Raw genomic sequence first — 144,179 nt, forward strand, 5'->3', positions numbered from 1 at the left:
ATGAGCTGCTGTTGGTTTGGTTTCTTTCCGGGGACCCGGGTGCTGCTGGGATTTAGCGATATCCTTTCATTACATACGTCCAGAGGACATGTACACGCTGGAGTACCTCACCTACCATCTCCGTCTGATGGATACAAGTACAGACTTCACCCAGAGGTTGCCTTCCTTCTTCTGTGAATACATGTTTGTAGTATACTATAATCTAAAACAGCTTATATTTTATTTATTTGTAGCATCGACTTACAAAAATGAGCTTTTACTTGTTTGCTTTTTCCCACAATTTGATTTACAACACATTTTTAACATTTATGTTTCAAAAAATATGACAATGTCTACATTCATGACTATTAAAACATAAAATGATCTACTGTCTCTACTTCTCTGAAATGCACAGTAAGACACATTTTACAAAGAGGAGGAAGAGAAAACGAACTGATGGGGGCACTTTGGGAAAGTTAGTCAGACTTGCTATGAAAAGAGAGACAAAAAAGTTGCAGGAGTCCAGAATCTGAATTCGGAAGTCGAGCAAATGCCTCTTTATGTAACCATTAGTTTAAAAGGCAAGGCCTGTTATGTAAATTCAACACCCATACATTACGATAATACATTAAGATACTTACTATGAAGCTATAAAGTACATCTATAAAATGCAACACTTGAAGTCTGCCACATTGTATTGTCATAAACATGCTATAAACGTGCCATATGCAGTTATTTATTCATTACTAACAATGCCATGTGGCCATTATCAGTTATCGTCATTACAGATGTTGTAATGTTTGTTTTTATGTACTGGAATATGTAAAAAATTCAGGTGACATGACATCAAGCATTATGACATCTGTCATTGTAGTTACCGGTAATAGTAACATGACATTGTTATGCTATGTGGCCAAAAGTATGTGGACACGGGATCACATCTATATGAGCTTGTTTGACACCCCATTCCCAAATTATGGTTACTGACATTTAGTCATATATGCCATATAACAGCCTCCACCCTTCTGAGAAGGCCTTCATCAAGAGCATTTGTGAGGTCAGACACAACGTTGGATGAGAAGGTCTGGCTTGCAACTGACGTTCCGGTTCATCCCAAAGGCGTTCAGTGGGGTTTGGTCAGCTGTACGTGGTACATACTGTGATCTGGAGTTTGGTGTGCCGTGCTTTACACCACTCCAGCCGACGCTTGGCCCTGCACATAGTGATCTTAGGCTACGTTTACACAGCAGGTGAACTCTGATCTTTTTCTCTGTGTGACACAGCTGTGTGTCTGAGCGTCAGTGTGAACAGATAAACGCACTGAATCTGACATTTTCAATTCCGATTTGAGACGCTTTCATATGCGGTACCGAAATCCGATCCGTATCCGATCTGCGGCAACGCGACTCAGTCTGAACAGCCAGATCGGAATTCTTGCAGCTTTTACGTCAGTCCAACTCGACATTCGTCATAATCTTGCACTGCTGAGACTCAGAAACATTTAGGCTGATGTTTCTGTACCAAAAACTAAGAGTCTTTTCTCAGCTGCTCCGTGTCCGAAGAGGTTTTGAACGAAACGGCCGAGCGCAGCCGGAGGAGCCCGAGGAGCCCGAGGAGCCCGAGGCTGCAGCTCCAGAGAACAGTTTAAAGAATCGAGGCGACGAACTAAAGAAGTGGACCTAGCCGAATAATGCGCCCGTTTTATGGCGAACTCGAACACATCCTGGGTGATGAGTCCAGCTGTCAACTGGAGCTTCATAATCGCCGCGTTCTCTGGCCATCGAGACTGTTTACATCTGGACGAGCCGCGTGATGCTCTGCTCTTTTTTGCATGTGGGTCAGTTTAGGAGCTGATCTGTTCAGACTGATGTCACATACAGATCACATTTAAAAGATAATGTGAACAGCCAAACAAAAATATCAGATTTGGTGAGAAAATCGGACTCGGGCCACTTTTACCGGCTGTGTAAACATAGTCTTAGGCTTGCGTGCAGCTGCTCAGCCTTTGAAAGCCATTTCATGAAGCTCCTGACACAAAATAGTCTGGAACTCTGTAATGAGTTGATGTCACAGATGATCAGTTTTTTGCAATTATATGTGCAACATACCTCGGCCCTGGGCAGCCCTGCTTCATTTAGATGCTTCCATATCACAATAATAGCACTTACAGTTGACAGGGGCAGATCTAGCAGAAATTTCACAAACTGAATTGTGGCAGAGGTGTCATCCTGTGACAGGGCCATGTTTAGAGTTGCTGAGCGCTTCAGTACGACCCTCTACTGCCGGTGTTTGTCTATTAAGCCTGCAAGGCTATGTGATAGATAGATAGATAGATAGATAGATAGATAGATAGATAGATAGATAGATAGATAGATAGATAGATAGATAGACAGACAGATAGATAGATAGATAGATAGAAAACACGAGGCTACTGAAAAGGCTGCCACCCACAGCGGCGCCGGAAGCTAACATGTACAAAACAAGTGGTTGGTTAGTGTAGTGGTTAACACCTGCGTTCTACACTGTAGACTGGGGTTCAATCCCCACCTGGGTAACCGCCCTACACTACACCAATAAGAGTCCTTGGGCAAGACTCCTAACACCACCTTGGCCTCCTTGTGTTAAATGAGTGTAAGTCGCTCTGGATGAGAGCGTCAATCAAATACCGTAAATGTAAAACATGATTTTGTACATGTTGGCAATGGGTGTGGCTAAAACCCCTGAACTCAGTAAGTAGGAGGTGTGTCCACATACTTTTGGCCATATAGTGAATTTTAATGAACAGTCATAACATGGTTACAGCATGATTAAGTCAGTGTCAGGTAACAGGGTTCAAATAAAATTTTACTGGATAAAGTTCCTGTATTCCTCAGGCCAGATCAGAAAACTCCTGTTAGTTCAGTTATTAAAGACAGCAGTTTCAAATAGAGACATTCTGGGGTGGTTTTCAGGCGGCTAATTAAGTCTAGTCAAGGATCAAATCTAGACTTAAACAGCAACAAAGATTCTTCATTAAAAAGGTCCCTTATTTTGAAAGAACATAAACTTAATCTGTGTACTCTACATGCCTTTAGTTACAGTCACAAGTGGCATTTTCCAGATAAACGACTCCTACTATGTAGGATATGTTGTATTTACACTGCGTGAGGGTAAACGGGTTATTGTTAGCGCTTGTAAATGATATAAACGTATCCTAATAGATCATTTAATAGATCATTTAATCCTTACGCAATAAAACGCACAGTCCTAATAACTTTGTTAATCAGTTCAAACAGCCAACTCTGTTTTTTTAAGTCCATGAACCTGTATTTTCAACCTGTAGGCTACAGTTGGCTGCAGCATCCTCCTCTGAAAAGGCCAGTGAACTAAACAGCTCCATTATCTGTGCAGTGCAACGTAATTCAACAGAAGCCAAAGGAAATGGGCGTAATCGCCGAGCTTCGGTGAATGTCCGGTTACGTTCGTACACAGGTTTTCCTGCAGCTGTCGTGTGTTTCGAAGCGGTTGCTGTTGCCATGGCAACCACCGTACCAGAACTGGGCGCAAGCGTTGGCCTCGGGGTCATAGTACCACTTAATCTTGTAGTTCCTGCACGGCCCGGGGTCTAACCGCTGCCTGCAGTCCACACCTAGGAACAAACACAGTGCATGGAGGATAACGAGAAACCACATGTTCAGTATACAGTTGTGTGCAAAAGTTTAGGCGCCCCAGTTTAGTTGACGTTTTTCTTGATTTTCTGGATGTAGATGAGTGAAGACGTCCTCTACAGCGGCAAACTTCTGCACAATTTAATACACAAGAACTGTTGATGAACTGAATTTAACATATTGGACATGTTTTTTTTTTATTTATCTGTACCAGTTGCTCGGCCCATGGGCACCGACGGCAGCCACCAGAGAGGGCGGGAAGGCGGTGGAAGGGCACCACACACCAACAAGGGCCGCAAGTGAAAGCGAGAAGAGAACGTCAACGGCAAGAGAGAGAGTTGGAGAACAACGAGAGGTATGAAGGTGGCACATGTCCCGGACTCTGTCTCCCAGGCAACAAGCTCACGTTCCCTTTCGGCTCAGGCTCTCACGCAGCCTTTTAAAAAGAGTTGGGAGGGAGCGGAGAGAAGGACGAGAAGCAGAAAGGACTAAAGAGCTGAAAAGCTTGGAAAAAAGGACTGAAAAGTCAAACTGTGAAGCCACTGAAAAGTGGCCAGCTTTGCTTTTGAGTTTTTTTTTGTTTGCTTGGTTTAAAAATAAAGTTAAAATGTAAGCTGTAACCTTTAACCCAGTGTCCAGTGTCCGTCCTGAGCCCAGGGTAGATGCAATAATACACACGGAAACACATTTTCCAAGACGCTTAAGCTTCTGGGTTGCAAGGTGAGCTTATCCCAGCAATCACTGGGAGGAAGGCAGGAAGCACCCTGGACAGGTCGCCATCGCAAGGCGAGGGACAAAGGGAGAACATGCAGACTCCACACAGAAAGGACCCTGGTCGCCTGGCCGGGGAATCGAACCCAGACCCTTACATTACATTACATTACATTACATTACATTACATTACATTTACATTTAGCAGACGCTTTTATCCAAAGCGACGGAGGAGGGCAAGAAGGAGATGAGGTTGGTAGTGGTTAGATTGCAAGAGGCGACAGCGCTAGCCACTGTGCCAACATGCCAGCTACAGTCATAGCAATAGAACAAATATATTATTATTGTATTTATATTATTATTTATTATTATATTAAACAAATAAACAGGTTTTGCAGGAAAATTAGCAGAAAAATGGCATAAACACTGTGTTCTCTGTAGGGTGTGTTAAATTATTTTCACACAATGTTACACATGACTATGTATTTTTAACAGCATCATAGTGTTCAGCTGAGTCTAATCCCAACTGACAACTGCCGTTTAGTTTGCAGAGATGCAGAGCACATTTTACTCAAACCAACTTCCTAACAAACCTCAGATGCTTTGCTGAGCAGGGCTGGATATTATTCATAGTTTCATACTAGATTCTAATTAACACAGCAACCTGTATTCTACAAAACCATTTCCAAAAAAGTCGCTACGCAAAATTTTAATAAAAACAAAAGGCAATGATGTGCAAATCATTTAAACCCTATATTTTAGTGAAAACAACAAATCAAATGTTGAAACTGATATTTTATTGTTTTTTGAAAAATATTTGCCTATTTTGAATTTGATGCCAACAACACATTCCAAAAAAGTTGGCACAGGGGCAACAGAAGACTGGTAAAAAACACCTGGTGGTTTCAGAGGTAAAGATGACGAGGGGTTCACCACTTAATACTGAATGACATCTACATGTTTAATATGTACACTCACCGGCCACTTTATTAGGTACCCCTTGCTAGTAAAAGGCTGGACCCCCTTTTGCCTTCAGAACCTTTCTATCATCTGGAACCAGTCTGCCCATTCTCCTCTGACCTCTCACATCAACAAGGCATTTTCGTCCACACAACTGACCGCTCACTGGATATTTCCTCTTTTTCGGACCGTTCTCTGTAAACCCTAGAGATGGTTGAGCGTGAAAATCCCAGCAGATCAGCAGTTTCTGAAATACTCAGACCAGCCCGTCTGGCACCAACAACCACGCCACGTTCAAAGCCCCTTAAATCCCCTTTCTTCCCCGTTCTGATGCTCGGTCTGCACTTCAGCAAGTCGTCTTGACCACCTCTACATGCCTAAATGCAGTGAGCTGCGGCCGTGTGATTGGCTGATCAGCTATTTGTGTTAACAAGCCGCTGAACAAATTGAAAAAAGTGTCCAGTGAGCGTATATTCCAACATATGCTGCCATCCAGACGACGTCTTTTTCAGGGATTGCCTTGATAATTTCAGCAAGACAAAGAGATTCTGCATGTAATTACAACAGCATGGCTCCGAGTTAAAAGAGTCCGGGCACTAAACTCACCTGCCTGCAGTCCAGACCGGTCACCACTGAAAATATTCGGCACCTTATAATATGAAAAATATGACAAATGAGACCCTGAAACTGACGATCAGCTGAAATCCTGAATCAGACAAGAACAGAAAACATCTCACTGTCAGAGCTACAGCAGCGTCTCCTCAGTTCCCGAACACTGACTGAGCTGTTAATGAAGAGGTGATGAAGCTCAGCGGTGAACAGACCCGTCCCGACTTTTTTGGAACGTGTTGTTGGCATCAAATTCAAAATAGGCAGATATTTAAAAAATAAACAAACAAACAAAAAAAAAAACATTTCTCAGTTTCAACATTTGATGTGTTGCATCTTTGTAGCATTTTCCTTTAAAAACACGGTTGAAATAATTTGCACATCGTCTTTGTTTGTCTACATTTTGCACAGCGTTCCAAGTTTTTTGGAAATGGGATTGTGAGTAGCAGTGAAGTCATTGCTGACTGACTGCCTGCAAGTTTCTGTAATATCACAAGAAATTTTTACAGTGTTATTTTTTGTAAAGGTACTTTTACTCCAGCCATTATTCCACCAATGTAACAGTACTTTTGCCTGAGTATGAGTTCAGGCCACTCGACACATCTGTAAACGAGTCATATGTTCCAAGGTTTTGCAGTACGAGGTGTTACTGAAGGTGCGTACCTGGAATAAAGCCATCGTGCTGTCGAGGGGGAGGTAGAATCTGTGGAGGTGGGCTTCTGTCCAGGCCATGCAGCCAGTCGGGGGGGGTAGTAGGTCCCAACACAGACACGCCAGGGGACTGGAGATTGGCTCTACTGCCAGATGAAGCTGCTGTGAGCTCACTGAGCTTATTCACTGACCCCTCAAAAACCGACCTGCCGTTCTCAATTTCATTATCAGCACTGCCATCTTCTCCATGAGGGGGAGAGGGGGTCTCGGGCTCCAGCGGAGGTTCAGGCTGTGGGGAATGGAGAAGTGCTGAAGTCTAAACCTTGGCAACTGGTTGATGAGCTGAATGTTGTGCATTCTCGAAAAAGAATTGTTAAAGCAATGTATTTTTAACACATCATCGTACAGTTAGGGTCCACACATCTTGTTTTACACTTAATGCCCCTGCATTCTGGCCAATGGACAAAATAGTGATAACACTAAATGTGTTGTTAATTAACAGAATTGAGTGAGTGTTCAATCAAAAAAATGTAGAATATAGCAGTAAACAAACTAATACAGCACTGTGCTAAAATCAGAGATTACCCACTCATTTCATTTCCAGTCAAAATGGTCATTGAGCACAAGTTAGATATTTTTCAGGAGGTACTTCTGAGATTAGATATACAGTAATCCAAATGCATTGAAGAAGAAAATCAAGGAAAGTAAAAAAAAACATGAGTTTCCAAAAGTGGTGTTAGAAATGGTTAAAATCTACAGAAAAAATGTGCCTCCTAACAACCACCTGGAAGACCTGTTAGACCCCAAAACTGCCCCCATCAGACAAACAGCACTGAAAGCTTTGATCTCTGAGAGAGAGGAGAAGATCAAGCTGCTTCAGATCTGAAAACATCCACAGGTGTTTCTGTCCATCCTTCCACTGTGAGGAGACCACTCAGCGCTGTGGGTCTGAAAGGACGTGTAGCTGATCAAGAAGAACCTCACTGAGAAAAGGAGACGGACACATCAAACAGAGAAGCTGGACGATGGCTGTTTTGACCGGACATTAAGTACAGCACTGTACTTCAAACAATTAACTGTGCTTAACAGCTACGCCACTTCAGTCACACTGTTTTCTGGGACCAGACCTTATGATCTTCTTAAGGTCCTGTCATAATTGTGCGGGTTTTCCATTACAGTAACTTTTTGCTAGAGCAGGGTTCGCAACCCAAAGGTTAACCCAAACCTTGAGAGCCACAACATCATATGTCTATTTTACTATACGGGATGTAAATACTCATGTAGGTTAAAAAGTATAATATAAATGAAAACAGAGACTTTATTTTTCTCTGCTTTAAGCTTTAGCCGCTTTTCTCGCGTCTCCGGCAGGAAACTTTTCCACACAAGTGGAAGTTTCTCATCTTTCTCTTAATGTTCTCTTTTTACGAGGCTGATGTCGCTCCTCGTTAGCCAGCTTTGCGCTGGAATTTTCCTGTTCCACCTTAAATGGTGGCTGAGGTGCTAGAATGTAACTGCTACACCATTTAAGGTGGAATGGGAAAATTCGAATGGGAAGCCGACAAACGAGAAGCTGAATTCATCCTCGCAATGTTTTAGTGTTTCTCTTTGCAGATTAAACGTATCAGGAAACCAGCTGGAGTGATTATAAACACTGACGAGTCCAGTCGTCTCCAGATTATCGACGTTCGTCTTAAATCTCTCTCTTTGCCGTTTCGTAGCTACTAGCTGGGCGAGGCTGTCGTCTGTGTTGCTATGGTGACCAGCCGTCTGCGCTGATCTTCAGGGTTAAAGGGCGAATCAGCAGTTCTACATTAACTCCAGCGTTTAAGACCATTTACTGTTAAACTGTGTTGAAGGATCAGCAGAGCTTTATTTTACTGTAGAGGAGGATTATTTTATTATTACCTACTGATCTGATTCAGCTGTGGAGCCGCGACAGGCCAGTAAAAGAGCCACGTGTTGCCGACCCCTGTGCTAGACCACGACTACAGAAAGTTTAGATATAGAAACATGGTTAGGGTGGCAGTGAAGCCACAGTTACAGTCCTTTAAAATCCCTGCCCGGAACTGTATGGGGCAGTCATTTGCGAAGCTGCTAAAATGTCCAAATGTAGTACTAAAGTGGTTGGGGGCAGTCGTGGGCTCGAGGTCAGGGATCCAGCCTTGTGACCGGAAGGTCGCCGGTTCGATCCCCAGAGCCGACAGCACATGACTGAGGTGTCCTTGAGCAAGAAACCTAACCCCCAACTGCTCCCCGGGCGCTGCGGATTGGGCTGCCCACTGCTCCGGGCAAGTGTGCTCACTGCCCCCTAGTGTGTGTGCGTTCACTAGTGTGTATGTGGTGGTTTACTTCACAGATGGGTTAAATGCAGAGGTGAAATTTCCCCGTTGTGGGACTAATAAGGGTCTCTTAATCTTAAAGGTGCTCTCACTGCTGTAATGTGATGTGCTGCATGATAATGACAACATACCAGCAATCTGAAAATGTGACACGCTCCTCTCACCTCTTTGCCGGCTGTGCCGAAGTTATCATCAGTGAATGTCTCTGGGGTCTCTAAACCAGGCTCAGGTCTAAGTGGGAACAGAACATTCTGGTCTGGACTGAACATGGCACCATTATCCTGGTCACAGATCCGACTTAGTAACACGCTTTCCAAGGCTGTGAAAACAAGGAGAGATTTAGATGAATATCATCAGTGACCTATAATGCACCCCTGAGTGTGTCCTATCGCTGAAATCACTCTCTAATGATAATCAGTTTGCTATATAACACTTTCTTCTATAGCGCCCTATGCTCCGTTTATACAACAGTTAGTTCCGGCCACGCAAGCTGATTGGCTGAGAGGCGTTCTAACTGTGCTGCTATTGTCAGTAGTCGGTACGGCTTTAACACCCACAGTCCATCATGAGGACGGGTTTCCACATACTTTATTATATATATATATATATATATATATATTATATAGTTTATTAAAAGACTAACAGTTTCTATCTATTAAACTGATAAAGGACATAGTGTAATACCTCTTAATTATTTACTGAAACAACCTGTTTAGCACAAATACACACTATAATTTAAATGTATATATAATATATATAATATATATATATAACAATATAAATGTAACGTCACATGTTCAAGCAGGAATAAACAGAAACTTCAGAAAAGTTAAGGACCCAATAACAGTAAACGTTATCGCTTTCTTTTACAGCCCAGATTCAGTTTCATTTATAGGTAATAAACAAGTACGTTCTATGTAAGACTCTGTACTTCATTCAGATCCAGTATTATACCATATAACTACTACATATTACTATTACTGCTACATTTAACCAAGTACAGTGGACTTTGTATCGCATACTTATCCAGTTAGTACCTAGAACCTGTTGGGCATTTCATTCTAGGTTAGTTAGACTGTCTTGGAATTTGTTACCAATTTAATTATCTAGTAGTCTTGATTTTGTGTCTCACACTTACCTGGACTAAACCTTAGAACTGTAGGCACTGTAAAAGAAAGTGTTACCAACTAAACCTCTACATTTCTGCTTGATCCACTAGTTGAGATGTAAACAAAATAAGAGGTTTGATGTGGAATATGCCATTGTAGAGAAACTCACTGAGTTCCTTACAGCGATGATAGGAACCCGGGATCATGACATCTACAACACTAATACAGCCAATTTATTATTTTAGATTATCATCCACAAGCTCACGTGTCTTGTTGGTGATGTTGATGGGTTCTATGTTACCTCTCCACCATGAATGGATATAAAAGCATATGTTTCAGGCCAAAACCTTCTTAAAACAATCATAAAACAACGTGTCAGGAGTCAGGTAGTGTTTTCATATCACTGATGTTGGAAGAAAATCTCGTATCTCCATTTTTGTCGTTTTTCTGTTTCTGACATGATCTGAAAATGCCTGTTGCCCTTTACACAGTGTTTAAATTTCATGATGAATGGACCAAAAAAAGCTGCCTAAAATCACTTGGATAGACGTCTGGTTCCATTGACATACATTAAAAGTAATGTAGGTTTTTTCCCTCTCCTGTAAAGTTACTATTTTAGAGATACGAGGTTTTGTTCCCACAGCAGCGACAAGCATTTCATGTAACAACTTTTACATGTGTGGCTCCTGTCACCACCGCTGTGAAGAATCAGGGAGTTTCACACCAAACCACCATGACTTTATTTATCTCGATCATTTAGTTAATGTAGATTTTTTGCAGGAAGATTAAAAACCAAATAATAAGCCTGGAGTTTACACACTGGGAAGGCTAATGAAGTCATCGATCAGGTGGACATGCTCCTCATCGGGGTCTGAAGCTATGTCGCTCATCTCGCTCTGGAAGGTGGCGTATGAAGGGTCATTGTGGTTCACCACCCCAATAACGAATATCTCAATGCCGGCAGCGTGCGCCTCTTCTACTGCGTCCTCCAGCTGCACTGCATCCCGTCTGTCCGCCAGCCCGTCCGTCAGCACCACAGCAACCTTCCTGACGCCTGGGCGTGAGGCCTGGAACAGCTGTGTGGCGCGATGGATGGCGCTACCTGTGAAAGTGCCCTCGCCGAGGTAGGGCATGTTCCTCACTGCGGCCTTCACGCTGGCCAGGTCCAACAGCTGCTGCAGGCTGACCACCACCATGTCTATGTGGCTGTACAGCACCACCCCCACCCGCGTAGCCTCTCTGCTCACAGACACGCGGTCGATCAGCGCATTCACAAAGTCCTTCAGAACCCCAAAGTTCTTCGGACCCACACTCTCGGAGCTATCAATCACAAACACCAACTCCACCGGACTCTCCCTGCACTTCATACCACAGCCTGGAAGCAAAAGGGGAAATAAAACCAAATCACAAATCACGTCGTATTCCAACACCTTTAAAGGGCCCACATCCTACTTTTTTCCTTAAATTAAGTCCATTCATCACATTTCTGCGCTTTATGTATAAAAAAATAGTCTTCATTTATTTATACTTGACCATTTTGCAACCTCTCTTTATCCCTTCGACTTAGGGGGCAATCATGGGCTGGAGGTTAGGGAATAAACAGCCGACAGCGCAGGTGTCCTTGAGCAAAACACCTAACCCCCAACTGCTCCCCGGGCGCTGTGGATAGGGCTGCCCACCGCTCCGGGCAAGTGTGCTCACTGCCCCCTAGTGTGTATGTGGTTTTTCACTGCACGGATGGGTTAAATGCGGAGGTGAAACTTCCTCGTTGTGGGACTAATAAGGGTCTCTTAAACAGGCTGTCTTGTTACTGCACCTTTAAGACTGATATATGTAAATGAGCTCTGTTTTGATTGGCTGCCCTTCATTGTGTCTTGTACACAAAGCAGTCTGGGTTGCCACACTCCTTACAACTTCAGGGTGAATGGGTGGAGCTAAACTCTTGAAAGCTGGGGAGGTACTAAATGAGCCCACCGGGCCTCCATACCCACGGTGCACTTTCCTATAATTATGGCTTTAAATGTGGGATTAATCAAAAGACTATCTCAGCATTAGCAGTGGTATATTCCCCTAAAGGTGTATGTATTAACTGACAATGACATCGTTCCAGTGCCTATTCATTTAATGCACTTAATCTGGCCAATAATACGGGTTACAATTTATTTAGACTTTAAAATAATACAATTAGTTATTTTATCAATTACGCCTCAATTCAGCAACACTGGTTTTTAAATCAATCATCTAGAACTCCAGGCACCACAGAAGAGCTGGACCCCACCGTCATGTGTGAAGGCTGAAGAAAAAACATGTTTTTCTGCAATTTTAACTACAATAATCTGTACAAGATGACTGAATATCTCATTTAAATGACAAAGGGGAAATAAATACTATAAAATTTATAATAAAAGTCCCCAGGAGTCGTGTCTCTGGTGTTACTGCGTCTCTTATTTTGAAATAAAAGTCACGCCGATGACGTCACTCGACCTCCTTTGACCTGTTTTCTGAGGACCTATGAAGAAAAGCTCATGGTGAGTCCACTGTGTCTCTCAGTTCTCAGAGATCTTCTCATTCAGCTCATGATCTCATATGAAGCTTCTAGCTGACGTCACTGGTGTGACCGACTTTATTCTGAGGTCACTGTGAAACAATAGAAAGACAAATGGATTAAATTGCATATTTTAGTGGACGTTCCCTGATGGACAGCGTGTGGTTTGATGTTCTGTAAAATGCATCGATCATTGAAAACGTCTCTGGTGTTTCCTTCATTATGTGGAACGCCAGTGACAATCGGTGACACCAGTGACTCCTATACAGATAGAAAAGTGGACGTTTCTGTAAAATGACCCGTATAACAGAAAAATACAACTAAACAAAAACACAGTACAAAGATGATTCGGTGAAACTGTTGATCGGCCCTGACTCTTTGCTCTATGCACAAGAAGCCTTTTCCAAATCACTGCTTTCATGATGTCACACAAGCCAATGCATTTGATTTATCATGCAGCAGTTTAGCTCCACCCACTTTATAAGGAGTGTTTCATCCCTGAGCTACAACGAGCTACAGCACAGGACAGCCAATCAGAACAGAGTTCATTTACATACAATCATCTGCAAAGGTTTGTGGTCAAATTACATGTTTTGTTCATTTTCTAACTGACTGAATTTAGGTCTTAAAGGCAGAGCAACAAACATCGCCTGTTTAACTCTAAGGCATAAAAGAGGAAACAGTGCCGTAAAAATGAATTCTGAAATGAATTTGGTACATAAAACTACACAAACATTACTCATCAGGAGATAAACAAATAAAATACAGGATTCGGGCCTTTAAACATTTTTTACCTGCTACAAAACAATAAGAAACACAAGCTGTTGTCATATTGTGTTTACACTCTGGAAGTGTGGGTATGTTGCATTACCGCAGATTTCTCTGATGATCAGAATCACTTCTTCTCTCTGTCAGTGAAGTGAAAATCAGCTTGGTATCAGATCACAGTGCTCAACCAGACACAGAAAAACTCAATCTCAACATCTAGCTTTGTGCTTACCGACAGGCCGGGGTCCCCCTTCTGTCCAGATTTTCCCTTCAAAAACACATTGCATTAGGATTTTTCCCTCATTTTTCATTTACTGACAGCTGCTTAGCATTTGAAGATGTTTGGAGACAGAAATAAGAAACTCATCAAAGAACTAAGTCTGTTACAACATCTGGGCACTTCAGCAAGAGCCATGACACGATTCTACAGTTAAGGCTTTGTTGATGCATAGGGATACGAATGTGTGCAGACCTCTGGTCCTGTTTGTCCGGGTGGTCCAAAATCCCCCCTGTCTCCTTTCTTCCCACGTTCACCTGTTAGACCTCTGTTACCCTGAAGGCAGTGAACATATCAAGTCGTTCAGAAATTTGTAACTGTGTGTTAAAACACTGCAATGAATGGCATGTTCTATACACCCACTGGCCACTTTATTAGAAACACCTACCTTGTACTTCCACCCACTGGCCACTTTATTAGAAACACCTACCTTGTACTTCCACCCACTGGCCACTTTATTAGAAACACCTACCTTGTGTTTCCACTCACTGGCCACTTTATTAGAAACACCTACCTTGTGTTTCCACTCACTGGCCACTTTATTAGAAACACCTACCTTGTGCTTCCACTCACTGGCCACTTTATTAGAAACACCTACCTTGTGCTTCCACTCACTGGCCACTTTATTAGAAACACCTACCTTGTGCTTCCACTCACTGGTCACTTTATTAGAAACACCCACCTTGTGCTTCCACTCACTGGCCACTTTATTAGAAACACCTACCTTGCGCTTCCACTCACTGGCCACTTTATTAGAAACACCTACCTTGTACTTCCACTCATTGGCCACTTTATTAGAAACACCTACCTTGTACTTCCACCCACTGGCCACTTTATTAGAAACACCTGCCTTGTACTTCCACTCACTGGCCACTTTATTAGAAACACCTACATTGTGCTTCCAGTCACTGGCCACTTTATCAGAAACGCCTACATTGTGCTTCCAGTCACTGGCCACTTTATTAGAAACACCTACATTGTGCTTCCAGTCACTGGCCACTTTATTAGAAACATCTACCTTGTGCTTCAACTCACTGGCCACTTTATTAGAAACACCTACCTTGTGCTTCCACTCACTCGCCACTTTATTAGAAACACCCACCTTGTACTTCCACTCATTGGCCACTTTATTAGAAACACCTACCTTGTGCTTCCACTCACTGGCCACTTTATTAGAAACACCTACCTTGTGCTTCCACTCACTGGCCACTTTATTAGAAACACCCACCTTGTACTTCCACTCATTGGCCACTTTATTAGAAACACCTACCTTGTACTTCCACTCACTGCCTACCTTATCTATAACATTACTATACTTAGAAAACATATATAATTTAACATCTATACATCTAAACATCTGAACATCTAAAAATATTACTTTATAAATATTACATTACATAAAATATTACATGTTAAACAATAATTTTGTTTTATTCAACCTTTTCATTTTACATTTACAGTATTTTTTTCATATTACCTACCTCAAAATTTGATCACTTCTCAAATATCAGACAGTCTAGATATTAATTTTACATTATTTTATACTACATTCTTATTTTATATTAACTTTTTCATGTTATTGAAAATATTAGTTTCAAACTTTTGCACAGTACTGTAAAGTGGACAGTGACTGCATATCAGACATATTTTGTCTATTATAACTTGAACTATGTTAAAAATACGTTAAAGCTCATGATTCTAGCACCTTCTCTCCTGGGAGGCTGTCCCCTTGGGGTCCTCTGGGGCCTGGCGGTCCTTGAAATCCTGGCTCCCCCTGAAATGTCAGAGTAGAATTTACTCCCATTCGAAATTCCCACTGGAAATTACAACACTTCACAGTATCCATAAATCAGAAAACTAATAGTGAGGGGTCTCACCTTAGGGCCTTGGATGCCCTCTCCAGGTAGACCTGGAGGACCAGGGGGGCCTGATCGGCCAGGAGCACCCTGGAGAGAAAGGCCAACAAACAGATTAATGGACAAATGTTTTCATTCCTATATCACCGTTCAGTTGATGTTTTAAATGATCTAACCAGCTCAGGGAATGACTGACCTTTGGTCCCAAAAGGCCTGTTCCCGGTGGTCCAGGTGGTCCAGAAATCCCAGGTAAACCTCTTTCTCCCTATTGATGCAAAGGTCTTTTAGGCTTAATATAAAAGTTTGCAGGATGCAGTTCTCAAGTCACAGATATTTACTGTTCAGAGAAATGTTATGTTTTGATACCTTAGATCCCACAATTCCTTTCCCCTCTGGCCCCATCTCCCCTGGGGGTCCTTGCAACCCTGGAGGTCCCTATTACCAGAAAAATCATAGAAACCATAGAAAAATCATTAGACCACAGACTGAGATCATAATTCAAGAGTTTCCCCGTCTCTGCTGCACCACCCCGTTTATCCATTTATAATACAGATGGTAAAATCTGGACTCTGACTGGCTGCAAAAGTTTGGGTGCTGTTTTGTCAAATCTTTTTTTGTTGATTTTTATCATAAAAATAATTGAACTCCCCGTCTACAGAGAACAGTCCAGGTTTAACCTATTCAACAAAATTAAATATAACATTTTTGTATTTTTATTCCCAATTTGTTAAATTCAGAAAATAAACAGTAACTGTGCATTAAAATGTGTGGAAGTTTGCCCTCTGCAGAGGATGCGTTCACTTATTTACACTTCAACAAAATCAACAAAAACTTCACCATAGCTGCCCAAACTCTGCATTTGATTGTATGCACATGTGTTGTATTTAATGACAGGGTCCGTTTTTGAAGTTTAGTGTCCATACACCAGTACTGGACAGTATCTGAGTAACTGAGTAAATGTAATTAGTTTCTGTACTTTAGTATTTTTTGGTGTATCTGTACTGAAGTTTCTCCGTTCTGGGCGACTTTCTCCTTTCACTCCACTACATTTCAGAGTCTAATATCCGACTTTTTCCTCCTACATTTTGAGAAATCTGTCGTTCCTTTTGGTTTCTGTGTGTATAAAAACGTAACATGTCAAAACGAAAGAAGCGCAAAGCCAGAGCACCAATCAGGGCCCAGCGGTCACTTTGTTTAGAGCTGGTTTTGACCTGTTGGTCATACCGACCCAGTGCAGCACGCGGTTCAACGTCAGCGCAGCAGCGTAAAACTTTGGGAGAGTCTGTTCAACATAAATGATGAACTAACCTAACTTTGTGTAAATAGAGCTCAATATAGAAATATGTCCACATATGCAGTCGAGACTGACGCGGCTTTTTTCTGAATTTCTACTTTGGGCAAGTGTAAATAACAGAACACATTACTGCACATTTCAATACACAAGTATCTTTTTTTTGCTGAATTTATGCGCAAAGCTGCAAAAAAAAAACATATTTAGGTTTGTTTACTGTAGAGGATGTTCAAACTTATTATCACCTAGAAAATCAACAAAATATGTCATTTGACCAGGAGTGTTCTTTGGCATATGACTGTATATTTGCCTCTTGGTACATTAAATCGCCTGTGTGTGTGTGTGTGTGTGTGTGTGTGTGTGTGTGTGTGTGTGTGTGTGTGTGTGTGCGGGGGGTTGGGGGCCGGGGTGCACAAAGGGGCGCTTTAATACACACCTGAGGCCCAGGGTAGCCCTCTCCTTTTATCCCTTGTGGTCCAGGTGGCCCAGCTGGTCCTCTATCACCCTGAAACCAGGCAAAGACATCACAGGCATGAGGAAAACCCCAGTAAAACCGCAGTACTCTACTTGAACACTGCCCTCGTCTAAGAAGGTGTTACCTTTGGCCCTGCAATCCCAATGCCGGGCTCTCCCACAGCACCCGGAGCACCCAGGGGGCCTGGTTCGCCCTGACAATGAACATAATGAACATGTGAGTCACTACATTATAAACACTCCATAATCCAGTACAGAGCTCCACTGGAACCGTTTGTGGTGAAGCTACATCCACGTTCACTATACAATAAAGCTTTTTTATAGGAGTGATTCCAGAAATCTGCTCCCTTCAGTTTCAATTTCGTTGTGCAAGTGACAATAAAGTTCATTCATTCATAAGATAAGATGCGTTTATTGTGAGCAGCAAGCCAGCGGCACGTCCTACATACAAAACAATTTAACCATAAGGCTAAAATATATAAAGTGCAGATTTAAGGAAAAAAGTATCAAAAATCTTAAATATAAAGAAAAAGGACTATAAAACTATATATTCTAAAACAGTCAATAGACAATAGACGGGTGAGGTAGCAGTTGTTGTTGCACATTCCTTGGACAGATTATAGCGCTATATAATATATATAATATTCCTTCATTCATTCATTCAGTTCAGCTGTGTTTAGTTAAGGTGAGAAGCTTTATGTGCTCAGTGGTGCACAGATACAATCACGCACACTGACAACAGCAGGAGTGGTGAACTGAGGGCCAAAGTTCAGCGCAGATTGGTTTCCCTGCTCTAGCAACGGCAACCAAACCTTGTAATCAGAGCTGGGCGATCTGGACAAACGTGTCATCACCATAAACAGAATTCATATGGTTCGATATCGATTACATCTCGCGATAAATGTCAGATCTTATTTCTAAGGTTTGACGGCTGATATTTGCTCCTGGGTGGTTAGTTGCTGTTTTAAACTGTCCTTTATGGTCAGAACACGAGAAGCACCCACCAAGCAGTGGAACGTTTCACAGATCTGTCATGGGACAGTGGGAGAAAGTGTCTGGTGAGCTGGTTTCATCAGCTGGAAAAGCACGGCCGCAGTTTTTCTAGTAGCCGTAAGCGACAACAGCGGCGAGCAGACGACTGGGTTTCTCTGTGCTGCCCTAGTGTTTGAGGGCAGACCCGAAATATATCAAAACCCAGACAAACAGAGTCCGACTTTTAGGCCTGTTTAAACTGAAAGTGGTGCTTTTGTGTCTTGTTTGATCTACAATATCATCAATTCGCCGTGTGGTGCGAGTGACTGTGCTGCTGAAAACAGCTAGCCTGGAAAGATAGCGCTCTCCCGCTTTCCAGTGCCTCACAGCTTCCTCAGCTTTCCTTCGTTTAAATCAGAATGTGGGAGTGTGAGGATGGTGTATTATATCGAACGTTTATTGAACCTTTCTTGTCACTTCGTCAAGGAAAAGTTAATTATCGTTATGGCTTCATCGCCCAGCTCTACTTGTGATTAACTGTTACGTTGAACCAGGTGTGTTTGAACAGGAAAAGCACCAAGCTGTGCAGGAATCCGGCCCTCCAGGACCGGAGTTCCTCACCCCTGATCTACAGTCCTACCCTAACGAATGGTACTTCACAGTTATTAGCGCTGAAAACTAGACCAAATAATTCAAATCATTTAGAGTGATTAATCTCAGGGTTAAAAACGACTGCTCCCATTTAACCCTCTAGTGTCTGAGGGCATTTTCTCAATCTTAAAGGCTCTTCATATGACATGATCCTCATATGTTTCATATCAAAATGCTCCGTTATCTTCATCATGTAAATGCACTCACAGTTTTTTCTTCATTTTAATTCATCAGATGTCAGAAAAGATCAATATTGTGACCGTGTGTATCGCGAAAACCTCTTGAAGCAAAATCTCTAATATTTAGTTTAGATCTATCTATCTATCTATCTATCTATCTATCTATCTATCTATCTATCTATCTATCTATCTATCTACAGTACTGTGTGAAAGTCTTAGGCACCAAACACACATTTTCAAATGCTATTTGTGTAGTTTGTGTTTATTTGCTGAGAAAAGTGTAAATATTTGAATAAACAAAATATATAGAATATTAATTAATAATGACTATATATTTATATATAAACAGTGATGTTCTGGATGTTGGTGTGTGTGTTTCACCATCTCCAAGCCTCTCCTCCTCGAGGAAGTCCAGTATTATATGTAGTTAAAAAGCAGCTCCTGGTTTGACCAATCAGTGCTCAGTAAATTGAGCTCATGATGTAATTGATGATATTAATGAGTCTCTGTGGCGGCTGTGAAGGTGTCCAGGAAAAATATGGACCCGAGAAATTCTTGTTACTGTTTATTGTTTTTCTGTTTATCTGAATTATGAATACGACTTTATTCTAATGTATATTGTGATGAACTCCCTGCTGAGGTCAACTGGTTAAACATTCGCTTAGACGCCTGAAACTTTCTCACAGTGATATTTATAGTATAAACATCACTACTGTTGGAAGAAAACCTCATATATAAATTTTTGTCTTTTTTTCAGTTTTCGACATAATTTTAAAATGCCTGTTATTCGTTACACTGATTGCAAATTTCATGAAGAATGGACTAAAAAATTCTGGTTCCATTGACTTCCATTAAAAGTAAAGTATGCTTTTCCCTTCTCCTGTAAATTTAACATTTTGGAGATACCAGGTTTTCTTCTAACAACAGCAAGAGACCAGTGGATGTCCCAGTGGTCAGAACAGCAGCGCCAGTAAAGCTGCTCCCTGCGCGTTTATTTGTGGCTCCTAATAACGTGAGAACGCCTGAGTTCAGGGGGTTCAGTTCATTTCAGCAGCAGTTTAACGTGGATGCACTGATGCTCTTCTATAAAAACAACTATTCAGATCCTCATGCCATTCTTCTGCGGGAAGCGCATAAGTGAAGGAATGAAGATCAAAGCTCAGATAAAAGAAACATTAAGATCATTAGGGCAAAGTAACATTTAGCCTATGTACCTTTGAACCAGGCAGGCCACGACCGGTCGGGCCGGGCATTCCCATCATACCTGCACTACCGGGCTCTCCCTAAAACAAATAAAACAAGTCAAACATTCAATCCCTTACACATCACTCTTCTATTATCACACCATCATCTCCGTAAACATCCTTCATGTGATCCATATCCTGTCTGTCACACATACCGCCTTGTGTATATATAACAGGCGCGAGACAAGGTACATTAAAAATGGTACAGCAAAACATCTCATCACACATTTTCACAGTTTCTTTTGTAGGCAATCAGTCACGTCACGTTCGGTGTCCAAATGTTTTTGTTTATACTGGAGCTAAGAGGCTAACATTGCTAACAAACACTAGAACTCAATAGTCACCCAAATCTTTTTCTTTAAAAACATCATCAAACTTTTCTCAACCCACTCAAATCGCATCCAGCTCTTCATTAAGGTTGTACAGACTTGTTGATTTGGTATAGACGGATGAATAGACAGATAGATAGACAGACAGATACAGATAGACAGACAGATACAAACAGACAGACAGACAGACAGACAGATACTTTTAGCAGGAAATTTAGCAGCCAGAAGCAGATTACAGTACAGTAATAGTAATAAGTATGTAAAGGGCGCAGTCGTGGGCAGGAGGTCAGGGAACTGGCCCTGTGACCGGAAGGTCGCCGGTTCGATCCCCAGCACCGACAGTCCATGACTGAGGTGTCCTTGAGCAAGACACCTAACCCCCAACTGCTCCCTGGGTGCCGTGGATAGGGCTGCCCACCGCTCCGGGCAAGTGTGCTCACTGCCCCATAGTGTGTGTGTGTGTGTGTGTGTGTGTGTGTGTGTGTGTGTGTGTGTGTGTGTGTGTGTGTGTGTGTGTGTGTGTGTGTGTGTGTGTGTGTGTGTGTGTGTGGGTTTTGTATTCACTAGTGTGTATGTGGTGTTTAAGCCAAATGTTTCACTGCACATTTGGCTTAATGCAGCGCAGAATTTCCCAGTTTGTTGGATTTAAAAAGTATCACAGGAAGAATAAATATAAAGATCCTCACTACAGGCAGATATACAACTAGAAAACTACAACAGTCTGTAATAAGATCTATAACCTCTCTGGACTTCTGCATGTCTTGGCGGCTCAACTGCATCTGGATTGAGTGAAAAATGGGGTAAATGGGATTTTTTGGCTGAACCAGTATAATCTTCATAATCATCGTCATATTACGCCACTACTGAAGGTTTTAGGAACTTCTAGAAAGCTGCTTCTAAATGACTCTTGAATAAACTCAAATTCTTAATTCTGAATCTAACTAATAATCACAAAGTGTTACTGAGGTAGTGTTTAATTTCCTCTATCACAGCCAGTTCAGTAGAATCGGGTGAGGTAAATCACAGGAACACTGAACTCTGTGGCGATTTAGAGAATCTAAAAATAAAACTCCACCTTCTCAGAGAACAAAGCAGATGTGTCTCACCTTAGCCCCCGATGGTCCTGCGGGTCCAGGGGATCCATGGAGACCCCGAAGGCCACGCTCACCTCGATCGCCCTACAGAGACGTTACAGAGACGTTACAGCTCTATCAAGACCAACGTGCTGTCATCATGATCCATCCAAAGACTTTGTTTTGGCTTCCGAGAAAGGAGGACTGGGTTGTAAAGTCATTCAGAGTGGTCTGGTGTGGAATGCTCCACTGTAGAGAAACGTACTGACTCAAACTTGGTGGTGATAGGAACCAGGGGTCGTGATGTCTGCAGTGTAAATATAGCCATTTCATTTACTATCCAAAACCACCAATAAACCTACACGTTTCTTCTGAGTTCTATATGCAACACTGATGATGATGATGATGAAATAGTGGTAAAACATACAAAATAGGTTTATATAATTATTTAATGTGATAACTTTCTGTGAGGGAGCTTTTAGAGCTGGACGTATCACCACCACTGTGAACAATTCTGACTGTCACAATTGGCCTCTCCCAGTCCTCCATGTGCTTTTCTTCTGTTTTAGTCTTGTCCATGTGATTCCTTGTTTTGTTTCTTCCCGGTCCTGCCCTCTTGTTTCCAGACCCTGCCCCTGGTTGTAACCACCTGTGTCTTGTTAACACTCGTTATTCCTTGTATTTGAGCCCTGTGTTTTCCCCTGTTAGTTTGCTGGTCTTTGTTTGGTCTTTGTATTGTGTGGTATTGTTTGGTGTCGTATCTTCTGGCGCCCGTTATTTGTCCTAGTCTATGTTTTTGTGTTTAGTCTGTGTTCCTTTTTGTCTCGTCTGTCCCTCCATCTCTCTGTGTTGGCTCTTTGACCCTGGACTGTCTTGACCCTGATTATGGATTTGCCCCTAATAAACCTCGCTTCTCTCAGCGCCTCATCATCGCTCCCACACGTTACACTGACTCTGAGTGTTTCACACCAAACCACTCTGGACGACTGTTTACATCTCAGCCATTTAACTGGGTAGAAATTCTTTAAAAAATCAGTGAAATCATTCAAATCTGCCGACTTCTCATGCCATGGAAAAGCTTAATGTTGATTTGTTTCATCAGTTTTGATAAAAGGCCTGAAGTGAAATATATTCTTAGCAATTTGCCAGCTCACTTAAAAATAGAAAAAATACACCGGTCAGGCGTAACGTTCTGACCACCTCCTCGTTTCTACGCTCACTGTCCACTTTATCAGCTCCACTGACCGTATAGCTGCACTCTGTAGTTCTACAGTTACAGACTGTAGTCCATCTGTTTCTCTGATACTCTGTTACCCTGTTCTTCAGTGGTCAGGACCCCCATGGACCCTCACAGAGCAGGTACTGTTTGGGTGGTGGGTCATTCCCAGCACTGCAGTGACAGTGATGTGGTGGTGGTGTGTTAGTGTGTTGTGCTGGTGTGAGTGGATCAGACACAGCAGTGCAGTGAGTTTTTAAACGCTGTGTCCACTCACTGTCCACTCTATTAGACACTCCTACCTTGTCGGTCCACCTTGTAGATGTAAAGTCAGAGACGACAGCTCATCTGCTGCTGCACAGTTTGTGTTGGTCATCCTCTAGTCCTTCATCAGTGGTCACAGGACGCTGCTGGCTGGATATTTTTGGTTGGTGGACTATTCTCAGTCCAGCAGTGACAATGAGGTGTGTAAAAACTCCAGCAGCACTGCTGTGTCTGATCCACTCAGACCAGCACAACACACACTCAAACAGTACCTGCTCTGTGAGGGTCCATGGGGGTCCTGACCACTGAAGAACAGGGTAACAGAGTATCAGAGAAACAGATGGACTTAAGTCTGTAACTGTAGAACTACAGAGTGCAGCTATACAGTAAGTGGAGCTGATGAAGTGGACAGTGAGTAGACACAAGGAGGTGGTCAGAACGTTACGCCTGACCGGTGTAAAAACAAATGAATTCTGCATGTTTTGTTTCTATTCTTTACATTTCATCCACCATGCAGCAAAAAGTGTGTAAATGCAGCAAAATGCATTAAACTTTATTAAGAATTAAGAATGACTTAATCAATTTGCACCGTAATGCATGTTTCTAGCGAATAATCAGCCTGAGGATCTAACAAACCCCAGATTTTAAAGAGCTAAAAGGAGAAGAGCAGATTAAAATGCATGAAGGTGAGATGAGTGAGCTCTTGGTGGTAACTGTTCATTATTTAAGAATATTATATTTGAACTCAATCCGACAGGCAGTTAGATCACACAGAACCAAACAGACTAACCTGCTCGCTTCCACTGACTTACATCGCTTGGCAGATGAGCTCTGAATATTTATAACCTCAATAATGCTACAATTACTTCTCAACAGCCAGAGCGTCACGGACTCTACAAGCTAGCCACACCTCTAAATATCACACCATGGATTTGCCTGTCTACAGTGGTGATCTAGTATTTTACAATACAGTATAAAGACAGATAGGCCACCACTGCGGTTTGTTCTGTAGATTAAAGACTAAAGACGTTGCCTAACGTCTTGCGCAAACACGATAACTCTGCAGTCAAAAAGCCATTATGGTCTTCATTGTGAACCTTCTCCCTTTAACAAACTATATCAGATGCTTGTTCCCACCCATTTAAGTGTTTTGTTTGCTTTTTTTTGCTTTGCAAACATTGATTACTGCTCAATATGAGTTACAAAATTCTGGCATAGGCTCCAGCACCCCCCCGCGACCCTGACGGAGAAGCGGCTTGGAAAATGGATGGATGGAAGTTACTAAACTTTTACTTACTGAAAATATGTCCTGACTTAATTATCCATAATATAAAACATCACTTCACCCTGTAAGGCACATAATATTCTACTTCTCAGGTAAAAGGTCTGAATGGCAATGTGTCACATAAGCACATGAAGCCTGGGATTCAGGAAGAGCCACTTTCTGGAAATGATCAGGAAGGCTACACCAGAACACGTGCCCAGACACGCTTTGCGGTTACGTGAAGTAAGATCATTCCAAATACTTCTGTTTGTTTAATAGAGAAGCCTTTAATATAGTGTTTAATATAGTAATCCAGTTCTGATGTGGCGTTCGCAAACACGGAGGCGTGACCGCTGACGAAATAGTACCTTTTCTCCTGGAATTCCCCTTCCTGGTGCACCATCCGAGCCTCTCGACCCTGGTAACCCCGTCTCACCCTAATGTTTTTGGTATGTCCAGGAGTCAAGAGTAAGAAGAGAAACAGTTATGAAAACTCCAATAGAAAAACCTCATGGATTAGTCAGGCAGAAGCTTAATTCAGGAAGGCCTGTAAAACAGCTTTCAAACAGTATTCAAGCTAAAGACGTCCAAAAATATCCAGACAGCCCTTCCAATTAGTGAACTCAGCTACTTTAAAGGGACACTCCAGTCAAAACGGAAAACGTACAGCAGTCATCCCTGCACCTGCTGTAAATAGGTTTACTCGCATCCTGCAGCAGTGGCCTCCAGAGTGAGGGGGGCGCCACTGTAGAACTGAAGCTCTGATATAAGTTAAAGTGGTCAGTGTGCAGCTTGTACAGCAGTGCAGATTCACTGACCTCTGAAAAGAACAACACACAGACATTAATGTCTAAATAGCTGGCAGCACATGTGAGTCCACCTCACAGTGGACGTGTCCAGATTGGGCTCAGTGTCAATATTTAGTGTGACCACCATTATTATCCAGCACTGCCTGAACCCTCTTGGGCATGGAATTCACCAGAGCTGCACAGGCTGCTGCTGGAATCCTCTTCCACTCCTCCATGATGACGTCACTGAGCTGCTGGATGTTAGAGACCTTGCGCTCCTCCTTCTGCCTGAGGACGCCCCACAGGTGCTCAACTGGGTTTAGGTGTGGAGACGTACTTGGCCAGTCCATCACCTTTACCTTCAGCAAGGCAGTCGTCATCCTGGAGGTGTTTAGGGTCGTTATGTTGGAAAACCGCCATGCGGCTCAGTTTCCGAAGGGAGGGGATCGTGCTCTGCTTCAGAACGTCTCGGTACATGCTGGAACTCATGTTGCCCTCAATGAACCGCAGCTCCCAGTGCCAGCAGCACTCATGAAGCTCCAGACCATGACGCTACCACCACCATGCTTGACTGTAGGCGAGAGACATTGTCTTGGTGCTCCTCACCAGGGCACCACCACACATGCTGGACACCATCTGAGCCAAACAAGTTCATCTTGGTCTCATCAGACGACGACACAACTGGGCACAATTTAGACCTGTTCACTGTGTGTTGTTCTTTTCAGAGGACAGTAAATCTGCTCTGCTGTACAAGCTGCACACTGACCACTTTAACTTATATCAGAGTTTCAGTTCTACAGTGTCGCCCCACCAAAAGACACAATAAAATGTTTGCAGAAATGTGAGGGGTGCACTCACTTTTGTGAGATACTGTGTATATATATATATATATATATATATATATATAATGTTTATGTATGTAACCCCAATTCCAAAAAGTTGATAAAATAAAATGTTAATTGATATAAACAAAAACTGAATCAATGATTTGCGAATCTCATAGACCCATATTTTATTCACAATACAATATTTTAATTTTCTATATTTACAGAACTTGATGGCAACAACGCATCTCAAAAAAGTAGCAACAGGGGCAACAAAAGGAGGGAAAAGTAAGTGGTAACTAATGAAAAACAGCTGGAGGAGCAAATTGCATTTAACTCACATGACTGACTATAAAAACAGCGTTTTAGAGAGGCAGAGTCTCTCAGAAGAAAAGATGGGCAGAGGTTCACCAGTCTGCCAAAAACTCAACGTAAAATTGGGAAGACTTTGAATATCCCACCATCTACAGTACATAATACCATCAAAAGATTCATAGGATCTGGAGAAATCCCTGTACGCAAGGGACAAGGCCGACGGTCGTTACTGGATGCTTGTGATTTTCGGATTCTCAGGCGGCGCTGCATTAAAAACAGACATGATCCTGTAGTGGAAATCACTGCATGGGCTCAGGAGCACTTCCAGAAATCACTGTCTGTGGAAGTTAAAGCTGCATCATGCAAAGAAGAAGCCGTATATACCTGGAAAGATTAATATTCATATGTATACACCTATAGATCTTATGACTGCTGAATTCCTAGCTCTACTGATCTTGTGCAGTATTTCTTTGGTCCCACATACGGCCAACCTTACACTCGGCCACTTCACAAGCTTTACACACTGAGGTCACACACAGTAAAAGTTGGAATTACTGCCTTTCATTTGGTCTTTTATGAAATAGCAGTCTGATCAAACGCAGAGCGATAAGATCACTATTACTATGTGCTGCTATAACTTTACCTTCACCCCCTCTTTCTGTAATACTCTGTGACATTCAGTTAACTTTTACAATTCCTTGGAATTATCAGTTCCACTTTGGAACCACTCGGTCCTGTTCTCCATAACGTTCCTACTCCATAAGCTCCATTCAGAAGCTGGGCGTCGTGTGAGGCTGTAGCTCTTCTCTCCAGTCTAATAGACGGTGACGTCATTTTAAACCCTTATAATAAAAGAAGCTGAACTCAGTTTGTTTTTCTACTGAAAGTCGACCCATTTTTCCCCAAATCTGGGCTCTAAACTATAAACAGACGGCGTCTCTTCAGTGATCTGCTCTGGAAACATCACTTTTAGAGAACAACACAAAGAGCGGCGCAGATTTTTGGCCTTCAGCAGTAAATTGTGAGCATGTAGTGAAATGTGGAGATCAGAAAACACACGTTCTGCTCATCTGAGGGGCTTTTACAATAAATAAATAAATAAAATAAAAATGAAATAAAAATTTACATGTATTTAATGCCGTTACTGAATAATTTGCCTTACAATTTGGACATGAAAATTCAGATAGAATAAACTAAATATACCCATAAGCATAAGAGGTTAATGCATTAATACTACTGCCCTGAAAAATAAGATTATCTCAGGCAAAGCCAAAACTCCTTTGAGGAACACAGCTAACGGTGTAAAACCACAAGGAGACTGTCGAAGAGCTGAAAGGAAACAGAGACGCACAAATGACCCATCATGCTATTTATAAAAAAATAAAAATCCTAGTGAAATAAAGCCAGCTAGAAAAAAACACACTTGCTTAATTGATATAAACATGACTGGGAGTCCAAAACTCCTCCTTTTACTCTGAACGGACAGATTAACTCCTCCGCCATCTGGACTTTATTCAGTTAACAGACGCAATGAGTTTGATGATTTTCAGTTAGGCAGATAAGTGGTGCCATAGGAGAAAACCTTACTGAGCGTTCAGCCTCACAGCTCACTCAGTCTTCACACGTGGTGCAAAAGGTGATATGTCCACTTTTTCAGCTATTAATCTTAAGAAATGTATCACGTTTTAAAAATGCTCTAGCTCATCTCTTGACTCTTTATGGAACCGTTTTAAATTAAAGTATCTGGTGATGTCCTAACTACTGTCAATCAATCACTACAACACAGAACATGCAAATCTGCTCAAAACTGTTTTTTTTTTTTAATCTACTGAAAAGTGCCCCAAGGCTCAAGGGTAGGGCCTTTATTATTTAACCTACATATGCTGCCTGGAATAGCTTAGAAATATCACATTTGCTTTGATGAGCATGCACATGAAGAGGCAGTGCTGACCTTAGGTCCCACAGCTCCATCCTCTCCTGGGATGCCAGGAATACCAGGAGCACCATCTGGTCCTGGCTCACCCTGAAAGACATATAACATTCACGTGTGTTTACAAGAAAAATGTTACATTCCTACGTCTTGATATTGCTGTGTGAACAGAAATTGGTAGTTTATTTTACAAAGTCTATGCAGTAAAAAGTGAGGACTGCATATTTATGCACTTTCAGCCAGTAAAACTCATAACATTCACACAGCTTTAGTCATTCTAGTGTTAAGGTTGTGCCATGTACCCGACCTCTGGGCCCCAATGGTGGCTGTGAGAGCTGGGGGGAAGGTGGGGAACCCCAAGCACAGATGAAAACCTGCAGTGACAGTGGGGAGAGGATGATAACAGCGAGGGATTGGTGGACAGCGCATGTGTCCCTGAGCACCACCTGCTATTCTCCAGTGAGGTCGTTCACATTTGCCTGCGTCGATTAGGCCCCGCCTGCAGCCGAGGACACCGATGAGGCCCCGCCTGCATCCGAGGACACCGATGAGGCCCCGCCTGCATCCGAGGACACCGATGAGGCCCCGCCTGCAGCCGAGGACACCGATGAGGCCCCGCCTGCAGCCGAGGACACCGATGAGGCCCCGCCTGCATCCGAGGACACCGATGAGGCCCCGCCTGCATCCGAGGACACCGATGAGGCCCCGCCTACATCCGAGGACACCGATGAGGCCCCATCTGCATCTGAGGACGTCAATGAGGCCCCGCCTGCATATGAGGATGTCAATGAGGCCCCGCCTGCATCTGTGGATGTCAATGAGGCCCCGCCTGCATCTGAGGATGTCTTTGAGGCCCCGCCTGCATTTGAGGATGTCATTGAGGCCCCGCCTGCATCTGAGGATGTCATTGAGGCCCCGCCTGCATCTGAGGATGTCATTGAGGCCCCGCCTGCATCTGAGGATGTCAATGAGGCCCCGCCTGCATCCGAGGACACCGATGAGGCCCCGCCTGCATCCGAGGACACCGATGAGGCCCCGTCTGCATCTGAGGATGTCAATGAGGCCCCGCCTGCATCTGTGGATGTCAATGAGGCCCCGCCTGCATCTGAGGATGTCATTGAGGCCCCGCCTGCATCTGAGGATGTCATTGAGGCCCCGCCTGCATCTGGGGATGTCATTGAGGCCCCGCCTGCATCTGAGGATGTCATTGAGGCCCCGCCTGCATCTGAGGATGTCGGCGTGGCCCATTCTGTGTATGCTGCCAGTCCTGCCTTCCCTGACCTGCTGGCCTCCATGCCTCAGGATTGAGAGTAAAATTCATGTCCAGAAAGTATTTACCTTTGGACCAGGTTCTCCATTCCCTCTCTCTCCTGGTGGTCCCTGTTCACCCGGAAAGCCCTGATCTCCCTGAAAAGCAATAATTACCATTTACTCACTTAATTGCATTTTCTTTTGCTTTCTTTATTTTACATTTACTATATTCTCAAACAGAACCCTTTATGCCATCTGTCATTAGCTTCTATATCTGCAGCACTTGCCTTTGGCCCAACTATACCCACACCAGGAGATCCTCTGAGGCCTGGTGGCCCAGTTGGTCCTTGGTCACCCTGGATTAAAGATATGAAAGGGTAAATACATAAACTATGTAGAAGGTTCCAATGAGCCCTGTCTGAGATTTTAATAGGCTCATTAATTGTATTGAAAACACCAGAATCTAAATGTGTACTGCAGAAAAGAGTGAGGAAAAGTTCTAAAGTGCCTTTTCTCCCTGGATCCCAGCTCCAGGAAATCCCACAGGGCCTGGCAAGCCTGCAGCTCCTGTGTTCCCCTACAGGACAGAACAGAATTTAGAAAGTTTCTTCACATTATTCTTAAAAATGTTGATGGTGACATCGATGATGTTCCCTGGCAGTCAGCTTCTACAGTTAGCTAGAACACAAGCGGAAACAGATCACAAACATTTCTCCAACAGATGGAGCAAATCTACAGTACTATCCAAAAGGCCAACCTTCATTTATTTAATGTCCAGCCAAAAGTTGTTTGATAACAGGACAGTTACACGATCACGTTTCAATCAAATATTTCCGTTTTTAAAGTGTCCGTCGTTTGAATTCATTGCAGCTTCCATTCTTTTCAGAAGACTCACTTTCAGTCTCTCAAAGAATCTGCAGCACTCTCAGCACTCAGCACTCTCACACTGTCACTGGGGCAGTTCCCCTCCTGTCTCTGGGGTGGTACCCTCAGGGGTACATCTCAGCACCTTCAGTCAGGGAACATAACTGAACCATAATCCACTGAAATGATCTGTTCTAAGCTGGACTGACTCCACACACCCCGCCTCGCCTTCAGGCTACAAATATCTATTTTTCCACTAGGAAAATTTCATGTAAGGTGCACAGTTGGACCTTAAAACCCCTGTTGCACCTTTAAGGGGTGCACTTACATTGTTTGTACCTTGATGAATGAATCCTGTACCTGCATGGTCCTTTATTTCTAACAGTGAGGGATGTTTTTCCACACCTCCAAAGCTCAGCTCTTATGCCCATTTCACGCCAGTGCCGCAACACGCTCCTATATTAATCAATGTAGCCTTTCACTCTGGCCGCATACGAAGCGCAAAAACACGATTTGGGTCTGTTTCTGCCAAGCGTGGCAAAATAACAGAAACAGTAAAGAACTGCATCGGCTGTGCTATAATATACAATCTAGTCTAATAAACAAATGAAAAGTCTAGTTTTGACTCTACGGGTTGATTGAAAACTCTTGAGCAGGTTAATGTTGTGAACACAGTCGTCCCCTCGTCTTCATGCAGAGCTACGCCACCTGGTGAGAAAGCCAGCAGCGGTCACGGCAGCTAGTCAGGATTTTATTGACCTCTTTATGTCGTCTACATAAAGTTTATATGAGCAGAAAACAATACAGACGTTTATGTTACATGAAAACAACACAAACAGCCGCGGAGTGGTTCCGGATTGCCCACCGGGTCGAATCGCGTGTGAAACGGGCTTTAGAGACTGGCTGCGTTTCCTGCTACTCACAGTTCAGGTAATGCTTCTTACAAATGTAGCCAGCCCAGGAGTCCATTAACCTCACTGCACATTTCAGATGTCCATTTTTCACATTTTGGAGTAAACATTCATCTTTTGTGTCCGTCTCCTTTTCTCAGTGAGGTTCTTCTTGATCAGCTACACGTCCTTTCAGACCCACAGCGCTGAGTGGTCTTCTCACAGTGGAAGGATGGACAGAAACACCTGTGGATGTTTTCAGATCTGAAGCAGCTTGATCTTCTACTCTCTCTCAGAGATCAAAGCTTTCAGGGCAGTTTGGGTGTCTACCAGGCCTCCCAGGTGGTTGTTAGGAGTCCTGTTTTCTCTGTAGCTTTCCATCATTTTTCAAATTTAGTTTTGGGAGCTAATCATCCTGAACGATGATTAACTTAATAACCTAATGGCCACGGGTGAAGGTGGTCTTTCTATTTCTATTTCATACATGAAAATATCTGATCTGCAATGACAAGATTACGGCACTAAGTAGAAATGGCAAGTTTGTGAACGAACTTTAAGTTAACTTTAAGTTAATTTTAGCACAGTTAATTACGTTAAAATGTTAAAATGGTTGAAAACTGCTGACAGTTGTTAAAACGTTGCCAAAATGTTGCTAAGCAGAAGCTGCAGTATCCAAGGTGGACGGTAATGAGTTGCTAGGTTCTACCGTGAATGAAGTCGCACCTTGAATTCTGTGCCACCTTAATTTTAGTGCTACCTTAAATGGAGTGCCACCTTAAATTCTGTGCCAAATTAATTTTCGTCCTACCTTAAATGGAGTGCCACCTTAAATTCTGTTCCACCTTAAGTTTGAAGCCACCTTAAAAAAGAGTTGCGCCTTAAATTCTGCGCCACCTTAATTTATCAAGCCAACTTAATTACACCAGCCATCCTAACACAGCTAAAAGTACATGGAAGCCTGGTGCCCCCAATTAGCATAATGCTTTTTCCATATTGGTTGTTCATCATTAATTCATCATTAATAAAAGCTCAAACCTTTTCACCCTGAACGCCCAAGCCTGGAGGACCACGTAGACCCTTTGGACCTTCATAGCCTCTGTCCCCCTGCAGGGACAACAGAGTCATTTACAGTAACTTACATTTAGGACACGCACTTAAAAGACATCAATGTGTTGCCGCTGGCAACTAAGAGGGAACAACGGAGTTACAGAGCACCTACCTTGGGTCCCGGCAAGCCCTCACCCGGCAAACCCTGGTTTCCTTGCACCCCTGGTGGTCCTTGTGGACCCTTACCAATAAAGGAAATGATTATTAGTATTGATAACAATAAAATGGATCTTCAAGAGACTTATAAGAGCTTTAAACCCCTTAAACTTTATTTTAAATGCTTATTATTCAGTTACTAATCACAAAACTTATTTACTAACCACTATTAATTATCTGGTAGCGGCAGTGAAATTCAATTTGTTGCTGTAAGAACAAAATCTCATTTTTCCAAAATTGTAACTTCTAACGTAACTTCAAAATTGTAATGCAAAGGGGTTTTTAGTCATTTATATCTGTGTCTATTGGTGGATTCCTTGAATATGCCATTAAAATAAATAAATAAATAAATAACCCCCAACAAAAGCAGCGATACCAGTCCTGACACAGACCATATGTAGGTAGTGAAGAACTGACGTGGGTTTCGGGGTTTAGCTTAAAGGATGTGAAGGCTTTAACGATCAGTGAAGTTATGTCTCCCTCTACTGGACAGACTTAACACTCACGGTCATAATGAAAAGCACCATCTCTGTAACTTACAGGGGCTCCTGGTTCTCCTATACCAACCGGGCCGACTGGACCGGGTCTGCCTTGGATACCTTTGTCTCCCTGTAAAACCCAGAGAATGAGTAACAAAAGGAGAGACAAAACATTAAAGACTCATAATGAATTTCCAAGCATGTTACGACTACAAACCCAGTTCCAGAACGCAACAGCGTGAGACGCAGATAAAGCAGTGATTTATGCTTCTACTCTGACCTGCTTTTGAACAAAAAACAGTAAAATAACTTATCAACTTTATTATTTTTTGTAAATACATCAGTCAGGCCTAATATTCTGACCACCTCCATGTTTCTGCGTTCACTGTCCACTTTATCAGCTCCACTGACCGTATAGCTGCACTCTGTAGTTCTACAGTTACAGACTGTAGTCCATCTGTTTCTCTGATACTCTGTTACCCTGTTCTTCAGTGGTCAGGACCCCCATGGACCCTCACAGAGCAGCTGTTTGGGTGGTGGGTCATTCTCAGCACTGCAGTGACACTGACGTGGTGGTGGTGTGTTAGTGTGTGTTGTGCTGGTCTGAGTGGATCAGACACAGCAGCGCTGCTGGAGTTTTAAACACCTCAGTGTCGCTGCTGGACTGAGAACAGTCCACCAACCAAAAATATCCAGCCAGCAGCGTCCTGTGGGCAGCGTCCTGTGGGCAGCGTCCTGTGGGCAGTGTCCTGTGACCACTGATGAAGGACTAGAGGATGACCAACACAAACTGTGCAGCAGCAGATGAGCTGTCGTCTCTGACTCTACATCTACAAGGTGGACCGACAAGGTAGGAGTGTCTAGTAGAGTGGACAGTGAGTGGACACAGGTGGTCAGAATGTTATGTCTTTAAACCAGGAAATCTGATCACATCAGCCCAGTTTTATCAGCATTGCACTGGCTTCCTATCAAATTCCGTACTGGCTATAAAATTCTCTTGACGTATAAAGCCCTGCACAAGCCTCACACCAACATATTTGCATATCAGGGTTCTCTCATGTCTATGTTCCCTTCTGGTTCTCTCCCTGTAGTTTACGCTGTTATAGTTAGATCTGCCGGAGTCACCGGCCACACTCTGGGGAAATCATATTCATTACAGTCATATTTATTACTATACTCCTGACTCATTTAGTCTCTTTACTCTTCCTGAGATAATGACTGCCCTCCCACCCCGCTGAAGACTGACCATCAGGGCCTCCTCACCATCACCAACCTGCTCTCCTGCTCATTTGGGCTGCAACACCCTCAGTTACATCACTGTGCCATCCAGATGCACCAGCACTGAGAGAGGATGGGACCGTTTCAGCTCACTCCCACTTTTCAGACGGCCTCAGTCAGAGACCGCCTCAGTCAGAGACTGCCTCAGTCAGAGACCGCCTCAGTCAGAGACCACCTCAGTCAGAGATCGGCTCAGTCAGAGACCGGTTCAGTCAGAGACCACCTCAGTCAGAGACCACCTCAGTCAGAGATTGGCTCAGTCAGAGATCGGCTCAGTCAGAGACTGCCTCAGTCAGAAACTGCCTCAGTCAGAGACCACCTCAGTCAGAGACCACCTCAGTCAGAGATCGGCTCAGTCAGAGACCGGTTCAGTCAGAGATCGGCTCAGTCAGAAACCGCCTCAGTCAGAGACCACCTGAGTCCGACCGCCGCAGTCCGAGACCACCTCAGTCAGAGACGGCCTCAGTCAGAGACCGCCTCTACCAGTGCAGTTTCTAAAGCTTTACCTTCCAGTCTTCAGACAGAGATCCTCTCAGCTTTTATTTGGTCTTTATCTTATTAAACTGTAAACACTGTCTGACCGGAGGAGGACGGGTCTCCCCTTGTGAGTCTTGGTTCCTCCCAACATTTCTTCCTCCAGTCTGAGGCAGTTTTATATGTTATAACTGTGTGTTTTCAAACTTCTGTAAAGCTGCTTTGTGACAACATCGTTGTAAAAAGCGCCAAACAAATAAACTTGAATTGAATTGATCTGATAGATGTTTAGGCTCATTCTGAAATTAAGGCCTGTAACAGGTTCTAAAGATGTTGGGAGACAGGCACCTTAAGGCTAGGAACATTATGAAATGTTTAAAAAACCATCTTAAACATCTTATGATGCAGGCATGCGTTATGAGCGAGGGTGAGTCAAGGCCTGCCACCAAAAATGCATCAGCCAAAAAAATCACACACTCAACCCAGGAACCGCAGAGGTTTCAGGCAATGCAGCCTCTACAGAGCAAAACAACGTTAAAAGATTCAGGGAATCTGGAGACGTGACTTTTGACCCTTCAGACAGCACCACATTAAGCATGTTTCACCACGTGCGCACGGGAATACTTTGACAAAACCCGACAATAAACACTGTCCATCCACAATAAACCTGCATCCACAAATATGAGCTAAGACTGTAAGTCGTGGGCTGGAGGTCAGGGAACCTGCCCTGTGACCGGAAAGTTGCCGGTTCGATCCCCAGAGCTGACAGTCCATGACTGAGGTGTCCTTGAGCAAGACACCTAACCCCCAACTGCTCCACGGGCGCCGCGGATAGGGCTGCCCACCGCTCCGGGTAAGTGTGCTCACTGCCCCCTAGTGTGTATGTGGTGTTTCACTGCACAGATGGGTTCAAATGTGGAGGTGAAATTTTCCCGTTGTGGGACTAATAAGGGTCATTTAACTTGATATGCACAATGGAAGCCATATATGCCTGAATGGCTGCACAGCTCAAGGCTTGTATGACTGAACAGTGACAGAAATCCTGCTTGTATACCTGGATCTGTTTGTGTCTTCTGTCCCCAAACCATTATTCTGTGCTATTAAATGGATTTGGAACATCAAATTTGAAATGAGTGTATATTTATGCAAAAACACAATGAAGTTCACACAGTGAAACATCAAATATTGTGCTGTGGTACCTTTTCAATTTAATGTAGGTCAACCGGAATTTACTCATCACCACTTTCTGTTGTTATTTGCATTTTATATTCTGTCTCAACTATTCCAGAATCAGGTTTGTATAATCATAGCATTTCTTATTTAACCCTCTGTTGCACGATGTTGCCTCAGGGCAACAAACTCGCTTTCCTCACTTTACAGTAACTTCCTGTATATCTTAAGGCAACAACAGGTTTAATGGTAACAGTAACGGTTTGAGTAAGTCAATAAAAAGCATCTACTTGGTCGTATCATCTCCGAGTAGCACATTTATGCCTCTTTTTTAACATTGAGTATCAATTTTTTTGTCATGAGAATTTGCAGGAATATGTTTGTTGACTAGAAGCAACTTTGTGCGACACTGGAATGGATTTATCCAGTCACGAGCCAGATCTCCCCACCTCAGGGAATATGGCTCTATATCATTTCTTCCCATTGTCACACAGTGTTGCCTCCAGGCAGCAGACTCCAAAAGGACCCCTGCGCAAATTATTTCTTTTAAATATTCCCTAATTTAATAATCAGGTCTGAAAAAATAAATCGAGGACCATTTTATGCAAGAAAAGTGAATTTCCTTTTTTTTGAATTGCTCTCATAATGCGTGCAGTAGAGGGTTAATAAAGGTGCCAGGAGAAAATCGTTTGGTAACCTTTGGGCCGGGAAATCCAATTCCAGCATCGCCTTGTGGACCAGGAGCTCCGGCAGGTCCACGGTCGCCCTGGGAAAAAATGAATAAGCCAAACATCTTTCACGTGTCCAAAAAACACACATCGTCAGAGGTCAAGGTGCAGTAGCTGAAGCCCTTACCTTAGATCCAGGTGGACCCTCTGGACCAGCATCTCCAGGGTTACCAATAGGACCCTTAAACATTTAACAGATAACAGATATGAAACATTGTGAATGGGCGTCTGAAACACTGGGCCACAGCACTGTGAATCATAACACGCCTTCCTGTACCGCTCAGCGTTATTGGATATGACAGTTAATAAGACCCAAGATTTGAATAAAAACATGTTTTGATTCTCATGATTTGATGGTTTGGACTTTTACAGTGAGGTTATTGTTTACTGGTATGGACAGACACAAGTTCATTTACTGTTAAGCGTGTATTTATAGTGCAATTTATATTTGAGATACATTGTTACCCCCTTTTACCCTGTTCTTCAGTGGTCAGGACCCCCATGGACCCTCACAGAGCAGGTGCTATTTGGGTGGTGGGTCAATCTCAGCACTGCAGTAACACTGACGTGGTGGTGGTGTGTTAGTGTGTGTTGTGCTGGTGCGAGTTGATCAGACACAGCAGTGCTGCTGGAGTTTTTAAACACCGTGTCCACTCACTGTCCACTCTATTAGACACTCCTACCTTGTCAGTCCACCATGTAGATGTAAAGATCTGCTGCTGCAGTTTGTGTTGGTCATATACAGTAAGTGGAGCTGATAAATGAGCGTAGAAACAAGGATGTTATGTCTGATTGGTGTATTCTGGCCATATACAATGTAAAAGTTGAATAATTCAATTTCAATCTGGTGAAATTTTTCATGTGTAAATTTAGAGTATTACAGTAAAAATACAGTATTTTAAGTTTAATTACAGCTCATTACTGTAAGTGTAGCAGAATGCAGCTACATCACAGTAATGGTGACCGCACACAGCAGACATCACACGGTGGACATTGTACTGTCATTTATTATAATCAAATCATCTGTTGAAGGAACTTCTGAACTACATTCAGTGAGCAGAGCATTGCATGCGTGGACACGGTCAGCTAGACCGCCTCATCCGAGAGGAGCGCTGTTTGTGTGGGAACTGGACGCCGGATCAGGCCTATCTAAATCCAGATCTTGCCCTGCCTTGGTCATGCTAATGCCAGAGGGGCAAACATCGAAGGAGCAGGGACCTCTGTGCTCATGTTAATCCTGCTGGACAAAGTGTGCCCCCACAGAAGAACAATACAGTTTAGGCTGGTATACACAGCTTTAGCCACGCTACATTACCGTCAGGATCACACCTAATCCCGGGTTCACATTCCATAAGTGCAGAGCCGGGAGAGCTGCTCAGGCTCCGGGATCGCTTCCACATGTGCATGACTATCTCCTCGTCACTGTGCGGGCGACTTACACGCATTCACAAACATCATAAGCAGCGCCCGTCGAGGATGCACCGGCGTTTTATGAGCGCAATCACATCTTATACCATCTCCTGTGTCTGAGGACGCAATATATGAGGAGCTAACATGAATTACTCCCAGCGGTGGGGCGCGTAGCTGCAAAGCAAGCCTCAGGGTGGCAAGAGCCAAACTCTGCCTACTCAAAGAAAATCCATGATAATTTTCAAAACACTGCAGACACACGGCGCATGTGGCAGGGCATCCAGGCCATCACCAACTACAAGACATCTCCACCTGCTTGTGACAGTGATGCCTCCCTTCCAGACATGCTTAACAACTTCTACGCTCGGTTTGAGGCACAGAACGGCACGACGGTGGGGAACACCACACCTCCTCCAAGTGAACAGGTACTGTGTCTGTCCACTGCTGATGTGTGGAGAACTCTACACAGAGTCAACCCACGAAAAGCACCAGGGTCCGACAGCATACCAGGCAGAGCGCTCAGAGAATTCGCCGCACAGCTGGCTGATGTTCTCACGGACATCTTCAACATCTCTGAGTGCTGCAGTCATTCCAACGTACTTCAAGTCCACCATCATCCCTGTGCCGAAGAAGTCTCCAGTGTCCTGCCTCAATGACTACCGTCCCGTTACTCACTCCCATCATCATGAAGTGCTTGGAGAGGCTTGTCATGAGGCACATTAAAGACCAGCTTCCTCCTTCACTGGACCCAAAGGAATTTGCATATCACCCCAACTGCTCAACAGACAACGCCATCTCCACCACACTCCACCTGGCTCTCACCCACCTGGACAATGAGGACAGAATGCTGTTCATAGACTTCAGTTCAGTGTTCAACACCATCATTCCTCAGCAGCTGATTGGAAAACTGAGCCTGCTGGGCCTGACCACCTCCGTCTGTAACTGGATCCTGGATTTCCTATCTGAGAGACCTCAGCTAGTCAGGATAGGAAATACCATCTCCACCACCACCACACTGAGCACCGGTGTCCCTCAGGGCTTTGTGCTCAATCCACTGCTGTTCACTCTACTGACTCACGACTGAACGGCAAAGTGCAGCTCAAACCACATCATCAGGTTTGCTGATGACACGACTGTGGTGGGTCTGATCAGCAAGAACGACGAGTCAGCGTACAGAGAGGAGGTGCAGCGGCTAACGGACTGGAGCTGAACCAACAAGCTGTCTCTGAATGTGGACAAAACTAAGGAGATGGTTGTTGACTTCCGAAGACTGCGAGGTGACCACCCCCCACTGAACATCACTGGCTCTGCTGTGGAAATCATCAGGAGCACCAGGTTCCTCGGTGTCCACATCACAGAGAACCTCACCTGGTCCCTCAACACCAACTTCATAGCCAAGAGTGCCCAGCAGTGCCTCTACTTCCTGCGGAGACTGAAGAAGGTTCATCTCCCCCCTCCCATCCTCACCGTGTTCTACAGGGGGACTGTGGAGAGCATCCTGAGCAGCTGCATCATGGTTTGGGAATTGCACCGCCTCAGACCGCAAGACCCTACAGCGTATAGTGAGGACAGCTGAGAAGATCATCGGGGTCTCTCTCCCCTCCATCATGGACATCTACAGCACACACTGTATCCGGAAAGCCACCAGCATCGTGGACGACCCCGTCCATCCCTCACACGGACTTTACTCACTGCTGCCATCTGGCAGGAGGTACCGGAGCATCCGTGCCACCACTGCCAGACTCTGCAACAGCTTTATTCCTCAAGCAATCAGGTTCTTAAACTCTCAAGGACTGAGCTAACCGGTTTAAACTGTGCTTTAAACTGTGTGTAAATTTCATGATGGATGGACCAAAAGAAACGTCTCTACATTACTTGGGAAAAAGTCTGGTACCACTGACATCGGAATGAACAACCTTCACTTTAGGTAATCCAGTGGTGGACAAGGGCAACTTAAAACTGGATTGTGAAATGGAGGGTAGGACAAGTACACACTTAACAAGCGAAACAAAAATAGTGACCCGCATTCATCTAAACCAGGGGTGTCAAACTCAACCGCTAAAAGGGCCAAATCTGTGGACCAGAACACCTGTTTTTTATTTTTTGTTTTGTTTTGTTTTTGCTGTCCCCGAAGCTGACCATTGTTAATTCAAAACACGCAAAAGATTTGACAGTAAAACACAGACACATGAAGTAGACCTTCAAATATTACATCAACACTTGAAATATTCCAAATTTAAACATCCCCAGGAGCTCAGTCTTACCTATTTGCTTGAAAAGCCTGCCTGTTTGCTTGAAATAGACACCTGACATCCTTTCTTTGATGCACGTTTATTGACACCTGGGCTCAATTTCTGAGCTGTTGAGCTGACATTAAGGCCCAGTCCCATTTCTCCTTCTCACCCCTACCCCTCGTTTTCGAGTGTTCCCCCTTGTTCCTGAGCTACAGGGCAGTGGTTGAGATCTTCCCTCTGAAATGAGCCCCTCTATTAAAAGAGCATCACTTCATTATCAGCTACTAGCGCCGCTCTGTAGGCGACCCTGCCCGTCTGCAGGGACAGCAGAGGAGGGGAAAGTTCAGCTCTTCACTGCTGGGCTTTAGTTACATTTAGGGATCGTACGCCTTCAAAGAGGGGGGCAGTTATTTATTATCACCCCCCCTAATTCTTCAGTGATGTGAAGCTGAAGTCAGAGATTCTCCAGGTTCTTGTTCGAATTTTACGGTTCCACCTTAAATGGAGCAGCAGACTAATTTTAACTGCTTATCAGAATTTTTTAACGTTCCGCCGTCTTGCTGGTTTTTCTTTTTCCCCTCATATCACTCCGTTTGGAGGGCCATGTAGCCCCAACACTTCACCCCACCCCTCTATCTCAAAAAGAATCAGGACACCTCACCCCCTAGACGTGAAGGCACAAAACAGAGGGCTAAGGGATGAGTGGTAGGGGATAGGGGTGAAATGGGATTGGGCCTAAGTGTATATTATTTACATGTAATGTATATAATATAGTATATTGGTGGATCTGCAGCTGAAATGCAGTTAGTGTGTTTGGTGATATGACTGGTGTGGAACTGTGCACAATTGTGTAGAATTGTTGTGTAACCGCTGTCCCATAGACTGCGGTTGGAGTAGGAGCAGGTCACTGTAGTCGTGCGTCATTCTGTAGTCCTCGTTATGCCCATATTAGGAACTCCGGGTCTGAGCTCCATTTCTCTATGGGCCAGAATGAATAGGGCTTTTGAAAAATCGCCTCTATCGCCCCCTGTGTTAAATAAAAGTCTTCAGAACCCGACCCGTTCTGCCCTGTGAACATTTTTCTCCCGAACACCACTGGATCCTCTGAATTATGATATAATATTGCTGCATGCAAGCGAAAGCTACTGAGCAATCCATTTGATGTCACTAAGCTGCTCCAAGCTAAGGCGGGCTGTGCCGGAGACGAGCTGAGCTACCTTATCAAAACCTTCTACCGTAGCAGGTATTTACAGCTATCCCCGTAAATAAAACTTCTGGGTGGGATATTTTGATGGGCTAAAACTCCTTATCATAAATATTACCAGCATTAAAACTACGAGGCTGAATTCGGCTGCTTTTTTCGCAGCTTCTTGTTTGAATGTTCCCGTTCCACCTTAAAATGGTGCGGCAGCTCTGACTAGCTACCACAAACATTAGCAAACAAGACAAAACACTGGCCTGTAGGTTCCGTGAAACAGCAAAAACAAGTTAATGTTACTCAGATGTTAAGCGGACATAGAGAAACCTCCTCATATCGCCGGCTGCTTGTCTAAAGAATGCTTTATTCTATATCTACAGTACTGCGCGAAAGTCCTAGGCACCGAAGACACGCTTTCAAAATCTGTTTATTTGTGTAGTTTGTGTTTATTTGCTGAGAAAAGTGTTAATATTTGAATAAACAAAAATTATAAAATATTAATTAATAATGATTATGTATATATATAAATAATAAACAGTGATGTTCTGGATGTTGGTGTGTTTGTTTACCCATCTCCAAGCGTCTCCTCCTCGAGGAAGCCCAGTATTATATGTAGTTAAAAAGCAGCTCCTGGTTTGACCAATCAGTGCTCAGTAAATTGAGCTCATGATGTTATTGATGATATTAACGAGTCTCTGTGGCGGCTGTGAAGGTGTCCAGGAAAAATATGGACCCGAGAAATTCTTGTTACTGTTTATTGTTTTTCTGTTTATCTGAATTATGAATACGACTTTATTCTAATGTATATTGTGATAAACTCACTGCTGAGGTCAAAAGTTTAAACGTTCGCTTAGACGCCTGAAACCTTCACACAGCGCTGTAAATACAAAACTTTAATAATTGTAGTCTTGTATAGTGGCACCTTGGAGACTTATGCATTGTAAAAAGTGGCTCATCAGAAACTACTTTTAAAAATTACGAGCAACTGAACTAGTTTTATTCAACTCTAATACTTTGACAAAATCATTGATTCAAATTATTCATTTAGGTTGAATAAAACTAGTTAATTTACTTGTTACCCTATGAAATCAGTAGATCTGACAAGCCACTTTTTTACAGTGTGGCTTGGGCTGTGGTTCTGCCTCTCAGTGGCCAAGCTAGTATCTTATGACGCCCAGTGCAAAATAAATGGATCCCCCCCCCCATTCAAAAATGACCTTACATGAATAATGTATACTCTGTAAAAAATGAGAGGTCAGCTCAACTCGAAATGATATAGTAACCGATTACGTGGCTTTTCTTGAGTTGACTTGAGTTCACACAACTCAAACTTCTTGTTTGAGTCAAAAATTATGGTAATATTTTAGTTCTGCTTCTCAGTGAGGAAAATAAAAGGAGCTTGTTTTTTTATACTCATCATTCCCACTAGCCAGGACTCTTTCCATCACACATTTCCGCTGGACATTTTTCCTTTTGGGTGCGTACTTATGGATGGCTGTGGCATCACTGGGGCTCAAACTCACAACCTCATGCTGGTGTGACGGCTTAATCCACGGCACCACTCAGGAACACATGAAGCAGCTGAGATTCTGCGTCTACAAATGTTTCATACACTGGAGAAAATATCTGTTGTTTTAACGTTAAGCTTGGCATCGTCTCATGTGGTGCACCTGTCTAATAATTCATCCCAAATTCAGGAGATTGTGAGTTTGAATCCCAACCCTACCACAGCGGTCCATATCTGGAAGCCTAAGAGGAGAACATGTCAGATGGGACTGTGTGATAGAAGGAGCGCCATCTAGTGGGGTAACTGAGTACAATAGCACATTCAGCTTAGTTTCTCTAACCGAGATGCAGATCTAGAAACAGTAGCAGGGAGAATTTTTGACTGAACTATGCAGTTTGAGTTGTGTGAACCCAAGATTTGTTAGTTATGTCACGGCTACTTCAAGATAACTGTTATTAAGAAGCATCTAAACACATTTCAGAAAACATCAGTCTGTCTTGGAACCCAGGGGACCTTTAGCCGTGTGCAAAAATGTGGGCACCCATGGTCAAATGACATGGTTAGTAGATTTTCTAAGTGAAAATATAACATAATATAAAAAAGAAAATATCATATATATTAATATAGCAAATAATCTGAAATTGTGCCCAAAGAATTTGCAGAAAAATCCCATACTAGGTCTTTTCATTTACATATATTTACATAAATTTCACATGCTTGCATAATCTGCTCTTACCAAAAAATAGGATTCTTTTGTGATCAGTTCGGTTTCATGTTCTCTACGAAGTCAAAATCCATGACTGTAGACATTAACATATTTAAATGCAGAGGGTCACCTGCTCTCCTGAAGCTCCACGAGGTCCAGGTGGTCCATGTGCACCCTGCAGGAAGAGAAAAGATAATCAACATCTCACACCGAAAGCCGGAGCAACTGGCACAAACGCCAGATCCGGAGAATGATTCACAAAACCTACTTGATCTCCCTTCATCCCCGGCGCGCCGCACTCTCCTCTCTCGCCCTACAGCAGAGGCAGAAAACAGAGAGAGAGAAAGACACAAACAGAGAGCATTAAAAGCCTCGCAAGCAAGACTTATGGACGTCATCCTGGCATCTGATGTTATCTGCACACTTTGGATCCACACAGCAGCACTACTACATGAGATGCAGCGGCAGTGAAAGTTCTGGAAGCCTGAGATTAACACAGCATTGAAGCCTTGGTCAGTTCACCTAATCGCTGCCTTCAAATCTAAACCTTTTCAGGCAGAATAACCCAGGAGTTAATCTGATGAAGACCAATCAGGCATAATGACCATTAGAAGATTGCGGCCATCTTCAGTGGTCAGGACCCCCATGGACCCTCACAGAGCAGGTACTATTTGGGTGGTGGATCATTCTCAGCACTGCAGTAACACTGACGTGGTGGTGGTGTGTTAGTGTGTGTTGTGCTGGTCTGAGTAGATCAGACACAGCAGTGCTGCTGGAGTTTTTAAACACCTCAGTGTCGCCAACCAACTCAGTCCACCAACCAAAAATATCCAGCCAGCAGCGTCCTGTGACCACTGATGAAGGACTAGAGGATCCATCTATCCATCCATCCATCCATCCTCAACTGCTTATCTGGGTCCGGGTCACAGGGGCAGCAGCCTAAGCAAAGAGGCCCAGGCCTCCCTCTCCCCCGCCACCTCCTCCAGCTCTTCCGGAAAGATACCGAAGCGTTCCCAAGACAGTCGAGAGATATAATCCCTCCAACGTGTCCTGGGTCTTCCCCGGGGTCTCCTCCCCGTCTGACATGTCTGGAACACCTCCCTAGGGAGGCATCCAGAGGCCATCCTTACCAGATGCCTGAACCACCTCAACTAGCTTCTCTCAACGTGGAGGAGCAGCGGCTCTACTCCGAGCCTCTCCCGAATTGCCGAGCTTCTCACCCTGTCTCTAAGGGAGAGCCCGGCGACCCTGTGGAGAAAGCTCATTTCAGCCGCTTGTATCCGCGATCTCGTTCTTTCGGTCACTACCCAAAGCTCGTGACCATAAAATCCCAAGATATTTAAACTCCTCCACTTGGGGCAAGAATTCACTCCCGACCTGGACAGAGCATTCCACCCTTTCCCGACTGAGGACCATGGTCTCAGATTTAGAGGTGCTGATTTTCATCCCAGCCACTTCACACTCGGCTGAAAACTGGTCCAGAGAGAACTGGAGGTCCCGGCCTGAGAACGCTAACAGGACCACATCAAAAAGAAGACGTGAAATCCTGAGGCCACCATACTGGACACCCTCCGCGGCTTGGCTGTTCCAAGAAATTCTGTCCATAAAAGTTATAGACTAGAGGATGACCAACACAAACTGTGCAGCAGCAGATGAGCTGTCCACTGTCCACTCAATTAGACCGTGTCGGCACACCTTGTAGATGTAAAGTCAGAGACGACAGCTCATCTGCTGCTGCACAGTTTGTGTTGGTCATCCTCTAGTCCTTCATCAGTGGTCACAGGGATGCGCAAAAAAAATCTGTCATGTTTGTATTGGCAGCTAATTGAAATAAACTGGAAAAAAAATGCTGCAACATCAGAGAGATGTTTGATTTGATCCACATTTCAAACCGAAATATGATGGCATATCGATGTATCGTTGGATCCAGCAAAACTATTTTCTTATTGGAAATTATAATAAGCTTAGAAATGAGGAACTGCTTTTCTGCAAAAGGGTCATTCTACAGACCCTTAAATAAGAGGCCGCTACAGAGCCTTAAGGAAGAGGCCGCTACAGAGCCTTAAGTATGAAGCCGCTACAGAGCCTTAAGTATGAAGCCGCTACAGAGCCTTAAGTATGAAGCCGCTACAGAGCCTTAAGTATGAAGCCGCTACAGAGCCTTAAGTATGAAGCCGCTACAGAGCCTTAAGTAGGAAGCCGCTACAGAGCCTTAAGTATGAAGCCGCTACAGAGCCTTAAGTATGAAGCCGCTACAGAGCCTTAAGTAGGAAGCCGCTACAGAGCCTTAAGTATGAAGCCGCTACAGAGCCTTAAGTATGAAGCCGCTACAGAGCCTTAAGTAAGAGGCCGCTACAGAGCCTTAAGTATGAAGCCGCTACAGAGCCTTAAGTAAGAGGCCGCTACAGAGCCTTAAGTATGAAGCCGCTGCAGAGCCTTAAGTATGAAGCCGCTGCAGAGCCTTAAGTATGAAGCCGCTGCAGAGCCTTAAGTAAGAAGCCGCTATAGAGCCTTAAGTCTGAAGCCGCTACAGAGCCTTAAGTATGAAGCCGCTACAGAGCCTTAAGTATGAAGCCACTACAGAGCCTTAAGTAAGAGGCCGCTACAGATCCTTAAGTATGAAGCCGCTACAGAGCCTTAAGTATGAAGCCGCTGCAGAGCCTTAAGTAAGAGGCCGCTACAGAGCCTTAAGTATGAAGCTGCTACAGAGCCTTAAGTATGAAGCCGCTACAGAGCCTTAAGTATGAAGCCGCTGCAGAGCCTTAAGTAAGAGGCCGCTACAGAGCCTTAAGTATGAAGCCGCTACAGAGCCTTAAGTATGAAGCCGCTACAGAGCCTTAAGTATGAAGCCGCTGCAGAGCCTTAAGTATGAAGCCGCTACAGAGCCTTAAGTATGAAGCCGCTGCAGAGCCTTAAGTAAGAGGCCGCTACAGAGCCTTAAGTATGAAGCCGCTACAGAGCCTTAAGTATGAAGCCGCTACAGAGCCTTAAGTAAGAGGCCGCTACAGAGCCTTAAGTATGAAGCCGCTACAGAGCCTTAAGTATGAAGCCGCTACAGAGCCTTAAGTAAGAGGCCGCTACAGAGCCTTAAGTAAGAGGCCGCTACAGAGCCTTAAGTATGAAGCCGCTACAGAGCCTTAAGTATGAAGCCGCTGCAGAGCCTTAAGTAAGAGGCCGCTACAGAGCCTTAAGTATGAAGCTGCTACAGAGCCTTAAGTATGAAGCCGCTACAGAGCCTTAAGTATGAAGCCGCTGCAGAGCCTTAAGTAAGAGGCCGCTACAGAGCCTTAAGTATGAAGCCGCTACAGAGCCTTAAGTATGAAGCCGCTACAGAGCCTTAAGTATGAAGCCGCTGCAGAGCCTTAAGTATGAAGCCGCTACAGAGCCTTAAGTATGAAGCCGCTGCAGAGCCTTAAGTAAGAGGCCGCTACAGAGCCTTAAGTATGAAGCCGCTACAGAGCCTTAAGTATGAAGCCGCTACAGAGCCTTAAGTAAGAGGCCGCTACAGAGCCTTAAGTAAGAGGCCGCTACAGAGCCTTAAGTATGAAGCCGATACAGAGCGTTAAGTATGAAGCCGCTACAGAGCCTTAAGTAAGAGGCCGCTACAGAGCCTTAAGTATGAAGCCGCTACAGAGCCTTAAGTAAGAGGCCGCTACAGAGCCTTAAGTAAGAGGCCGCTGCAGAGCCTTAAGTATGAAGCCGCTGCAGAGCCTTAAGTATGAAGCCGCTACAGAGCCTTAAGTATGAAGCCGCTACAGAGCCTTAAGTATGAAGCCGCTACAGAGCCTTAAGTATGAAGCCGCTACAGAGCCTTAAGTATGAAGCCGCTACAGAGCCTTAAGTATGACGCCGCTACAGAGCCTTAAGTATGAAGCCGCTACAGAGCCTTAAGTATGAAGCCGCTACAGAGCCTTAAGTATGAAGCCGCTACAGAGCCTTAAGTATGAAGCCGCTACAGAGCCTTAAGTATGAAGCCGCTACAGAGCCTTAAGTATGAAGCCGCTGCAGAGCCTTAAGTATGAAGCCGCTACAGAGCCTTAAGTATGAAGCCGCTACAGAGCCTTAAGTATGAAGCCGCTACAGAGCCTTAAGTATGAAGCCGCTGCAGAGCCTTAAGTAAGAGGCCGCTACAGAGCCTTAAGTATGAAGCCGCTACAGAGCCTTAAGTATGAAGCCACTACAGAGCCTTAAGTATGAAGCCGCTACAGAGCCTTAAGTATGAAGCCGCTACAGAGCCTTAAGTATGAAGCCACTACAGAGCCTTAAGTATGAAGCCACTACAGAGCCTTAAGTATGAAGCCACTACAGAGCCTTAAGTATGAAGCCGCTACAGAGCCTTAAGTATGAAGCCGCTACAGAGCCTTAAGTATGAAGCCGCTGCAGAGCCAGAGAAATTTAATTTCTACTATTTTATTTTCATTCTCCATCTAAAGCTGTAGTCCATAAACAAAAAGAAAGACTTTTAGAAGACTAACCTTTTCTCCTCTTGCTCCTGATCTTCCCTGTAACACAGTAAAAGGCATTATGGTGATTAATCCAAAACCCCAGATGAAAATGAAAAGGTGTTCTTATAAAGGAACCTCAGTTTATTACCTCAACACCCTCTATTCCTGGCCGCCCATTCAAACCAGGCGCCCCCTACAACAAAGAAGAGAAAAACTTCAGCAATTCTGCAAACGGGCAAAAAGCAGAACCATTTCGAATGACTTGATACAAGTGAGTCTAAACTGGACTTACTCTGGATCCCTTCAGGCCAGGAAGTCCAGTAGGGCCTGGATTGCCTGGTTTGCCCTTCATTAGAGATTAGAAGCTAGTTAGTTTCAGTAATATCTGCTAAAACGTCGTCAGGACATGAGAGACAAGCTAACGTGTTATAAACACAGTGCAGTGCGAAAGTCAGAAACCTCCCCTCCTTTACCTGAGCTTTCCATTTTTAGCATCAGGACAAATGAATGAATGAATTATTCAGTATCAACTGTGAATTATTCAGCATCTGCTATTCATACTACAGTAAATACTATGAATTATTCAGTAAATATTACTATGAATTATTCAGCATCTGCTATGAATTATTCAATAACTGCTATTCATACTACAGTAAATACTATGAATTATTCAAAATCTACTATGAATTATTCAGTAAATACTACTATGAATTATTCAGTATGGACTATGAATTATTCAGTATCTGCTATGAATTATTTAGCATGTACTATTAATTATTTAGTCTGTCCTACAGATGTGGAGGTCCTTTTTCTTCATGAATGTTGACGTAATATATTTAAATAGAAATGTGTCTGATTTGCAAAGCCAGAACCAATCAGGATCACAGCATTTGCAGTTGAAGTCGTACGTATGAGCGTGTTTTTATGGTATTTACATGTCATTACACTGCAGTTGTATCTCGTCACAGCCGTCTTTGTGGAGAGGTGTGAATATGTTACCTTCTCACCGTTCACCCTTCATTGCTCACTCTACCTAATCCAATTTCCATTTCCACAGAATGGCCACACGGGGGTCTGCAAAGTGTTGAACGAGCTGAGCAGGGGGTGGGAAAGCAGTCTGGTCAGGCTAAATTCTTGACTGATATGAGCACCGACATCTGCTTTGTCATACCTAATCTTCTGCCCTTGACCTTTGACCCCTCTTTCCCACAGACACTGTGAACCTTCTTTCTGTCATACTTTAAAATCACAGACCCAGAAAACAGAGTCTTTATGTCGCTCAGCACCTGCTACACTTACAGTGTGAGACACGCTGTCCCATCCTCACTGAGCCTTAAGCTGAGCCCACCTGCTCCACTCCGGCCCTAAAACCACAGCTTTGCCACCCAAAGATCAGACCAAACCACGCTTTGATCTTCTGCCAAGTCAAGCTCACCCTCAGAGTGAGGATTACTCGTGCTTTTACCGCAGACCAGCACATTCTGACATGCCATTTGTTCGGGTATGAGCCCAGGAACTATCCAAACACTGCAGTGCCATTCTTTCCCCTCACATGTAATACAGATCACTGCAGAACAAGCTGGCTTTCTCAAAGCACGGCCATGAAGTCCATGAGAAGGTTTATGGCAATAAGTGAACCTAAATGATTGATCATCCAATAAAATGTGGCATTTCAGCAGAGTTTATATAATATTATGGACAGGACATTAAGATATTCACTGATCAAGTGTAACATCATGACCACCTCCTCGTTTCTGCGCTCACTGTCCACTCTATCAGCTCCACTGACCGTATAGCTGCACTCTGTAGTTCTACAGTTACAGACTGTAGTCCATCTGTTTCTCTGATACTCTGTTACCCTGTTCTTCAGTGGTCAGGACCCCCATGGACCCTCACAGAGCAGGTACTGTTTGGGTGGTGGGTCATTCTCAGCACTGCAGTAACACTGACGTGGTGGTGTTGTGTTAGTGTGTGTTGTGCTGGTCTGAGTGGATCAGACACAGCAGTGCTGCTGGAGTTTTTAAACACCTCAGTGTCGCTGCTGGACTGAGAATCGTCCACCAACCAAAAATATCCAGCCAGCAGCGTCCTGTGGGCAGCGTCCTGTGACCACTGATGAAGGACTAGAGGATGACCAACACAGGTTGTGCAGCAGCAGATGAGCTGTTGTCTCTGACTTTACATCTACAAGGTGGACCGACAAGGTAGGAGTGTCTAATAGAGTGGACAGTGAGTGGACACAGTGTTTAAACTCCAGTGTTTTAACTCCAGCAGCACTGCTGTGTCTGATCCACTCGTACCAGCACAACACACACTAACACACCACCACCACGTCAGTGTTACTGCAGTGCTGAGAATGATCCACCACCCAAACAGTACCTGCTCTGTGAGGGTCCATGGGGGTCCTGACCACTGAAGAACAGGGTAACAGAGTATCAGAGAAACAGATGGACTACAGTCTGTAACTGTAGAACTACAGAGTGCAGCTATACGGTCAGTGCAGCTGATAAAGTGGACAGTGAGCGGAGAAACGAGGAGGTGGTCTTGATGTCATAATGTCAGAAATGTTCAGAGTGGTGGTGATGGGAACCAGACGTCTGAAGAGTTTAACCCCTTACCAGGCCATGGACCCGCTGCTTTTATTAAACTACTTTACAGAGAGTTATATATAATATTAATATTAATAATAATTATTATTATTATTATCATGAAATGGTTATGAATATACTGTCTGATGCATGAAACATTGTTTAATGGTGGTCTGGAGATCAGATGTTTGGTATATGCGGGCCTACTCTACTATTTCCCACCATCAACATTACATTTAAACACTCAGCAGATTCACTGGTGGTTTGGACAGTAAATAAAAGGGCTACATGTGTTTCCAGCATCACACCCCTGGTTTTTCAGCGCCACCTGTCTGTAAGTTTCTCTACAATGAAGCATTTCACAGCAGACCTCTCTGAATGACCCTGCTAACAACTCAATGATTGAAGCATTCGGGAAATTTTAAAATCTAGTGGAATTCCACTTTAAGCAGTACTGAAAACATCTTACATCAAGATGACAACGAACAAACCTGTACAGCCATGTAAACAGTAAGAGATCTGTACATGAGATCAGGAAGAGACGGAAAGCCGTTTGTTCTCACTCACTGGGTTTCCTGGAGGTCCCCTCTCTCCTTTATCACACAGACAGTATTTGGGCTGTGGACACTGCAACAGAGACAAAACCTGATCAAGCAGCAATGGAACTGTTTCATTAGCAGACCAGGTGAGACTAGAGACCAGCTGTGAGTAACGGTCACCGATGACAGCAAAGACTGGCTGAAGGTTTTGTTTTGATGGAAGTGAAACGTACTTACCCCTATATCAACAGCTGCTCTCTATCAGAGAGAAACACAGTGTTACAGGCAGTAAACCACAGACAGAGAACAAGGGTTTAAGATCTAACTGGTAATGCTTCGGGATTGGTCCATCAGATCGTAAGATCTATTCTTCAGTTACTGCTATACATTATTCACTATATACTATGAATTATTCAGTATCTACTATGAATTATTCAACATGTACTATGAATTATTTAGTAAATATTATGAATTATTCAGTATCTACTATGAATTATTCAACATGTACTATGAATTATGCAGTAAATATTATGAATTATTCAGTATCTACTATGAATTATGCAGTAAATCAAGCAACCAAGTAAAATTTATTTATACAGCGCTTTTTACAACAGATGTTGTCACAAAGCAGCTTTACAGAACAATCAGTGTTACAGAGAGAAAAGAAAAGAAAAGAAAGGAAAAGAAAAGAAAATTTGGGTCCGAGCCCCCAGGAGCGTCGCCAGTGGCAAGGAAAAACTCCCTGAGAGCAGGAGGAAGAAACCTTGAGAGGAACCAAGACTCAGAAGGGGAACCCGTCCTCCTCTGGTCAACACCGGACAGCAAACAGTGTTAGTATAAAGTATTATAGTATTATAGTACAAAGCAGGAAAAACAGGTGGGCACTGGATAATTAGATTAGTTTATGATCAGCAGCGGCAGCATCTGAGGGTGAGGACTGCACAGCGCTGTACAGCATGAAGCTCAGTGGTGGTCAAGCCGGTCCAGAAGGCTGGTGAGCAGTGGCGCCTGATCAGGAGCAGAAGAGGCAACAGCATCAGACGCACAGGATGGGCAGCTGATCAACTCGGCAGAGAAAGGAAAGAAAAAAACAGAGTCAGTTCTGTAAAGAGTGACTGACCACAGAGTCAGTTCTGTAAAGAGTGACTGACCACAGAGTCAGTTCTGTAAAGAGTGGCTGACCACAGAGTCAGTTCTGTAAAGAGTGGCTGACCACAGAGTCAGTTCTGTAAAGAGTGGCTGACCACAGAGTCAGTTCTGTAAAGAGTGGCTGACCACAGAGTCAGTTCTGTAAAGAGTGACTCACCACAGAATCAGTTCTGTAAAGAGTGACTGACCACAGAGTCAGTTCTGTAAAGAGTGGCTGACCACAGAGTCAGTTCTGTAAAGAGTGGCTGACCACAGAGTCAGTTCTGTAAAGAGTGGCTGACCACAGAGTCAGTTCTGTAAAGAGTGACTGACCACAGAGTCAGTTCTGTAAAGAGTGACTGACCACAGAGTCGAGATAGTTCTATAGTATGATAGTTCACAGGGATCGAGGTTCGCTATCTTAATCAGCGTCTAATTACTGCATGTTTAAGAGTTTTTGGGATCCGAGGCTAAGAGAGGAGTTTATTATTGACAGAATAGGCTTGGTTATTTCTGGTAAGATGTCCTTGAGTAGACCTGTAGGGATCGGGTCCAGAATACAGGTCGATGGTTTTGCAGAAGAAACTATTTTGATTAGTTCATTTTCTTGGAGTACAGTAAACGATTCCAGCCTCTGCAGTGATTAATATTCTCAGGGTCTAGACTGGAATTGTTCTCTGTTAGTTTAGAAATTGTGCTAAATAGCCGTCTGGGATTGTTCTTATTGTTTTCTATGAGAGAGGAGAGACAGGCTGAGCTGCAGTCAGAGCTCTTCTATAGTCTATAGGCTCTCCTTCCAGGCGGACTGGAACACTTCTAATTTGGTCAGACGCCATTTTCGCTCTAGTTGCCTGGCCGTCTGTTTTAAAGCTCGAGTGTGATCATTATACCACGGGGCGAGTTTTTTCTGCCGTACTATTTTACTTTTTGGAGCCACACTATCTAAAGTAGATCAAAAAGTATCCTCCAAGAACTTGGTCATATCGAACTCAGTCGGATTAGACGGACAGCTGATAATTGAGGAAGGTTTCTGATAAAGCTGCCAGCTGTGGAGGAAGTTATAATCATAGTAAATACTGCGATTTATTCAGCATCTACTATTAGTTACTTAGCATGTGCTATTAGTTAGTCTGTACTAATTATTTTTAAGTAATTGTTAAGTATTATTTAGTATGTAATATGAATTATTTAACATCCACTATGAATTATTCATCAGCTCCTATTAATTACTCAGTATCTACTATGAATTATTCAGTCATTACTATTCATTAATAAGTAACTACTTTGATTCTTTATATAACTGCTATAAATTACTCACTAACTACTTTTTAACTGCTTCTTTTTTGAATTATTCAGTAACTACTACGCATTTTGACACTCTTCTATGAATTTTTCAGTATATATTAAGAATGATTCAGTGTTTACTCCGAATGACTGCTAGTAAAACAATGCGTAAATCCTCTAGTTCTGAAACGCAGATCCACATCCATACATAAAGGGGTGGTTTACATACAGAGAAGGATCCACTAACATCCTTATGTTAGAAGCTGGAAGCAATATGAACTGGAGCAGACTCAAGAAACGCTCTGCCCATCTAACCGGACCTTTACAATCCCCACTCACCAGCTCAGAAAAGAGTCTTTCATCCAGGTCAGTGTCCTCAAGGTTGAAGACATGCTGCTGTGGGGGGGCGCTGGCAAGTGACCTCAGCCTGGCATAGCTGTCCCGCGTCGGAGGCGACAGCCCAATGGCGAAAATCTGGATGTTGTGGTTTTTGGCGTCTGCAGCCGCGGCAACAGCGCTGGGGCTGCGCGGGTGGTCCACTCCATCTGTCATCAGCAGGGCAAAGCGCAGGCTGCTGCCCGCCGTCTCCCTGACGAACAACTGGGTGGCGTTGGAGATGGCGTAGGCCAAGTAGGTGCCGTAGCCGATGTAGGACATGGCGGCCACTCGGCTCTGAAACACGTCCACGTCCTGCCAGTCGCGAAAGTTGTGCTCCACAGAGACGGTGCTGCTGTACTGCAGCAGTGCCAGACGCAGACGCAGCCGCCAGCCGGGCACCTGCAGCTGCATCAGCCGCATGCCGAAACGTGTCACAAAGTCTCGCTGCTTGTCGAACTGAATCGCCTTGGCTTTCTCAGAACTGTCCACGAGAAAGGCCACCTCCACTGGGCAGATTAGGGCTGGACAGGAAGGACAAAGAGAAAGAGATTAAAACCTCCCAGGACCTGTTAAAACTAAAGAATAACAGCCAGACTGTATCGCTTCCCATGTAGGTACGGAAATAATTACTCAGTTTAGTGCATGTTGTCCTTGAAAGGGGAATTCCAACGATTTTTCAAATTTTCAGCATCAGTAAGAGCAAAACAAATTCTTTCAGAGCGGTTTGGTGTGAAATGCTCTGTTCTTACCGAGTCAGAACCGTTCACAGTGGTGGTGATGGGAACCAGACGTCCCTCTAAAAGCTCCTACAGAAAGTTCCTACATGAACTGGTTCTGAATTCACTGCCTGATGACTGAGACGCTGTTTTATTAATAGGTTTGCAATAATCTTTAGGACTAAAATGTGTTTTTGCAACATAAGGAAGGTGGAGGGGTACATGCAGGGTGTAGTACCTGAAAACCAAAATGCTTCTTTTCTCAGATTTACCACTATTTGTTCCAGAACCAGCATTACAAACACAAAAGGCGACTAGTTTTACTGGTGTGTTGGATAGTAAGACTATCACCGCCATAACGGGTCCTAAGATCACTTAAAAAATCAGTAAAACGTCAATAATTCTCTCTCTGAATGACTTTGTTTACAACCCCAATTCCAAAACAGTTGTGATGCTGCGTAAAATGTAAACAAATGTAAATAAAAACAATGCAATGATCTGCAAATCTGATAGACCCACATTTTATTCACAGTAGAACCCAGAACCCATATCAGATGTTGAAAGAGAGACATTTTACCATTTCATTAAAAACATTCATTCGTTTACTTGATGGCAGCAAAGCATCTCAAAAAAGTTGGACAGGCACACCAAAAGGCTAGAAAAGTAAATAGTACTAATAAAAAACAGCCGGAGGACAAAATCTCACTGACTGGGTATAGAAAGACCAGTTTAGAGAGGCAGAGTCTCTCAGAAGGTTCACCAATCTGCGAAAAACTGCATCTACAAATTGTGGAACTTTAGAAAAATGTTCCTCAACATTAAATTACGAAGACTTTGAATATCCCACCATAAAAAGATTTAGAGAATCTGGAGAAATTCCTGGAACCTGGAACAAGCCTGACGGTCCCTCTTTGGGCCCTCAGGCAGCTCTGCATTAAAGCAGGCATGATTCTGTAGTGGAAATCACTGCATGGGCTCTGTGAACACAGTTCGCCGTGTGATCCACAAATGCAAGTTGAAGCTGACTCATGCAAAGAAGAACCCACATATAAACAGGATCCAGAAACGCTGCCAACTTCTCTGGGCCAAAGCTCATTTAAGATGGACTGAGGTGAAATGGAAAACTGTTCTGCGGTCAGATGAACCGAAGTTTGAAATTCTTCTTGGAAGCCACGGACACTGTGACCTGCAGACTCAAGAGGAGAGGGACAACCCAGCTTGTGATCAGCTCACAGTTCAAAAGCCTGCACCTCTGATGGACCGGGGTTGTATTAGTGCCTATAGCGTGGGCAGCTTACACGTCTGGAAAGGCTCTATCAAAGCTGAGCGGTATATAGAGGTTTTAGAACCAACATCTGCTGCCATCCAGACAGCGTCTCTTTCAGAAAAGTGTGCTAAACCACACACTGCGTCCATCACAACAGCATGGCTTTGCAGAAGAAGATCCCGGGCGCTGAACTGGCCGGTCTGCAGTCCAGACCTTTCACCAATAGAAAACATTTGGCACCTCAATGAGATGAAAAATCCAGCAAAGAAGACCCAGAACTGTTGAGCAGTTAGAATCCCACATCAGACTGGGAAAACACTCCTCTCCCAAAACTCCAGCAACTGGTCTCCTCACTTCCCAGACGTTTACAGGTTGTTGTTAATGAAGAGGAGATGCTATATAATGGTAGACGTGGCCCTGTCCCAACTTTTTTGAGATGCGTTGCTGCCATCAACTTCTAAACGAGTTAATATTTTTCATGAAATTGTCAAACGTCTCTCTTTCAACATCTGATATTTTTATTAATGAAGACATAATAGTCGAGCTCGTAGTCACAAAAAGGGCGCGGGTCAAAACCAAGCAATCCAAAGGGCGAGGCAAAAGATCAAAGTCCAGAGAACAGTGCAAAAGGTCAGAACTCGGAGATATAACCACAGGCAGAATATCGGAATATTCGGAATATCGGAAAACAGGCAAAAAGGTCAGAAATAATCAGGCAGATATACGAAGAAAACGCTCAGCACGTCGACAAACGATACAAGACTTGGCACTGATCCTGTGCAAAGCCCGGGCTTATAAGCTATAGCTAATCAGTCATGACATACGACACAGGTGAACCAATTCAGTGTTCAGGAGAGTGAGACCGGTGATTGGAGTGTGAAGGCAGGTCAGAGGTGGCAGGACACACGTGATTTCCCAGAGGAGTCCAAGTGAGTGTCAGAGCCCGAGGGGTGCGTGACATATGTGCTCTACGTTCTACTGTGAATAAAATATGGGTCTATGGGATTTTCAAATCATTGCATTGTTTTTATTTACATTTATTTACAGATGAAGATGCTGAGATTTCCGTTGGGAGTGACCAGGCTGGACAAGATTAGAAATGAGCAGATCAGAGGGACAGTGAAGGTGGAGCAGTTTGGAGATAAAGCCAGAGAGGCCAGGTTGAGATGGTTTGGACATGTGTTGAGGAGGAATAGTGGATATATTGGGCAAAGAATGTTGGAGATGGAGCTGCCGGGCAGAAGGAGAAGAGGTAGACCTCAGAGAAGGTGTATGGATGTAGTGAAGGTGGACATGGAGATGGTTGGTGTGAAAGTAGAGGAGGCAGTGGATAGGGCAAGATGGAGGCAGATGATCCGCTGTGGCGACCCCTAAAGGGAGCAGCCGAAAGCCGAAAGCAGTTAGGGGCAGGCAAATTAACAACCGCCCTTTCTGCGATGTGGGCGGACCTAATAAAGTGGCCGGTGAGAGTATATTCAGCTTACTGCTATCTCAGTTAACTCTTTTAAATATATAAGGTCTGATTTAAATAGTTAATGTTGCTGTGGGGCTGCAGACTGAACTAATTCAGCAGCGTTTCTATTATTCTGACCACAAATTCTTCTTGTTGGTCAGCTTATAAAATAGAATTCAGAACCTTTCAGCCTTGTGCACACAGAGTAATTAGACCTCCACAATTAAACCACCGCAGTGAAACTCACACATACATGCACACTAGTGAACACACACACTGGGGGGCAGTGAGCACACTTGCCCGGAGTGGTGGGCAGCCCTATCCACAGCGCCCAGGGAGCAGTGCAGGGTTAGGTGCCTCGCTCAAAGGCACTTCAGTCACGTACTGTCGAACCAGCGACCTTGAGGTCACACGGCTGACTCCCTAAACTCCAGCCCATGACTGCCCCGACTGGCTTGGTGACCTTCCCCTGGGCAGTGGTACGCCCGGATCAAGGCTACGAATCACCAATTTACCTAATTAAACAGTGCGGCCTTATCTGAAAGGGAGGACTGACACACAGGGGCTTCAAAATGCACTTTGACCCTTTGACCATAGAAATGTTAATTTGAATTTACTTCATAAAATGATCACTGTTTCAGATAAAAACACTCTCAGCGCAACAGCAGCGGTGAAAGCCTGGAGAAGAACCCCAGCCAGGCTGCACTGACGCTCTTCATCACAGCAGCGTCAGGGAGCTTGTGCTCACTGATGGGATCACGTACTCAGAGCTGTACACACACATTTTGGGTGCAAAGAAACTGTCCCAGCAATAATGACCTGAAAACGGTCAGATTTTTTACTTCTTAACAAATAAGTTAATGAATTTTAAGCGTGGCACAAACGTTCAGATGTCAAAAACCTCATATCCTCATTTTCCTCGTTTTTTAGTTTTTGACGTATTTTGAAAGTGCACGCTGCTCGTTACACTGTGTGTAAATTTCCTGATCAAGGGACCAAAAGAAGCAGACACAATTACTTGGACAAAAACTCCGGTTCCATTGACTTCCATTAGAAGTAAAGTAGGTTTTTTCCTTGTCCTGTAAAGTCACGATTTTGGAGATACGAGGTTTTGTCCCGACGACAGCGATCTGACTTCTGCACGTGGTTTGCAGAAAACGTACTGAACACACTCCCCTGTACGGTGGGCTATTATTTGAACTTGAGGAACGAGACACTCGTACAAAGCTCTTACTTTTTCCTTCATTTTGGATGACCAGACTCTCGGCCTTCTGTCTGCCTCTCCGCCCGCTCTGGCCTCTCACCCTCACAGAGGAAATCAGCAGCAGCACACAGAACAGCCAGCCGCACTGCATCCTGCCCGGCGACACAGAACTGCAACCTAGAGGCAAAGCAAGCCGGTCTTTACTCAGTTTGGTCTCATTTCAGTCTCATTTCATAAAATCGCTGTTGAAGAAACCTCGTATCTCCAAAGTGGTCACTTTACAGGAGAGGGAAAAAACCTACTTTACTTTTAATGGAAGTCAATGGAACCAGAGTTTTTTGCAAGTCATTCTGGGCCGTTTCTTTTGGTCCGTTCATCATGAAATTTACACACAATGTAAAGGACAACAGGTATTTCCAAATTATGTCAAAACGTCAAAGATGGAGATACGAGGTTTTCGTCCGACCACAGCGAAATATTGGGTAACACTTTAGTGTCCAGCAGTAATGATTATTCCAATATCTGTCATAAAGGTTGCATTTATGAGCTTCAAGTGAAGTTGACACAACATCTAAGTCAGAAGACACTGTCATGACACACTCTGGGGTTATAACATGACGCGGCTTTCCAAGTCGACTCGTTTAACAACACTGAGCGTTTTCTAGGTTTCACTTTAGCCTTCTCTGATACTCTGTTACCCTGTTCTTCAGTGGTCAGGACCCCCATGGACCCTCACAGAGCAGGTACTGTTTGGGTGGTGGGTCATTCTCAGCGCTGCAGTAACACTGACGTGGAGGTGGTGTGTTAGTGTGTGTTGTGCTGGTGCGAGTGGATCAGACACAGCAGTGCTGCTGGAGTCTTTAAACACTGTGTCCACTCACTGTCCACTCTATCAGACACTCCTACCTTGTCGGTCCACCTTGTAGATGTAAAGTCAGAGACGACAGCTCATCTGCTGCTGCACAGTTTGTGTTGGTCATCCTCTAGTCCTTCATCAGTGGTCACAGGACGCTGCCCACAGGACGCTGCCCACAGGACGCTGCCCGCAGGACGCTGTTGGCTGGATATTTTTGGTTGGTGGACGATTCTCAGTCCAGCAGCGACACTGAGGTGTTTAAAAACTCCAGCAGCACTGCTGTGTCTGATCCACTCGCACCAGCACAACATACACTAACACACCACCACCACGTTAGTGTTACTGCAGTGCTGAGAATGACCCACCACCCAAACAGTACCTGCTCTGTGAGGGTCCATGGGGGTCCTGACCACTGAAGAACAGGGTAACAGAGTATCAGAGAAACAGATGGACTACAGTCTGTAACTAGAACTACAGAGTGCAGCTATACGGTCAGTGGAGCTGATAAAGTGGAGAAACGAGGAGGTGGTTTTAATGTGATGATCGGTGTAGGAGTAGCTTTATGAGCCCAAAACTCAAATATGCATTCTTTACTATTTTACTTTAAACAAACAGACACAAGGACAACACTGTGGCCAAATGAGACCAGGTCAGGAGTTCAGACTGCAGGGCATTATGCAGCCAACACTAGAGGGCGCTTGATCAACGTTTCCTAATACATTCATTGTATATGCATGCTCTTCATCTCCTAAGCACAATGTAAACCACAAAGGATTTCTGGAAAACATCATTCAGCTTATTATTGTCACGCTCTGATGCAATATGGTAGAAATATGTAAGTGATAAGAGAGAATGATGCAGAATTACAGAAGTCAAAAACAGGCTCCTGTGCTCTCCAGCCAGCAACATGTGGGTGAGCTAGTACTGAGAATGAAGCAGGAGACCTTCCACCCTGAGACTCATGTGACTGCAGTTTCACTGATACACCTGGACTCGTGTGTCCAGGTATCTCAGCATGACACCACCTGCCCTACCCCCCTCCATAAGACACAGCACAGAGCAGACAGGAGGTCATCAAAACTTACCTAAAGCCTCAGTGACCAGTGATTAATCCTGGAAAAGTCGCTCATCTGAGCTCAGCTCAGGGATAATCCTGGGAGTCAGGGCACAGGAGGCAGAGGCAGAGTAACCGAGGTGCCATTCAGGAGAGAGGAGAGGGACAGAAAGGGTTATCAGACGGAGAGGGGAGTCTTCGCGAGCGCGCCACGCAACAGCGCTCCTAGCGGCCGAACGGGGGAAATGCCTGCTTTCAGCGCGACACGGAGCTGATCGGCTCCTGTTTCATCAGAATGGGCTGACCAACTTTCCCCTGAGCGGAAAGCCGTCCTGGCCTTTAACCCACTGAGCTCAAATTAAACAACCGACAGTGTTATTAATGTTAGTAAAAACACACTCGAGTCTTTCTAACAGGCCAAAGTAGCTTTTATTATACTTTTATTTTATTTATTACATTCACTTTTTCCGCTTTAATTTTATGGCTTTTATTTATGTAAATTACATTTTAACATATGTAATACGTAACAATTATGTCAAATATATTATGTAATAAATTATGTATAAATCTGCAGTGAGGTAATGTATAAAAGGCATTAGCAGTGAGGTAAATCTGCAGTGTGGTAATGTATAAAAGGCATTAGCAGTGAGGTAAATCTGTAGTGAGGTAAATGTGCAGTGAGGTAAATCTGCAGTGAGGTAATGTATAAAAGGCATTAGCAGTGAGGTAAATCTGTAGTGAGGTAAATGTGCAGTGAGGTAAATCTGCAGTGAGGTAATGTATAAAAGGCATTAGCAGTGAGGTAAATCTGCAGTGTGGTAAATCTGCAGTGAGGTAAATCTGCAGTGAGGTAAATCTGCAGTGAGGTAATGTATAAAAGGCATTAGCAGTGAGGTAAACCTGTAGTGAGGTAAATGTGCAGTGAGGTAAATCTGCAGTGAGGTAATGTATAAAAGGCATTAGCAGTGAGGTAAATCTGCAGTGAGGTAAATCTGCAGTGTGGTAAATCTGCAGTGAGGTAAATCTGCAGTGTGGTAAATCTGCAGTGAGGTAAATCTGCAGTGTGGTAAATCTGGAGTGAGGTAAATCTGCAGTGAGGTAATGTGTAAAAGGCATTAGCGGTGAGATAAATCTGCAGTGAGGTAAATATACAGTGAGGTAAATCTGCAGTGAGGTAAATCTGCAGTGAGGTAATGTGTAAAAGGCATTAGCAGTGAGGTAAATCTGCAGTGAGGTAAATCTGCAGTGTGGTAAATCTGCAGTGAGGTAAATCTGCAGTGAGGTAAATCTGCAGTGTGGTAAATCTGCAGTGAGGTAATTCTGCAGTGAGGTAAATATACAGTGAGGTAAATCTGCAGTGAGGTCATGTGTAAAAGGCATTAGCAGTGAGATAAATCTGCAGTGAGGTAAATATACAGTGAGGTAAATCTGTAGTGAGGTAAATCTGCAGTGTGGTAAATCTGCAGTGAGGTAAATCTGCAGTGAGGTAAATCTGCAGTGAGGTAAATATACAGTGAGGTAAATCTGCAGTGAGGTCATGTGTAAAAGGCATTAGCAGTGAGCTAAATCTGCAGTGAGGTAAATATACAGTGAGGTAAATCTGTAGTGAGGTAAATCTGCAGTGAGGTAAATCTGCAGTGAGCTAAATCTGCAGTGACGTAAATATACAGTGAGGTAAATCTGCAGTGAGGTAAATCCGCAGTGAGGTAAATCTGCAGTGAGGTAATGTGTAAAAGGCATTAGTGGTGAGGTAAATCTGCAGTGAGGTAAATATACAGTGAGGTAAATATACAGTGAGGTAAATCTGCAGTGAGGTAAATATACAGTGAGGTAAATCTGCAGTGAGGTAAATGTGCAGTGAGGTAAATCTGCAGTGTGGTAAATCTGCAGTGAGGTAATGTATAAAAGGCATTAGCAGTGAGGTAAATCTGCAGTGAGGTAAATCTGCAGTGTGGTAAATCTGCAGTGAAGTAAATCTGCAGTGAGGTAATGTGTAAAAGGCATTAGCGGTGAGATAAATCTGCAGTGAGGTAAATATACAGTGAGGTAAATCTGCAGTGAGGTAAATCTGCAGTGAGGTAATGTATAAAAGGCATTAGCAGTGAGGTAAATCTGCAGTGAGGTAAATCTGCAGTGTGGTAAATCTGCAGTGAGGTAATGTGTAAAAGGCATTAGCAGTGAGGTAAATCTGCAGTGAGGTAAATCTGCAGTGTGGTAAATCTGCAGTGAGGTAAATCTGCAGTGAGGTAAATATACAGTGAGGTAAATCTGCAGTGAGGTCATGTGTAAAAGGCATTAGCAGTGAGATAAATCTGCAGTGAGGTAAATATACAGTGAGGTAAATCTGTAGTGAGGTAAATCCGCAGTGAGGTAAATCTGCAGTGAGGTAATGTATAAAGGGCATTAGCGGTGAGGTAAATCTGCAGTGACGTAAATATACAGTGAGGTAAATCTGCAGTGAGGTAAATATACAGTGAGGTAAATCTGCAGTGACGTAAATATACAGTGAGGTAAATCTGCAGTGAGGTAAATCCGCAGTGAGGTAAATCTGCAGTGAGGTAATGTGTAAAAGGCATTAGTGGTGAGGTAAATCTGCAGTGAGGTAAATATACAGTGAGGTAAATCTGCAGTGAGGTAAATATACAGTGAGGTAAATATACAGTGAGGTAAATCCGCAGTGAGGTAAATCTGCAGTGAGGTAATGTGTAAAAGGCATTAGTGGTGAGGTAAATCTGCAGTGAGGTAAATATACAGTGAGGTAAATCTGCAGTGAGGTAAATATACAGTGAGGTGAATGTGCAGTGAGGTAAATGTGCAGTGAGGTGAATGTGCCATGAGGTGAATGTGCAGTGAGGTAAATGTGCAGTGAGGTAAATGTGCTGTGAGGTAAATGTGCTGTGAGGTAAATGTGCAGTGAGGTAAATGTGCAGTGAGGTGAATGTGCAGTGAGGTGAATGTGCAGTGAGGTAATGTATAAAAGGCATTAGCAGTGAGGTGAATGTGCAGTGAGGTAAATGTGCAGTGAGGTAAATGTGCTGTGAGGTAAATGTGCAGTGAGGTAAATGTGCAGTGAGGTGAATGTGCAGTGAGGTGAATGTGCAGTGAGGTGAATGTGCAGTGAGGTAAATGTACAGTGAGGTGAATGTGCATTGAGGTGAATGTGCAGTGAGGTGAATGTGCAGTGAGGTGAATGTGCAGTGAGGTAAATGTACAGTGAGGTGAATGTGCATTGAGGTGAATGTGCTGTGAGGTGAATGTGCGGTGAGGTGAATGTGCGGTGAGGTGAATGTGCGGTGAGGTGAATCTGCGGTGAGGTGAATGTGCAGTGAGGTGAATGTGCAGTGAGGTGAATGTGCGGTGAGGTGAATGTGCGGTGAGGTGAATGTGCAGTGAGGTGAATGTGCAGTGAGGTAAATGTACAGTGAGGTGAATGTGCAGTGAGGTGAATGTGCGGTGAGGTGAATGTGCAGTGAGGTGAATGTGCAGTGAGGTGAATGTGCGGTGAGGTGAATGTGCAGTGAGGTGAATGTGCAGTGAGGTGAATGTGCGGTGAGGTGAATGTGCAGTGAGGTGAATGTGCAGTGAGGTGAATGTGCGGTGAGGTGAATGTGCAGACATTATTACAGGAGAGGTAAATGTTGGATTCTAATCCTGTTCACTTCTCACTTTTTTAATGCATGAAGATGAAAAGACTTTCTGATAAATGTCATTGTCATTGTTTCAGTAAGAGCCACTGATTCCTATTCTTAGTCCTCTATGGGAAAGTTACCCCCAGGGAGGGGGACTGGAGGGGCATTTGAGTTTATTGTGAGCTAAATTTAAGCAGGAGCAGAGGAGTGCAGAAGGGGAGGTGAGCCACCTGTCAAAGAAGATGAAGAAGTTGGACATGACGTATAATTTGCTGATGAAAAGATTGGACATCTAAATTCTGCTGAGGTTAAACAGGAATAGATCAATAATAAAGAATAGGCTAGTGGTGGAGTAAATACTTGTACACTCTCCTAATTGCACCAGAATTTGCCGTACGTTACACATTACTCCAAATCCAGCCTGACTTTGAGATGTTTTCTTATTTATCATGTATGCACAAGTACTACAACCCCAATTCCAATGAAGTTGGGACGTTGTGTAAAACATAAATAAAAACAGAAGACGACAGTTTAAGATCAACGTTTCTCAACGTGCAACTGCAGGAATTTAGGGATTTCATCATCTACAGTCCATAATATCATCAAAAGATTCAGAGAATCTGGAGAAATCTCTGCAGGTAAGCGGCGAGGCAGAAAACCAGCACTGAATGCCCGTGACCTTCGACCCCTCAGGCGGCACTGCATTAAAAACCCACATCATTCTGTAACGGATATTCCCACATGGGCTCAGGAACACTCCGGAAAACCACTGTCAGTGAACTCAGTTCGTCGCTCCGTCTACAAGTGCAGGTTAAAACTCTGCCATGCAAAGCGAAGCCACATATCAACACCACCCAGAAACGCCGCCGGCTTCTCTGGGCCGAGCTCATCTGAGATGGACTGACGCAGAGTGGAAAAGTGTCCTGTGGTCTGACGCGTCCACATTTCACACTGTTTCTGGAAATCATGGACGCCGTGTCCTCCGGGCCAAAGAGGAAAAGGACTGTCCAGCATCTCTGATGGTGTGGGGGGGGGGGGGGGGGGGGGGGGTGTTAGTGCCCATGGCAGGGGTAACCTGCACATCTGAGAAGACCCCATTAATGCTGAAAGGTCCATACAGGTTTTGGAGCAACATCTGCTGCCATCCAAGCAGCGTCTTTTTCAGGGACGTCCTGCTTATTTCAGCAAGACGATGCCGAGCCACATTCTGCACGTGTTCCAACAGCGTGGCTTCGTAGTAAAAGAGTGCGGGTACTAGACTGGCCTGCCTGCAGTCCAGACCGTCTCCCATTGAAAATGTGTGGCACATTATGAAGCGCAAAATACGACAGCGGAGACCCCCGGACTGCTGAGCAGCTGAAGCTGGACATCAAGCAGGAATGGGAAAGAATTCCACCCACAAAGCTTCAACAATCCGTGTCCTCAGTTCCCAAACGCTTATTGAGTGTTAAAGGAAAGGTGATGTAACACAGTGGGAAACACGCCCCTGTCCCAACTTCTCTGGAACATGTTGCAGGCATCAAATTCAAAATGAGTGAATATTTACAAAAAACAATAAAGTTTATCCGTTTGAACATTAAATATCTCGTCTTTGTAGTGAATTCGGTTGAATAACGGTTGAAAAGGATTTGCAAATCATCGTATTGTTTTATTTGTTTTACGTCCCAACTTCACTGGAATTGGGGTTGTAGTTGTGAAGGGATTTGAAAATGTGGTGTCCAAACTAAAGCCAAGCCGTTACGTGTGTAGTAATGCTCTGTTACGATGTCACATCCTCAGCGAAATCGTAAAACTTCCCTTGCTGGAGGGCGAAGGCTCTGCTTGAGAATTTACCCCCATGATATATGCAGCACTTCCTAATGCGGATTAGGACGGTGGATGGTCAGTTTGGGCGCTGGTGGATTTTTTTCATCTCTCATGAATCTTCTCAGTTATTTTACTCTGAGTGTCTGTACATTATGCAGACAATAGAAATGTGCTGTGTATTGTCTGCAGCAGTGCACCGTGCACATCGGATCACTGCTGATGTGTGTTGCATAGCTGTGTTTGTTAAATTCTTGTGTCGTAATACTGTAATACCATAAATGCCACAGTGTTGGTTCAGGACTTAAGCCTTGTGTTTGGTAAAGCTCCTGGCTGGACATTGTGCTGTGCGGCTGGGTGTCTACAGACTGGACTGTACTAAATAAACAGAACCGGGCGGCAGGACCCATGCCAGCGGTTTTGCTGGAGGGAATTTCCTGGCCCATCTCAGGAAGCACAGTGACTCTGTGGGCAACATTAGAAGAAGAACAAGTGGATGAAGCAGTTACAGATCATTTTTAAAGGGCCTGTATCATAGAAAATGGAATTTTCTTCACTTTTTTGAATGAGATGTAGTGTGAAAACTTTGAGTTTTAGGCCCAAATCCATTTCTCCTTCTTACCCCCACCCCTTTGTTTTCGAGTGTTGCCCCTTGTTCCTGAGCTACAGGGCAGTGGTTGAGATCTTCCTCTGAAATGAGACCCTCTAATAAAAGAGCATCACTTCATTAACAGCTACTAGCGCCGCTCTGTAGGCGACCCTGCCCGTCTGCAGGGACAGCAGAGGAGGGGAAAGTTCAGCTCCTCACTGCTGGGCTTTAGTTACATTTAGGGATCATACGCCTTCAAAGAGGGGGCAGTTATTTATTATCACCCCCCCTAATTCTTCAGTGATGTGAAGCTGAAGTCAGAGATTCTCCAGATTCTCGTTCGTATGTTCTCGTTACACCTTAAATGGAGCCGCAGTTCAATTCTGGTGCTTCAGACGTCAGAACTGCTGGACTATTTAAGGTGGAATGGGAAAGTTAGCTGGCTACCGAGACATTAGCATGCTATTAGTGATTTTTTGTGCTTGTTATGAAGAAAAAGGACCAAAATGCACTGAAACCACATTAAACTGAGATAAAACGCTGGTTATCGTCATTTTTAACAGAGAAAATTCTCACATTTGTGGGTTTCTTTGGTCTCTTCTTCAGCCGTCTCACCGGTTTTTCTTTTTTTGCTCATAAAACTCTGTTTGGAGTCTCTGAAAAACCCCCATATTTAGGGTCATGTAGCTCTAACACTTCACCCTCCCCCTCTATCTCAGCAAGAATCGGGACACCCCACCCCCTAGACATGAGCGTGCAGAGCATAAGGCTGAGGGCTGAGTGGTGAAACAGTCCATAAATGGAAACTCAGCTCAACAAATAACCTGTTTTAAACAGTTTTCATATAAAAACCAAAACATTTCCATATATCTATTATTCATTCTACAGCAGCTTAGCTCCACCCATTCACACTGACGTTATAAGGAGTGTTTCAGCCTAGACTGCCTGAATGAATCAAGAACAACACGGGTCAGCCAATCAGAACAGTGGTGTTTGGCATATATCATTCTTAAAGACATAGTAACAAAAACAGTGTGTTTAACTGGGGGATTGAGAGGTGTTGGATGATGGTCATGTTAATATGAATTATGATTATTATTGGTACATAAAGTCACACACATGTTATAATGGCCAATAATGCTGGACGTGAGACAGATCAGCAGAGTGATTTCTAATATTAAGAAATGGTTATTTCAATATAGTAGACATTAATGGGTGTGTAAACTGATCAGTGTCTGATCCACACGCACCAGCGCAACACACACTAACACACCACCAACACGTCAGTGTTACTGCAGTGCTGAGAATGACCCACCACCCAAACAGTACCTGCTCTGTGAGGGTCCATGGGGGTCCTGACCACTGAAGAACAGGGTAACAGAGTATCAGAGAAACAGATGGACTACAGTCTGTAACTGTAGAACTACAGAGTGCAGCTATACGGTCAGTGGAGCTGATAAAGTGGACAGTGAGTGTAGAAACGAGGAGGTGGTCAGAATGTTAGGCCTGACCGGTGTATAATAAACCAACATATGTGTATAATTAAACATACTAAACCAACAATAAGACTAAGCAATTCAACTGCACCCATTTTGGAATGGTACATTAATTATATTATACATTCAATAAAGTATTTCCTTATTTTTTAACCCAAAGGCGATTCTCAGACCCTTTTCATTCCACACACATTTGAGCATTTCATTTATTCATGGCTTTTTTTTAATAATATGTCAAATCAATTTGAATCAAAGTCCTGAGCTACATTTGACTAAATATAGTAACATGCATGTTAAATTCTGCATCACAGTACGTTGCTAATTTTTATTCATTGCTACTCCAGATCATTTAAAATACACCAACCGTAAATTTCCAGCCCCCTAATTTACTGCAATTCACACAATTAAAAATGAAATAATATCAATAATTACATTACAAATGCAGCTCAAAAATTCATACCAATGTCATCAATCCTTGCAATATCGGCAGGAGCTCCAATTACAGCATGGTTTTAAATTAAATATGTAAATCAGTGAAGTGCTTTCCAGTGGTGGACAGTATCTGAGTATCTGAGTATCTGAGTATCTGAGTATCTGAGTATCTGAGTAAATGTAATTAGTTTCTGTACTTTAGTATTTTTGGTGTATCTGTACTGAAGTTTCTCCGTTCTGGGCGACTTTTTCCTTTCACTCCACTACATTTCAGAGTCTAATATCGACTTTTTCCTCCTACATTTTGAGAAATCTGTGGTTCCTTTTGGTTTCTGTGTGTATAAAAACGTAACATGTCAAAACGAAAGAAGCGCAAAGCCAGAGCACCAATCAGGGCCCAGCGGTCACTTTGTTTAGAGCTGGTTTTGACCTGTTGGTCATACCGACCCAGTGCAGCACGCGGTTCAACGTCAGCGCAGCAGCGTAAAACTTTGGGAGAGTCTGTTCAACATAAATGATGAACTAACCTAACTTTGTGTAAATAGAGCTCAATATAGAAATATGTCCACATATGCAGTCGAGACTGACGCGGCTTTTTTCTGAATTTCTACAAACACCATTTCATTTTATAGTAAATGAGTTTGGGCTGGTTTATGTTTATGAACAGACGCCTACAGATCAACATAGTAAAGGAGCTCATCTGTGATCCTGAGTTTAAAGCCAGTTTTTATTCAACTTAAACTTGGAACTAAGTGGCATTAAGTTAATTATCTTTATTATTAATAATATTTAGTACTTTTACTTTATACTTAAATACATTTGAAGGTAAATACTTTACTACTTTTACTCAAGTGGAGGTCTAAAGCAGGAACTTCTATTTTTACTTGAGTGATATTTTACCTTGGGGGTCTCGACTTTAACTCAAGTACAGGGTTTGTGTAGTTCATCCAGCGCTGGTGCTTTCACATATCATTCACAGTGAAGTATGAGGGTGGGAGCATCGTGAGGCGAGGCTACTCCTCTGCAGACGGTACTGAGGCATTACACATGATCCAAGGTAACAGGAACGGAGTCATGCACCTTCATATGATCGGCTTAAAACCAAACGCATGTAGAGAGAAGACGGATGTTTTATTGAGACAATGGCCACAAACATAAAGCCAAAAAATACTAAATACTGGTTTCTCATTCAGCCAATCTCCTGACTTGAATCTCAATGAAAATTCAAGGAAGATTTTGCAGTTGTGAGTCCAACAGGGAGCCTCTTGTAGCGTTGGGGAGTTGAAGACGGTCTGTCAAGACTAATGGGCCAAAACTGAACCACAGTGCTGCAAAAAGCTAAGCACTGTCGACATCTCGGAGCAGAAACTGCCAACTAACAGTATTAATGTTATTCCTTTGTTGTATCTGAACACTTCTACCTCTAATACTGGCTTTTTTTACCTATGTTTGTTCATGCCAATGAAAACATACTTTTCTTGGTCATATTTATGGGTATAAAAGACATTAAGTGTGGATATGGACTGGAAGACTTAGGCAGACTTACAATCACCAGTTTCTACAGTTTAATTGCTTCCCCCAAACAAAAAATGTAAATGTTATTGCAAGCATGGAGAAAAGGTGCTGCAAAATCAAGCATTTCCGTCTGCAAAGATCATAAAAATTTTCCGCAAGGCCTTTTGGGTACACATGCACTAAGGTATCACAAGATGACCTCATGACCCATGGCAGGGGCGTTTAAGCGCAGTTTAGGGCTGTAATTCATGAGTCACAAGGGCTACAACTACCTGACAAAATTGCAGTACAGAAAACAGAGCAGTTCATTCTCTGGCAATACATATTCTCTTGTACCTGCAAGAAATATAAAAATCTGATTGGCTGTTATTTTTTTCTATTTTGTACATTTTATCTGTCTATGCTGGTTTCCACCTCTGGAAAACCTTTATTTCTGTCACACCTGGGATTAAACAATTGCTGTGAGAAGAATGAGAAGAATGGGTCACGTATTATAAAATTAACACAAGCAGAGAACTGATAGCAGACTTAGTGATGGTTGGATGGCATAGTGGGCAACACCACTGCCTTCTACACTGTAGACTGGGGTTCAATGCCCCATCTGGGTGACCACCCTACACTACACCAATAAGAGTCCTTGGGCAAGACTCCCAACACTGCCTTCACCTCCCTGTGCAATAATGATCAAATTGTAATTCGCTCTGGATAAGAGCGTCAGCCAAATGTAAATAAACATAGTGCAGAAATCTTACTGCTCTTCAGAGGGATCAGGACCCTAACACACCTGGGCTTTGCCATATCTCTTAAGGGTTGGGCCTGTCAACTTTCTGAACTACTGGTTGGACCTTTTTAGGCCTTTCAGCTCAAATGTTTTGGGAATGGCACATACAGGATTCCAGATCTTGAGTAAATTCCACAGAAATACAGCCCGGGGCGTATCATCCAGAGATGTCAAAGAACTGCTGGTGACCTTTTTTTTTATTATTATTTTTAAACTGTCCTGTGCCTTTGAGCATGCACAAGCACCAACCGTGGTAGTGTGACCCTGAAACTATAAAACTGTCTTATTCTGAACTCAGAGTGGAGAAAAATACACATATCTGACTTTATAGTGCTGCGTAGTTCTGCAGCCGTGCAGAGCACACAGACAGCTTTGCTTCCTCGCGCTCATGACCTGCAGGGATGGAGCTGAGCTGAACCTGCAGATCCATTCGTTAAACATGTCAAAGAGAGAGACAGAGAGATGGAAACACTGAGTGTGTCACAGGTCAGAGAGGATGGCTCTCACCTCAGAGATGAACCTGTAACCTTCTGGTGGGTCTGCATGGAAGCAGTAGTGGCTGTGAAACCATGAAAGAAGCTTTAGCATTAAGACCATAAGGTGCATGTGCAGTACTGCTCGAAAGTCTTAGGCTTTTTAAAGTGTGTTTATTTTTTTCTTTGTTTTCTAATGCACCTTTTCTAAAAGCGCACTTCGTGTTTCAAAACTACACTTTCAAGTTGAAAAGTGCCGTAAGCCATCACAGCTGACCAATCAATATTGAGAACGTCTCTGTTTCTCTACACACTACAACTGGACTCTGGAGAAGCGGAAATATATTCTGTGGAGTGACGAATCACACTTCTCTATCTGTCAGTCTGATGGATGAGTCTGGGTTTGGGGAATGCCAGTAGAACGGTACCTGCCTGACTGCACTGTGCCAGCTGTAAAGTTTGGTGGAGGAGGGATGATGCTATGGGGATGTTTTCCACGGGTTGGTCTAGAACCCTTAGTTCCAGTCAAGGGAAATCTTAATGCTTCAGCACCAAGACATTTTGGACAATTGTACACTTCCAGCTCTGAGGGAACAGTTTGGAGAAGAACCTTTTCTGTCTGACGCCCCAGCTGCTCTTCTGGATGAATGGGCCCAAATTCCCACAAATTCACTCCAAAATCTTTAAACCACTTGAGCCTATTCAGCTATTTTCACATATATCAGCATGTTGACACATCTGTGTAGACAGGCACTCAAATTCATATATATATATATATATATATATATATACACAAACAATTTATTGAAACAAAAGCCAACAGCAGTGGTGGGTAAACCCCAACAAAACATGGCAATGTCTCAATAACTCGTCATGTGCCCTTGAGCATCAATTACAGCTCAACAACGACGTCTCCTGCTGTTCACAAGTCGACTTATTGTGTGCTGAGGCATCCCACTCTTCTTGAAGGGCGGCCCTCAGGTCATTGAGGTTCTGGGGTACAGAGTTACGAGCCTCTACACGACGACTCAGCTGATAGGTTTTCTATGGGATTCAGGTCTGGAGAAAGTGCAGGCCGCTCCATCTGAGGTACCCCAGTCTCCAGCAGCCGTTCCCTGATGATGCGCCCTCGATGAGCTGGAGCATCGTCATCCATGAAGATGAAATGAGGCCCTGTGTTGTTCATGCAGAGGCACAGTGACTGGATTAATGGTGTTATTCAGTAGTTTGGGCCACTGGGTCACTGTACCATTCACAGTGTAGGGCAGTTCTGTATTGACTGGACACACCTGCCCACACTGTAACACCACCACCACCACCACCTCCACCACCACCTTGCCATTAAACTCTTTGGTAGAGAACAGCAAAAAGTTTTTTGCTTTTTTTGTGCAAAAAGTAATGGGACATTGAACAGCTGGACAGGTGCATTCAGGAGTTTAGAGAAGTTCACCTGTAAAGGTTAGAGTGCATTTAAAGTGTGTAGTTCTGCAATTACAGACTTTAGTTCATAAAGCTACTCCTACACCGATCATCACATTAAAACCACCTCCTGTTTTCCGCTCACTGTCCACTTTATCAGCTCCACTGACCAAAAACTCCAAAAACTCCAAAAACTCCAGCAGCACTGCTGTGTCTGATCCACTCAGACCAGCACAACACACACTAACACACCACCATCACGTCAGTGTTACTGCAGTGCTGAGAATGACCCACCACCCAAACAGTACCTGCTCTGTGAGGGTCCATGGGGGTCCTGACCACTGAAGAAGAGGGTAACAGAGTATCAGAGAAACAGATGGACTACAGTCTGTAACTGTAGAACTACAGAGTGCAGCTATACAGTAAGTGGAGATGATAAGGTTTCCTGTTAAGTGGGGTTAATTTAACTGCCAGATGCAACAAGGCCTTGAAGACTGACTTCAGAACCACATTGGAGAAATATCATCCTACCACACTCCCCACAAGCAGTGACAGTAGCATGAGGTCTGGACTTGCAGTAACGTGGCAGCTGCTCAGCCCCAGGCCTCTTCTCACCAACCTCGAGAACATCTGAGCGAAACACCTTCTGCTCCTGATAATTAACCTGGCACCCCACTGTTAAAACCCACGGGATCCCTCACCACTTACTTCACAGAAGTGATTTTATCAGTAGAAAAGCAATTTGTATAGTGAGATCAGGAAAAGTGGGACATGACGACTCAATTGAGGCTTCAGACGAAAGTATTCAGAATCTTCATCCCCACCAGGTGGTTTGTCATTTGGGGTGATGGATGTACTTCAAAAAATCCATTAGTTTTTTCACAGCATACCAGGTTCTTGTTTGAGGAGTGAGGCAAGTCTCTCTGCCGTCGCACATATTTTGAACACATATTTTAATGAAATAATACTTTTCATGTATTAGGAGAGTCAAGCTTTGGTCTAAATATGACACAGAAATAATGCGGGAACTGTGATCTATTCAGTTCAGCACAGAGAATAACTAGTAAACAAGTAATCAGACACTTTTGTTTTTATGATTTAACCTACTTTCAGTGCAGACGTCCACTTGTCTTTTGACTCAGAAACATGAACCTAACTGCATGTATTCATCAACAAAGATCGGTTTAAAAAACAAAATTGACAGGGGAAAATATTCAATCATCACTAATCAATAACACTGGTACTACATTGTTGGCAATTTCAGCTTAGTGACATGGACATCAAGAAGTAATTAGTGTTTTGCACAGTGGTGGACAGTAACTGAGTAACTGAGTAACTGAGTAACTGAGTAACTGAGTATCTGAGTATCTGAGTAAATGTAATTAGTTTCTGTACTTTAGTATTTTTGGTGTATCTGTACTGAAGTTTCTCCGTTCTGGACTTTCTCCTTTCACTCCACTACATTTCAGAGTCTAATATCCGACTTTTTCCTCCTACATTTTGAGAAATCTGTGGTTCCTTTTGGTTTCTGTGTGTATAAAAACGTCACATGTCAAAACGAAAGAAGCGCAAAGCCAGAGCACCAATCAAGGCCCAGCGGTCACTTTGTTTAGAGCTGGTTTTGACCTGTTGGTCATACCGACCCAGTGCAGCACGCGGTTCAACGTCAGCGCGGCAGCGTAAAACTTTGGGAGAGTCTGTTCAACATAAATGATGAACTAGCCTAACTTTGTGTAAATAGAGCTCAATATAGAAATATGTCCACATATGCAGTCGAGACTGACGCGGCTTTTTTCTGAATTTCTACAAACACCAGTTCATTTTATAGTAAATGAGTTTGGGCTGGTTTATGTTTATGAACAGACGCCTACAGATCAACATAGTAAAGGAGCTCATCTGTGATCCTGAGTTTAAAGTCAGTTTTTATTCAACTTAAACTTGGAACTAAGTTGTAAATAAATCTGAAACTGAAACTTTGCTTGTGTGTAAAAAGTGATTTCAGAGCCACTCGGTTCTCCCTGATGGAAACTGTTTACCTTCAGTGTTTTGTGCTTCTGATCATTTTAATAGACGTCAGCATCACTAATTAATGACGTTCTATTAAAAGACTGGTTTACCAAGAGAGACGCTGGAGGACTTTCACCTGAAATGAGTTCATGAAGCCAGTCTGGTTATAAAAATGATAACAGGACATCAGAGCCAGAATTCCTCTTTTAGTACTTTTACTTTATACTTAAGTACATTTGAAGGGAGATACTTTAGTACTTTTACTCCAGTGGAGGTCTAAAGGGAGGAACTTCTACTTTAGGTGATATTTTACCTTGGGGGTCTCGACTTTAACTCGAGGACGGGGTTTGAGTAATTTGTCCACCACTGGTTTTGCAGCACTGTGGTTCAGTTCCCCAGGGTTATGAGGGTCCCTTTGATGGACTTGCAATTTCAAAAACCTCCAGAATTCTTCACTAGGACTCACGTCAAGAGATTGGCTAGGCCATGCAAGCACCTTCACCTTTTTTAGAAACCAGTCTTGAGTTATTTTGGCTTTGTCTTCGGGGTCATTCATCTTCTTAAATTCAGTTTCTCGGTCAATGAGATTAAATTCTCCGTTAATATCTAATCGATTCATGTTTTCTTCATGTATAATGCTCCAGTGCTGTTTACAGAGAAGCAGACCGTCAAATGGTGCTGCCACCTTCATGCTTCACTGTGGGTGTTCTTTGGGTCACATGCATTTTTGCCGAAGAGTTCTAGTTTTGTTCTGACTGCTGTTCGAAAACTCTTCTGATCTGCCTGACAACTTGGATGCTAATTTAAATGTACACACACACACACACACACACACACACACACACACACAGGTATATATATACTGTATATATATGAAAATGCTACAAAGACAACAAATCAAATGTTGAAACTGAGAAATTTTATTGTTATTTGAAAAATATCTGCCCATTTTGAGTTTGATGCCAAAAACACATTCCAGTAAAGTTGGGACGGGGTCTGTTTACCGCTGTGTTTCATCACCTCGTCTTTAACAGCTCTGTCAGAGTTTGGGAACTGAGGAGACGCTGCTGCAGCTCTGACAGTGAGATGTTTTCTGTTCTTGTCTGATTCAGGATTTCAGCTGCTCGTCAGTTCAGAGTCTCATTTGTCATATTTTTCATTTCATAACACGCCAAATGTTCTCAGTGGTGACCGGTCTGGACTGCAGGCAGGTCAGTTTAGCACCCGGACTCCTTTAATACGGAGCAGTGCTGCTGTAATACATGCAGAATGTGGTTTGACATCGTCCTGCTGAAATAATCAAGGCCTTCCCTGAAAAAGACGTCGTCTGGACGGCAGCAGATGTTGATAAAACATGTTTATATCATTCAGCTTTAATGGAGCCTTCACAGATGTGCAGGGCACCCAGGCCATGAGCACTAATGCCCCCTAAACCATCATGAATACTGGCTTTAGAACTGAGCACTGATAACCAGCTGAGTGGTCTTCAGCCTGGAGGACACAGTGTCCATGATTTCCTAAAGAATTTCAAATGTTGATTCGTCGGACCGCCGGACACTTTTCCACTTCCCCTCAGTCCATTTTAAATGAGCTCAGGCCCAGAGAAGGTGGCAGCGTTTCTGGATCCTGTTTATATTTGGGTTCTTCTTTGTGTTTTAGAGTTTAACAGCGTTTGTGGATGCAGTGATGAACTGTGTTCACAGTCAGTGGTTTTCAGAAGTGTTTCTGAGCCCATGCAGTGATTTCCACTACAGAACCATGTCTGTTTTTAATGCAGTGCTGCCTGAGGGCCCAAAGATCACGGCCAGCAGATACTGGTGTTCAGCCTCGTCCCTCACAAACAGAGATTTCTCCAGATTCTCTGAGTCTTTAATGATGTTCTGCACCGTAGACGATGAAAAGCAGAAGCTCTTTGCTGTTTTATGTTGAGGAACGTTCTTCTTGAGTTGTTGCTCTATTTGATGGTGCAGTCTTTCACAGAGTGGTGACCCCTCCTCACCTTTACTTCTGAAAGACTCCGCCTCTCTGAGACGCTCTTTTATACCCAAACATGTTACTGACCTGCTGCCAATCAACCACCAGGTGTTTTTTTAGTTTTTTTAGCATTACACAACTTTAAACTTTATAACATTTCTGTTTAAACATTTGAAATGTTGTCTTTGTATTAATATCAATGAAATATATGGTTTAAATGATTGCTTCTTGTCATTTTGCAGTGTCCCAACTTTTTTGGAAATGGGGTGGTATATGTATAAATATATATATATACACACACACACACACACACACACACACACACACACACACACACACACACACACACACACACACTTCTCCATTTTTGTATAAATTTAATGATGAAAGAACCCAAAGAAACAGCCCAAAATGACTTGGTTCCACTGACTTCCATTAAAAGTAGGTTTTTCCTTCTTTAAAGTCACCATTTCTGAGTTTTTGGAGGTTTTGTTCTGACAGCAGCAATATACATGCTTATGAACACACACTTAAAAAAAGTGTTTGTAAATTTGAATATTTTATTCATGCTTGGGTTTTAAATCATGTCTGACATAAAATATCACATCTGTTCTACCATTAAATGTAATCATTAATCAGCTCACTGCTTAAAGTCCTTGAGGAAACTCCCCATGAGAGGATGTTCAGAGGCGAGGGGAAATCTCCTTTATCATGGTAGTTAACAGAAGCCCAGGAGTTACAGTGACTTCTGCCACCTTCTGGTAAGAAGTTGGACAACATGCGCTGTGGTGTAGTTCATACTACAACTACATTAGCAGAGGGAAGTCAATACGGACAGACGTAGAACCACGAGGCCTCAACTGAGGACATGATTAGGACTGGATCAAAGTCAAAATCATTCAATACAGATCACTGAATCCGGCACAATACTTTCTTGGTACCTTTGCTGTTACAAGCCGAAAATGGGTGAGGCTTAAACCAGGAATAAGCGTGAGGAGCTGGAAATGCGTTCATTTACAGACCAAAACAGATCAGATCAATTAACAAGTACTGATGTTAATAAAATGGATACGGAACGTGACCGACAGCCAATCAATAAGACTGACTACTTAGGTGCTGAAACGTGGCAGTGAGTGAGTGATACTGAGACCGGTCCCATAAAAGTATTAAAGCTATACCAAGTCTTATGTAACAAACAGACAGACCGGTCAGAGAAAACTAAGATTAGCGGTGATGTCCACTCTAGAACACAGCATTAAACACTACCTTCTCTTTTTAGGTGATTTTTATTTTTTTCAGTAACAAAATCAACAGTTTCCACTCATCTTCAGAGAAAAATAGGATCAAAAACTAAGTACACAAGAAAAATACAGGTGGAGAGTGAGAAAGTAAGCGCTTCTTAACCACTAGAGGATCCAAAAGGGTAATGCTGAGGGAAGTCCTGAAGAACTTTGAGGGCCTCGTTGTACAGGTCCAAGTCTGGAAAGAGGAAAAACATTGGAGTGAGTGAGCCGGTGCTAAACACGCACTACAAGACTTTAAACGACTCTGAAAAGACCGACACCGTCTTACACCCATCACAAGGCACAGACCACGATTCTGCAAAGACCTCGGATCTTGTGCAGGGTCAGTATTTTTGTACTGGATTTTTGAGAGCATTTCCCATCATGCAGCTGGTGGAAATTTACAAGCAGAGAAACCCTTTTTCCTTCTTCATTCTAAAGTAGTGCAAAGGGAAAGACACGTTATCTGGTCCTGTAGGGATCTGAGGCTCAGCCCAGTTCACTGTAGAGCTGTACACTCTGGCAGATCATCACCCAGAATTGTTTTAATTAACCTGCAGGTACTTTTATATTTAACATAAAGATTTCAGCATTGTTGACTGGATATTATGAACTCAACCCAACATTGTGTTTACATGCACAGATTGTTGCTAATCTGATTGAATACATTCCAATGACAGATTCAGACTGAGGTGTTTATTCTGACTCTGCTCAACAATCTGATGGAAAGCCTGTTTACATGCGCACTACAATAATCAGATCCAAACTGACGCGCATGCGAGGGGACCGCTTAGAGTAAGCGTTACTATGACAACCAGCATCACGTGAGTCCAGTCAGAGTGAGATGAGCAGCAGTGAGCAGTGCTTGTGATTTTAACTGCTTTAAAATGACGTCAGACTCAGGAAAACGTCCTTCACACGTCCTTATTAAAGAAGGCCGAGAGGAAGACGTCGTGCTCTGAGACGCATGAGCTGGACGTCCGTCCCACCGCCGTCTTTTAAAGATCAGAGCATGAACTTCGTCTCCTCTGCAGACCAGTTTCTGCTCCGCCGTGTCGAACGGTATAAACTCTCACTGTGACGCGACGCTCATGCAGAACGGACTGAAACTTTCCGATAGGGAACGTAATCGGATACAGGCGTTTACACGGATATTATTCTTCTATTTAACGGATTATTTACAGGATTACACACCTCGATCAATCGGATAGAAACTGTATGGCCTCAATCGGACTAGACTATTCAGATTGAGGTTTTTACATGGACACATTCTATTCCGATTGAGATATTAGTCGGATTATTAGGATGCATGTAGACGTGGCTAATGTAGGAAACCACCATGACAGAAAGCTAAAAAATGGGGGGGGGGGGGGGACGGACGGACACTGGCTTCACTGAAGAAGCATCATACTTAAAGTCCTCCACACATTTCCTTACATCGCTGTTATGCTCTGTGAACCTGAAATATTAAAACAGCCTGTGTAAATTTTTAGATTAATATGGTTATTATTTTGAAGTTCAGCAGATTTGCCTTTTTAACAGGAGGTTTCAGGCTCTCACGCATGCATTCTTCCTCTCTCAGCTCCGGCACGTCACCATGTACATGAGTCAAGACTTAAAGCTTACGATGATCCCAAACACGGTAGAGTTGATCACAGCGTGAAGACAAGAAAAAGACTGACTTAACACGGCCGTCCTGACCACCTCACGCTAAACGATCGGGATGACGCAAACGCGACGCTGCTCTCATGATTTTATTCCAACACTGGAAATTTGCCTGCGCCAGTGAAATCGTTTGAATAGTCGTCTGGTGTAAGACCGGCATGAGAAAGCGTGGTCTAATCTGTATAGATGAACGGCGATCGATGTGATGGGCTTACCAAACTGAATCCCTTTCTCATCTCTGAACATGCTGTATGTCGTAGCCATGACTGTTCCTTTGTTGGACACCATGCCAACAACTTCAACAATTCCACTCAACTCCTCGTCCAGCTAGGAGGGAAAGACAGGATGATTAGATTAGGATCAGCATTATTAGATTATTACTGAGTCTTCAAGTCGGAGGCCTCCAAATGATGAACATTACAAACTATAAAAGTTTGGAATCTATCCATAATTAACATCCATAATGGCTCCTATTAGAAAAGTGGTGATCAAATCTAAAGGGTCTGCCTGTTTATCTTATCTGATCTTGGATCTGCAGATAATGGCCTTCTACAAATACCTTCTGTAAAACACAGAAAACGTGGAGAGACGTTCGGTTCTTCTGCTTCTAAACTGTGGAGCTCAGTTCAGCTTTCATTAGACAGTCAAGCTCAGAGCTCACTTTTAATAGATATCTAAAAACGCCGCTCTTTAACTCAGCGATTCATTCAAACTCTACGCCTCGGGGGTTTATCTTTAACTTTAACTTGCCATTTTCATCTGATTCTAAATAAACACTTATAATTTCTTGCATAACTGTTGCTACGCTGACATTACAAGCCTCGTGGCTCAAATCTGATTTTCTGCTCTAGTCCGGTCTCTCTGACTCGATGGTTCACCCTCGTTTAGGTCAGTGACTCTAATTGGTCATTAATGTGATGAACCGGCCTGAACTGACCCTCATGAGCTCCTCCTACTCAGTGACGTCACGTGACTGAATCACTGCATCATCAGCACAAACTAACGAGCAGAACGAGCTTCGCTGAGAAGATCATTAACTCTGATCAGCTCTCAGCTTCATTATTAGAGCCAGACGGAGGAGGAAAAGGTGAGATGAGCTGCTTTTCCACCGTTTACAGGCTTTAACGGCTGGTCGGCGCTGTTGCCGTGGTAACGCTGAATGATGGCGCACGTGCAGTGGAGAAAAAGCAGATGAAGTCAAAACTAAATGTCCACAGTAAGGTCACGTGGCCACGAATCGAATACGGACCCAAGATCGAGGACTGGACATGAAAGTGGCTCAGGTCGGATTTGAAAAGATCAGATTTGTGTCCACACAGCCCTGAAAACACCAGATCTGAGTCACATTTGGGCAAAAAAAAAAAATCAGATGTGTGCCACCACTTCAGCCTGGTAATGTGAACGCAAAGCTCTGTAAAGCTCACTTTGGCTGTCATGAAAAGCTCTATATAAATCAAATGAATCTTATTATTAATTATTAATCTCTGTATCTTATTATATTTCAATTTGCACTGCACAATTAATACTGAACACAATAACCGCAGTTATCATGTAATATTTATGATGAGTGATTCCAAACTTTTGAACAATAACTTTGGGGGTGGCTGCTTTGGAAAAGCACGTACAGGTTCATTAAGTTCCACTGATATCGTCTTCCCCTCTCCGTCTGACAACGTGAACGACTTTCCCGTTGGATGAACCTGTTGAAGAAAAGACAAGTGCTTTTAATTCAGTTGCACATCTGTATTTAACTAACCTACCCGATCGCTTAGCTTCAGTTCTAAGGCTCGGTGCTGCGTTATCTATTCCTTTAGCTTCTCGTGGTTTTCACAGATTTCTTTTAAAAGAGTCTGAAGCCAGAAAAAATCACCTACACCGCGGTTCACCGTCTGGTCTCGGATAACACTGTGAAGGAAGCCTTGGGCTTCAGATCAGGCACAATGAAGAAAAGCAGACTGGAAAGGAAGTTCATTTCTATTCAGATGCAGCCGATGAGTATAAAACCAGAATAAAAAAAGAAAAAAAGATTTCGCTCACTGTCCACTTTATCAGCTCCACTGACCGTATAGCTGCTCTCTGTAGTTCTACAGTTACAGACTGTAGTCCATCTGTTTCTCTGATACTCTGTTACCCTGTTCTTCAGTGGTCAGGACCCCCATGGACCCTCACAGAGCAGGTACTGTTTGGGTGGTGGGTCATTCTCAGCACTGCAGTAACACTGACATGGTGGTGGTGTGTTAGTGTGTGTTGTGCTGGTCTGAGTGGATCAGACAGCAGTGCTGCTGGAGCTTTTAAACACCTCAGTGTCGCTGCTGGACTGAGAATCGTCCAGCAACCAAAAGTATCGAGCCAACACCGTCCTGTGACCACTGATGAAGGACTAGAGGATGACCAACACAAACTGTGCAGCAGCAGATGAGCTGTCGTCTCTGACTTTACATCTACAAGGTGGACCGACAAGGTAGGAGTGTCTAATAGAGTGGACAGTGAGTGGACACAGTGTTTAAAAACTCCAGCAGCGCTGCTGTGTCTGATCCACTCAGACCAGCACAACACACACTAACACACCACCACCACATCAGTGTTACTGCAGTGCTGAGAATGACCCACCACCCAAACAGTACCTGCTCTGTGAGGGTCCATGGGGGTCCTGACCACTGAAGAACAGGGTAACAGAGTATCAGAGAAACAGATGGACTACAGTCTGTAACTGTAGAACTACAGAGTGCAGCTATACGGTCAGTGCAGCTGATAAAGTGGACAGTGAGCGGAGGTGGTCATGCAGCACTAGCCCCACCTACTGTGTGCTGGAGGATTAAAGGGTTGCAAAAGGGTGTTTTCCATCTGAATAAGACCCAAATAAAGAATGACTGGATGAATGAGAGACAGCCAGAGCCGCTGATGCATCAAACCCTTAAGAGCTGAAAGTCTGCAAATCAAACCTCTACGAAGCTGAAGTTCCCTTTCGAATTCCCCGTTCCACCTTAAATAGCGCAGTAGTTACAGTTGCAGACCGCGGGAGAGCTCAGGCGACCCTATGTAACCGCTGCCCCATTTAAGGTGGCACGGAAAGTTAGGCTTGGTCCTAGTTTTCATCAAGTCTGATATGTTGAACTGCTGATGTGTCGCGCTGGTAGAGATGATGGGACGACCCGAATGATATAAAAGGAGGTTTTATTTTCTGGTTTTGTCCGTTTTACCTTCTCCACTCGTCCTACGAAGCACACCGGCTTGTTGACGAACTGCGAAACCATCGCCGCGTTAATTCTGCTCTTCGGGGACTCGAACACGCCCGTCATCTTCGGCTTTCTGGCACTGAAAAGTGAAATTTAAAGCCTTAAAAAGACTCAAAAACACAAAAAACTGGCTAATGCTAAAAAAAACAACCCGCGCCAACAACAACCGTCAGAATTTTCCCGGCAATTTTCGACGTGTTTCCGCAGCGTTGCTACAAACATCGCCTATACACTTTAGTTCCTACGCCTAAACCCTGCACTATTTAATTCGTTGAAGATTATAATTTAGACTATTTCACCATATAGACGGATCACACTTACAAGTAATCGATCAATAAGCCAAAATAACCATAACAGGAACATTAGTTGATATTTTTGGTAATATTATACAAGCCCCCTTGAGTGTTTTCGATAGCTTCTCACGTATTTAAGCCAGAACGTTATTCTCGCCTGCTCGGGAACAGAAAACATCATTAAATGTGCGGAAAAATAATAAATATTTATATTTATATATTTTTTATTCATCTACGTTAGTTCATTCGCGCCTTGTTTCCAGCCGGACTGTGAAAGCGGTGAGACCGAAAGCGCCAGCGCAGGAGGATGTAAACAAAAAACTTCAGCAAGTTTTCGGGCTTTAAATTTGGGCTAAAAATGGAGAAACACTGAAAACAAAGTCCAGCGGGTGTCAGCGGAGTCGCCCAGCAGCTGTGCAGAGCTGGTTTCCCGGCAGTCGGAGACCCCGTCGCTGTTATTTTAGCGTATTTTACTCCAAACAGTCGCGGTGAGTAACGTTAGCGTCACCCTGGGCTTCCTACTGCTAAGCGTCTTGCTCGGATTTCGCCGGTCCACCTTAAAAGGTGCAGCAGTTACATTGCGGTGCCTGAGCCGGTTAAGGTGGACCGGGAAAATTAGAACTGACGTTAGAAGCGGCGGTTAGGAAGCCGAGTTCAGCGTCGTGGCTGCGTTGGTGGTGTTTTCTCACAGCTGTGTCGGAGTTTAACTCGTTTAAACTTGTTTTTATTTATCTTTGATCTTTTTTATCTTTACCTGTGGCTCTCAGTTGTGTTTGTTTATTTTTAGCCAGGTACAGATACAGCCAACATTGCCTACGTTAGCGGTTGGCTGCTAAGCTAACTTTGATTCTGTCCTTTTTTTCATTGTTTTTTCAGCTTTTTCGACAAAATGTTGAGCTTCTTCGGGTTTCGGAAGGATTCGGCCAAAAAATCTCCGACTGAGAGAGAAACCGATGGATTCGTCTTTCTTGGTGAGTTTTAATACAGATTCAGATTCAGACTGTTCATAGATAAGGTTCTGCTAGGGTTCTTTAGAACCACGAGTTCTATATGGGAGCATCAGGCAGAACTTCATGACCACCTCCTCGTTTCTCCGCTCACTGTCCACTTTATCAGCTCCACTGACCGTATAGCTGCACTCTGTAGTTCTACAGTTACAGACTGTAGTCCATCTGTTTCTCTGATACTCTGTTACCCTGTTCTTCAGTGGTCAGGACCCCCATGGACCCTCACAGAGCAGGTACTGTTTGGGTGGTGGGTCATTCTCAGCACTGCAGTGACACTGACGTGGTGGTGGTGTGTTAGTGTGTGTTGTGCTGGTCTGAGTGGATCAGACACAGCAGTGCTGCTGGAGTTTTTAAACACTGCGTCCACTCACTGTCCACTCTATTAGACACTCCTACCTTGTCGGTCCACCTTGTAGATGTAGAGTCAGAGACGACAGCTCATCTGCTGCTGCACAGTTTGTGTTGGTCATCCTCTAGTCCTTCATCAGTGGTCACAGGACGCTGCCCACAGGACGCTGCCCACAGGACGCTGCCCACAGGACGCTGCCCACAGGACGCTGCCCACAGGACGCTGCCCACAGGACGCTGCCCACAGGACGCTGCCGGCCGGATATTTTTGGTTGGTGGACTATTCTCAGTCCAGCAGTGACACTGAGGTGTTTAAAAACTCCAGCAGCACTGCTGTGTCTGATCCACTCAGACCAGCGCAACACACACTAACACACCACCACCACATCAGTGTTACTGCACTGCTGAGATTGACCCACCACCCAAACAGCACCTGCTCTGTGAGGGTCCATGTCTGCTCTTTGTGTTGTTCTCTAAAAGTGATGTTTCCAGAGCAGATCACTGAAGAGACGCCGTCTGTTTATAGTTTAGAGCCCAGATTTGGGGAAAAACGGGTCGACTTTCAGTAGAAAAACAAACTGAGTTCAGCTTCTTTTATTATAAGGGTTTAAAATGACGTCACCGTCTATTAGACTGGAGAGAAGAGCTACAGCCTCACACGACGCCCAGCTTCTGAATGGAGCTTATGGAGTATGAACGTTATGGAGAACAGGACCGAGTGTGGTTTGGACCACCGGTGGTCCCGAGGAGCTGAAGAGGTTGTTTTCTTATGTAAGCTACGTTGGCCCCGTACCGTAAATGATGCAAGACGCATTTTGGATTTATATTAAGTTTGATTTGCGTTATTTAGTTTAATCCGCTCAGACGAGCAAAACGGAGGAAAACGTAACGTGTACTGGGAATAAGTGCAGAGATGTTTTCTGTGAAGGGCAACAATCTGGATGACAGAAAAGGGGGAAAAAATCACGAAGCAAACGAAAGTTGGACCAGAGTCGGAGAAAAGCGGCTCAGCTCAGACGTTTCTGGTTTGTTGTTCTCTGTATCTAAAGCTTTATGTGATTGTTTTTGTGCCATCATTTGTGAAAAACACAAAACCAAGTGCCTAGTCAGGTTTTCTGGGAAAGCTGACCGTTTATCCCCCAGGATTACAGCTCTACCTCAGTAATACAGGCTTGCCATTAGAGGGCGTCACAGCAGTGCTTTGTGATGCAGTAGAGAATCCACAACCTCGTGCTGCAGTTCAGAGCTGGAAATGAAAGATGTCACGTTCAGATTTTCTTGGTGCTCGTACTCGTGTAGCCTGTTCTTCTCTCAGATCTGTAGCTGGATGTCTTTTATCTTGTCCTGTGGAGGCCAGAGCAGCAACCTCACATTACCTTCATGATCAGGGAAGCACACGGCATGCTTTGTACAGCAATCCGTTCCGGCCACACGGGCAGATTGAAGTGTTGTAACCGTGCTGTTATTTCACCATAACGTCACGGGTTTTTCACAAACACCGTACCTCCCCACTGAGACGCTGTTGCTAAGCAACGACTCTGACAGCTGTAGGAGACACTCGAGCCGTCTGAACGTTTTCACTTCTTACTTTACCACAAACAGAAAACGGACACTGTTAAGACCACATCTGACCGACAGCCGATTTGGTCCGACTCTGAAGACGAGACGACGCTAAATTCCCAAACTGTCGTCACCACTGAGCAGCTTTTCAGTCGGCAGCTGTGACAGAAGAACAGCTGAACAACCTGGAATCAGCCAGAAATGAACCCAACACCATTCGCCAAACTAAACGGGCTGTAAGAAGCTTTACAGACCGGCTGGAACAAAACAACATTAATACTGATCTGGACAAACTGACCAAACTGAGCTGAACCTGATATTGGCTCAGTTTTACGGCTCAGTCTGATTCGGTCCGACTCTGAAGATCAGACACGTCTGGCGAATGGTGTTGGGTTCATTTCTGGCTGATTCCAGGTTGTTCAGCTGTTCTTCTGTCTCAGCTGCCGACTGAAAAGCTGCTCAGTGGTGACGACAGTTTGGGAATTTAGTGTAAGGAGCTGGAGAACGAACTGCCGGCTGAGCAGCGAGTGGGCGGAGCTCGTTACTCTGACGTAGCACCGAGCTGCTCGTTAAGGAGCTGTAATTAGGAGGAAGGAGCTGAACATTAAAACATATTAAAGCCGCGTTCACGGCCAGTTTATTCATTTCTTACTGTATTTATTTAACTGCTGTATTAAAGCAGCAGAGCACTCGAGGAGGGAGTTATCACCAGTAACATCACAGCTGGGATGATCTACGGCCACCAGATCACAGCCGGGATGGTATTGGCGATAACGTGCCCTGTCATGTTCTATTGATTAAGTAACTAAAGCATAGCCTTAAGCCTTATTGGCAAATTGGAGTGGAGTTTTTGGAGAGAAATAGAAAAGTGGACTGCATTTCCTTGAAATCCGAACCTCGGAATAATGAAAATGTTGACGTAGGGGTTGAATCTCCTGCTTTTCCGGCCCCCTATCTACTAAAAGTGGCATCATTGTCTTTTCATCCTGTGGCTTCAGGCCCGACTGCTCTATGTGGAGCAGCTGCAGATGGCTGGGGGCTCTGTTTGTGTCTCTTGGCTGAAGCTGCGGATTCAGAGCCAGCAGTTTTCTCCCACATGAAGGCAGCATGGTAACTTCGTCCTCAGGCATTTCGGGGCATGTTTTTCCAGACGCGGATTAAACCCGTTCTTGGACTAAATTGCTCTGTGTCTACTGCAAGTCTCTTTTCAGTCCAGCACCAAGAGATGATTTTTGTCAGCCTAAAAAGTCTGGACCACTAATTGGCCGGCCTGGTTAACAGTACGCCTGGGAAAATATAACAGCTTTCAAAACTCCACCAATTTCCCAAAAATTCTGCGGAATTAATTGGCTGAGATGTAAAAGAACAAAAGTCAGTGGTTTGATGTGAAAGGATTAATTGTAGAAACTCACTGGCTCAAATTTCTTCACAGTGGTGGTGATGGGAACCAGGAACCAGGCATGTCGCCATGACTACAACACAAATATAGGCGTTTTGTTTACCCTCCAGAACCACCAGTGAACCTACACGTCTTGTACAGTAAAATAGTGGAGAATCTGGATAAAAGGACTGTTTTACTCACAGCACCCTGTGTGTAATTGAGTTTTTGAAGGTGCAAAGCTTTTCAAACCTACTGTAAACAGTGAGCGCGTGTACATGCACTCAATAATCCCATCATAATCGGATTTCTGCAGTTATCCGGGTATTCAAATGGTCATGTAAACACCGTCCTCTTGAAATCTGATCAAGAGGCTGGATTTTAGCTCAGTAGTCCGATTTCTCAGTGCTGTGAACTCTCACTCTGATTTCTGTCTGATTTCCCAGAGATCAGACGGTGGATGTCGCAAGACGCAGCAAAGCACAGATGGCGCGGCGCTGAAACCAAACACGAAATAAAGGGTTTAAATATTCTTCATCTTCTAGACGATTTTCAGGTGAAGTGGGGTGTTTATAAAAAAGCCGTGGCAAGACGTCTCAGGTTTATATCACGTTCACGTCACGTCTTCTTCGGTCAGTCTGAGTCTGACTCATGTAGGGCAGTCGTGGGCTGGAGGTCAGGGAACCAGCCTCGTGACCGGAAGGTCGCCGGTTCGATCCCCAGAGCTGACAGTCCATGACTGAGGTGTCCTTGAGCAAGACACCTGACCCCCAACTGCTACCCAGGCGCTGTGGATTGGGCTGCCCACCGCTCCGGGCAAGTGTGCTCACTGCCCCCTAGTGTGTGTGTGTGTGTTTACTGTGGTGTTTCACTGCACAGATGGGTTGGACTAATAAGGGTCTCTTAATCTTAGACTTGAGCTTCACGTTATCTGATTACTCAAGTGCGTTTAAACATGTTGATCGGATTACTGACGGAATCTGATGTTCTGCAGTTATCGGGTTATTAAGTGCGTGTAAACCCACTCAGTGTCTCAGACATCAAGCAGGAGCTTCATAGCCAATTCAGAGGTGTCAAATTCAGGTCCAGAAAGTAAAAGTCCTTCCCAGGATTTTGTTCCAACAGGCTGGCTTCTCTAGTTAGATCACACCACCAGCAGAGCTGTCCAGCCTGTTGGAACAAAATCCTGGGAAGGACTTTTACTTTCTGGACCTGAATTTGACACCTCTGATAGCCATGTGGTGAACTCTCCGGACGTCTGGTTCCTATCACCATCACTGTAGACAGTTCTGACTTTACGGAACATTTCACACCAAACCACTCTGAATGACTCTGTGTACACCTTAAACGTGTAGTTGAAGTTTGGAAAATGGATGGAATTCCCCTTTAGCACAGGCTTTTGCCCTGTGACTAAACCGTAGCAGACTTACTTGCCCCATCCTGTTGCTGCATTTGTAACTCGCCGCGAGATTTCCGATATCAAATTGCGCTTGCAGCAGTGAAAAGATCGTAAAACTGTGCTACTCTCATTGGCTGTAAAATATCAGGCTAATGGTATGTAGGTCAAACCCAAATGTATATTTCAACCGGGTTTAATGTGCCACAAAACGACAGTCAAGACGCCCGTAGGCCTCCGCCAGGCTCCTGCTGTGAAAGGAGAGGGAGATTAAGGTAGAGGGCAGCCAATCAATGGAATATGGGAAGGGTGGAGAGAGAGAGGGAGGAGACGTCTGGAATAATGTCTTCCTTTCGGTTCTCCGTTCTAACCAGAGCTTGTAATTTGGTGCACAATCCACTGTGAAATGCATTCCAGGAAGGGAAAAAAAGCAAAGAAAGGAGGAAGGAAAGAGCTGCTAACCACGTGTTTGTTAGAGGTCACGGAATCGGCAGTGTAACTCAATCCCGGGTTGCGTTTAGACCTGGATTGATGTTCTGAGGAAACGGGACTGAGTCAGGAGCCCCTAGGAGGAGAGTTTGAGGAGAATACTCTTCATGTTCTTCTGCAGCTGAAACGGTTTTGTGGAGATGCTGCTGGTTTGCTTTTTGGTTTACTGTCAGGAATCGGATGAAGCATATTAGTGCTGAGCTACTGTCAGAAAGATCGTGACTGTACGGCTGCAGGATATATTTTCCGTATTGTGTGATAGGCCTGGCCGATCAGGCATATCGTCAGTGATTTGACAAGTAACGAGATGGCGAAGCGTAAAAGGCGGTGATCACCAGTTAAACTGCTTGTAAATATGTTTAGGGAATTCTGATTCACTTTCCCTTTAAAACATGGTTCTGGTTCCATTGACTTACATTAAAAGTTTTATTCTTCTTTTGTGAAGTTACCATTTTGGAGATACACACACCGCTGTTGTCAGAAGAAACCTGTGTGTGTGTGTGTGTGTGTGTGTGTGTGTGTGTGTAATGATACTATTCTTATTATTATTATATTATATATAATACTACTATTTCTGTAATAATACAATAATGATATGGGGGCAGTCGTGGGCTGGAGGTCAGGGAACCAGCCCTGTGACCGGAAGGTCGCCGGTTCGGTCCCCAGAGCCGACCGCACTTGACTGAGGTGTCCTTGAGCAAGACACCTAACCCCCAACTGCTCCCTGGGCGCTGCGGATTGGGCTGCCCACCACTCCAGGCAAGCGTGCTCACTGCCCCCTAGTGTGTGTGTGTGTGTGTGCTCACTAGTGTGTATGTGGTGTTTCACTTCACGGATGGGTTAAATGCGGAGGTGAAATTTCCCCGTTGTGGGACTAATAAGGGCCCCTTAATCTGTATTTTTATATATATATATATATAATGTAATGTGTATGTATATATAAAAACACAGATAGTGTACTGAATTGAATTGTGGAGCTCCTTCATTATTTCCTTCAGCAACATTGATGGAATACATTTGATGGAAACTGCATTTTTGCCATCTATAAATGTTTTTCTCCTGCATTTTATTGTGTCAGTTGTGCAGGATTGTTTGGTAGGAAGAAAGCTGCAGTCTGTATTGCCTCAGCACGGCTGTCTTTGTGGAGGGGTGTGAATAGTTTTCACAGCAGGGGGTTCTCGCCCCCCCACCTTTCGCCCCTCATTGCTCACTAGCAGCCCAACACAGTCACAACATTTCACAGTGTGACAACAGAATCTTAGTTTATCTGGTAACAGAGGTGCAGCTGAAGTGTTTAGTTAGTTTGAGTAAATAAATGTAAAAATTCCTAGTAGATTTCCGTTCAGGTTGCAGAATGGCCACTAGGAGGTCTGCAGAAAGGGGTCAATTCCCCCTCTTAACCCCTTCTACCCATTGCTAAAGCTCTTTTTGGGAATAGTTTATATCAGAGAATTTCCGCTCTGCAATGTCTTCGTTCTCTCAGACGCTAGAGGGCGCTCCCGAGCAAGTCCAAAATGAATGGGTTGATATGGAGCATTTGAGCAAAATCATAGTTTATAAAAGCTTAATTAGTTTTAATGTAAAAGAATTGAATCATTTCCTGACAAAGAGCAGCATAAAAAATTTTAAAACCACTGTTATATTTTTAGAGCTTTTAAATTTTAGTTATAGCAGTTTAAAACGGCGCCTCATGTAGATCCATGAGCCAATGAGCTGCTCCGCTCGCCCATCAATCATCACGCTCTAGCAGTAAAGCCCGCCTCCTGCTGCCCAAAACCCGTTAGCCATACATAAAAGTGTACTTTTTTTTTTTCATCCTTCTTCCTTTTAAAATGAAAGGAGAGGTCTGGGCGAGTGATTAGAAACTCTTTTAACTTTTCGTTTTTAGCCGTTGAGCTCCATTTACTCCCATTCATTGAGGACTCACTTGTGGGCGCCCTCTGCTGTTTAAGTCCTGTTTTTGATATAACAGTGGAAATAGGAAGTGGCCAGGCTCTTCATAACCGGCTCTGAGTTTATCTGTTGGGGTGCAGCAAGTGCCTGCCTCACCAGCCTCTAGTAAAATAGGCCCTAAAAATCACAACTACAATTTAATAAGCTCTTCAGTTAAAAAAGCTCGGTCACTTGAGCATCAGTGTATACTGTGTTGTAATAGATTAACCCTGTTTAACGTCCGACTCCTTTTAATTATAAAATTATTGCCTTATTATTTTTTTTAAATATATATTTTTATTCAACAGGTTTTTTTACATACATATAAGTGAAAACCACTGCACCTTTTTTTCCCTCTGTCCTGCTTTTACATTAAACAGAGAATACATTAATTATACTCAATAAAATAACTATATATATATATATATATATATATATATATATATATATATATATATATATATATAAATAATCATAGAGTAAAACGAGAAGACCAGACGGAAAAAGAAAATGATGATGATAAAATAAAGATGAGGGCCGACACTGTGTACACATTCACTCACACGCTTTAAGACGATTGCCTCTGGCCTGAGATACTGCCGTGTGACTTCTTCCCCAGCAGCGTTCAGCTCTAAACGCCAGCATGGCTTTAAGGCCTCAAAGGCTGGTCTTTGTGCAGGACCTGCAGCTGACGCTTTGAAGAGCAAAGACTCTTACAGACACAGAGCCCTGCTGAAGTCATGAGCAGCTGTGCCTCTTCTGAGGTTTCGTTTGGGTGCTGCCCAGATTTTCTTGCCGTCTTACTGAAGCTTCTGCAGCACAGATGCTCAAAAAAGTCTGCTCTTCCATTCGTAGTAGGGATGTAGGAAAACCCATACGGTGCTGTGGAGAAGCCCATCCATCCATCCATCCATCCATCCATCCATCCAAGCCGCTTCTCCGTCAGGGACGCGGGGGTGCTAGAGCCTATCCCAGCGGTCATCGGGCGGAAGGCAGGATACACCCTGGACAGGTTGCCAGTCCATCGCGGGGCATCGCAGGGTGGAGAAGCCGTTGCCTTGATTTATTGTATTTATTCTGATTTGCCACCCTTAAATGCTTCAGATCATTCAGCTGATTTTAATATAGGATAAAAACGACAGGAGCAAACAGCAAATGCAGCTTTTAAACGATCATCACATTTACTGTAGGTAAAGATTTAACCTGTATCACCCGTGTACAAAAAAAACTACGTCCCCCTAAACCCAATAACTGGTCAAACCATTGTGATAAGCCTGCGGTGAGCCTTTAACCTCATCGTGGAGGGATTCTGGTCCACTCTTCTGTGGAGAATCTGGCTAGATTAGAGGGTTTTCGAGCAGGAACTGTCCTTTTAAGGCCTTGAGATGGGATTCAAGTCAGGACTCTGACTCTGCCTCTCCAAAACCTTAATTTCATTTCTTTTGAGGCATTCAGAGGTGGACTTGCTTGTGTGCTTCAGGTCATTGTCCAGCTGCCTACCCGAACTGCGCTTGAGCTTTAGGTCACAAACTGACAGAAGGACGTTCTCCTTTAGGATTTTCTGATAAAGAGCAGAATTCATGGTCACGTCAGTTATGACGAGTTGTCCAAGTGCTGCAGAAGCAAAGCGGCCCCAGACCATCACACTACCACCACCATGTTTCACTGTTGGTATGATGTTCTTATAGAATGCGGTGTTATCTTTACGCCAGATATTACGGGACGCATATCTTCCAAAACGATCCACCTTTGACTCATCAGTCCACAGATTATTATCTCAAAAGGCTTGGGGGTCGTCTGGATGTTGTTTGACACGTGTGACGAGCCTTTGTGTTCTTTTTGGTCAGCGGTGGTTTGTGCCTTGCAGCTCCATGGATGCCGTTTTTGCCCAGCATCTTTGTGAAATCATATGCATTGACCTTAGCTGAGGCAAGTGAGGCCAGCAGTTCATTAGATGTTTGTCTGGGGTCTTTTGTGACCTCCTGGATGAGTTGTCGATGCGCTCTGGGTGAAATGTTGGTAGGATGGCCGCTCCTGGGAAGGTTCACCATTGTTCCAGGTTTTCTCCATTTGAGGATAACGGCTCTTACTGTCCAGACTGGTAGATTTCGGGGACGTGGTTTCGCATCTCTGTAGAAAGTGGCATCATGTGCTGCTTTTTGAGACCTCCTAGCTGCTTCACAGTGCCAGACAGGTTCTGTTGAAGTGCTGCTTAGATTAAACAGGTCTGGAAGTAATCATGGGAGTGGCAGTTAAACTGAACCCAAATGCACAACTAAATTTGGTTAACTGCTCGATTTAGTACCAATTACTTTTTCACAAGGTGCACTTTTTCCTGTAATAAATGAAGTCATTATTTACAAATGGCATTTTGTGCTCACCTTGGTTATTACTGTCTAATATAAAAGGGAGGCTGATGATTTGAAACATTAACAAGTATGCAAAAATAGAAGAAGCTGGAAGGGGTGAATTCTTTTTTTACAGTATTTTACAGTATTTTAATGTTTATTTTTCAAAATTAAATTTGGTTTTTGATCTATATTTGTGTTTAAAACGTCCTGATGTCCATCCAGATAAAAAAGCTCTCTAATAATGTTTCTGGTCCCTCTAACGAGCCCCAAATCAAGCCCCCAAAACCCTGAAAACCGTAGAGTTTGTACGCGACGGTTGTTTGAGGGTGGGTGGGTGCTTAGCGTAAACCCCTCCCACTTTACTCCGATAGGCTGCGCCCAGACCCAGTCTTGGTCACTGACACTGCTTTTCACCAAGGATGCTGAAGCTCAGAGTAGTTATAGCTTAGGGCACATTGGTGAAAGTTAAAATTCACAAAACACACCGATCAGGTATGACGTCATGACGTCATGACCACCTTGTTTTTAAACACCTCAGTGTCGCTGCTGGACTGAGAATAGTCCAGCAACCAAAAATATCCGGCCGGCAGCGTCCTGTGACCACTGATGAAGGACTAGAGGATGACCAACACAAACTGTGCAGCAGCAGATGAGCTGTCGTCTCTGACTTTACATCTACAAGGTGGACCGACGAGGTAGGAGTGTCTAATAGAGTGGACAGTGAGTGGACACGGTGTTTAAAAACTCCAGCAGCACTGCTGTGTCTGATCCGCTCGCACCAGCACAACACACACTAACACACCACCACCACGTCAGTGTTACTGCAGTGCTGAGAATGACCCACCACCCAAACAGTACCTGCTCTGTGAGGGTCCATGGGGGTCCTGACCACTGAAGAACAGAGTATCAGAGAAACAGATGGACTACAGTCTGTAACTGTAGAACTACAGAGTGCAGCTATACGGTCAGTGGAGCTGATAAAGTGGACAGTGAGCACAGAAACGAGGAGGTGGTCAGAATGCAATGCCTGACCGGTGTATTTTGACACGATTTCTTTCGTATCAAAACGATGCACAGCAGGCGCATCACATTTTTTTGCTTGGACGTTCCAGCCGTGTTGTTGTTGCACTGCGGAAGACAAAACAGGCAGACGAAACAGACAAAACGGTCAAACTGTGACCTGGACGGTTCCCACTCGAGAAAGGAGAACGGCGAGTTTCACTGCCTCATTCAGGAGCTACAGCTTTATAAACGGCTTCCCTCACAGTGCAGGTCTGCTTTCAGAGATGCAGCTTCGCATCAGAGTAATAAGAAACAGGTGCCGAGTCCTCGAGAGCAAATAAGACCTCGGTTTTTCTTCTGAGTGGGCAGCTGCTGAAAGTAGTGAGGGGAGCTGCATTTCGTTCAGAAGCTGAAGAACCCTTTGAGCTGCTTTGGGAGTTGCTGCTGTTCCTACAGCTGAACGGTCGGCTTGTTTGTCACCATGCCAACAGCAAAAGTTGGTCGTGATGGGTCAGAGAGATCATGCCATCACAGTAATCGTACAGAGAATGAAATCAAATAATTAGTTATCCTACGGCTATAATTCATTTATAGTCGTCCAAATTGCACAAACGAATCGTGCTCGATAAGGAAAGACGTTTAGTTTATAGGGGTCTTGAAGCCCCTGTCTGTCAACAAGACTTTAGATGTTTCACGTTTTGTGTTAATAGTAAACAGAAAAGCAGTTTACCACTGTTATATTTCTTAAATATATGGAAAATAATACAGTATATTGGAAATTTTTAAGCATTTACCTTCTAAGTTGCTGGCTGATCGTAACTGTCAGAATGCAAAATGATCAGTGGTGTCTCCCAGTTAAGGGGGTAAGGCGAGAGGACCTTTAAGTGTAAGTATCTCGGGGTCTTGTTCACGAGTGATGGGAAGAGGGATGGTGAAATCGGCCGCAGGCTGGGACAGGCGGCAGCAGTAATGCGGTCACTGTACCGGACTGTAGTGGTGAAGAGGAGCTGAGCCATAAGGTGAAGCTCTCTGTTTACCGGTCGGTCTACATCCCCACCCTCACCTGTGGTCAGGAGCTGTGGGGAATGACCGAAAGAACGAGATCGCAAATACAAGCGGTGGAAATGAGGCTCTTCACAGGGTGGCAGCTACACTGTATTTGACAGGGTGAGGAGCTCAGCCATCCAGGAGGAGCTCGGAGTAGAGCCGCTACTCCTCCGCATTGAGAGGAGCCAGCTGAGGTGGTTTGGATGCCCCCTGGATGCCCCTCGGAGGGGTGTACCAGGTATGGCCTACTTCTGTTAGGGAGCGAACGTATCATTTACATTTACATTTATGGCATTTAGCAGACGCTCTTATCCAGAGCGACTTACAAAAGTGCTTGTCATTACTTCAGAATATCTCATGTTAATAAAGGTCGACATAATTTTAAAGAGCTTTGCTCTAAATTGCTACCTGAAGTTATCTGTGCATTGAGACCTAAACAAATACAACAAGTAGAAAAATACCTACAACTCAACACGGAGTCTACACAACACTAAACCTGCTGAAAAAAGTTTGTAATAAAATACAGTGAAGAATAAAAGAGGTGAAGATCTTTAGTAGACAGTGTTAGTGATTAGATAAGTGTAGTGTAAAGAGACGGGTCTTCAGACGTCGGTTAAAGACAGCAAGTGATTCTGCTGTTCGGACACTTAGGGGAAGTTCATTCCACCACCTTGGTGCCAGGACAGAGAACAGTCTGGAGGCATGTTTTCCTTGTGATCTGCAAGATGGTGGGTCAAGTCGAGCCGTACTTGAAGCACGAAGGTCTCTGGGTACGGATCTAGCTTTCACCTTTTGTTCCTACGTTTAAGGTTGAAAGGGTTAACTCTGCTCTAACTCTGCTCTAAGCAGAAAGGTGTACCGCTACCTGCGGCCCTCTTATAAATGAAGTTAATGGCTTATAATAGGATCTTGCAACAGTTGGCTATTGCAAGTAGAAACCTACTTGGGACTGTGTCAGGCTGAGGGACATGAGTAGATAATGTAGAAATGAAAGGTTAATCCGATTTCAGAATGATTTATTTGGTTGGTTAGTGTAGTGGATAACACCTCTGCCTTCTACGCTGTAGACTGGGGTTCAATCCCCGACCTGGGTAACCGCCCTACACTACACCAATAAGAGTCCTTGGGCAAGACTCCTAACACCACCTTTGCCTTCCTGTGTACACTGATCAAATTGTAAGTTGCTCTGAATAAACGCTGTAAATGTAAATTTCACTATAAATCATCACAGATCAGTGCAGTGAGCTGTAAACGGTGTAAATGAGCATAAAGTTTATTATGTAGTTCTACAAGGTCTCAGTCTGAACCTGCTCCAGCTGTACGGACGACATCAACACCACAGTCAGACTCATCCCAGACTGGACTGAGCGTGTCGGGCGTCGCTGCTCTCACGGCTCTTTCAGTGGGATTTCGGAGATCATCCAGTGCTGTGGAACCAGCGCCGAACGCTCTGAGCTGCTGGAGCTTCACTGCTGATGAAAATCCCGCTGCTCAGTTCTGACGGATTCACTCTTATTGACGTGGACAACACCTTGACCCCCGTCTTTCAAACGGATTGTGATTGGTTCCTCGGCGCCTCACGTTTGTGAAAATATGGCACTTTGAAATCGGATTAGTCTTTTGGAATCACGCTGCATTGCCAACTCAGGTTGGCAGGTTTGACATCATCTATGTCCAGTATAGTCTAGAAAAAGAAGGTTATTCTTTCTCTGCCAGTTAATAATAAAACCAACACACAAACTACAGATAATAGGTAGAAGAAAATCATGAAAACAGTAGGCAAGGCCTTTAACGATGGAAAAGCGTAGTGTGGTTTTGGACGTTAACCTGGTAGTTGGTGCTCCTCCCCTCCCCAGAGGCCGATATCCAAATTACAGTTTATCTGATTACCGCGAAATTGAGTCGTTTTTGGTCCAAACGCCACGGTGTACATTTCCACTGACAACAGAGCCGTGCTTTACTTTTAATTCAGTGCAGCCTGTCGCCAACTGGCTGAAGGGCACATGCATACAAGCTGGACCAAGAGGCGTGATGTAACATGGTGTCACTGGAAAGATTCAGAGAGATTTCTCTGGGCTCTACACGCAGCGTGCACAGGGTTAAGTGGATTAACTCAGTGACCCAAACTGGACATTTGACCCTGTTCCTGGTTAGCATGACTGTTCTTATTCAGACTAAATGTTTTGGTGCCCCAAGCAAAAGGGAATCTTCTCATCAGTGCATCTCAGCGCTTTATGAAGCTGCTTTGTTCATAAAAGCAGCGGTCATGTTTGTTGTTATGTATTAAAGAGGTTTCCTCTCCAGAAGAGCTTACAAAACAGTAGAGGATAAACTCCACACAACGTAAGACGCTCACGGTCGCTGGGCGTTCTGTGGTCAAGGCCCGAGACGGGGAAATGCTGGAAGTGCTGACAGGATGTAAAGAGGAGAATATAGGCTGGGCTTACTTTACGTTGCATTATTTATCTGTGTGGCAGATGCAGTTCTCTGTGGGGAAGAACGTTCTTTACCATTTCACTTTGCAGTGCTGAAGAAACTGCTTGGGATTTGCAGTGTGTAGTTGTAACTGATATGTGAATAATGGGCTGACTCTGATAGCCAATCAGCAGCCGATCAATCATCACATTCTGACCGCCTCCTCGTTTCTCCGCTCACTGTCCACTTTATCAGCTCCACTGACCGTATAGCTGCACTCTGTAGTTCTACAGTTACAGACTGTAGTCCATCTGTTTCTCTGATACTCTGTTACCCTGTTCTTCAGTGGTCAGGACCCCCATGGACCCTCACAGAGCAGGTACTGTTTGGTGGTGGGTCATTCTCAGCACTGCAGTGACGCTGACGTGGTGGTGGTGTGTTAGTGTGTGTTGCGCTGGTGCGAGTGGATCAGACACAGCAGTGCTGTACAGCTGTTTTAGTGCTGTAGCCCTGTCTCATCTAAACACTCAGATATAAATTCAATTCAATAAATACATCAAGAATCGGCTACATATATTAGTTGAAATCTAAATGTCTGTCTGATGACGTTCATTTTTTAAAAGCTTTTATCTGCCGATGCTGATATGATACGTCCGACTTGAAACCCCCTGCGTTCACTGTCCACTTTCCTTTTGGTCATTGTTTAGGTGCCAGGTGTTTATATTGGCTGTGATATGACTGCTGTGGCAGGACTGTGGCGTAACCGCTGTCCTATAGATACATGTTAGTGGAGGAGGAGCCAGAAGCACACATTACGTTGCAGTGCATGCTGGGGATCGTAGTCCAGATCATTGGGAAATGGGCTAATATTAAGGGAAAACGAAAATAATTTTGCAGTCCGAAAACAATTTGACCCAAGGACTCTGAAGCACAGCCAACTTTAAGCTTTAAGATATAAGAGTGAGGATTGGATGCCTGAGGCTGCCGGAAGCTCCCGGTTATTTAGGGTGTGAATGTATTTAATGCAACACCTTCCGCATTTTTTGAAAGTTCGCTTTTGAAAATGACTTTTGGTCCATTAATAATAGACCAGTCATATCATAGCACTGTGTAAAGGACAGCTGTCGTACTCCAGGGATATTAAAATAATTATTAAAAGTAGAAAAAACCACGTAATGAGGTTTTAACTGAGAACTGTGAACCAGCTCCCGACAAAAGTTGGCAATAGGTGAATTTTTGTATTTGGTGGAGTGGAGGCGATGCATCGCTTGCGTTGTTTTGCCGCAGCTCACACTGACTGAGTTTACATGCAAAGAGTTTCCACAATCTGATTGAACACGTTCCGATTTCAGATTCAGACTGAGGTGTTTATTCTCTCTCTACTCAACAATCTGATGGAAAACCTCTGACATGCTCACTACAAGTGATTAGTAAAATGATGCGCATGCGTGGAGAACCGCTTAGTGTAGACGTTACCATGACGACCAGCATCACTGAGTCCAGTCAGAGTGAGATGAGCAGCAGTGAGCAGTGATTGTGTTTTTAACTGCTTTAAAATGACGTCAGACTCAGGAAAACGTCCTTCACACGTCCTTATTAAAGAAGGCCGAGAGGAAGACGTCGTGCTCTGAGACGCATAAGCTGGACGTCCGTCCCACCGCCGTCTTTTAAAGATCAGAGCATGAACTTCGTCTCCTCTGCAGACCAGTTTCTGCTCCGCCGTGTTGAACGGTATAAACTCTCACTGTGACGCGACGCACAAGCAGAACGGACTGAAACTTTCCGATAGGGAATGTAATCGGATACAGGAGTTTACACGGATATTATTCTTCTATTTAACAGATTATTTACAGGATAACCCACCTCGATCAATCGGATAGAAACTGTATTCCGAATGGCCTCAATCGGACTAGACTATTCCAGTTGAGGTGTTCACATGGACAGTCTATTCCGATTGAGCTATTAGTCGGATTAGTAGGCTGCGTGTAAACGTGGCCACTGTTTATTTCATCCTGACATGACTCTCAGGAAATGAGCACCTAATTCTGGAGCGTCACTAAGGCATTTGCTTCAGTTTGTGGAAGACACTTGTGACAAAGTGCTCCGTGGACACCAGGGAGTCTAGGTAGCTCCTGGTTGGGAGGTGTCATGGTGAACAAAGGCTCACCACAGGTGATTGCTGTACCCTGAGCAGTGGGCTGAGTCACGGCGTCAGAAGCCCCTGGGGGACGGTGTGTATCTGGGAAAATGTCTTATCGTTCTTAGTATTTCTTATTAAGAAATACTCCTTAAGAGTATCCATGGAAATAGGACTTCCGGATGATTTTTGTTTTAGATGTTTCTCCATCTACAGAGGATCGTGTGTGCATGGGTGGCATATAATGCAGAGTTCCTCTGACAGCTCAGTGCTGGCGGAATGGGAATGTCTTTGTGGGAGATCCGGAAGTGTTGCTGTTTTCCATTAACCGGCAGAATGAATTGTGTCCGTAAGTACCCTGAAGAACTAATGCTTCGTAATCCATTAATGTGCTCAGGTACGCATTCGTTAAGCCCAGGTAATCCGCACTGTTGACCCGCTTGCAGAAGGAAAAGGTAGATCAGCTCTTGTTGTGAATGACTGCAGGTTGGATTGTGACCTGACATAATCAATGCCCAACCTTCGGAAATGTGTAGTCATGACGGCTGAAGATGAAGATCCACTGTTTACATTGAATAAACAAATGATAAAAGTGAAGAATCCTGAAATATTAAACAGGCGTAGTGTTTCATGGAGGATCAGATCAGCCAAAATAAATAAAACGAAAAAATCAATAACTCAGTAAATGAATCAGTAAAAAAGCATATATTGCTTATTTGTGATTGTAATGATACACATTTCCTTTTTCTGCAGTTATATATTTCTGAAATTATTTATTTCTGTATTATTTATAATATAATTTTAGTTTTTTTATTACTTGCATTTTTTTTTTCTTTATCTGTATTTTAAACAATCGAACACTAAGGTTTGATTCATTCATTTTTCATCAGTTCATTAATTTATTCATTGATTCCTTTATTCATTTCTGTATTTCTTTGTTCATATGATAATGAGGGGGTGTGGCTTTCACAGTCAGGCTTAGCGATCAAGACCAGGAGGAGAAGAGCTGATTAAACTCCAAACAGACCTGCAGTGTCACAAACAGACACACTTGCCGATAAATAACTTTCTGTGGCTTCCACAGGCGGTTTGTCAGAGGGGGCAGTCGTGGGCTGGAGGTCAGGGAACTGGCCCTGTGACCGGAAGGTTGCCGGTTTGATCCCCAGAGCCGACAGCACATGACTGAGGTGTCCTTGAGCAAGACTCCTAACCCCCAACTGCTCCCCGGGCGCTGCGGATTGGGCTGCCCACCGCTCCGGGCAAGCGTGCTCACTGCCCCCTAGTGTGTGTGTGTGTGTGTGTGTGTGTGTGTGTGTGTGTGTGTGTGTGCTCACTAGTGTGTATGTGGTGTTTCATTTCTCGGATGGGTTAAATGCAGAGGTGGAATTTCCCCGTTTGTGGGATTTAAAAAGTATCGCTTAACGAAGATTCCTGGGTGTGATGTGAATTTTGCGGAAAAAAAGATGAACCAGTAGGAATATTAAGACGCTGTGACACCACAGCTTGACAGTCCCTTTATTAGAATAATAAAGAAGAAAATACAGAACTTAATAAATATAGAAATGAATAGTTATGGAAATAAATTAATAAAAAAATAAATAATAATATAATAAAAATGTTATATATGTGAGTGAGGAGGGAAAATCATTAAACAGACATGAAGTAAATGCAGACATATTAATTTTATAAGGTTTTTATTCATTAATATATTAATTTCTATGCATATTTATTTGTGTTTAGATTTATCGTCATTGTTCTTTGCCATTCTAATTCATACATTAATTTACTGAGTTATTTAGTTTTAATTTATTTATGTTTATTCTGGCAGTCGTGGTCCTCCGTCACAGGTCTTCCCCGGTCCTGAAAGTGTTTTTTTGCTCTAATTCTCTTGAAGCAGCTCACTGCATGATTACCAGGCACTACATGAGGTTAACTGAGAGTATTAGAGTGGGAAAAGCCGCTAATCTGGGACCATGATTGGGAAACCTTGTGCTGAACACATCCAGTCTTGAGCCAAATGACATGTGAAAGCAAATCAACGTTTCCTTTACAGGACGCTGCCTTGCATATTTCATTTTTCTGCATATTTTAGTGAACAATTTCTGTCAAAGGACTCGTCCATTTTTCCTGTTGTATCTTTTCACCCGTCCCGATTTTACACTTTTATGCCACTCATCAACGTTTCTGTGCTTTTATTAACCAAAAACAAATGAATGTTTTCATGACCACAGGCGGTCTTTATGTATATGACCTCTCTACTGCCCGTTATTGGGCTCCATAGAACTCCATTGCCTCTTTTGCTCCATAGAACCTCAGCATGAATTGGTGGAGCTGAAACCTGTTTGCTGAATATGTGGATATATCGCTGTCGGGAGAAAACCTCGTATCTCCAAAATGAAACTTTACAGGAGAAAGAAAAAATCTGCTTCGCTTTTAATGGAAGTCAGTGGAACCAGAATTTTCCCCCAAGTCATTCTGGGCCGTTTCTTTTGGTCCATTCACCGTGAAATTTACACACAATGTAAAGAACAGCAGGCATTTTCAGATTATGATAAAAACTGAAAAACGAAAGGGAGATATGAGGGTTTTTTTCACACAGCAGCGGAATTAAAATATATCTGTTCTTGTGACGTCACAAACGCAGAGTTCAGTGGGCCGGGTAGGGCCGGGTAGGGCCGGGTAGGGCCGGGGAGGGCCGGGTAGGGCCGGGGAGGGCCGGGTTCACATATTACTTCAGAAACTTGAATCAAGGTCAGTTTTCCATGATGGGCCTTTTAACGTTTTGGAAACATATACATGCCTGCAGTATAAAATGTGCATTAACTTTGCCCAAAATGTATGTTTTATTTATTTTCCCTCCGATATGTTACATTCAGTAAATAAACAGTAACTGTGTATTAAAATGTGCACAAGTGTGTCTCTGTAGAGGATGTGTTCTCACTTATTCACACTTAGGAAAAAAATCAAGTACCATGCCGTGAGCCATCACCGCTTTTCTGGATTTTGCCATTCTGATATGTCCTGCAACACAGTCTGAGTCTCAGTCTGAACCTCCTCCAGCTGGACGGACGACATCAACACCACGGTCAAACTCATCCCAGACTGGACTGAGCGTGTCGGGCGTCGCCGCTCTCACGGCTCTTTCAGTGGGATTTCGGAGATCATCCAGTGCTGTGGAACCAGCGCCGAACGCTCTGAGCTGCTGGAGCTTCACTGCTGGAGCTTCACTGCTGATGAAAATCCCGCTGCTCGGTTCTGACGGATTCACTCTGATTGACGTGGAGAACGCAGAACGTTCTGCTCAGGGGTCTCGGCTCCTCTCAGACTGAAGGAGCCGGTCAGGAACTCTATGACCCCCTCTTACAGTTGGAGTGTGATTGGTTCCTTGGTGCCTCACGGCTGTAAAAATACGACACCTTGAAATCAGATGAATCTTTTTTTAATCAACCTGTATATTAAAACCATATTGGTGAACCATAAAGGTGAATGGTTAAAATACTGGCCTCTGTTATTTTGATCAAAAGGATCAAAACACCCTCAGAAGCGCTTGTAGGGTTGCGTAGCAAAACTTAGCTGAGTGCTACTGTAGAATGCATGCAGAGGAAAAAAAGCTCATTTTTACACTCATCATATAAAATTAATAAATAAAACCCGTAGAAACGTTCATCACGCTTGGCCTCAGTTTAGTACAAACTCGCTGGTTCTAAGCTGAAAAAACTAGGCTGTAATATTAACTGAGGTAACGGATCGCTCAGCATTTCTTCAAAGGACCTACCGTGTAAATTTCAATCCACTTGTGATCTTCTGGGTCTTCCTGTGGTTTTTATATGGCTTTAATTAAACGTGGGGTAAAACGCTGAGTGGCGCACTAAGAGAAGCGCTGTTGCTGAAGATTTGTAATGGTGCTTATAATAAAGCATTTGGAGGCTCATTTGCATATTAATACTATTTTCAATTTGAATGATTTTCCATTATTTACTATAGTGTCATTCCCTGTTGGTACTTGGTTCTGGTTAATCCGAACACGCATGGCATGGTATTATCTGGCACTCTGCTCTGGATTGACCAAAGTTGTCTTGTTTTCCAGGGGAGACTCCTGAGGAGCAGAGGCAAAAAATGCAGCCCTCAAACCCTGTACAGCCATCCACCAACGTCATTGTGCAGCCATCAAAGGTGCGTTCACTCCACGCTTCACTCTAAACGTGTGAACTCATGAATTACTTTGTAAATTGTTTCTAGGTATTTATTAGTGACTCAGAGAGATGAGCGTCCTTGGCCGTCACACAGAACCAAGCACATTTAACGTGAATAAACTCATGGTGTTTGCACACTTCCCATGGTGTTTGCACATTTGTGACCACATGGGAAAAGTGTGTGTGATCACATGGTGTTTGCACACTTCCCATGGTGTTTGCACATTTGTGACCACATGGGAAAAGTGTGTGTGATCACATGGTGTTTGCACACTTCCCATGTGAAATGTATTGCTGCTGTCGGACGAAAACCTTGTATCTCCAAAATAGTGACTTTACAGGAGAAGGAAAAAACTTATTTCACTTTCAATGTAAGTCAATGGACCCAAAATGACATGGGAAAAATTCTGGTTCATTTCTTTTAGGCCATTCATCATAAAATGTACAAGCAATGTAAAGAGTAAAAAATACTTTTAAATTATGTCAAAAACTGAAAAATGCTGAAAATGGAGATACAAGGTTTTCTTCTGACAGCAAAGATATATGACTTTTTTTTGTAATCTTCAGTCAATAAATAAATAATAATGAAATAAATACAGTAAGAAATGAATAAACTGGCCGTGAACGCGGCGTTTAATATGTTTTAATGTTCAGCTCCTTCCTCCTAATTAGAGCTCCTTAACGAGCAGCTCGTTGCTACGTCAGAGTAACGAGCTCCGCCCACTCGCTGCTCAGCCGGCAGTTCGTTCTCCAGCTCCTTACACTAAATTCCCAAACTGTCGTCTCCACTGAGCAGCTTTTCAGTCGGCAGCTGTGACAGAAGAACAGCTGAACAACCTGGAATCAGCCAGAAATGAACCCAACACCATTCGCCAGACGTGTCTGATCTTCAGAGTCGGACCAAATCGGCTGTCGGTCAGATGCGATCTTAAGTGTCCATTACAGTCAGAAGTGAAAACGTTCAAATGACTTGAGCGTCTCCTACAGCTGTCAGAGTCGTTGCTTAGCAACGGCGTCTCAGCGGAACTACCTGTTATATAATGTTTTTCAAAAAATATAAGCCCATTTTTTGAATTTGATACCAGCATCATGTTTCAAAAATGTTGGTACAGGAGCAACAAAATGCTGGTAAAGTTGTGTAATGCTAAAAAACAGCTGGTGGTTAAATGGCAACAGGTCAGCAACATGATTGGGTATAAAAAGAGCATCTCAGAGAGGCGGAGACTTTCAGATGTAAAGCCGGGGAGGTGGTCACCACTCTGAACTCTCTTCCTGAGCAATTTCTAGTAAACTCGAGTATTTCCCCCGTCCCTGAGCACAGAGTGGGTTTAAATATCTGGGGATGAATGTGTTTAAGATTTGATATAAATGACAAATTACATCCTACACCTTAAATAGGTATCTCTCATTTCTCGGATGCATTAACATGATAAAAGTGAATGTGTTGCCCTCATTTATTTGTTTTTCAGTCACTGCCCTGTTATTTGGATAATCTCAAATAACTCCCATCAGACTCCCAGATTTTCAGGTCTATAACTGGGCTGCCCAGACAAAGGGCATAAATGTTTTGGTATGAGACCGTCCAACTGCTCACTGGTCAGATATTGAAGAACTTAGCTTTCTGACCTCTCTGACCTCTGATACAAATCAAGGGTGCCCAGTACATCAATCATGAGCGACCAGTTGACATCACGGTGCACATTGGTAGGTCGCGCCTCATTCAACACTTTCTTACTGCTTCTGGCAAACAGATCAGCCTGACTGACTGACATGAAATGTGGCCACTGTCTCTTTAATTTATAGTTTGTTACCATGGCTACGTAGCTGGGGGCAGTCATGGGCTGGAGATTAGGGAACCAGCCCTGTGAACCGAAGGTTGCCGCTTGTCGATTTCCTGGACCGACAGTCCGTGACTGAGGTGTCCTTGAGCAAGACACCTAACCCCCAACTGCTCCCCGGGCGCTGCGGATTGGGCTGCCCACCGCTCCGGGCGAGTCTGCTCACTGCCCCCTAGTGTGCGTGTGTTCACTAGTGTATATGTGGTGTTTCACTGCACGGATGAGTTAGATCGCGGATGTGAAATTTCCCTGGAATTATAGGACTAATAAGGGCCACTTAATCTAATCTTATCTATGGCACAGCACTGCTGTCAGTTTGCTTCTCTAACGGTCTAGAAAGTTTTCATTTATCGGTAGCAGTTCACATTTTTAACTTTTTCCTTTTGTAACCTGCATTGACTCAGAAGACGAGTGTGAGACCGAGCACAAAGAAACTGAAACCGAAACCTCCGCCATGCAGAGCGGGAGGAGGACTACTTTTACATAGTCTCAAACTCCAAATGAATCTGAATGATCTGCCAAACAGCCATCGCGGTTCCAAAGAAGGGGAACGTCGAGAGGCATTTCAAACTATACACAGAAACTATGATGACAAATTCTCAGCTAAAAGTGAACTCAAGGAGAATATCAGTGTAGGCCACTGACGTGCATTAAAAGAGTAAAATCCATGTCTTTGGAACTGTAGAAACAAATGCAAGTTAAAACTCATGCACAGGAGGAACCAGGATGCAGAAACACTGCCGCCTTCTCTGGGCCTGAGCTCGTTTCAGGAACGCTGTGCCAAACCACATTCTGCATGTTTTCCAATAACATGGCTCTGTAGTAAAAGAGTCCAGGTGCTAAACTGGCCTGCCTACGGTCCAGACCCATTGACCATTAAAAGCATTTGGTGGATTATGAAAGAAAAAGGTGATATCTGATGCTTCAGGCATCAGAACTGCTGGACTATTTAAGGTGGATGATATCTGCTGCTTCCCTCGATCTCAACTAAAATCGGGACACCCTACCCCTAGACGTGAGGGCTAATGGCGAAGAGGTACGGGCGAGGGGTGAGATGGGACTGGGCCTAATTGTACCAGGTCTGCGCCGCAGGGTGTTTTCATATTGCAGTAAAACCCAGTATTGCAATGGCAATGAACAAACAATATATGGGGCTGTGCTTTAGATCAAATTAATATGAGATTAATTCAGTCTCAAGAGCTTAGTGGAACACCCGCCCCCCCGGCCCAGCAGGAAGGCTTGATTACGGTGGTCATTTGCTTGGTGTAGAGCTCTTCCTGACAGGAGCAGCAGTGCTGGGTTTAGTGCTTGGGGAGGGAGCTGGAGAAAAGGCTGTGAGGACTCACTTCTATTCTGCTGGCCCAGGCGACTCTTGCTGTGCTGTGTGGACGACAGGTGTCGGGTGGCTGGACTGAACTCTGGGGTCAACACGAACTGCTGTCATTCGCCACGCTGTGTCCCAGACCATCCATATGGCTGATGAAAGACAAGCAGTCACCAGGCTTTGACTTTATACTACAGGGTTTTGTCAAGGCTTCCAACATTGTGCAAATTACAAGGTTTTAATTATGGACTAGATGTTGCAGAGCAGGTGTGTGTGTGTGTGTGTGTGTGTGTGTGTGTGTGTGTGTGTGTGTCTGAGATCTGCTTGCTTGGCAGCAGGGCCCTGGGTAAGCATAACAAATGCCCTATGCCCTGTTTGCCACAGGAAGACAAGCGAGAGTAAAAACTAAATAAACTGCACCAGATTCTCTTCACCTACTTTGCACATTCAGGAAATGAATCTAAACCTCCCCCATAAATAGACTGCAGTTAATAGATCATTACAGTTCCTGTAGGTACAGATAGAGGTCCAGTCAAAACTACAGGTTGTTCAAACAGCTTGACGTCTCTAATTTGCTCAAACTAGCAGCGAAGGTGCTCTGGCAGTTGGAACAAAATCCTGGGGAGGGTTTTTACTTTTTTCTGTTAATTTTTAATGAACAGATATTTAAAAAAGGAGGGGCTGTGGCTGAAATTAATGTAGGGCTGCAGGCTTAGTTTTGAAGCTGGTGCTTTATTATTCAAAAATAGTCAAGGGAATTTACAGGTTCTCGAGTTGGTTGAGTAATGGAGGTCTCTTCAGATGAGTAAATGAGATAACAGTACAGTTAACCAGTGCAGCATTGGGCAGGAGAGGACGGGACAGGACGAGACGAGACGAGACGAGACTAGACAGGACGAGAAGAGACAAGACGAGACGGGACGAGACGAGACTAGACAGGACAGGACAAGACTAGACGGGACGAGAAGAGACAAGACGAGACGGGACAGGACGAGACTAGACAGGACAAGACTAGACGCGACGAGACTAGACAGGACGAGAAGAGACGGGACAGGACGAGACGAGACGAGACTAGACAGGACGAGAAGAGACGGGACGAGAAGAGACGAGACGGGACGAGACGAGACAGGACGAGACTAGACAGGACAGGACAAGACTAGACGGGACGCGACGAGACTAGACGGGACGAGAAGAGACGGGACAGGACGAGACGAGACGAGACTAGACAGGACGAGACGAGACTAGACGGGACGAGAAGAGACAAGACGGGACAGGACGAGACTAGACAGGACAAGACTAGACGGGACGCGACGAGACTAGACAGGACGAGAAGAAACGAGACTAGACGGGACGCGACGAGACTAGACAGGATGAGAAGAGACAAGACTAGACGAGACGGGACAGGACGAGACTAGATGGGACGAGACTAGACTAGATGGGACGGGACGAGACGAGACAAAATTATCAGTGTTACACCAGCAAATGGACAGCAAAGGAATTAGCAAGCAAGTAATTCACTTTAAGTACTTAACAAGGTTTTTTTTTTTACAGTTTGTTACTGTAAAAAATGTGACTATATAGACAATATATATTAGAACTAAACATAAAAAGTAAGATAAATATAATCTATCGATCTTTCACAAAGGATAACAAAAAAAGCTAAGATATTTACATGTAAGGATATTTTGCCTGAAATCCTGAAGTTTTGCACACTGGGTACTGGTTTATATCACACATGGGGCGGTGAGGAGTTACTATATATAACACTTATAAACAGAAAGCTCAAGAATATTTACGCTATAGTGATATTACTAAACGTACATTGCACAGAGTGTTGATTATATTGCCCACAGGAGAAGGTGATGGGCTCACAGTATGTTCTGCGGGTGTGTGAGGTCTAACGGGGGGTGGAGGGGGTTCTACTGGGAGCAGTGCTGGTTGTACTAACAGTAGCAGGAAGGAAGGGCCTGCGAAAGCGCTCCTCCACATCAGCTCCTCCACATCAGCTCCTCCACATCAGCTCCTCCACATCTGCTCCTCCACATCTGCTCCTCCACATCTGCTCCTCCACATCAGCTCCTCCACATCTGCTCCTCCACATCTGCTCCTCCACATCAGCTCCTCCACATCTGCTCCTCCACATCTGCTCCTCCACATCTGCTCCTCCACATCAGCTCCTCCACATCTGCTCCTCCACATCTGCTCCTCCACATCTGCTCCTCCACATCAGCTCCTCCACATCTGCTCCTCCACATCAGCTCCTCCACATCAGCTCCTCCACATCTGCTCCTCCACATCAGCTCCTCCACATCAGCTGGTAACCGTGGCAACATCAGCTAGTGTAGCTGGGGTAGTTAAGCAGGAGTCAACAAAATGACCAAATATTTTTTTCCAGCGTTTAGAGTGTCCACTCTTTATTTACTTTATTTTGTGTTTTCTGCTTCTCACAATCCAAATAATACCAAACCCATTCAGTGGTGCTGAGGTCTGGACTCTGGGGTGGTCAGTCCATCGTCCAGCTTCTTTGTTTGATGTGTCCGTCTCCTTTTCTCAGTGAGGTTCTTCTAGATCAGCTACACGTCCTTTCAGACCCACAGCACTGAGTGGTCGTCTCACAGTGGAAGGATGGACAGAAACACCTGTGGATGTTCTCAGATCTGAAGCAGCTTGATCTTCTACTCTCTCTCAGAGATCAAAGCTTTCAGTGCTGCTTATCTGATGGGGGCCTTTTGGGTGTCTACCAGGTCTTCCAGGTGGTTTCTAATAATACTTAATAATCTTAACAGTTGATAACCATGGCAACAGCAGCGAGAGTAGCTGGGGTTAGTTAAGCAGGAGTCTGTTAGCTGCCAGAACAGAATTAGCAGTTAGTGTTAAGCCGTCCAGGGCTGTTGTGTGTGGCATTTGAGTGAGAATCAAAGAACGGTGATTTGCATATTGGTGCTTATTAAATGATCCCAGTATTCAGTAATATCAATTATTGGCAAATTAAGACTAATTGCCACTGCACCATTTTCATGCTTTTTGTAATTTAAGGATAACTTTTTATAATGTATGAATAACATTTTGTATAATTCTTGTACTTTAAAAAGTAACTACATCCCACTATTTTTGGCTGCATCAACTTTGAAATATGCTCAGAATTGGGAGGGTCACACTGGAGTGGGGGGTTGCAGTGATCTATGGGTTTTGAGGTGGGTCTGGGTGGGCTGGGCTGCAGTTTTTAGAGCCAATGCACTTTAGCTACCAGAAAATATGGAGAGAGAGGGAAGCAAACAGCACGTTTGCCACTAGGAGGTCTTAGGAGGTTGACGATTTTTCTCTGCTACCATCCCCATCTTCAACGAGGGAAGGTGTTTGTGATCAGGCAGTGCGTCTTGAGCTCTCAATATGAGCTGCTGACTCAAACCATCGGAAAGTTAACGTAGAAACGATGAGCAGTGAGCGGCAGAGGCGCCAAACGGTGGAACATTCCCTAAAACCGTGGCTGCTCGCTTCTAATGATCTGTTCAGCAGGTCCATATCCGACATAACCAAGTTAAACCCTCGGGCGCTGCACTCGTTGAACAGAAGTCGATGGCAAGCAACACTGGAGCTATGGAAAGCGGGGGAAAAACGTTTGAGAAAAGCTGCACGGACAAAACGCTAGATAGGCTGGTAGGTCGGTTGGTAGGTCAGTCGGTCCGTAGTTCGGTTGGTAGGTCAGTCGGTCCGTAGGTCGGTTGGTAGGTCAGTCGGTCTGTAGGTCGGTCCGTAGGTCGGTTGGTAGGTCAGTCGGTCCGTAGGTCGGTCCCTAGGTCGGTTGGTAGGTCAGTCGGTCCGTAGGTCGGTCCCTAGGTCGGTTGGTAGGTCAGTCGGTCCGTAGGTCGGTCCCTAGGTCGGTTGGTAGGTCGGTCCGTAGGTCGGTTGGTAGGTCAGTCGGTCCGTAGGTCGGTTGGTAGGTCAGTCGGTCCGTAGGTCGGTTGGTAGGTCAGTCGGTCCGTAGGTCGGTTGGTAGGTCAGTCGGTCCGTAGGTCGGTTGGTAGGTCAGTCGGTCCGTAGGTCGGTTGGTAGGTTGTTTATTTATTTGTTTATTTATCCTGAAGGACATGTAGCGATTTAGGTTGAGACGGTCAGTAATGATGGCCATTTAACGTTTCTGTAGTTCCAGTGTTGCTTGCCGTTGATTTCTGTTCAGGGAGTCGCGCCCGAGAGTTTGAGTTGTGAAGGGAAACATGAATGGGACGCAACACCAGCAGCTTCATGGAGACTCGCAAGAATCCTCACTTAATCGGTCCAACACCTTTTATTACACACTAAGCTTAGATTACCTGGGTGATTTACAGTTGGTACAGACATCTGGCTTATCGCAGCCAGAGGTGAGGTGGTGCTGAGTGCGTGAGTGTGGGCATCTCTGAGCTCCTATGCTGTCTGATTTATGAGCATGGGTGGGGCGTCATCAGGGGGGCGGTAACATTGGTGTACCTATTTGCATATTGTGACATGTCATGGTACTTTGCTACAGGCACGGATGACGTCTTCGTATCAGAGTTTTCACAGTTTGGACAGTTTGGTGCATTTCAGCTGGTAATGAAAAAAAGGTCTTATGGTGTTTTTGCTCTTTAAAGAAAAGGTTTGTAGTTGATTGGTTGCTTGTTGGTTGACTGATTGAAAACACTGGCATTATGCTGAAGCAGTGCGACCATGACTAACCTACCACAGGATGCGTTTTTGTTTGTTTTTGTTCTTTCCTTTGGCCCAGTTCTGCTGGAGAGAATGTTATATAACAGAGCACAATCTGTAGACTGGTGTGGTGGCATAAGTAGTGGTCTCAGATGCCTCCAGAGGAATACACTGCTTCTTTGAGTTGCAGTGAAATGAACATCTCTCCTTATTTAGTTTCATATTTGACCTAAATTAAATACAGAGTAATGGCAAACATCTGAATTTGCCTTGTTTTGTGAGCTTGAGGGCGTCGAAAGCATTTAACAGCGTTATAACAAGCCTCCAGAGTAAACAGGCATGCAGCGTTATGTAATGGATAGATTCATGTCATGTTAAATGCACAACAACTGGAAACGAGTGAAATTCCTCTGTAAGTGAAGACAATAACGGGCTGGCTGGCCTGGACGAGCTAACCCCACCCCCCCTGCCCCCAAGCAAAAGCCTTCTACATGGACATGACATACATTTGAAGACATTCTCTGCTTTACTGATTGTTGCTGTAGTAAGTGCTTTTGTCAGATTTAATCTGGTATATATATATATATTTGTTTTGTGACCTCATGATTAAGATGGTTATTTTAAATAGTCTCAAACAGGGAAGGAAATATTAGTTTTCTAAGGGCTAAGTTTATAAAAAAAATACAACCCCATTTCCAAAAAAGTTGGGATGCTATGCAGAATGTAAATGAACACAAAATGCAATGATGTGCAAATCATTTAAACCCTATATTTGTTTGAAAATGGTACAAAGACAACAAATCAAATGTTGGAACTGAGAAATTGTTTTTTGAAAAATATTTCCCCGTTTTGAATTTGATGGCAGCAACACATTCCAAACAATTTGGGACCGGGGCAACAAAAGTTCTGTAAAGGGGGGCAAAAAAACAACAACAACAAAAAAAAAACACCTGGTGCTTAATTGGGAACAGGTCAGTAACATCATTGGGTATAATGACGTTTCACAGCATAAAACAGCAAAGAGCTTCTGCTTTTCATCGTCTACGGTGCAGAACATCATTAAAGACTCAGAGAATCTGGAGAAATCTCTGTCTGTGAGGGACGAGGCTGAACACCAGGATCTGCTGGCCGTGATCTTTGGGCCCTCAGGCAGCACTGCATTAAAAACAGACATGATTCTGTAGTGGAAATCACTGCATGGGCTCAGAAACACTTCTGAAAACCACTGACTGTGAACACAGTTCATCACTGCATCCACAAACGCTGTTAAACCCTAAAACACAAAGAAGAACCCAAATATAAACAGGATCCAGAAACGCTGCCACCTTCTCTGGGCCTGAGCTCATTTAAAATGGACTGAGGGGAGGTGGAAAAGTGTCCAGCGGTCCGACGGATCAACATATGAAATTCTTTGTGGAAATCATGGACGCTGTGTCCTCCGGGCTGAAGACCCCTCAGCTGGTTATCAGTGCTCAGTTCTAAAGCCAGTATTCATGATGGTTTAGGGGGCATTAGTGCCCATGGCCTGGGTGACCTGCTCATCTGTGAAGGCTCCATTAAAGCTGAATGATATAAACATGTTTTATCAACATCTGCTGCCGTCCAGACGACGTCTTTTTCAGGGAAGGCCTTGATTATTTCAGCAGGACGATGTCAAACCACATTCTGCATGTATTACAGCAGCACTGCTCCGTATTAAGAGTCCGGGTGCTAAACTGACCTGCCTGCAGTCCAGACCGGTCACCACTGAGAACATTTGGCACTTCATGAAGCCGGAACTACAACAAAGGAACCAATCTATTAAAAGAAGAGGTGATGAAACGCAGTGGTAAACAGGCCCCAGGCCCACCTTTTTCGAAATGTGTTGTTGCCGTTAAATTCAAATTTAATGGATTTAAATTCATACAGTACTGTGTGAAAGTCTCAGGCACCCAAGACACATTTTCAAAATGTATTTATTTGTGTAGTTTGTGTTTATTTGCTGAGAAAAGTTTTAATATTTGAATAAACAAAATTTATAGAATATTAATAATTTTATTCATATATAAGAGGAAAGAGGGATGGTGAGATCGGCCGCAGGCTGGGACAGGCGGCAGCAGTAATGCGGTCACTGTACCGGACTGTAGTGGCGAAGAGGAGCTGAGCCATAAGGCCAAGCTCTCTGTTTACCGGTCAGTCTACATCCCGACCCTCACCTGTGGTCATGAGCTGTGGGTGATGACCGAAAGAATGAGATCGCGAATACAAGCAGTGGAAATGAGGCTCTTCACAGGGTGGCAGCTACACTGTATTTGACAGGGTGAGGAGCTCAGCCATCCAGGAGGAGCTGGGAGTAGAGCGGCTACTCCTCCGCATTGAGAGGAGCCAGCGGAGGTGGTTCGGGCATCTGATCCGGATGCCCCCTGGACACGTCCCAGTTGGGGTGTACCAGGCACGGCCTACCGGGACAAGATCCCGGGGTCGTCCTAGGACCCACTGGAGGGATTACATCTCCAAGTTGGCCTGGGAGCGGCTTGGGGTCCCCGGGAATGAGCTGGAGGAAGTTGCGGGTGAACAGGGTCATCTGGGATTCTCTGCCCTCTCAGCTGCTACTGTGACCCTGTCTGGATTAAGCGGTCAACACCGATGAAGATGATGATGTTGATGATGATGATTATATATATGATTTTATTTATATATATATATATATATATATATATATATATATATATATATATATATATATATATATATATATATATATATATGTATGTGTATATATATATGTATATATATGTATAGTGTGTGTGTGTGTGTGTGTGTGTGTGTACATACATATAGACAGTGATGTTCTGGATGTTGGTGTGTGTGTTTACCCATCTCCAAGCCTCTCCTCCTCGAGGAAGTCCAGTATTATATGTAGTTAAAAAGCAGCTCCTGGTTTGACCAATCAGTGCTCAGTAAATTGACCTCATGATGTAATTGATGATATTAACGAGTCTCTGTGGCGGCTGTGAAGGTGTCCAGGAAAAATATGGACTCGAGAAATTCTTGTTACTGTTTATTGTTTTTCTGTTTATCTGAATTATGAATACGACTTTATTCTAATGTATATTGTGATAAACTCACTGCTGAGGTCAAAAGTTTAAACATTCGCTTAGACGCCTTAAACTTTCACACAGTGCTGTGTGTTTTTCAGAAAACGGTAACGTTTCTCAGTCTCAGTCAGACGTGAATATGGTTAAAATAACTGGAATATGGTTAAAAAGAGAACTAATGAAAAATAAAAATACAAGATGGAATTGGCGCTAAAAACACTTGCAACTTGAAACAAATTGTAGTGGCTGCTACAAAAATACGACAAAGTCGATTAATCATCGACAAGGATGATAACGTCGATACCATTCGCCAAACGTGTCAGATCTTCAGAGTCGGACCAAATCAGACTGAGCCGTAAAACTGAGCCAATATCAGGTTCAGCTCAGTTTGGTCAGTTTGTCCAGATCAGTATTAATGTTGTTTTGTTCCAGCCGGTCTGTAAAGCTTCTTACAGCCCGTTTAGTTTGGCGAATGGTGTTGGGTTCATTTCTGGCTGATTCCAGGTTGTTCAGCTGTTCTTCTGTCTCAGCTGCCGACTGAAAAGCTGCTCAGTGGTGACGACAGTTTGGGAATTTAGTGTCGTCTCGTCTTCAGAGTCGGACCAAATCGGCTGTCGGTCAGATGTGGTCTTAACAGTGTCCGTTTTCTGTTTGTGGCAAAGTAAGAAGTGAAAACGTTCAGACGGCTCGAGCGTCTCCTACAGCGGTCAGAGTCGTTGCTTAGCAACAGCGTCTCAGTGGAGTGATGTTATGGTGAAGTAACAGCACGGTTAGAACGCTTCTCAGCCAATAAGCCTGCACGGCCAGCTAACTGTTGTACAATGGTAAACATTTGTGATGGACCTGTTAAATTAGGCATTTGATTGAATAATCAATTATAGAATAACCATCAATTGCAGCCCTAGCATCTAATGTAACGTCACATCTCCTCTGTTCTTTTGTTTTGCACAGTCGTCCAGTGCGGGGCTGAGCAGAACTACAGAAGCTGTCCAGTCCACTCCAGTGGCGCCGACCGCTAAATCCTCCACAGAGCCGCAGAGCACAGAAGCAGCCCCGGCTCTTCCAGAGCTTCTGGGAGATATACCGTTCACCTTGGCACCGCATATCCTGGCCATGCAGGCCGGCCTGCCCCTCATACCAGAGTTCGTCCTGCCTCGAGACATCAACGAAAACCTGGCCAGCTTCTGTTATGACTTCACCCTGGAAAACTCGGTGCTCTATGAGCCATGAGGCCTGTCGGTTGATCTAAACACCCCTGGGCCTTTCTTAGAGCAGCAGTTCGGCTAAATTTAGATTTACACTGTTTTCCCCTTCCTCACCCTAAACGTGGTCGATCTGCGTAGACGTGTTCGGCGTCTGAAGTTTGCTTCTGTACTTTTGCACTTGAGCTCTAGAGCGAATGCAGCTAACGAGTAATGGAAGTTTAAAGCCCGCCGATTAGCAATGTACACACTGCGTACAGACGGCCTGAATCAGTACACACATCACTCTGATCTGAATCAGACTTGCTTATGCGGTTCCCGTATAAACTGGTTCTGTCCGTGTTTATAGATGACCGTCTGTCAGAAACCGCATAAGCAAGCACATCCAACTGGACATGGTTGGAAACACGTGTCACGCTAGACGTTTGCGCTTCATGTCGCCTTCCGAAATTCTGAAATGTGAAACAAACGTGGCCAAAATGTATAGATGATTATATACGTGGAGCACAGCGCTGCTCACTGAGCTGTAGCAGCAACGTGCTGACCCGACCTTCCCAGCGCCCCAGCTGCAGGCCGAGGCCGGGCTGAGGATCGTTCTTTATTGGGCCTCAGCAATGCAGCTGTGGGTTGGGGGGGAGGTTTGCAGCCAAACTGCTGAAATCCACTGCTTTATTATTATCAATCCTGTTCTTTATATTATTCTCGTAGTATTTTTTAAGCTTAACGCTTGACATTAATTGAAGTTTGTGATTTTATACATCGTCTCTGTTGGCCCATGCATGTATGTAGGTTGCGATTGGCTGCTGTCAGGCGATGGCTGCTGGTCCTGGAGGTGAAGGAGTCAAAAGTGAAAAAATTGACGTTAACCTCTTTAACTCCTCGGGACCACCGGTGGCTCCAAACCGCGCTCCGTCATGTTCCTCATAACGTTCATACTCCATAAGCTCCATTCAGAAGCTGGGCGTCGTGTGAGGCTGTAGCTCTTCTCTCCAGTCTAATAGACGGTGACGTCATTTTAAACCCTTATAATAAAAGAAGCTGAACTCAGTTTGTTTTTCTACTGAAAGTCGACCCGTTTTTCCCCAAATCTGGGCTCTAAACTATAAACAGACGGCGTCTCTTCAGTGATCTGCTCTGGAAACATCACTTTTAGAGAACAACACAAAGAGCGGCGCAGATTTTTGGCCTTTAGCAGTAAATTATAAGGGTATAGTGACATGTGGAGATCAGAAAACACACGTTCTGATCATCTGAGGGGAATTTTTACCAAAAAAAACAAACAATAAATAAAAATTTGTTTATTTTATGCAGTTAGTGAATAATTTGCCTTGCGATTTGGTCACATTAATTCAGATGGACAAACCAAAACGTTTTACTGGGGGTACGAACACAAAAAGGCCATCAGAGACCAGAACGAAAACACAGGGACGCGAATGCACCAAATCCAGCACACTGGATGAGGATGAGCGTACGTGTTGCAGCCTCATTGTCCAGCAGTGTCAACTGGTGAGGTATTGACTTCTGTTACGTGTTGATACCTCCAGTATGAAAGTAAAGAATCCAACTTCAGACGCCAAACTTGTGTAAATGACTACATTTGGGGGAAAAACAGGAAAACTGTGTAAAACTGGCTTTTTGCCAAGTGGCCTCTCCGATTCGGAGGACACGTCAACCTCTAATATGAAGTGTTTGTGCGCTCTCAGGACGTTTTGAGTGAAGTGTGTATTTATGAGACGGAAGCGCTGTAGCATGATGTTCTGTATCCTAGTTAATGGGAATTTAAAATGATTTTTTTTCCATTTGTATTTATTTCTGCTGCATGAGAAACCAGTGCAATAAGAGACCTGGGAGAATTTTCCGACTTTGACACTACACTTCACAGACTTCTGTTCATTGATTGTTTCAGGCTTTTCTGCCAGATGTCCTCGGCTCACCGTTAAGTGGTATATTTCAGCATTTCTAAATCACAGGTACAGAGTAAGGAGCTCTTGCAGGAATACGGCTGAAGACATTCCTGTAAAACGCTCTCATTAAAAACACGACTTTTAAAGCGCTTCGGAGTGAGAAGGGTTGAAGTGCTGCTCTCCATGAAACATCGTTGGGCTTTGGTCTCTTTGTTACCGCACTGTTGTCATTTTTTGCTGTGGACATTAAACACTCACCGGCCACTTTATTAGGTACAGTTCAGTTGCTTAACACAAATAGCTGATCAGCCAATCACACGGCCGCAGCTCACTGCATTCAGGCATGTAGAGGTGGTCAAGACGACCTGCTGAAGTGCAGACCGAGCATCAGAACGGGGAAGAAAGGGGATTTAAGGGGCTTTGAACGTGGCGTGGTTGTTGGTGCCAGACGGGCTGGTCTGAGTATTTCAGAAACTGCTGATCTGCTGGGATTTTCACACACAACCATCTCTAGGGTTCACAGAGAACGGTCCGAAAAAGAGGAGATATCCAGCGAGCGGTCAGTCGTGTGGACGAAAATGCCTTGTTGATGTGAGAGGTCAGAGGAGAACGGGCAGACTGGTTCCAGATGATAGAAAGACAGCAGGAACTCAAATAACCAACCAGAATCTCTGAGGAACGTTTCCAGCACCTTGTTGAAAGTCTGACATGAAGAATTAAGACAGTTCTGAAGGCGAAAGGGGGTCCAGCATTCTACTAGCAGGCCTAATAAAGTGGCCGGTGAGTGTATGTCTTTGTTTGTGTACGTGTGTTATGAATTTTATATGCATGCTTTTTGGACTGGGTTAGACGTTCAACACTGTAAGCAGGTCTCTCTAATTGAACAACAGCGCAGCTTTTTAACCACAAAACGCCCGAAAGAATTTCAGTAGTGTTTATTTTATAGACCACACCGTGGCGTTTTTGGCATGACCGGCTGGGTTTCAGCGTAGCGCGTTCTGCTGTTTACACCTCGTGGAAAACGAACAAACAATGGCTCTTAGGTTCTTCACTTGGTTTGTGGTGTTCATGACTTATTCCTATATCTAGGCCTTTTTCTCTGCGGTTCGAGTGGATTTCACATTGTTTGCAACTATTTTCTTCTACAGGTTCCTTTGATGATATTGACACACATAAAGATCTGCTCATTATTATTGTGTTTGCCTGTCTTTGGTCTGATCTGTACCGAGTCTTTCAAATGAATATACTTTCCACAGTTGGATTTTAGTCCGTTTTACGTTTTTCATTCTGATTTGTCTGTTCAGATTTATGGTGGTGGGTCATTTTCAACACTGCAGTAACACTGTGTGTTAGTGTGTGTTGTGCTGGTGCGAGTGGATCAGACACAGCAGTGCTGCTGGAGTTTTTAAACACTGTGTCCACTCACTGTCCACTCTATTAGACACTCCTAACTTGTCGGTCCACCTTGTAGATGTAAAGTCAGAGACGACAGCTCATCTGCTGCTGCACAGTTTGTGTTGGTCATCCTCTAGTCCTTCATCAGTGGTCACAGGACGCTGCCCACAGGACCAGCAGCACTGCTGTGTCTGATCCACTCAGACCAGCACAACACATACTAACACCACCACCACGTCAGTGTTACTGCAGTGCTGAGAATGACCCACCCAAATAGCACCTGCTCTGTGAGGGTCCACGGGGGTCCTGACCACTGAAGAACAGGGTTAAAGGGGTCTTAACAACGCGCTTTTAGTCTAACTCGTGCATTCGCTTTGGAAAGTTCCGTATTTCTGCTCGGCCTGAGCCCATATCCTTTTCGCTGGCTCCGCATTAGCCAATCGCAGAGTCCGGCCTAATTATTATTCACTCTCTCCACCAATCAGCGGGGCGCTAGTACGCCGTAACTCCGCCCCCATCCCCCTCAGTCACTGCCTGTCATTTGGAGTGCAGTAGAGCTACAGGGGTGTCCAGACTGTCGACTCCGGACTACATTTCTTCAGTTTAAACTTTATTTTCCCGTCCCAAATCGAGCCTGAAACCTTTCTCAAACTGAAGAGAGGTATCGCTTATAACCTGCTATGAACTTCTTTGTCATGTCGGTAATGCAGAAAACGTAAAAGGTGCACTTTCTTCTTTTTCGATGAGGATCGCTTTGCGATTACAGTGCTGGGAAAATGTAGCTGCTTTCTATGAGTTCGTCCACCAAAACAACCTTAAGACGGCTTAGAACCTTAGAACCGTAGAACCTTTATTAAACCCGGTTTAATAAAGAAATCGTGCCGACTGCTCAGAACAGGTACCAGGAAATAAATAAGACGGAGTATTTTTGTAGTTGCTTTTCCTGTATTTTTTATAGTGATAGTCATGTCAGCGTCTTCATCTGCCAACTCGACTCATCATCATCATCATCATCAGCAGAACCGGGCCAAGCGCAGCACCGCCGGTTCCCCCTCCAACCCTTTACCACCATCACCATCATCGTCATCATCGTCCTCCACCAACAGCAGCCGCTTGCAGCCCATCCGTGCCACGGTGCCCTACCAGCTCCTACGTGCGAACCAGCCCAGCCCAACCCGCTCCCCTTCCTCATCCACCTCCTCCTCCTCCTCATCCTCCTCCGTCTCACTCGGCAGCACCGCAGCACCGAAATCCTCCACCCCCAGCCCGAGCCCGAACCTGAACCCGGCCGGACACGGCGCCGCGGAAGCCGGGCTAATCCCGCGGCTCAGCCGCTCTCCACCTGAGCACCAGCGGGGCTCACCTGAGGAGGGTCGCCCCACCTCTCCTGCCTTTAGAGGTACAGAGATCCTTCTGGATGCTGCAGTAGCTCCTATATGTTGTCGTCGTTGGTGTTTTTTCCTGTTCCAGCATCCGCCAGCTTCTCGACCGAATTTCCCCGTTCCACCTTAAACGGTGCAGCAGTTACGCTCTGAAGCCTGACGCTCCAGAATGTTGCTGCTGCGCCGTTTAAGGTGGAACGGGGAAATTCGAGCAAGCAGCTGACTTCGCGAGGGCTAGCCTCGGGCTACGTCGCTCGTTCTAATTGGGTCAAACTGTTGGCGGGGTCCTGTTTTTGTGCTTTTCGTTGCCTGAATGACACGAATCCTCCGCATTTCGGCGTTTTTTGGAGAAAATGTGAAGATGGTGTAGCAGAACACGGCCGTTGCTCTCAGCTCGCCTCCGCCTGTTCGGTGGGTACCCGGTCTTCTGCTGCGTTGGCCGGCTGTTGGAGGCCGGATTGAAGCCGAGCGGGCTTTCATCCACCGTATGGGCTCGAAATGGGCTTTACCTCTTGATTTTGTGCGGCGCTTTCTGCCTCGCCGGCGGACTCGGGTCGCAGTCCGAGCCCCCGGCTGCGTTTGCTGAAGCCTTAGCTAGGTTAACGCTAGCTAGCCGTAGCCATGTAAACAGTGGCTCCCTGCTGGAATCGCGGCTGGAATCGCGGCTGAAATGGGGAAGCGTCCCGCTGTGGACGCACAGAGCTCGGGTTCTCCGCTGCCCGAGGCTGTGAGAGGGCATCACGGTGTCCTGTGGTCGGAGTGGAGGTGAGCGTGTTTACGGGCAGGGGGATGGGGAGGCTGGGTGCAGCCAGAGGGCCTGGGTGCGGGTGCAGCCACAGCTTGGATGAATATTATCGTGCATTTCATACAACCAGCGAATCTTCATCCGTGTAGGACTGCGTGAGGGGCAGCAGACGCTGTTTTGGGGGTTGTCATGGTCTTTGAAGAGAGTAAAGACCACCATTGAAGGGGAACTCCAGCAGTATTTACATTTACAGCATTTGGCTGACGCTCTTATCCAGAGCGACTTGCAGTTTGGTTATTTAACACAGGTAGGCCAAGGTGGTGTTGGGAGTCTTGCCCAAGGACTCTTATTGGTGTAGTGTAGGGCGGTTACCCAGGCGGGGCACTGAACCCCAGTCTACAGTGTAGAAGGCAGAGGTGTTACCCACTACACTAACCAACCACTATATACCCACTACACTAACCAACCACTATACACCCACTACACTACACCAACCACTATACACCCACTACACTAACCGACCACTATACACCCACTACACGAACCAACCACTATACACCCACTACAGTAACCGACCACTATACACCCACTACAGTAACCGACCACTATACACCCACTACACTAACCGACCACTATACACCCACTACACTAACCGACCACTATACACCCACTACACTAACCGACCACTATACACCCACTACACTAACCGACCACTATACACCCACTACACTACACCAAACACTATATACCCACTACACTATACCAACCAACCACTATACACCCACTACACTAACCGACCACTATACACCCACTACACTAACCGACCACTATACACCCACTACACTAACCGACCACTATACACCCACTACACTACACCAACCACTATACACCCACTACACTACACCAACCACTATACACCCACTACACTAACCGACCACTATACACCCACTACACTAACCGACCACTATACACCCACTACACTAACCGACCACTATACACCCACTACACTACACCAACCACTATACACCCACTACACTAACCGACCACTATACACCCACTACACTACACCAACCACTATATACCCACTACACTATACCAACCAACCACTATACACCCACTACACTAACCGACCACTATACACCCACTACACTAACCGACCACTATACACCCACTACACTACACCAACCACTATACACCCACTACACTAACCGACCACTATACACCCACTACACTAACCGACCACTATACACCCACTACACTAACCGACCACTATACACCCACTACACTAACCGACCACTATACACCCACTACACTAACCGACCACTATACACCCACTACACTAACCGACCACTATACACCCACTACACTAACCGACCACTATACACCCACTACACTAACCAACCACTATACACCCACTACACTAACCAACCGCTATATACCCACTACACTAACCAACCACTATATACCCACTACACTAACCAACCACTATACACCCACTACACTAACCGACCACTATACACCCACTACACTAACCAACCGCTATATACCCACTACACTAACCAACCACTATATACCCACTACACTAACCAACCGCTATACACCCACTACACTACACACGCTAAGATGTAACCAAAGTCGTTCTGAGAGGTTCTGTGTGAAACGCTCTGTTCTAGATAAACTTCCCGAGTCAGAACTGTTCCCAGTGGTGGTGATGGGAACCAGACGTCCCTCTAAAAGCTCCTACAGAAAGTTCCTACGTGAACTGGCTCTGAATTCACTGCCTGATGACTGAGACGCTGTTTTATGAGAGTTTATGATAAAACGTCTTGTTAATTGATTTGTATCCAGTCGTGACTGAGGGGTACATGTTGGGCTATGTTAGACAAAATAGTCCCCAGAGAAATGAGATTTTCCACTATTTTATCATCATCAATGGTCCATATAAGCTCAGAAGACTCGTGTAGGTTCTCTGGTGGTTCTGGATGGTAAATAAAGTGTCTATATCTGTGTTGTAGTCATGGCGACGCCTGGTTCCCATCACCACCACTGTAAAGACGTCTGAACCACTTCACACCAAGCTGCTCTGAATAACTCTCAACATAATGATGCATACATTTAGAAAAAGAGGTCGGTCATTGAATCCAGTCCTGCACATATTGATGTCCAGCCCAACCATTGTGATGGATGTTTGTGCTGCTCTTACTATGAAGGAAACCCCAAAGCGTGGCTGCGATCTCCTGATGTGAATTGAACCGCGAGTGAAACGATGAATGAACACTAACCTTATTGAGGTGTCCCATCCTTAAAGGGCAATTTCCCCGATGTTTGCAAAGAAAAGTCTGTGTTATTCAGTCATTAAGATCTAAAACGAAGTCTTTCAGTGCGGCTTGCTGTGAAATGCCGTTCTAGAGGTGCATACCAAGTCACAGTTGCTCACAGTGGCGGCGATAGGAACCAGACGTCTGAGGAGCTGAATGCTCTAAGAAGCTGTCTCATAGACGGTTATTATATGAGAAACATGTTTTGTTTTGTTTTGTTTTTAGGACCACTGCTGTTTTACCATTGTCAGCGCTCGGACGACACATATAGGGTCGCTGGATTTGGACAGTAAATAAAATAGCTGTGTTTATGTTGTAGACATTTGGACCCCTGCTTCCTATCAAAACCACTGGAAAGAAACCAGAGGCTGTTATTTTCTATACAATAAACCAGTTCACATAAATGACTTGGTCTTAGTGATTGATTTACACTAAAAGTTGGAAAAAATAAGTGGAATTTGCTTCAGTGACGAATCCCTGCTGCTGTTAGTGTTCCTGACGTCCGCTGCCGCGTGTGTCTGTTGCGTCGGGGGGATATAATGACGCTCGTCTTTGCCCTCAAGGCGTCTCCCCTCTTAATGTTCTCAGAGGCTCTGAGTTTGAGCTGAGTTCCTTGTCTGTGTCCAGCTGGAGCGATTAGATGTGTTTATGTAGTAAAATTGTGTGACCATTAAACCAGTTTTGCTGTAATTAGGTAAGTCCTTCCTAGTAGAGAGAGAACCTGCACCGTGTTGCAGTTCAGGCTCCAGAATGAGGCCTTTGTATGAGCGTTTAATTATTTAAGGCCTGCTTTGTTGGGAGAGTGATTTCTTCCCACAAAAACCAGCTGGATTTGATTTGCCCAGTCTGTTTTGATGCAAACGGCTTGTGGTGCTTTGAGGGTCGCGCTTGTGGTCCCAGGGGACGATATGGGTGAAATACCACTGCTGATAGTGCTGTAATGTATTGTGATTACAGTGAAAGTTTCAGTTTACTGAAACGCATTAATGTGTGGGGTCTCTGGGGCTGGTAACAACATTCAGTACTCAGTACTACAAAGTATTGAGAAGATCCAGCGTCTCTCGAAAACGGGAACCGGTATCAAAGCCGAGGTATCGGTATCAAAGAAATCGGAATAATGCCCAGCGCAATTGGTTGGATCATGCAGATAGACCCTCTTCTTTCACAGGGTATCGGAATTCAGTATTTTTAGGGTGCAGACTGAATTACTTCAGTATTACTTTGAGCTGCCTAAATTACACTGCATATCGCTGCAGTCGGAAGAAAACCTCATATCTCCGTTTTGGTCCTTTTTGACATAAATTGAAAAAAAAGCTGTTGTCCTTTACACTGTGTGTAAATTTAATTAAGAGTGGACCAAAACGACTTGGAAAGACGTCCAGTTCCATTGGCTTACATTAAAAGTACAGTAGGTTTTTTCCTTCTCCTGTAAAGTTACCGTTTTGGAGATACGAGGTTTTGCTCCGACAGCAGCGTTATGCATTAGGGCCCAACTGATTTGAACAGTTTATGGCAGGTACAGATTTTGGGATTATAACCAGTAATTTCTAATATAATTGTATGTTTATCGCTGTTGTCGGAAGAAAACCTTTTATCTCCTAAATCGTGACTTTACAGGAGAAGGAAAAAACCCACTTTACTTTCAGTGGAAGTCAATGGAACCAGAGTTTTGTCCAAGTAATTTTGGGCCGTTTCTTTTGGTCCATTTTTCATGGGATTTATATGCAATGTAAAGGACAATATGTCTTTTCGAATTATGTCAAAAACTGAAAAGGCAGTTCTTTACTGACTGAGCTGACAGGCTGAGTTTCCCACAATGCTGCGTGCTTTGGGTTCCAGTTTATTCCGTCGTTGTTCTGGTCGTTCGTCCGGTTTCGTGTGCTCTAACGTTGTTCTGTTGAGATTAGATGTTTGGAACATTTACTCTGATGCTGTTTTGTGTTGAGCTGTTCAGCCTGTGTTGCGGTCCTGCAGTTAGAGATGCTCATGTTGAGCTGCCCTGTGGCTCAGCTGTCTGAGGATTTGCTCTACTGTCAGTAGATTTTAGGCCCAGTCCCATTTCTCCTTCTTACCCCTACCCCATGTTTTGTGGTTGAGATCTTCCTCTGAAATGAGACCCTCTAATAAAAGAGCATCACTTCATTAACAGCTACTAGCGCCGCTCTGTAGGCGACCCTGCCCGTCTGCAGGGACAGCAGAGGAGGGGAAAGTTCAGCTCCTCACTGCTGGGCTTTAGTTACATTTAGGGATCAGACGCCTTCAAAGAGGGGGCAGTTATTTATTATCACCCCCCCTAATTCTTCAGTGATATGAAGCTGAAGTCGGAGATTCTCCAGATTCCTGTTCGATTTTCCCGTTCTGCCAGAATGTGACCGCTGCACCGTTTAAGGTGGAACTGGAAACGTAGCTAGAAATGTCATGCCTTTATGGAGAGAAGGACCAAAATACTTTGCAGTGTCATTAAACCAAGACAATGCGATGGTTATCGTAATTAGTATTGGGGAAAATTCTCACATGTGAGTTTCTTTGGTCTCCTGTGCTCCGTCTTAGTATTTTTTCTCTCTGTTTGGAGCCTCTGGAAAACCTCCGTTTGGAGGGCCTCGTCGCCCCAACACTTCGCCCCACCCATCTTGGGACACCCTAGCCCCTAGATGACTGCACAGAATGGAGGGCTAAGGGCTAAGTGGTAGGGGTGATGGGTGAAGTGGGATTAGGCCTTAGAGTTACAATCCTGGCGGTAATTAGTGCCGAAATTACCGGCCCGTACTGATAATAGTGCTAATATCAGCCAACTGATATATCACTCGGGCCTCAGTGCTTAGAATTAATGCCTAGAAATAATGCCTAGAATTAACTCTTTGACTCCTTTTCATTAGTTCGTAAACTGTTGCAGTCAAGAAATACACCCACTTTCAGTTTGGCAGATAAATAAATAAACAAACAAACATTCGGGCATCTGTATTGCTATTAACAGTGGAAATTTTTCAATGATTTCCAGCTCAAATCTCCAGCACCTGCGGTCGGTCAGGATGTTGACGGCACCCGATCAAACGTTTCAGTGTTTTCATTAGAGGACTGGATTAGATCTTCCAGCCTTCTGGCTGGTATTGCGATACCAGTGATGGAATGATGTATTGTGCAGCTCTGCTTTAGTAGTATATAACCCGTGGATGGAGGTGAGCATTTGCAGTGTTGTTTGCTTTAATTGTTTGCAAGCATGTCAAAAAAAACCCAACTGACCATGGTCAGGCTGACGCGGGCAAGGTCCCATACAAGGCCGCAGTCGCGGGTTACATTCCATCACATGACCTTTCCTGAAACTTTAAGAGGTGACCTCATCCGTAATGCCAGACGCACCCCATCAGCCCGCTCTCCCACACAGTCGATACCTTTCATTCACAGCTCCCCTGGGCGCCGTGCAGCGTCTCGCTGGTGAGGATCAGTGGAAAACACTTCGGCAGATCCTCATTTGCTTACCAACACTTTATTTCTCAACTCCTCGACCAAAGCCTGCCTGTGTCCCATGTCTGTTTCACGGCTCTCTTACGCTGCTGCGTTGCTCAAATGTGCTCCGTACACAGGGGAAAGGGTGTGAATTGTGTTTTTATCCCTCCTTGGAGTTTTGTCTCCTCGTTGGTGAGACTTTTGTTTACCCTGAATTTCACTCTTAAGCAAATCTGGTCAGGATTCCGCAGTTTTCTCATCTGTAATGAGAAAAGGTGGGTTTTTAGTTATACTTACTTGTGTCTGAGGCGTTGTCCCATCAACGAGGTGTCTTTGAGCGCTTGACCTCTGCTCTCAGGGCTGAAATGATTTTGGGATATTAGCCTTTGCATTGCTGGTGTTGCAGAAGGTGGCAATGTGCAAATATTTCTCCAGCCAATCACATTGTAGCTGCGTTTCTCGGCCGGTACACCATAGAAGGCCATTCCAAAGTGAAGGATCCTTCGTAGACAGCCCAGAAATGCAGCCGACGTTCAGAGCGATTTCAAGGACGCATCAGATGCTCACCAGCCACTTTATTAGGTCCAGTCGCTCGTTAACACAAATAGCTAATCAGCCAATCACACGGCCGCAGCTCACTGCATTTAGGCCTGTAGAGGTGGTCAAGACGACTTGCTGAAGTGCAGACCGAGCATCAGAACGGGGAAGAAAGGGGATTTAAGGGGCTTTGAACGTGGCGTGGTTGTTGGTTCCAGACGGGCTGGTCTGAGTATTTCAGAAACTGCTGATCTGCTGGGATTTTCACGCTCAACCATCTCTAGGGTTTACAGAGAACGGTCCAATTAGTGATTTGTTTATGGTTGAAATGATGAACATGGTATCGACGGGTCATTATCAAGCACTTTCTGGCATGTTCTCCACTTTCTCTTGTATGCGTCACTGAAAGAGAGGAAACCCCACCAGCAGGATCTCACAAATACGCCTATGTTTGCAGGTATAAATTCATTGCTTGATTTATTTGTCAAAGTATTTGGCTAGACTGCTCGATCGGCACCATAATCAGTAGTTACAGTCCTAATCTTAATATCACCGCATTACAGTGTACAGAATATAGTAGTTTGTTTAAGTTTAGCTGGTCACCAGTGCATCTCTCCACCTATATGTTACCTCTTCAAACAACAGCTCTTTGTTGTACAGCCATCCATGGAAACCCTGCGCTTTCAAACACCAGTTAATCAGGCTAAATCCCGCCTGTGCTCTGGTTTCTGAATGCCCTTGTAATCTGAATGTGTTGCAAAGGCCTCTACAGCTTTGCCATCTTAGCATGTCAGTTACATAAAGCGAATGGAATCAGTCAATACTACCGCAAGAGTGGAGCTGCTAGCGTGCAGTTGATTAGACTTGGTACATTATCATACTGCTGTATGTGCTGTGGTCTCTGAAGTGAAGTCGGAGTGCCTCACTGCCCTGATACACTTATACATAAACCTCACACAATAGAATCAATAGAATTCCGTTCAGGAACACTAAAAGGCTGAATTGCGCTTAGAAAAGATTCGTAATATGACCGTTAAATCACAGTCATTACGTAATCGAGGCCCTGCACATGGTCAGGGTTCACGTGCGTCTGTGAGGCATCATAACTTAGAGTTGGTTTTATCGTCTAAAGTTTGATTTCGGTTCTATTGCTGATTCCTTGAAATGACTCAGGGACCGTATTACAGAGGTTTCTTGAGTGATCCTATCTGCTTAGTCACCGTCCTGATTTAAGTTGTCGTGGTACGCTGCCTCTCACTGCATAAACCAGTAGAAACAGGCGAGTTAAAACAGAAGTTAAGACGCTCTGGGGTTTATCTTAAAGTTTATCCTAAAGAAATTCTGTCTAAGATGTTTCTGTACTACTGTTTTCTTATCTGGAGTTAATGATAAGATTACGGTCTTAAGAACCGTGGCTCTGTAAAACAGAAGCTGCTGTTTTAACCTTGTTTTTGTTGTTTTATGCAGTGACAGCATAATTCACTATAACCAGCATAATGACGCTGCATTTATCAGCACTAAAAACGCCGCTTGCCATCTCCACCGTCCCCGATTATTACCTTTCTGTGTGTTAATGTTGACGGTAAAATATAACCGTGAAGGTGGTGAATAATGAGGAGACAGAGCTGAACAGGTGTCTGTTTGTTAGGAGGAATAACGTTAGCGCGTTTGGGAAACTGAAACTGAAGAGCGGCACCGCTCTGATGAACAGCAGGGGGCGCTCTCACAGGATTCTTAACTTCAAGTTTAAAGCGTTTCAGTTTTGTTTGACGTCCTTTACATCGGTAACGGTAGCTAGTGTTAGCTGCCTGGCTAACTAACTTGATTAAATTGATTACGTCTTTATGTTTCAGCTGTGCGCGTATGGACGGTTGCTAGGTAACAGGCATGCCAGTTGATTGTTGACTTGGGTGGAGTAAGTTAAGATTTCCTAACATGAGGTAAGAAAAGATGCTGTAAAATAAGATTCTTAAGTTATGATAAGATTTGCTTCCGTAATACGAATTTGTGAAGAATCGTATGACCTGTTAGATCTTAAGACAAACCGATTCGGCCCCTGATTCCTAAATGATTCTGAAACTGATACTGATCCACTTTTCGAAAGGCAGATTGGGAAATTGTGCTCAGTACAGTGTCTAATGTTGAAACTACAGATGGCACCGATATGATCCTCAGCATCGCATTGGCTTGATATCCATTCCAGCGTTTTTAGTTGATAGTAGAGGAAAATAAAGCCTGAATCCGATTCGATTCCGTCACAAATCTAACACAGGATGCCTGAAGTGCCACAAAACATAAAATAAACACGTAGTAGCATAAGGACAGGGTCATAGTGCAGAGTAAGTCTGGAGTGTAAATATTTTAGGAACCATTTGATTTTATAGCTTAGTAGTTTTAAAGAAAAAAAAAATCAGTCCGGTATAATTAATGGAAAAAAATCATTCCACCTCTGGAAAACCCTTAAAGGAGGATGAGGATGGACTAGTAAGCACATCCTGCAGTGCTCTAGTTCAGAAAACAGCCTTTCAGATTTATTCGACGTAAAGCATCTTCATTCTTACTCATTTAAGCGTAGTACTGTGAGGCACCTAGGAACCATCCAATTGAAGGAAGGGGTCACAGAGTTTCTGAGTGTCAGTGGAAGACGGGCTCCTTCAGTGTGTGAGGAGATGGAGACCCCTGAACAGAAAGCGCTTTGCATTCTCCATCATCACAGATCAGTGCAGTGAGCTGTAAACGGTGTAAATGAGCATAAAGTTTATTATGTGGTTCTACAAGGTCTCAGTCTGAACCTCCTCCAGCTGGACGGACGACATCAACACCACAGTCAAACTCATCCCAGACTGGACTGAGCGTGTCGGGCGTCGCTGCTCTCACGGCTCTTTCAGTGGGATTTCGGAGATCATCCAGTGCTGTGGAACCAGCGCCGAACGCTCTGAGCTGCTGGAGCTTCACTGCTGATGAAAATCCCGCTGCTCAGTTCTGACGGATTCACTCTTATTGACGTGGAGAACGCAGAACGTTCTGCTCAGGGGTCTCAGCTCCTCTCAGACTGAAGGAGCCGGTCAGAAACTCTACGACCCCCTCTTACAGTTGGAGTGTGGTTGGTTCCTCGACGCCTCACGGTTGTAAGAATGTATTATAAGTCAGTGTCTCGACATCATGCATAAACTTTCTGTGAGGGAGCTTTTAGAGGTGGACGTCTGGTTCCTATCACGACCACTGTGAAACAAGTTTCTCTAGAACAGAGCATTTCACACCAAAGTGCTCTGAATGACTGCTCTGCTGAGATTTTGGAAAATCGGTGGAGTTGCCCTTTAACGTATTTAATATTATTGGCGTTTTTTTTTTCCTACTGTAACGGCTTAGAAGGTGAAAGCGCACGTAAACGCAGGAGGAGGCGTGAGCTGTCATGAGTCACTGCATGTTTTTCTGACATTCCATCGGGAAGCACTCCGAAATAGTGTTCAGTGTAGCCGGCGAAACACCGAGAGACGCAACTCATGACCCGATGCTACTTCAGCATCTCTCTCTCTCTGTTGTTCACCTTCCTTTCCGGGCGTGACTGACATTGTTAGAGCCACAGAGAAGCGTCTGTGGTGCTGTGTCTCTTTGGTCTGTCTGGGTTGTGGGGCTGTACAGGGACGAGTGTACTGGTTATTCTCAGTCCTCTCAGTAGTAACGCGCCGTACGGCAGGATGTCTGACTCCCAGAGGAATACGGTTCTGATGTATTTCTCTTATTTTTCTCACATTTGCAGAAGTGATACCTGTATTGATCTCGTGCTCAGCCCATTTGAATACGTCTGTGTTTTTAGCGTTCTCTTTATCTGAACCCGGAGAAGCGCACAGATGTGTGCTGAGGGGAAGGGAAGCTGGGCCTCCATTCACTGGCGTAATGTTAACCCCCTACCGCAAACATTATGAGAGCAATTTAAAATAACCTGTTCACTTTTCTTGCAGAAAATATTCCTTGATTTATTTTTTCGGACCCGATTATTAAATTCAAAGACATTTAAAAGAAACAATTTGTGCGGGGGTCCTTTTGGAGTATGTTGCCTTGAGGCAACAGGGCTCCTCAAGGCAACGTACTCCAAAAGGACCCATGCACACATTATTTTTGTGACTATGGGGAAAAAAATGATAGAGGCATATTCCACGAAGTGGCTTGTGACTGGCTAAATCCATCCCACTGTCACACAAAGTTGCTCCTAGGCAACAAACACATTTCTGCACATTCTTGTGACAGACGCTTGATACTGCATGTGCTAAAAAAGAGGTTTAAATGTGCCCACTAGGGGAGAGTATGACCAAGCACATGCTCTTTATTGACTTACTCAAACTCTTCCTTTTATTGTTAACCCTGTCGTTTCCTTTAAATATGTATAATGTTACTGTAAAGTGAGGAAAATGAGTTTGTTGCCCTGAGGCAACATTGTGCAGTAAAGGGTTCGGTTAATAAATATGTATAATTTGGGGCTGTGCTGATCGATAACAGGCTCTGCTCTGTGGTTATCTGTAGATTTGAATGTGGTAAGTGGTCAGAATGACTTTAGTCTGCTGTTTTTGCTGGACTCCTGGCAGCGCGTCACAGTGGAGTTTGAGATTTCGTTGTTTGTTGCCATGGCTGTTATTGCTGCCTGCCCTAATTAGCACGCCACGGAGAGCACAGCGAGGCTTTCCAGGAACAGGGACTTGACAGTCACAACAAAACATGGAGCCACGTTTGTGTCGGCAGATCTCTCGGTGCCAGTATTGATTAATTTGATGTGATCTGTTCCTTTTTTTGTCGCCTTCCTCTCTTGCGTAGCTATTTTTAGGGCAGATACTAACGACGTAGTAATGGAGCTCCAGCTGCGTCTCAGCTTCACATCCAGCTTTAGACCAAATGAAATGGTGGCATTATGTAGCAGTGCACTGGGTATGCACTGACGGCTTTTCTGGGCATCTGCTTGGTTGAAGGGGTGGACGATGTGGCTGTTATCACTATCATGGTAAATGATGTCACGATGCACTTCTGAGTTTCTCATTATATTCTGTACTTTTTAAAACCAGAACGGTTTTATAGATCATACAACCCCAATTCCAGTGAAGTTGGGACGTAAAACAAATAAAACAATACGATGATCTGCAAATCCTTTTCAACCCATATTCAGATGAATCCACTACAAAGACGAGATATTTAATGTTCAAACGGATAAAAATTTTTGTTTTTTGCAAATATTCACTCGTTTTGAATTTGATGCCTGCAACACGTTCCAGAGAAGTTGGGACAGGGGCGTGTTTCCCACTGAGTTACATCACCTTTCCTTTAACACTCAATAAGCGTTTGGGAACTGAGGACACTGATTGTTGGAGCTTTGTAGGTGGAATTCTTTCCCATTCCTGCTTGATGTCCAGCTTCAGCTGCTCAGCAGTCCGGGGGCTCCGCTGTCGTATTTTGAGCTTCATAATGCGCCACACATTTTCAATGGGAGACGGTCTGGACTGCAGGCAGGTCAGTCTAGTACCCGCACTCTTTTACTACGAAGCCACGCTGTTGTAACACGTGCAGAATGTGGCTCGGCATCGTCTTGCTGAAATAAGCAGGACGTCCCTGAAAAAGACGCTGCTTGGATGGCAGCAGATGTTGCTCCAACACCTGTATGGACCTTTCAGCATTAATGGGGCCTTCACAGATGTGCAGGTGACCCCTGCCATGGGCACTAACACCCCCCCCCCCACACCATCAGAGATGCTGGCTTTTGAACTTTGCGCTGAAAACAATCCGGACAGTCCTTTTCCTCTTTGGCCCGGAGGACACGGCGTCCATGATTTCCAGAAACAGTGTGAAATGTGGACGCGTCAGACCACAGGACACCTTTCCACTCTGCGTCAGTCCATCTCAGATGAGCTCGGCCCAGAGAAGGCGGCGGCGTTTCTGGGTGGTGTTGATATGTGGCTTCGCATTGCATGAGTTTTAACTTGCACTTGTAGACGGAGCGACGAACTGAGTTCACTGACAGTGGTTTTCCGAAGTGTTCCTGAGCCCATGTGGGAATATCCGTTACAGAATGATGTGGGTTTTTAATGCAGAGCCGCCTGAGGGGTCGAAGGTCACGGGCATTCAGTGTTGGTTTTCTGCCTTGCTGCTTACCTGCAGAGATTTCTCCAGATTCTCTGAATCTTCTGATGATATTATGGACTGTAGATGATGAAATCCCTAAATTCCTGCAGTTGCACGTTGAGAAACGTTGATCTTAAACTGTTGGACTATTTGCTCACGCAGTTGTTCACTAAGTGGTGAACCTCACCCGTCCTTGCTTGTGAACGACTGAGCCTTTCAGGGATGCTCCCTTTATACCCAATCATGACCCTCACCTGTTTCCAATTAACCTGTTAACCTGTGGAATGTTCCAAACAGGTGTTTTTACAGCATTCCTCAACTTTCCTAGTCTTTTGTTGCCCCTGTCCCAACTTCTTTGGAACGTGTTGCAGGCATCAAATTCAAAATGAGTGAATATTTGCAAAAAACAAAAGTTTATCTGTTTGAACATTAAATATCTCGTCTTTGTAGTGGATTTAATTGAATACAGGTTGAAAAGGATTTACAGATGTTTTTATTTATGTTTTACACAACGTCCCAACTTCACTGGAATTGGGGCTGTGAAACGGCAGATTTGGGGCGGGGGTGTTTGGTTTGTCGTACTCCTGTGTTTGTAACGGTCAGTGAGCTGTGGCAGAAAGTCAACTGCTACCGTTAACTAGTGAACCCCGTGCTGCTATCAAAAACTATCAAAGCTCCAAAAACAGGACGGCAGCCGTGAATCCCCACATTACAGCTGTCTCTGGAAACCTCCCTGACCTTTGATCTGATCGGTCAGTGCTGAACAAACGCTCACGCCACATTTTACAGACCACTTCAGCTCAGTGGAAAAACCAGAAATAACATCTCTCGCCGGCTGAAGACCGTATGAAAAAGCCCTTCAGTAGTCAAACAATGCCTTTTGTGGGATTGCCCCGCCCCCCCCCACCAATTTTGGAGATACAATAAGCAACAACAACCGGTCATCATGTCATGTTGAACAAAAAATCATTTGTACCGAGTATTTTTCTTAACCTTTTCTAAGGCCCTGTCCCATTTCTTATCCTCACCCCTGCCCCTGGCTTTCAAGTGTCTCCTTGCCCCGTGGAGCTGAGTTATAAGGGGTAGAGGCTTCAGAACGGGACCCTCAGACAAAAAATGGGACCCATTAACCCGTGGGGGGGTAAATAACTTATTATTACCCACCACTAATTATTTGATGACATAAAGATGAATTCTGCCTTCTTATTCACCAGCTTCTTGCTCGAATTTCCCGTTCCACCGTAAACAGAGCTCCACTTACATCAGCGTCAGAATTGCTGGACTATTTAAGGTGGAACGGAAAATGAAGCTGGCTAGCTACTGAAACACGAGCGTACTATTAATTAACACAATTATTTAACAGAGGAGATTCTCACATTTGTGGGTTTCTTTGCTCGCCCATGCAGCCCCGACACTTGGCCCTACCCCTCTGTCTCAACAAGAATCGGGACACCCTGCCCCCAGACGTGCCCGAGGGCTGAGGGCTAAGTGGTAGGGCCGAGGGGTGAGATGGGATTGGGCCTAAACGGTTTGTGGTACGTTTTGTCCACTGCAACTTGTGTGCAGACCTCAGTAAAGTCATATCATGATTCATGTCATGTAGGCGTGAGCTTGTGTTGAAGTGTTGAAGTGTCATATTTTCATCCACGTGTGTTTTGGAGTCAGGCGCCTGGTGTTGTTCTCCGATCGAGTACGTTGAGGTGCTCAGCAGTGCTTTATGGGCGGGGGGTCAGGAAGTGGTCGTTTCTCTTGCTTTTTTCTGCCCCTTCACGACTGCTGCACCAGTTTGCAGTGGGGGGCATAGCCACAGTGTAGGTTTGCAAGTCCCGTGTGACTCCTGTACAGCTCTTTAGATCTTTTTCTAAGCCATAGGCATGAACGGCATGTAAACGTGTGTCCGGACAGCCCTTCTAACAACTGAACTCGGCTGTTATAACGTCTTGAAATCCCGAGCCTATTGCACAGAAACTATAGGATAGGATAGACGTTTATTATCCCACTGGGGGAAATTTGCATTGTAAGATATACTATAGAAATAAATAAATAAACAGGGCGTCTGTTAGTAGAAAAATATAAAAAAATAAAAATAGAATTAAGAAACTACAAATTTACAGTTCAGGGGACTTCACTGGTCCGGGGACTTCACTGGTCCGGGGACTTCACTGGTCCAGGGACTTCACTGCAAACTGGCTGAGAGTGTGGACCAATAGAATGGGCCAGTCTAGAGCAGCTACACATGAGGTCACCATGCCCAATGCCTAGCATGCACCAGGGGGGTATAAAGCCCCCCAGCATTGGGCTGTGGAGCAGGGGAACCGTGTTCTCTGGAGTGATGGAGCGCCATCCTGTACCTTTGGGATGAGATCCAGAACTGACAGTCCAACATCAGCACCTGACCTCACTAATGCTCTTGTGTTTGAATGAGGGCTGAACACTTTGGATAAACTGTGATTTAAATTCCAGGCCTGTTTTTTTGTCCATGAAGACCAGCGTATCAGTTTTTCTCTGTGTTGAGGCTTGAACACAGAACATTTCCAGCTGCTAATAACACTTTTGCTTTGTTTTTTGCTTTGTGCTTTGGTTGCCTGGTGTAACTCATAGTGCTCTGTGTTTTTTCCATTGAATATCTCAACAATAGACAGCATTGTTGGTAATGTGGGCCGTGCATCTCTGAAAACTGCACTTTATATATTGGGATTTTAGGATTAAAGACGATGCATTTTTCAGACACAGGCAAGATGAAATCAAATCCGTGCAGCAATGTTCCAACATCTAGTGTAAAGCCTTCCTGGAAGAGGCTGTTACTGCAGCAGAGGGGGACAATCTCCCTTTTAAAGCCCTGGGAAGTACTGGAGGTCTACAAACCTTTGGGCATGTAGTTTGTTTCTGCTGAGATGAAGCTGAAGCTGAAGCTCTGTGTGGCTCTTCCGTTGTTCCTGACGGCCGGTTATGGCTCAGTGGACTTTGCATCTGCACCTGGACTGATTTATTAGTGTTCTGTGATACCTGAACTGGGGATGGGTGATACATCAAATATGTATTATCAAGTGCAGTGAATTTTTATTTTATTTTGTTGTTGTTGTTGAATGTTTCCTTTACTTCTCTGCACCAAATCCACTGAGACAGTAGCCACGTTTACATGCAGCCTAGTAATCCGATAATAACCCGACTAATAGCTCAATCGATTGAGGCCATTCAGAATACAGTTTCTATCTGATCGAGGTGGGTAATCCTGTAAATAATCAGTTAAATAGAAGAATAATATCCGTGTAAACGTCTGTATCCAATTACATTCCCTATCGGAAAGTTTCAGTCCGTTCTGCATGTGCGTCGCGTCACAGTGAGAGTTTATACCGTTCAACACGGCGGAGCAGAAACTGGTCTGCAGAGGAGACGAAGTTCATGCTCTGATCTTTAAAAGACGGCGGTGGGACGGACGTCCAGCTTATGTGTCTCAGAGCACGACGTCTTCCTCTCGGCCTTCTTTAATAAGGACACGTGAAGGACGTTTTCCTGAGTCTGACGTCATTTTAAAGCAGTTAAAAACACAATCACTGCTCACTGCTGCTCATCTCACTCTGACTGGACCTCACGTGATGCTGGTTGTCATGGTAACGTCTACACTAAGGGGTTCTCTACGTTTGTGTGTAAATTTGATCAGATTACTTGTTGTGAGCATGTAAACAGAGATTTTCCACCAGATTGTTGAGTAGAGTGGGAATAAACACCTCAGTCTTAATCTGTAATCTGTATTGGAAAAAATCTTATATGCAGTCACAGCCATTGCTATTATGCTTGTCTTGTTATGAAACATTCAGTTGTTTAAAGTTCGGTACGTTCTCGCTAGCCACAGTCACAGTTTGGCACTCTTCCTCACGTTACCGGAGATCTTCCTCATCTCCTCTTCTGTAAACCTTGTATCTCCATTTTTTTGTCCGTTTTTCAGTTCTTGACATTTGAAGCCTGATTTGACCTGTTGTTCTTTACATTGTGTGTAAATTTGATGATGAATGGACCAAAAGAAACGGCCCAAAATGACTTTGAAAGACGTCCGGTTCCATTGACTTCCATTAAAAGTAAAGTAGGTTCTTTCCTTCTCCTGTAAAGTTGTTATGTTGGAGATACGAGGTTTTCTGACAGCAGTGATATTTTGATATATCAGTCATAAAGCCAGAAACAGACGTGGAGTACTGTTAGAACGCAGGGCTCTGATATCTGAGTTTTATAGCGCTTCTGTGCTGCTGCCCCGTCTCAGGAGTAAAAAAGCTGGCGCATATTAACTTTTCCTCTTTTAAATGTAAAGCATTTGTCTGCAGCAGTGTAATGATGGCTGAAGAACCAAGTGCCTGTCGGTGTCCCACAGCGCTAAACCGGCTGAGCTGGTTGAGGCCCCTGCAGACGTCACTGTGTTTTTGAGGGGAAAAGTTCACATTTGCATATCGCCTGTATCTTAGCTCCTTTTTTGTTTCTTCGTGTGAAACGCTCTGTTGAGCCCAACAGGCCCCCGACTGTGCTGGATGTTCTACAGCAGTGGCTGTTTCCTGATTTCCAAATCAGCCTCCGAATTTGCAACTCTGATGTTATTGCGTTTGACGTGCTCTCCACTTCTGCCAGCTTTGAGACAAGCTGGTTTGCATATCACACGTTCTGACTTCCAGAGAGAGTCATAAATAGATGTCTATGGAGGGAATTTGTGATTAAGATTAAGTGAACCTTATTAGTCCCACCAACGGGGAAATTTCACCTCCGCATTTAACCCGTCCGTGCAGTGAAACACCACATACACACTAGTGAGTACACACACACACTAGGGGGCAGTGAGCACACTTGCCCGGAGCGGTGGGCAGCACTATCCACGGCGCCCGGGGAGCAGTTGGGGGTCAGGTGTCTTGCTCAAGGACACCTCAGTCATGGACTGTCAGCTCTGGGTATCAAACTGGTGACCTTCCAGTCACAAGGCTGGTTCCCTGACCTTCAGCCCATGACCGCCCCCAATGACCTCCAGCCCATGATTGCCTAAAAGTCTCTAGATCTGAATCTCTTGATTCCACGCTTTGCATTGCGCTTGGTGATGTAAGGCTTGGATGCAGCTGCTCAGCCATGGAAACCCATTCCATGAAGCTCTCTACGCTGTTCTTGAGCTGATCTGAAGGCCACATGAAGTCTGGAGGTCTGTAGTGATAGGCCTGTCATTTTACGTGGCTGATCACTGGGGGAGCTCGGGATTTGTGCTTCGCCCCCGCCACACTCGTGGCCCTCTCCCCGGCATGGGGGGGACAAAAATGGAGATGTGAGGTTTTGTTCTGACAGCAACGATTTCTTCTGATGAAGTTTTTTGCTTTCAATGTAAATTAATGGAAAGAGTTTTGATTCTCAGCAGTTTTGGAGCGTTTCTATAGGTCCATTCCATAAAAATGGCTTAAATGAAACAGTGCCAAAATGTGTGTGTGTGTGTGTGTGTGTGTGTGTGTGTGTGTGTGTGTGTGTATACACGCGCACACACACACATTGTACGTTCTGACTGAATAGGTATAAATTGTTGTGTATGGAGAGGATCTGTGATTGTGTATACACACACACACACACACACACACACACACAGTAGACTTTTGGGTCTTTCTGACGTGTGCAGTGTACGGCATGCCAGCAGTTGCTATACAGAAACAGTAAAGAACTGCATCGGCTGTGCTATAATATACGATCTAGTCTAATAAACAAATGAAAAGTCTAGTTTTGACTCTACGGGTTGATTGAAAACTCTTGAGCAGGTTAATGTTGTGAACACAGTCGTCCCCTCGTCTTCATGCAGAGCTACGCCACCTGGTGAGAAAGCCAGCAGCGACCGCTCGTGGTAACACCCACACCGCCTCGCCTCTGGGCCGAAATGGGCGTCTGTCTTAAAGCTACAGTAACAAAAGCAGCCTGATTGTGTTGAATACGGCCCTTTTTACTACTTGGCGACGCTGGAGTATTTTTCCACAGCTGCGAACTTGGCTCGACCAGTCAGATCTTTCATATGATGAACTACCCATAATTCAGTGCTGTCGAGCTGGGGTCTGGCTTCTAACAGACTTGAGGAATGAACGAGTGGTCTGAGATCTCATCAGTGCTGAAGAGGACCAGAAAGAGACCCGAGTTTGCCTACATGTTGAGCATAACACGCTCTGAGGTCAGTTGTAGCTGGTTTCAGGTTCACGTATGAAGAACATTGCTGTGCGACGTTTGATGGAACGCTGTGTGTTTTAACCCCGAGTCGGTGGTGGAGGCTGCACGTAGATCTGGCTTCTCTTCTGCTGATGTTTGAGGTGCTCTGTTGCCTTTTAGGTGTTGAAAAACTGTCGTTTTCATTTGATGTGTGAACGACCACACGTTTAAATGCCAGAGACTATCTAGCGCTCTGCCCACCCACGCCTTCTCTCTGCTCGCACGGGCAGTGAGCTGCTTAAATGTCACCCATCTCACATATGCTGCTGGTACAGGTACAAGGCTGCTTACAGCACTGCTGAGGGAGAGCCCCTCTAAAGGGCCCGTATCACTGAAAAACCCTGGCATTGTGAACATTAAGCTGCAAAACCAGATTGTTCTGAATCCAGTTAATATGATGTCGTTGGAACCAGTGATATTTTATGAAGTGCTTCAGTCTTGACTGATATTTTTTGACTGAATGAGGCGGAGAGCAAGGCAGCCAATCAGAGCAGAGGTTATTTACATAATCATAATTACTTAAGGGCACAGTAACAGATAGTGGTGAAGTCTAAGGAATGAAGAGTGTTTGGAAAATGATGGATGTAAAAATCAGTTATGAAAAATGAAAGTGGTGAAATATGAAAGTCATTTGGTGTGAAATGCCCTGAACTAGAGAAACATATGGAGACCATTTTTGATCAACACAACCCCACTTCCAAAAAAGCCGGGACGCTGTAAAATGTCAATAAAAACAAACTGAAATGATGTGCAAATCATTTTAACCCTGTATTTAATTGGAAATGCTACAAAGGCAATCAGATGTTAAAACTGAGACATTTTGTTGTATTTTGAAAAATATCTGCTCATTTTGAGTTTGATGCCAGCAACATGCTCTAAAAAAGTCGGGACGGGGTTTGTTTACCGCTGTGTTTCATCTCTGTAAGTGGGAACTGAGGAGACGCTGCTGCAGCTCTGACAGTGAGATGTTTTCTGTCCTTGTTTGATTCAGGATTTCAGCTGCTGGTCAGTTTCAGGATCTCAATTGTCACATTTTTCATTCTATGATGCCCCATATGTTCTCAGTGGTGACCGGTCTGGACTGCAGGCAGGTCAGTTTAGCACCCGGACTCTTTTAATACGGAGCAGTGCTGCTGTAATACATGCAGAATGTGGTTTGACATCGTCCTGCTGAAATAATCAAGGCCTTCCCTGAAAAAGACGTCGTCTGGACGGCAGCAGATGTTGATAAAACATGTTTATATCATTCAGCTTTAATGGAGCCTTCACAGATGAGCAGGTCACCCAGGCCATGGGCACTAATGCCCCCCTAAACCATCATGAATACTGGCTTTAGAACTGAGCACTGATAACAGGCTGAGTGGTCTTCAGCTCGGAGGACACAGTGTCCATGACTTCCTAAAGAATTTTATATGTTGATTCGTCGGACCGCCGGACACTTTTCCACTTCCCCTCAGTCCATTTTAAATGAGCTCAGGCCCAGAGAAGGTGGCAGCGTTTCTGGATCCTGTTTATATTTGGGTTCTTCTTTGTGTTTTAGAGTTTAACAGCGTTTGTGGATGCAGTGATGAACTGTGTTCACAGTCAGTGGTTTTCAGAAGTGTTTCTGAGCCCATGCAGTGATTTCCACTACAGAATCATGTCTGTTTTTAATGCAGTGCTGCCTGAGGGCCCAAAGATCACGGCCAGCAGATACTGGTGTTCAGCCTCGTCCCTCACAGACAGAGATTTCTCCAGATTCTCTGAGTCTTTAATGATGTTCTGCACCGTAGACGATGGAAAGCAGCGGATGGTTGACAGAGCGGTGACCCCTCCTCATCTTTACCTCTGAATGACTCCACCTCTCTGAGATGCTCTTTTATGCCCAATCATGTTACTGACCTGTTGGCAGGTAACCTTCTTGTTTGTTTGTTTGTTTGTTTGTTTGTTTTTTAGCATTGCACAACTTTACCAGCCTTTTGTTGCCACCGTCACTCCTTTTTTGAAATGTGTCATTGGCATCAGATTCAAATTGGGGAAATTTCTGACTTTCAACGTCTGGTTTGTTGTCTTTGTACTATTGTCAAGTGAACATAGGGTTTAAATGATTTGCGCATCATTTGCATTTTGTTTTAATTTACGTTTTGCACAGCGTCCCCTCCTTTTGGCAAATGGGGTTGTAAATAAAATGACTAATTGTGTGTTGTTCACATCACAATCCCTGGTTTCTTTCACCACCAGTGGCTCGATGAGTCTCTCTTGAGAGGAGCATTTCACACCAAACCGCTCTGAACGTCTCTGTTTTAATCTAAACCACTGAAATCTGCAGAATTTTGTAAAAATGGGTGGGATTCCCCTTTAAGAGAGTCTTAAAGTTAATCTCTCCCTCTCTCCTCTGCGTCCTGCAGTCTGAGGGACACTCTCCTGTTCTCTGCTGGGAAGGCTTTTGGCAGGGACTCGCGGCCCTCCATCCATCTGCTCTCAGGAAACCGTAACAAAAAAAAGACTCGGAGAGGAAAGATTCCCTGTGCCAAAACTCTGGTACCAAATGCCATCCACACTCAGAGCTCCCCGCTGTGAGGCATTTGGGCCAGTTGGACACGCAGCCAATTCAACCTCAACCACCTTATGTGTAACAAAACCTCACGTGACGCACCAGGGCGGCTTTCTCTTTGACCAGAGCAGCCGATTTGCTGTAAGACTAGACGGAGCTGCTGCTGGTTTTTGCTGCTGATTAAAGTTAAGCAGGGCTTCTTTTCTGTCAGATACTGAAAATAAACCTGATGCACACTAAAGTGTGGTGGACGTTTCCCTAAACTGGATCCGGACTGTTCCCTGGGCTCAGAAGTGGGGACTGTCCAGAATCCTGTTGTTGCCAGTACTGTCGTCTTTGCAGGAACAAAAAACATACTTTACGTTTTTGCCACTTGTTGATCATTTATTGACAGAAAAAAGTGGAGTTGGAGCTTCAAATATAATATTCATCCCAAAGGGGTTCTATGGGGTTGAGGTCAGGACTCTGTGCAGGCCAGTCAAGTTCTTCCACACCAAACTGGCTCATCCACGTCTTTATGGACCTGCTTTGTGCACTGGTGTTCAGTCATGTTGGAGCAGGAAGGGGCCGTCCCCAAACTGTTCCCACACAGTTGGGAGTGTGAAATTGTCTAAATTCTCTTGGTGCTGAAGCTTTAAGAGTTCCTTTCACTGGAACTAATGGGCTGAGCCCAACTCCTGTGGCAGTCGTAGGCTGGAGGTTAGGGATCCAGCCTCATGACCGGAAGGTCGCTGGTTCGATCCCCAGAGCCGACAGCACATGACTGAGGTGTCCTTGAGCAAGACACCTAACCCCCAACTGCTCCCCTGGCGCTGTGGATTGGGCTGCCCACTGCTCCGGGCAAGTGTGCTCACTGCCCCCTAGTGCGTGCGTGTGTGTGTGTGTGTGTGTGTGTGTGTGTGTGTGTGTGTGTGTGTGTGTGTGTGCTCACTAGAGTGTATGTGGATGGGTTAAATGTGGAGGTGAAATTTCCCCGTTCTGGGACTAAGAAGTATCACTTAAAATTAAACACAACCTCACACCATGATCC

At 44.3% G+C, this 144,179-nt stretch overlaps 4 protein-coding genes across 6 annotated transcripts in view; 2 read left to right on the top strand and 2 right to left on the bottom strand.

The window, feature by feature from the left end:
- Positions 1 to 2,578: 2,578 nt before the first annotated feature.
- Positions 2,579 to 58,870, bottom strand: col28a1a (collagen, type XXVIII, alpha 1a). Its single transcript, XM_037535254.1, has 34 exons — positions 58,750 to 58,870; positions 54,041 to 54,600; positions 51,527 to 51,547; positions 51,318 to 51,377; positions 48,455 to 48,508; positions 48,311 to 48,355; positions 48,193 to 48,219; positions 43,986 to 44,030; positions 43,848 to 43,892; positions 36,790 to 36,843; positions 36,632 to 36,700; positions 33,074 to 33,142; positions 32,490 to 32,558; positions 32,306 to 32,374; positions 30,025 to 30,093; positions 29,804 to 29,872; positions 29,604 to 29,672; positions 28,287 to 28,358; positions 24,777 to 24,845; positions 21,698 to 21,769; positions 20,233 to 20,301; positions 17,342 to 17,410; positions 17,179 to 17,247; positions 15,818 to 15,886; positions 15,648 to 15,716; positions 15,473 to 15,541; positions 15,301 to 15,369; positions 13,791 to 13,871; positions 13,551 to 13,586; positions 13,422 to 13,458; positions 10,826 to 11,380; positions 9,061 to 9,215; positions 6,570 to 6,846; positions 2,579 to 3,607 (listed from the first exon to the last, which is right to left on the bottom strand). Exons 1-34 carry the CDS (start codon positions 58,868 to 58,870, stop codon positions 3,435 to 3,437), a joined length of 3,525 nt encoding a protein of 1,174 aa, XP_037391151.1. The 3' UTR covers positions 2,579 to 3,434.
- A 19,144-nt stretch (positions 58,871 to 78,014) lies between these two features.
- Positions 78,015 to 83,117, bottom strand: rpa3 (replication protein A3). Its single transcript, XM_037535202.1, has 5 exons — positions 83,099 to 83,117; positions 82,896 to 83,010; positions 81,321 to 81,395; positions 79,911 to 80,022; positions 78,015 to 78,226 (listed from the first exon to the last, which is right to left on the bottom strand). The coding sequence occupies exons 2-5, from the start codon at positions 82,992 to 82,994 to the stop codon at positions 78,147 to 78,149; spliced, it is 366 nt and encodes a 121-aa protein (XP_037391099.1). The 5' UTR covers positions 82,995 to 83,010; positions 83,099 to 83,117; the 3' UTR covers positions 78,015 to 78,146.
- A 377-nt stretch (positions 83,118 to 83,494) lies between these two features.
- Positions 83,495 to 117,581, top strand: umad1 (UBAP1-MVB12-associated (UMA) domain containing 1). Of its 2 annotated transcripts, none has more exons than XM_037535200.1 (4): positions 83,495 to 83,712; positions 84,101 to 84,195; positions 104,374 to 104,459; positions 116,332 to 117,581. In XM_037535200.1, the coding sequence occupies exons 2-4, from the start codon at positions 84,114 to 84,116 to the stop codon at positions 116,608 to 116,610; spliced, it is 447 nt and encodes a 148-aa protein (XP_037391097.1). In that variant the 5' UTR covers positions 83,495 to 83,712; positions 84,101 to 84,113; the 3' UTR covers positions 116,611 to 117,581. The 2 variants fall into 2 exon arrangements, with proteins under 2 accessions (XP_037391097.1, XP_037391098.1); XM_037535201.1 differs by lacking the exon at positions 83,495 to 83,712 and adding an exon at positions 83,883 to 84,015.
- A 2,842-nt stretch (positions 117,582 to 120,423) lies between these two features.
- glcci1a (glucocorticoid induced 1a) overlaps positions 120,424 to 144,179 on the top strand; it is a 71,042-nt gene continuing 47,286 nt past the window's right edge. The window contains exon 1 of one of the 2 annotated variants that reach the window (XM_037535438.1): positions 120,424 to 121,280. In XM_037535438.1, the coding sequence (XP_037391335.1) occupies positions 120,848 to 121,280 (433 nt within the window). In that variant the 5' untranslated portion in view covers positions 120,424 to 120,847. The remainder of the gene's footprint in view (positions 121,281 to 144,179) is intronic. The other variant, XM_037535437.1, reaches the window with a different exon arrangement.

Source organism: Pygocentrus nattereri, chromosome 27, assembly GCF_015220715.1.
Source record: "Pygocentrus nattereri isolate fPygNat1 chromosome 27, fPygNat1.pri, whole genome shotgun sequence".
NCBI classification, from domain to species: Eukaryota; Metazoa; Chordata; class Actinopteri; order Characiformes; family Serrasalmidae; genus Pygocentrus; species Pygocentrus nattereri.

What these genes read in the sequence shown, in the direction of transcription:
- rpa3 (XM_037535202.1), bottom strand. Translation starts at nt 82,994, where the DNA reads ATGACGGGCGTGTTCGAGTCCCCGAAGAGCAGAATTAACGCGGCGATG. An exon ending in TCGTAGGACGAGTGGAGAAG is followed by an intron (nt 81,396 to 82,895) that starts GTAAAACGGACA and finishes TTTCTTCAACAG; the next exon opens with GTTCATCCAACGGGAAAGTC. An exon ending in CAGTGGAACTTAATGAACCT is followed by an intron (nt 80,023 to 81,320) that starts GTACGTGCTTTT and finishes TTTCCCTCCTAG; the next exon opens with CTGGACGAGGAGTTGAGTGG.
- umad1 (XM_037535200.1), top strand. Translation starts at nt 84,114, where the DNA reads ATGTTGAGCTTCTTCGGGTTTCGGAAGGATTCGGCCAAAAAATCTCCG. An exon ending in CGATGGATTCGTCTTTCTTG is followed by an intron (nt 84,196 to 104,373) that starts GTGAGTTTTAAT and finishes CTTGTTTTCCAG; the next exon opens with GGGAGACTCCTGAGGAGCAG. An exon ending in TCATTGTGCAGCCATCAAAG is followed by an intron (nt 104,460 to 116,331) that starts GTGCGTTCACTC and finishes TGTTTTGCACAG; the next exon opens with TCGTCCAGTGCGGGGCTGAG.
- col28a1a (XM_037535254.1), bottom strand. Translation starts at nt 58,870, where the DNA reads ATGCAGTGCGGCTGGCTGTTCTGTGTGCTGCTGCTGATTTCCTCTGTG. An exon ending in AAAGACTCTTTTCTGAGCTG is followed by an intron (nt 51,548 to 54,040) that starts GTGAGTGGGGAT and finishes TCTCTCTGATAG; the next exon opens with AGAGCAGCTGTTGATATAGG. An exon ending in AGGGCATCCAAGGCCCTAAG is followed by an intron (nt 15,370 to 15,472) that starts GTGAGACCCCTC and finishes CTGACATTTCAG; the next exon opens with GGGGAGCCAGGATTTCAAGG.